General features: G+C 35.7%; 1 protein-coding gene across 3 annotated transcripts; it reads left to right on the top strand.

Moving 5' to 3' along the window:
• Window positions 1-22,652: 22,652 nt before the first annotated feature.
• LOC145673561 (uncharacterized) lies at window positions 22,653-107,635 on the top strand. Of its 3 annotated transcripts, none has more exons than XM_081743385.1 (3): window positions 22,653-23,000; window positions 40,326-40,410; window positions 106,605-107,616. In XM_081743385.1, exons 1-3 carry the CDS (start codon window positions 22,841-22,843, stop codon window positions 106,609-106,611), a joined length of 252 nt encoding a protein of 83 aa, XP_081599511.1. In that variant the 5' UTR covers window positions 22,653-22,840; the 3' UTR covers window positions 106,612-107,616. The 3 variants fall into 3 exon arrangements, 2 of the variants coding, with proteins under 2 accessions (XP_081599511.1, XP_081599510.1); XR_014128786.1 differs by lacking the exon at window positions 22,653-23,000 and adding an exon at window positions 37,922-38,169 and having other exon boundaries at window positions 106,605-107,627; XM_081743384.1 differs by lacking the exons at window positions 22,653-23,000; window positions 40,326-40,410 and adding an exon at window positions 53,448-53,737 and having other exon boundaries at window positions 106,605-107,635.
• The last annotated feature ends 4,372 nt before the right edge of the window (window positions 107,636-112,007 follow it).

The raw sequence follows: 112,007 nt of genomic DNA, 5'->3' as shown, positions 1-112,007 counted from the left end.
TAAGCAGTTTGTCCTGGGCGTTGATCGATCAATCAGTGAGTCAATCAAGATTTCTTTTTGCATCAAAAGATCCAATATATTTGTATTTCAATCAAAAATCTTCTTGTAGGCCGAGAACTACATATAACTATTACTCAACTCAGTATGATGTGCTTATTTCGTATATATATATATATATATATATATATATATATATATATATATATATATATATATATATATATATATATATATATATATATATATATATATATATATATATATATATATATATATATATATATACACGAAAACTCGATTTAGGGGCCGTTCAAAACTTATGTGACCTCTGATCCAAAATCTAATTAATGACCAAGATCACAATCTTTTGATTTTTTTTTAAGGGTCGTTCCTAAAATTCTTGTTACATAGAGAGATTGGTGTGTGTTTCTGTGGATAATTTCTTGATGTCACGAATTAACATTACACTATGTCCTCAATGAGCATTGCCTGACTTTGTTCTTCCTGACGACAATTTATTTCACTCGCTTTAAAATGTCTGATTTTTGTACTATTATTTTTTTTTAATGAATTGAATGCTATTAATGTATATTGAAATAAAAGAAATGTAACAAAAGCAGAAATGTTAAGAATGACCAGGATATAAGCTAGCCTTGCGACCAGGATCTTGCTTGTCACACCGTTTTATTTACTTATTCCTTTCCACCCACCTTCAGAGGTTTTTATTTTATTTCTGCTGGTTTCTTATATTTCCTTTTATTCCTTCACTCTTAGATATTTCTTCCTCCCACCACGTTTGCACTGAAGAAAAAAACTCTTCATTAGGCAGAACGAATTGAAGCCTTCGTTTACCCGGATTTCCTAAGGACTTTCACACTTCGCCATCATCTGACTACTACCTACAAAAACCATCAACACAAACTGACAAGTATTTTTATTTAGTTCTGATGTAACACTGTCTCAAATGTTAGGAGTAAAGATTCTCTTTATGCAATGGATTAGTCAATTTTGTTTTCGTATAATTACAAAGCCAAAAGTCCTATCCCGTTTATTTCTTTTACTTTCAACGTTTCCAAATTATATTTTATTGTTTAATTTGCTCACGCCAGAGGTTTCAATATCGATTACCTTTCCTATTTTACTTTGTCTCAGGCTTCTATTATTTATTTATCTGTCATCAACACTAGGGGTAAAAGTGGATCTGAAAAGGTAGGGGGACGCATGACGTGACGCCGTCCCCTGTGCTTATCTTTGCCCATTGTATTTTCTTTTAGGAAGTGGGAAACGTCATAGATATTTTTCGGAAGCACGTTCCCCCTTACTTTTACTCCTGTTCAATACAACAGGCGTAAGTCGAATTATACTGTTGGTGTCTTACAAAATAAATTTACAATAGTTTTCTTAAATATATGGTTCATATTACATACGTCAATTTCTTTGTGTTCGATACATATTTTGTTATAAGAAGAGCACATTCTCCAGATTGGTGACTTCAATGATACGTTTTTTTTTTTTTTTTTTTTTTTTTTTTTTTTTTGCAATAGGACAGGCCAGAGCTATCAGCATGAGTTTTAAGAGGCGCTATCACCATGGGCGCCTGAAGAAAATTTTCTAGGGCCCTCAAATCCCTGGTTGCTATATTACGTTTGGTATTTTTTTATTTATATTAACAAAATATTAAGCAATTTAATACATTTCGTGAGCGAGGGGGGGAGGCTCGGGCCCTCCCCTGCCCTCCCCTTCGGGCACCCATGCCCATCACGGCGAAATTAAAATACCGCTAATTTTACAGTAGGCCTAATTATGTGATATCTTCAAACAAATAAAAGATAATCTAAATGTAGAGCAAGAGCTCGCTAGACAATATTATTTTACGTGAGACGCCGTTATCACGACTTACTTATCTGCTTTCGATTTCCAACCATTTAGAAAATCGGTATTTATTTTCGCGTTTATAAATGGCTGCAAAAGGAAAACCTACTAGGTGACTCGTGATAACGGTACCTCATGCAAAATAATATTGTCTAGCGCCCTCTTGTTCCACATTTAGATTATCTTTTATCTATTTGAAGATATCACATAATTACTGTAAAATTAGCGGTATTTTAATTTTACAGTGATTAGGAACATGAAAATTTAGTATCAATATCAGATCCGTACAATTAAATTCATTTTACGTGGAGAAAAATCAGATGTATCACATTTCGCCTTTGTTCAAGTGTAGGGAAAGAGAAGTTGTCTATTAATGGTAGGGAAACAGAAGTTGTCTATTAATGGTAGGGAAAGGAAACAAGTTGTCTATTAATGGTAGGGAAACAGAAGTTGTCTATTAATGGTAGGGAAACAGAAGTTGTGTATTAATGGTAGGGAAACAGAAGTTGTCTATTAATGGTAGGGAAACAGAAGTTGTGTATTAATGGTAGGGAAACAGAAGTTGTCTATTAATGGTAGTGAAATAGAAGTTGTCTATTAATGGTAGGGAAACAGAAGTTGTCTATTAATGGTAGGGAAGGGAAACAGAAGTTGTCTATTAATGGTAGTGAAACAGAAGTTGTCTATTAATGGTAGGGAAACAGAAGTTGTCTATTAATTGTAGGGAAACAGAACTTGTCTATTAATGTCAGGGTTTGAAAAAACCCGGGCTTTTTTGAAAAAGCCCAACCCACCTGGGCCCATATGGGATTTTTCGGGTATTTTCGGGTTTAATTGGGTTTTTTTCGGGTTTAATCGATTTTTTTCGAAATATTTCAATGTCTTAGGGGTAAAAGTGTTAAAATGTGATTTGTATTTCAATATTGTCATTGTCACAACTTGCAACAATTTTCTACTCACTGCCGTTTTGAAAAAAATGGCCGCCATTTTGAAATTTTACATTCGACCGCCGAGAAAGTCTACACAGCAAATTTAGCATATCTTGTGCTTCCACCGTCAAAATTTCAACTTAAAAGACTGAAAATTGCGCTTCGAAGCGTAGATACTCGCTGTTTTGACAAAATGGCCGCTATTTCGATATTTTACATTAGTATGCCGCCAAGATCTATACAGGAAATTTAGAGTGTCTCGTGCTTGTACTCTGAAAATTTTAACTTAAAAGGCCGAAAGTTGTACCCTGTAATGTGTGTGTTAGAGGCAGACAAACTAGTTGAGTTGATTTTGTGTTTAACGTCCCCTTCAGCAGCGAGGCTATATGAGACGGGACCTACTGATTAAAGTGGAATCCGAACCACGTGAGCTCCCTCCGGGAAGCAAATCCGGGTCACCCACATCGAAGACGCGTACACTAACCGCTTATCCATAAAGGAGCTCGGCAGACAAACGAACAAATGTAAATCAAGTCATCCAGAAGCCTGACTGACGTTCGCCTGACTGACGTTAATGTCTTACATGAAATTAACATCTTCCAGCGTAAACAAACCTGCCATATTTTCTCCATGAGAATACGGGACACCTCAGATCCCCCCCACCCCTCAACTTTCCAACACAATGAATTGAACTATAGTCTGGTTATGAACAGAAGTATAGTAGGCCGCGGTGGTTCAGTGGTAGAGCGTTCACCTCTGGTGCATGGGGTCCCTAGTTCGATCCCAGCTCGCGCCAAGTGAGCTTTGTGGTGGACAAACACCTTGTGCGTGGATTTCCTCGGGATTCTCACGTTTCCTCCCACTTTCTTCATTCCGTCATTTCATTCATTTATCATCATCACCGTCACCTTGAGCATAGCAGGCATAACCGTGAGACTAAAAGTAAAAGATTTCATTTTATTTTATTTTATTTTATTTTTTATTTTATTTTATTTTATTTTATTTTTTTATTTTATTTTATTTTTTTTTAAATTTTAATGTGAGTTTCCATCAAGTTCAATGGAAAAAGTAGCATTGCAAATTCCGCTCGATATCAAGTCGAACAGGGTGGTGTAATAACTTCCTCGAAACTGTTACACACAACAGCGTTCTGTTCATTCAGTAATTACAGGATTCCCAGCCAATGTCAGAATTTTTTGTTTTTCACTTTTCGAATAAGCTGATATTGATAGCAGAAATTGAACGGAGTTAAAATACGGGAAACTTGAGGCTCAAAAACGGGTCTGTCCCGTTTTTTACGGGAACCCCGAGCATTAAGCTTCTTAAGTTTGACAAGAATTTTTACGCTATTGCTGGTGTTGATTCTACAGAATGCTTATTTGAAGAGTAGCAACAAATGACTGAACTAAACTGTTATTGTTCAACCAAATTTTAGTTGAAAAAACTTGTGTTTCACATCAAAGATAAGAAATAATACTAATAGTTTTACTAATTTATTTACATATGTACTATTAGTACCGGCACCTATGACCTTAAACCCGTCAAACGTATGAATGATAACGTCCCTCGGTGTCGCCGAGTCGACGAGCACACTGTTCACAGAAAATATTTTCTAAAAGCATATAATCCATACATTAATTTGTTCTTTAACTATCTCAAGCTAAGTTTTTTTTTTAAATTCATTTAGTGCATTCAGAGCTTTATGAAGGTCTGATGTTGAATGTTGTTGTATATCTTAACGTGAAAGCCTCTAATTCGCCCAAGGAAAGTCTAAGATCTGATAAAAATCACTTACAATGTGATCACCTTAGTTATACTAGACTAGGGCCATCGTAACCTGAGCTCTGACAGATCTAACATCGTGTAAGTTGACGACAGTGTTGCGAACCGTCATAGCAAGAAGAATCAAAGCGACCACATGAGAGAACGATAAAGGAAAAACGAAATGAAATCTTTGAGTTTTACGTCCCACGGTTATGCCGGTTAGGCTAAAGGAGACGGTGATTATGAGAAATGAATGAAATGGTGGAATGAAGAAAGTGGGAGGAAACGGGAGAACCCCGAGAAAACCCACGCATACGGTAATTGTCCACCACAAAGTTTACTTGGCGAGAGCAGGGTTTGAAAGAACGATAAAGGAATCGAATTACTTTATCACTGATTGAATCAGATTGTAAGTTAAAATATTTACAAACTAGATATTTAAAAAAATAATCGTACTTTACTTTACTCCTCAACATTCCAGCACAACGTAGTTCCACTAGGCCTAAAGTTATTGCCACAATAATGAATACTTTTTTCTTTTTCCACTTATTGACACAACTCTGTCCCTTTGACAAATTTGCTACGTAAATAGAAGTTGGGTTACATGGAACAACAACCGGTGCACCTCCCTATCGCCGCAGGGAGTAGGTTTTCGTGGAATTGAAAGCGAAGAGGGTAGTGAGTCTCTAGGGCTCTTCTAAAGTTCAAGGGCAATGAACCATTATTTGGAATGTCAGGCTGAAATGAGTATAATTTCTAATGATCTTTGTAGGAAATTTGTTGACATAAGGAAAAAATGTACCTACATACTCTATATATTACAGAGATTGTTATAATGAGCTTTTCATAACGACTGATTTAGAAATTGAGTGGTTGGAAAGTAACGAACGTGATCCAGCTATGTTTGTCTTTTCGTAGAAGACATTTTTTCACCAATATGTGAAGGGGAGGATAGGTTTAGACCCACAAAAATACATTTGGAAACACTAGGTTGTTTCCATGGTAACCGAACAGTGTTGTCGCATTTATACCTACTCATCACTGTGAAAGTTTTTGTGTTGTCAGGTTGTTTTGATTTTTTGTGCTATCATCTCAGTGCATTTGTGTGAATATTGTGTTGTTATTTTCATTCATCAGTGGAACATAGTTTGCATTCGTATTATTCACATAGACCTAAAATATAAATTTAGTATGTGTATGTGTGTGTGTTTGTGTTTATGAACACAATGCCTGAAGTGCGTAAGAAGTGCGGAAAGGGGGTGCCCTTGACAAGTCAGGCACGGGAATTTGTGTTTAATCTTAGGGAATATTTGGAGAAAGAACGTAACGACGGTCCTTTATTGCCATTGAATAAAGTGATTGAAAGAGTAGATTCAGCTTTATACATTAGCCCTACAACTGAACCGACGGAAATTTTGTCCACCCTAGGAAAAAAAGTAAGATTTCTACAGTAAATGGAATTAAATTATCTACAATTGAAAGCCATTCTCTAACGTAAGTAGTTTTCATTAAAAAAAAAAAAAAAGATATAACATTATGGGTCTTAGCAGAGTCGTTCTGACGCGTGTTTAGTGTCATACTAAAGAGTTGAACTCATTTTGAGTTTAACGTCTCTTTCAATAGCGAGGCTATATGAGACGTGGACCTACTGATTAACGTGGAATCCGAACCACATGAGCTCCCGCCGGGAATAGAACCGGGGTCTCCCATGCCAAAGGCGTATGCTAACCGTTTAGCTACGAAGAAGCCCGATCTCATACTAAAGAGTTCGACTAACATATGTTTCCATGCAGTAGTCAGGCATTTAGTATGACGCTAATCATATGTCAAAACGACTCTGCATAAGGCCCTATGTGTTTAGAAGTAACGGTTGTTTCCTTTACGATTTTGTAAACTATCTTAACGCAATACTAATTTGTTTGTTTCTTTTGTCTAATACTTTCGTGAGGCATAATGTTAAATAATATTTTTGTTGTAATACATATATGATTCATTTCCACAAAATGTGCCCCTTGTTATATTTATATTGTTACAGAAGATAAATGTGGCAACCGCGCTTGATCACACGTGAGAGTTGTCAGAGCTCTTCTTAGCGCGGCCTTACTCTAATAATATACTAACATATAGGTAAAAAAAAACCCAGGCGGGTTTTAAAGTGGGGTTTTTCAGGTGGGTCCAACCCGAAAAAACCCACCGGGTTTTTTCGGGCTGGGCCCACTTGGGCAAACCCTGATTAATGTTAGAGAGTTTTCGTAACATGTATAGATTCCAGGTCTTTTGTGTGCTAAGTATTTGCTAAATTTAGATTGGACCTTTTCTAGTTGGTAAAGTTCATACTATTACTAGGACAGTAACAAAAATTGTATTAGACTCGTGCACCTTCAAATGCGATTCGGAATGGATTACCCAATGGTTTGTAATGCACCATCGAATGCTGGTGCAATCCGTCAGCAGTATTGATAGTGCAAAACATCCTCTTATTTCCTGAGAAATCAATTTGCAAATGCCCTTGGCAAGACTAATATTTCAACATGAATGAAAGTCTAAAATAACTGGAAGCAGTCTTGTAAAAAAAAAAAAAAAAAAAAGAAAGAAAAAAGTCATTGCCTATTATTATTATCATTATTATATTCACCTTCTCCATTGATTTCAAATTATAACAACATTAATATTTGTTGTTAAAAATTTGAAGAATGTGGAATGCAAAGTGCGTAAATTACACAAGGTCGTAGAAAAAAAAAGAAGCAACTTTTCGCAATTAAAAATAACCTTTATCTTTTCCACTGAGTATTGCAATTAAAAGGAAATACTGTATCTACTGAATTATATATAATACTTGCGAAACATTGCTACTAAATGCAATTGCATTTTACAGGTGACCGGTGCGAATTAGCACCTTTAATAGACATGACCATCATAGGTATTTCTTGATGCAATGTTATTTGCCACAAATTGAGAAATTTCCATTCAGTGTGGTCCTCATATAATTCTTGTTGTTGTAGCTTTTGTGCTTGTTAGTACCGTTTCATCAACTATTGTACGTATTTCTCCTCTCCCTCTTCCTCCTTCCACCATATGTTTTCTCAGTTCATGAGTACACACTTTCTTCTCAAACAATGTCCAATTTAACTTTCTTCTTATTTTAATTACTCCAATCTCTTATCTTCTATAATACTAATGGCAATATTTCGTCACTGCTTTTCCTTTTGACCCAATTAAGTTTCCAAAAGAGATGATATCGAGACGAGACCAAATGAGATTTTATACAGTTTTGGTGTAGTCTTGGGCTTGGCTCACAAATAGCAGTCTTGATCCGGTCTCGGAGGCCTAGTCTAAATCTTATCTGGGATAGCTTCGAAATAAATTTTGGAAACACTATAATCTTACATTTGTTCTTCTCAGTTGTTCTTTTTTACTTTTTCACTTCATTAGTGACTGGAGAATTATTTTAGACTATGTACCATTATATATATATAAGTGGGTAACGCTCGTGGCTTTCTGTATGTGAGTTCGCAGGTTCAATCCTAGGTAGGTGACAAATCTTTGATAAAACCCGAAAAACCTGAATAATGATCCACATTCCACTCTAGCAATAGATCTTGTCTCATATAGCCTCATTACTGGCTACACAATTAAACTCTTCAATCAATTCCAATATGATTATTTGGGTTTGGGTACAAAACCTTGCGGCGACAACCTCGCGGACCAAAACCTCGCCTAGCCAAAATCTCGCCGACCAAAACCTCGCGGGCCAAAACCTAGCCTGGCCAAAACCTCGCCTTGCCAAATCCTCGCGTCCCAAAATCTCGTCATACCCAAAATCTCGCCTGGTCTAAACCTACGCGGGACGTGATCTAGCCTGAAAAGAAATGTCATCAGTATAAAACCTCGTCACGACGATTTCTTCGATGTAGAATGCTCTATATATTGCTATATGTATATATGTTGTAATAACATATAATTGCATTAAAACCATGACAAGAAAATATTCTAACGCGTGCTTTGAAAATCTATCCTATATAAAAATGAAAATAGCTATGTTTGTGACACCATACCTCTTGAGCCACCAGACCGATCTCGATAAAATTTTGAACATGGATGAGGTTCGGGCCTGGGATCTATTTTATAATTTCATTTTGACCTACAACGAAGGGTAGGGGGAGATATTTAAAAATCAATAAAACTTAATAACTCTTGAACCACGAAACCAATCTCGATCTAATTTGCCACACAGATCAGGTTAAAAGCTGGGGTGGTTTTTATCATTTCACTTTGACGGGAAGGGGGAGGGGAAGGAGGAGACATATAGAAATACATAAAAATGAAAGTGGCTGCTTTTGTGACTTAATAACTCTTCAACCACCGACCGGTCTCGATCAAATTTTCAACATGTATGGGGTTTGAGCCTGGGATGGTTTTTATTTCACTTTGACGGTAACCTTAGGAAATTCTAACAAAATCGAATAATATTTATGAAAGTATGAAGTAATATTTGAGTTTTTACGTCCCTTGTTTATGTCCTGTAGGTTAAAGGAGACATAGATGATCAGGGTGAAGGAAATGATGGAATAGAGTGGGAGGAAACGGGAATACTCCGAGCAAACTCACGCACATGATATTTTGTATCTTATTATTATTATTATTATTATTATTATTATTATTATTATTATTATTATCATTATTATTATTATTTGTAATATGGAATTGCATATTAAGAAACTAATTGGGTAAATTGTAAGGAAAGGTTTCCTTTTGCAAGGCTTTGGCCAAGGGAGATTTTGGTCCGCGAGGTTTTGCCCAGGCGAGATTTTGGGCCACGAAAGTTTGGGCGGCGAGGGTTTGGCCACGCGAGGTTTTGGACTGCGAGATTTTGAGCAGCGAGGTTTCGGCCGCGAGATTTGGTCCGTATCCTGATTTGTTGTTTCCTTATTGCTGAATTAGTGTTATTCATTCCTATATACCAGATATCGCAGTTCATAGGAGCATAAGAATATTTAATGGAACCACAATTCACATTTTACGATTTTTTTTTATTTATTATCTGATACACTTTTGTTTGAGCTGTGTTCACCCGCAGAAAATCAAGCTCATCATCTTAACAGATATTGGTAAACTATTCCTGCAATATGCTTGGTTTCAAAGGAATGGAATTCTTCAATATCATTTAACAACTCCGAGTCTAATTGACTCTTTATAACACAGAGTTCCTTGCAAATTTTGGTGAACTTATTCTCCATACTATAACAGTACAACATTCATTTTTCCTAAGCGTGGTCTTGGGTTTGATTACGAAACAAGTTAGATTTTAAATCCGCTATACTTCATAGTTCAGATCCCACGTAAGTACATATATTTCGTTTCTTATACTAGTTCATAAGATTGTAAAGCACTATATACACATACAATGACTTTCTTCTTGCGAGTAACAATATGAATATGCAGTGGCGTCTCGTGACACATTTTTTTGAAGTTCCAGCCGTCAGAAAATTCTAATTCTAGAATTCTATTTCTATATAAGTAAAATGATAAACTCAAGGAAAGTGTATAGGTAGTAAATGTTTTACAGAAGTAGTTATTAAAACGGTCGGGTCTTTGATCATCACTAGCTTGAATATTCTTGTCGTGAACTGTTGCTGGTGTGCTGGGAGATTTCGATCGAGATTTAATTACATACCAAAATAGTTTAGGGTTGCTAACAGCAAAATCACCAATTGAGTCCCTCTCTCCACCCCATCTGCAGTAACGCCTGATCAGACCTCTCTACCACCCCAGGTGAGGTTTTGGTTCTCTTGCAGTCGCTTTCTCCACATAGATCCCTTGGGCCCGCCAACATTGTTTCTCTCTATCTTAACAAAACTGCTTCAGCTATTTCAGTTCCTCTATCCATCTTATTCAATTGATGCTTCAGAGAAGAATATTATCCCACCAACTGGAAGCTAGCTCACGTGACCCCAAATATAAATAAGGACTTAAAGATCAAGTATCTTCCTATAGACCAATATCTTCTCTTTGTAATATCTATTTTCTGCGAAAAAATAATCAAAGACAGGCTACTCAAATTCACGTCGCCTTACATTCACACTTCTCAGCATGGTTTTCTACCGAAAAGCTCAAGTCTCTCAAACTTAAGTACTCTTCTTTCCTGTGCAGTTCAATGTATAAATAACAATACTCAATTAGATGTCATTTATTTTGATCTCTCAAAGGCCTTTGATTCTGTCAGTTACATTCATCTTCTTCATAAACTCTCCAATAGATTTAAGGTACATGGTAAATTTCTCTCTTTAATCACCAGCTACCTGAAGGGCCGTAAACAGAAGGTTGTTCTTTTATGGGCGACTTCTAACCCCCAACCTGTGATCTCGAGAGTGCCTTAGGGAAGCATTCTATGGCCCCTGCTATTTGTCCTCTTCCAGTACATGGACGACCTCTACTCTCACTTATCAGCTACGCGTAGTGGCCTTTTACTCTTTGTTGACGATAATAATTATATACAGAAATATCGTGTTTCCATGACACGATTGCTCTACAGGAAACATAAATTGTAGACTGGTGTGAAATGTGGCAATTGAAACTTAACAGTAAGAAATGTGACAGTATTGCGATTACTCTGACAAAGTCTCCTGTTCCCTCCAAATACCACATTATCAATTCCCTATAACACATTCTGCTAGTCATAATGATATGTCATCTTTGATTCGAAACTCTCGTTCTCTGACTGACACAAAATAAAGGAGTGCTTCTGGTTGACACGGAAAGTTGAAATTGTCTTTTTCTAACGGAGACATGTTAGTCTAGTATAGATAGCCCATTTTTCTGCCAAGAAAGGAACAAATTAGTAACAAGCTGAAAATTGGTATGGAAGTAGGGGGATGTGTCAGGAATAACATACTAGAATCCCACTGTAGCTTTCCCCGCAGTTTTGAAAAATGTCCGCCATCTTTACACAACCACAAGGAATTTATGGAAATTGTCACCCTTTATGTTTATACCTCTAGCCACCGTTCTAATTATCACAAAGCCATGAATCATATGTGGTTGGGAAGCTTGAAAGACAGAAAATCTAAGTAAACAACAAGTATGCCCATCGTGTTAAATTTCTAGAAGAAGAGGAAGAAGAAAACAGCTTTTTTATTTTAAAAAAAAGATATATTTTTAGAAATAATGAGAAGTTTGCAAGACTGACAGTTATCGCACACCAACGAAACACCACCAACAGATGTCCTTGATATTTACCTCAATCATAGCCAACAATGACACAAATCGGTGCAATGCAAGCCGAGAAAAAAATATAACTAATGTTACTTTCTGACCTCTTTCTACAAAAGTGCATAAGGTGACATACACTTTCACGGTTCTAGTCACCTTCTTTTATCACATAGAACCAAGAGTTATATATCATTGGAAATCTTAAGAAACGTAAATTCGAACGAGGTAACATTTATACTAATCAAGTCCAATTTGTAGAAGAAGCGCAGAACCCAAAATTTCGGGAGAAAACGTGATTTTCGCATAAATTCTTTAAAACTTACAACACTGATACGTATGTTAACAAAACTCAGCCACCGTTTTTACTATCATCATTATTAATTTACTTTTAAAATGGTCAAAGTTTTTCCCAATGGAGTAAGCTTTTATGATACATAGTTTTACATCACTTAAATATAGCACAACAATTATTTATTGACAGCATTAGAAAGTAGCAAAAATTGGTAGTCTCCTTTTTTTATAGGAAAATCGTAATTCACACACTTAAAATCAGTCTCAACTACAATAGTCATTTGAGTGTATTGTTTTTAAAAAAAATGTCTTGTTTATAACTAGAATGCAATTTTCCTCCTAGTATTCTTCAAATCAACTTAATATTTACATTAGACGTTAATATGCACTTTAAGAACTTTTTTGTAACTAGTCCATTCGGACTTATTTTATTAGAAATCAATGAGATTATCATTATCTCGTTCATTTTTATGCTTTTCATCATTTGGTTTTGCATTCATACATCCAATTCCTCGACACTGACATAAATTAGAGCACATAATTCCTGCTTTCTAACAACCGTACATACTTTCACAGCCCCTTTTACAGTTACAGGACATTACACGAAGTGCGTTCCTTGGTCATTCTTGCTGGTACGAGAATACCTCCTAATGTTGTCCATCTATATTCAGCCGCTCGCATATCATTTCCATGGTACAATTAAACCTGATGATATGGTGTTTCGCAGCATCACTGATTGGTGGCAATTTTGGCAATTGTATTTCGTTTTGAATGGGGAGTGACTTCCTGAAGGATGTATGAATGATACTGGAATTCATCCAGTAAGGTTACTATTGCTGGAGAATCTAGTGTGTTAGTAGAAATGATGTGCCAGCTTCATAGATTGTACACTAGCATTATCATGGTTCAAAACTTCAAGTGATCGACATAAATCTTCCCGTTCTTGAAGTAATCTCAATGGCTTTTTCTTTCCCTGTCGATACAAACTACATGATGTTTTGCATCCAGTTAAAGCGTGGCAGCTGAGCAAAACAGTTAGTATATTTGTCTGTGTATCTTACAACTTCTTAGTACTAAATTCTTTACTCACGTCTTGTTCACGTCCAAGCTTTCGAAATGTTGTCGCACTGATTATTACCTTGTTCAAGCAAAATGATTAAAATGTCAACATCCTCGGCAATTACTACGGCGTGCCTAGAAGGATTTAAAGACTTGGCTACAGCAGTTTTAGCTATAAGTGCGTCAGCATCACTTCTTGTTTACTGGGCTTAAATTCCAACTTGTGTCAAATGAACCATCAACTCACGGGCGAAACAATCCTTATTTTTGAAATTACCTAACAATTTATCTTTTTTTGTTAATAATGCGGTTTCATTTGTGAATAACACCAAAGGTGATTGAACCTTTGACTCACGTTGCTCCCGCTCAGCGGCTTTTGTACAGTTTTCAGTGCAATACCCATAAAAAAAATCGTTCATCTCCATGGTTTTCATAATTTGATCTTACATTCACACATGCAATTCCTCGACAATGACATAAATTAGAGCACACAATTCCTGCTTTCCGACAATCGTACATACGTTCAAAGCCCTTTTTTCAGTTACAGGATATTACACGGAGCGGGTTCCCTGGTCATTCTTGCTGGTACAAGAATATATCCTAGTGTTGTCCATTCATATTCAGTCATTGAAGATATGATACCTTCATGTTCTGAATATCCAAACTGAAATCCGCCTTCTGTATGATGTAACGTGGATGATTCTCAAGTGGTTGAAGACACCAACTTGCCCGAATTGGAATGGATTTATGCAGCTGGTGACAAGCAACAACCATAAGTACCAAACATATCAAGTAGTAATTCAAGCTTTCATCAATCTTCAGCTAATAAGCAGGGATGCTGTGTACTCGGCGCTTATGTTTGCCAGCAAAGAATGTGCAGGAAATAAGCAAAAAAGCGTGGTTTGTCAGGTTGGATCAACCTTTGTACTCTAAAGCATGTGACATTGTAGCAGCATGGAAATTCTGGTGAATTACTGTCAGTTGTTGTTAGACTTGGTGGTTTTCCATACTATAATGTCATTTATGGAAACAGTTGCATATATAATGAAAGGTAGTGGCATTGAAGAACTTTGGTCTTGTGTGTGTGCTAGTAACTGCATGCCACAGATGAAGTCAGGCCATTGTTATTGCTCTTTTTTAACCCAGTTAGCAATTGCAATATATACTGTATATTTAATTAATCAGACGCCACTGAGGAGTTTGTGCGTCAATTGCGAGATGTTTGTATTCCTCTGATGACTGAAGAAGATATCGATACTGGTGTAGTTGTTCAACATTCAAACATAGCCAATCAAGATTGCAAATGACCTGAAGTTAGTTATTGACGCTGCTGCAGAAACAAGCCGTATCTCTGAGTCATTTGCTCTGTACTTTCAACTTGTAGTAATTATGCGTCTTTTAATTCGAAAGAACTGGAGACTTGAATCTTCATCTTCACTGCATGTGAGAAATGTTACCATACTTCTATGCAACTGGGCATATTTTGTATACCAAATACGCACATCTGTACTTACAAGAAATGTTGCGGTTAGAGGATAAAATGGATCTTCATGAGTTTCAGCTATTTACAGGAGACGGTTAATTCACTATTCGTAGAAAAGATATATTTTGGAGTGGTACATGGTCTGATATGACGATTGAACAGGTTTTAGCGAGAGCAATGAAGAGCAGCGGTGGACTGACCCATGGGAGAGGCATGACTGAAAGGATAGTATCTAGGTGTGTGTCAAATATGCCAGCAGCGTGCCACTTACGAAAATGTCTTGAAAAATTATTAAACAAAGATAGGCATGAACTTCACACTGGTCGGCGTGTGGACCTGTACCAAAGCAGTCAATCGCGTGATATATTACATCTAAGGAAATTCTTGCGTTGGTTTTGCCAGCATTCTCAATTCCCTTCATATCCGGAGCTCGCATCCCTAAGCACTGGTTTGGTAGGTAATGAAATGGTCAACTGATAAATCTCAGGAAATCGGATTGGCTGCTATGGAAGGAATGTTTGGACAGACTTTTGGAAATGTGAAACTTAAAAAGATAAAGTCATCCCACTATCCGTAGTGTACAATGTAGTGCGTATCCGTGATGAGCTACTGGCTGTAAATACCATACTTCAACTGAATCATATGAGTAGAAGTCCGAAAAAGAACTCCAGCAGTGTTTTGCTTACGAGCGTGCACCCTATTCACTTTCTCGCTTCACTGAAATGTATATGAAAAAAAATGAAAAAGTAGGCTTTGTACGACATGTTTGAATATCGGACACATTTTAAAACTCAAACTGAAAACACTGTGTACGTTATAGATGGAAGTTGGCGTCTACATCATGTTGTTTGGCCACAACATGGAACATACCTTGACGTGCACAACTCCTATGTGTGCTATGCACTCACAAACCCAGGAACGAAAGCAACAATTATTTTTTATGGGTATTGCACTGAAAACTGTACAAAAGCCGCTGAGCGGGAGCAACGTGAGTCAAAGGTTCAATCACCTTTGGTGTTATTCACAAATGAAACCGCATTATTAACAAAAAAAGATAAATTGTTAGGTAATTTCAAAAATAAGGATTGTTTCGCCCGTGAGTTGATGGTTCATTTGACACAAGTTGGAATTTAAGCCCAGTAAACAAGAAGTGATGCTGACGCACTTATAGCTAAAACTGCTGTAGCCAAGTCTTTAAATCCTTCTAGGCACGCCGTAGTAATTGCCGAGGATGTTGACATTTTAATCATTTTGCTTGAACAAGGTAATAATCAGTGCGACAACATTTCGAAAGCTTGGACGTGAACAAGACGTGAGTAAAGAATTTAGTACTAAGAAGTTGTAAGATACACAGACAAATATACTAACTGTTTTGCTCAGCTGCCACGCTTTAACTGGATGCAAAACATCATGTAGTTTGTATCGACAGGGAAAGAAAAAGCCATTGAGATTACTTCAAGAACGGGAAGATTTATGTCGATCACTTGAAGTTTTGAACCATGATAATGCTAGTGTACAATCTATGAAGCTGGCACATCATTTCTACTAACACACTAGATTCTCCAGCAATAGTAACCTTACTGGATGAATTCCAGTATCATTCATACATCCTTCAGGAAGTCACTCCCCATTCAAAACGAAATACAATTGCCAAAATTGCCACCAATCAGTGATGCTGCGAAACACCATATCATCAGGTTTAATTGTACCATGGAAATGATATGCGAGCGGCTGAATATAGATGGACAACATTAGGAGGTATTCTCGTACCAGCAAGAATGACCAAGGAACGCACTTCGTGTAATGTCCTGTAACTGTAAAAGGGGCTGTGAAAGTATGTACGGTTGTTAGAAAGCAGGAATTATGTGCTCTAATTTATGTCAGTGTCGAGGAATTGGATGTATGAATGCAAAACCAAATGATGAAAAGCATAAAAATGAACGAGATAATGATAATCTCATTGATTTCTAATAAAATAAGTCCGAATGGACTAGTTACAAAAAAGTTCTTAAAGTGCATATTAACGTCTAATGTAAATATTAAGTTGATTTGAAGAATACTAGGAGGAAAATTGCATTCTAGTTATAAACAAGACATTTTTTAAAAAACAATACACTCAAATGACTATTGTAGTTGAGACTGATTTTAAGTGTGTGAATTACGATTTTCCTATAAAAAAAGACTACCAATTTTTGCTACTTTCTAATGCTGTCAATAAATAATTGTTGTGCTATATTTAAGTGATGTAAAACTATGTATCATAAAAGCTTACTCCATTGGGAAAAACTTTGACCATTTTAAAAGTAAATTAATAATGATGATAGTAAAAAACGGTGGCTGAGTTTTGTTAACATACGTATCAGTGTTGTAAGTTTTAAAGAATTTATGCGAAAATCACGTTTTCTCCCGAAATTTTGGGTTCTGCGCTTCTTCTACAAATTGGACTTGATTAGTATAAATGTTACCTCGTTCGAATTTACGTTTCTTAAGATTTCCAATGATATATAACTCTTGGTTCTATGTGATAAAAGAAGGTGACTAGAACCGTGAAAGTGTATGTCACCTTATGCACTTTTGTAGAAAGAGGTCAGAAAGTAACATTAGTTATATTTTTTTCTCGGCTTGCATTGCACCGATTTGTGTCATTGTTGGCTATGATTGAGGTAAATATCAAGGACATCTGTTGGTGGTGTTTCGTTGGTGTGCGATAACTGTCAGTCTTGCAAACTTCTCATTATTTCTGAAAATATCTTTTTTTTAAATAAAAAAGCTGTTTTCTTCTTCCTCTTCTTCTAGAAATTTAACACGATGGGCATATTTGTTGTTTACTTAAATTTTCTGTCTTTCAAGCTTCCCAACCACATATGATTCATGGCTTTGTGATAATTAGAACGGTGGCTAGAGGTATAAACATAAAGGGTGACAATTTCCATAAATTCCTTGTGGTTGTGTAAAGATGGCGGACATTTTTCAAAACTGCGGGGAAAGCTACAGTGGGATTTTAGTATGTTATTCCTGACACATCCCTCTATTTTCATACCAATTTTCAGCTTGTTACTAATTTGTTCCTTTCTCAATCCTATCTTTACTGGACTATGTCCTCCTGACGCATGTCCTAACTCAGTGTCGGACTGGACAGAGTGGCGATGCGGAGATTTCCGTCTGCGCCCACCCTCTTATGTCGCCTCTTTGTCACAATAAAACAGGCTTTAGTTGTGTTGAAGTCATGGCAATTTTAGTTCAAATTTCCATTATTATCTTTATAATAAATATCATATAACAGAGTTATTGCAAGTTTGTGTAGATTATTTAAAGTCTATAAGCTGTCAGGTAGCTGTGCCAGCACTGCCAGGTATCCTAGGTGATATCGTCCCATGAGAACTCCATTTTCGGAGGTTTACAGGCGACAGGGGAAAAATGTTGTTTTCTTAGAAAGATGCGTTTTTAATAAGATAGTAATTGAGCTATATTACAACAAATAATCGACGAGGAGAACAGATGGCGCTACGTTCCATTTACACCAAGTGGGGCTTTCAAACTTATGCCCAAACATGAAGAAAACGAAAACCGCATTTTTGGAGTTACGTTCTTCTGGTTCTCATGCGACGATATCCAACAACTCGGTCTGATCTAGTATTATCACAAGCCGCATTGTGACTGCTATATGGCTCATTCTCTCGTTTCGTTATTTGACTGTTGTAACGATATAGTGTTAGCGTCGAGACAACGTAAGTGGCGCCTGCGTGTTCTCAAGTAGGAAAGTAGATGTTAATTAAGGCAAGAATATTGTGTGTTATTGTTTATATTATTAATGTAATTGACTTTAGTAGTCATAGATGTGTAGGTAAAAACGGAAACATATTCTGATATTTTTTTTTTCAGAATTTTAATACCCAAATTACGCCTAAATTACGTTTAACATATCTAGAAACATCTTCATATTATGTCTGGCTGAATTTTCAATAGTTAGGAAAGTATAAGTTTATTTTGGTTAAAACTTAATAATCGCTCCTTTGACTACATCAGTGTATCGTCTGCATTGTAAGAACGAAAAGTGTGTAAATTTAACGTTTAAAATTTTGCTAGAGCGACAGGATATTTGGATTTTATATTGAAAGTAAGGCTCAATAGCCCAATATTTATTTATATTCTAATTTAAAACATTATATGCAATCCACATGTGGTGCAAAGAGAACAGATTAGCCAGAGCAAAACGTTTACGAGACAAATGGTTGAAATTCGAAACTAATGACAGAAGCTCTTTACACAGAACTATTTGAACTTACAACACTAACTTCGAATTACCCATTGTCCCCAAAGATGGGCTACTTAATGAAATAGACAATGGACTAAACACTAGCAACAACTTTAAAGTCACTCATAGAGACATTTTCTCACCTCTATGGAAACGTTACAATGTTTTTGAAAAATCTTAACAGAGAATGGGATGGAAACGAACTTCATCTCAGGGTGGATGATGATTTTGCAACGAAAAATATTCGATGTAAAAAACACTTTTTGATGAATCGATGTTAAAAAAAAAACACTCTTTTTGATTAAAACTGCTCTGAAGAAGATTCTTCTTTCCAAGAAGAAGTCAAGTAGAAGAAGTTCCAAGTGGAAACCTTCTACAAAATTTGTGTTACAGCTTTTACAAGTGTTGAGGAGAGGTTTATTCCAAGTGAAGATTTAATGAAGATTGTGCCTGTTTAGATCCAAAGAGATTTCAAGAAACCAAGAAAAATGGATTACCAGATGGAGCCCTGAAGGCATTAGCAGAAAATACAGGCGTGTAAAGAAACCTCGTCACGCGAACTCAAATAATTTGTTGCTCATTAGAAAGATTACTTCAATTATCTGAAAAAATAAAATGAAATATTTAAGCTTTACGTTCCACGCTTATGCCGGCTAGGCTAAAGGAGACGGTGATGATGAGAAATGAATGAAATGGTGAAATGAAGAAAGTGGGAGGAAACGGGAGAACCGCGAGAAAACCCATGCGCACGGTGTTCAAAAATCTGAAGATAACTTCTACTAGTGACTTAGAAGTGGTTCAGTGCCCAGCTGATTCTGGAAATAAAGACGAATGGAGAGAAAACAAAACAGATTAGGATCAGCTGAATCGAGAGTTGTGTACACCGTGTGTTTACATTTTTGCATGAGCTGACTTTAAATGAAAGCACTTACAGCAATTTAGGCCTATATTGTGTGTACAAATATGAAATGGCTCTTCCAACTAACCCAGTAACTTTTTTTAAGTGCTTATTTTCTAAGTTGAAGATCATTAAATCAAAACTAAAATTACTGTTGGGGCAAAGTCTACTGCAAAATTTAATACTCTTTAATACTGAATATGTCAGAATTTTCATGTAGATTACGATGTTATTGGAAGCAAAATAGCAACAAGCTCAAGAGATCTCAAACGATTACTCATGCTGTGAAAATTTACTATAGTCATACAGTTGTACCTAATGATATTTTTTCCTTCTCTTTGGATTGGAATAGGTAGACTATGCTAATTTATTCATCCTACACTTACATCTTTGTTGGCTGTAATTATATTATTCTGTGCCATGCAACATTTACGGTATTTCGTCCTAGTCGTTTTGTATGTAACTGAGTATGCTTAATGCTGTGAATAAATTAAAAAGTAATTTTAAAAACCAAAATGTTTACATAAATTTGTTCATGAGGCACCCCTCTAACTTTCCATCTCCACCTGGCTCTGATAGCTCCAGTCCGACACTGTCCTAACTATATATAAAACTACATGAACTGACCGACATAAAATAAAAGAATGTTTCCGGTTCACATGGAAAGTTGAAATTTGGGTTCGTTGTTGCTTTCCAGGTCTAACCCACAGAAAACTTGCCAAAAGAGAATATTTTTAAGTTTCACGGGTCTAAAGGGGGGATGAAAATCTCCATGTTATTTAAATGGTCTTTTATAATCTCATATTTTAGGTACTTGGAATTGCAATAAAAACTTGAAATTCGATATGCTTGTACATATTCGTTAGTATTACCGAAGTAAATCACCAAAAATAAAAATTTCCGACTTTAGAGTGGTCTTAGGGGAAACTGACAAAACCCTCCCATGTTATTTGTACGAGACATCTACACCACAAAATGTTTAGGCACTTTCGGCAGGATTAGAATGATAAAATTTGTCATGTTTGTAGCTTTCCGGGACTAACCTATACTGAAATTGCCGAAAGTAAATATTTTTAATTTTTAAGGGGCCTAAAGGAAGGATGAAAATATTCCCATGTTATTTAAGAGAGCATTTTCTGGGGTTACAAAATCTTACCTTTTTAGATAGTTGTAATAGGCTGACTAAACGCATGGATTTGGGTGGGGAGCCCCCAGCTAGTCGAAGGCTATTTATGCCTATAAAAGTACATATTATCGAATATTCTTTCAAATTATGCTTATTCAAGATTTTTAAGTGTTTCATAACTCACTCGACATCTGGAATTTCAGAAATAAAGTACATTGTTATTGTGTAATATGAAAACAAGAATGCGAATATTTTAAATGAATTTTAAATTGCAACACCGGAAAGTTTTCTAATGATTATTGATTAACTCGGTCTTCTGTTGCTAATTATCATATAACCTTCATGTTTCGTAATAGTGAACACACGTTAGCAGTGTGCCAGTAACAAACAATTCTTCTTCCATTCAAATCGAATTGAAGCCGGTGAAAAGAGAATCATTGACCCAGGCCTCACAACGCAAACACTATTGAAACTCAACAGATAGCATAAACACTTTTGTTTTCTTCTTGTAATGAAACCAGAACTAGTGCCTAAGTTCTCAGTGGTGACACTATGCACAAGTGCCCTCTCTCTATCTCTCGCTCATTAATCTGTAATGGGTGACAAAGAACAATTCCCTTACTCGATAAAATACGTCCCTTTCTGTAGGGTTGCCAACTGGCCGGAAATATTGCTATTATTTTGATTAAAGCCGCTGACTGGTACAAACTTCTTACCAGCACTTTTATGACCTGTTTTTTTTTTTTTTTTTATTTTATTTATTGTATCTAGTTCCAAGCAATTTCATCTAGTTCGAATTTAAAAAAGTAACTTTCATTCTGTAAATCCAAAACTGTCACCTTTCACAATCTATCAACGATTAACATATTTTGTTCATCAGTTTAATTTTAAAGAGATGACAGAGGTTGTATCAGGAAAGATTAAAAATTGACTTGTAAGGAATTTTATACATTTATTGAGAGTGAAAAAGGACTTCTTAAAGCAATGTCCTGTAGCTGAAGTATAAAGTTTAAAGAATAAATTTCATTTTCCAAATCCCAAACTGTCACGTAAAGATTAATGTTTTGTTCACGTGTTTCGACTATTTTAAAGAAGTGGCAGTTACTGGTAATTGCAATAAAATGATCAATACCGATTTCAGTTTCTTATTTATAGCACAATGTATCTATTAAGCTTATTGGTGAATGTACTAAGCATATGCAGAATACAGGTACTAATGCAGTTTTGTTCACGATGGTAAGGCCTACATTTCCTTCCCATGGATGGGTCAAAACAGAGATACTTCACACTTAGACCTCTAGTAGGTGACTTTTCAGCGAATTTTACGGGGGTGCCGTTTTTTTTCAGAGTTGGCAACCCTACCCCTTCTGGGAAAGCAAGAATCAAATATTTGAATACAACAATTTCTGTTTCAAATTATGCTTCTTTTGACATATTTCTCGTCTATTTTAAACCTATGCAAATCAAAGCGTATTGAAAAACTACTGAAAAACGAAATTGCATCTATATATGCATATAATGTCTCTACTATTCATTAAATGATGGGTATTGCATTCAGTGTTGGATTTCCCTCCGTTAGTTAAAAAGAAAATCCCGAAGGAAGCATCTTCTTCCAGTGTCCTAATAATACATACGCATCGCAGTAAACATGGCACGCGTGGGCAGCGCGAAAGGCAATTACTGGCGTCCTTCAACGGCCTTGAGGTGACCATAGGAGAATAGCGCATGCGCCGACCTTGACAGCGAGGCATGTGAGGAATGCGATGAAGAACGCGAGGCATTCCGAAGCGAGAAGTAATCTCATGAAAAAAAGAAGACAGGGACCAATATGATTGCATACAAATTTGGTCATGTTAGTGGCTGCCGTGATAGGGAAAAAGCAGGACGGTTTTCGAAAGGCGTGGATAGATCAATGCGGACGGAAGTGTGGGATTACGCCTAATTGAAACGAGAGATGGGAAGGGGGGTGATGGCGACGACCTCCAGACCTGCTGGCGTCGAAAATAACCATAGGCAGAGTATTTCATTTGTTTTTGTAGATCTTGTATTAAAGCAAAGGCCCTTCACTAAATCTCCATATTCGTTTCTTCTCTTCTATACAAATGTCAGTGTTGGTAGGTAGAAACGAATTATTGTTTACTTGAGAAATGGTAATCTTTAGTATCAAACGATTTATTATTATTATTATTATTATTATTATTATTATTATTATTATTATTAGTAGTAGTAGTAGTAGTAGTAGTAGTAGTAGTAGTAGTAGTAATAGTAGTAGTAGTAGTAGTTGTAGTAGTAGTAGTAGTAGTAGTAGTAGTTGTTGTTGTTGTTGTTGAGGTCTGCGCGGGCTTAAGCCCGGCACGGCCCACGATAGATCACTTCGGGCTTGGACACTGGTAGAGCGTTAACCTCCGGTGCTTGGGGTCCCTGGTTCGATCCCAGCTCGCGCCGTGTGGACTTTGTGGTGGACAAACACCGTTCTCGTGGGTTTTCTCGGAGTTATCCCGTTTCCTCCAAGTTTCTTCATTCCACCATTTCATTCATTTCTCATTATCACCATCTCCTTTAGCCTAACCGGCATAACCGTGGGACGTAAAACTTAGATTTCATTTCATTTTTTTTCACTTCGGGCTTGGACCGTAAATGTTTAAATATACAACCATATTTCTCGCACCTTTTCGGGCCTAATTTATTAGATCATTCTTTCAGGAAAACTTCTAAAGCACATCCAAATTTGTAACTTGAGACCCCGACACTAAAAATCGATTATTGTGCAATAGAGAGAAAACCTCTCTGTAGTGGACAGAAGAACTAAAAGTAACAGAAATAACCACGCTCAACTTCTCTGTGAATAAAAGTACTGTTTCTTACACTGAATTAAAGGAACAAAACCTAATCAGATCAAGTTGTCCCCCTTTTTTTCTTCAAAATGATGTCAGTTTATATTGTTTTGCTGATATTGGAAGCATTTCTTTCATAAATATAACATTCCCATTTTCACTTGTGAAAAGAGGAATCAAACGTTGTCGAAATAGCGACAATTGCACCTATTCCCTCCTTCAGCAGGTGAACAAGAAGGAAAATGTATGATTGGCTGAGCATGGGATAAAGGTCTGCACGGGCCGGAATTTTTATTCGAGTTCCGGCCCGACCTATGAATATATAATGTGAGGTCCAGCCCGAGTCCGATATATGTTTTAGCGTTGAGACCCGAGCTCGGCCCGAGGCTATGTGATAATCAAATGAGCACGAAATAAGCCCAATTTGCACAAACTTATTAAACAATAGAGGTTTAATTTTGCAGTTGTGTTTTAAAAGCTCTCCAGAAAGAAAAGTCCGATGAACATTGTTGTTGAATATATTTACAAAGTTAGGTCCGAGACCCGAACCCGAAGTGAGACCCAAGCCCGTGCAGACCTCTAGCATTGGGAAAGAGGAAAATTGCTCTGACTGTCTGAGTTCAGTACACATCCATTTGCATAAAAATTTGCACACATTGACATTTTGTTTTAAATATTTAGAGTATTCATCTTTTCATTTCGTGAGAATTTATGTAAATTAAATGAAATGAAATATTTAGTTTAGCGTCCCACGATTATGAACCGAGCCTGAGGGAGACGGAATTTATATAAATGATCATTTTCTTTAAATAATTCATATAGTTAATAATTGTAAAAGATAAATTTGATTTCGTTGTTCTCTCTGAATCATGTAAGATTTTAAACTGGAAAATTAAGTCTCTAGTTGTTGTTTTTTAAAAAATGCAATTTTCTGTTAATTAGTACGTTTCTGTAATTCGGGTTCATTTGAGTATCACATCGGCCGGAACTGAACCTAAAGGCTGAAATATATTTCGGGCTCGGATCGGGTCTAACATTATAAATTCACGGGCCGGACTGGCTTCGACCTAAAAATTCCGACCCGTGCAGACCTCTAGTACTACTACTACTACTAGTAGTAGTATTAGTAGTAGTAGTGGTAGTAGTACTAATAGTAATAGTAGTAGTAGTAGTACTAGTAGTAGTATAGTAGTAGTAGTAGTAGTAGTGGCAGTTGTACTAGTAGTAGTAGTAATAGTACTAGTACTAGTAGTAATAGTAGTAGCAGTAGTAGGAGGAGGAGCCGCAGTGGCTAAGTGGTAGAGCTTTCACCTCTGGTGCATGGAGTCATTGGTGCGATCCCAGCTCGTGCCAAATGAACTTTGTAGTAGACAAAGAGCGCGTGTGTGGGTTTTCTCGGGGTTCTTCCGTTTCCTTCCACTTTCATTCCACCATTTCATTCATTTATCATCATCACCGCCTCCTTTATTCTAGCCGGCATAACCGTGGGAGCAAAATTCAAAGATTTCATTTCATTTTTACTACTAGTATAGTACCATGACTATATAATTAACGTGCGTGCTTACGCCCCGGTAAGGGCTTCCGTTGAGCTCGAAACTACACCTTATAATTTCGGTGGTTAAAGGGTCGTTAACCAATTAAGTTATGGCGTTTAGAATGAGGAGAGATCATCTGTCACAGATGTGAACTTTTAGAAACAAGAAAGTTAAGAAGACCGACCCATTGATGGAGAGAAGAAATATATATATATATATATAATTTCCTAATAAATTTTGTAGAATTCGTTTGGTCTCGATTTTCGAGAAATTGTTTCTCATCTCGTCTTCTTTTATAAAGGACCCGGCACAAACTTTTTGGAAATTTAATTTCGGTGGAATTGCTTGAAACTATTATGTTCCTGACAAAATGTCTTAATGGGCACAACCAGCAGCTCTGACCGTTTGGTCATTAAAAAAAAAAAAGAACCGGAAATAGCGATATTCTGGATTTCATTGAAAATGAATCAATCTGTGATACGTTGTAGATCTGATGGTCAGAAGAATCTCAATACGCACAAGCATCAATTTGTTCACATTCGGGATGTTCGACCCGGGACAGTCATACTGTTTAGGGTTTTCCAGGGATTTTCTTTGTCCAACAAGATGAACATCGGGATGTTAGGTAGCTTAAATGGTGATGACCGCTACTCTCTCTATTCTTTTCCGGGTTGTGTAACAGGATGAGATGTAAACCTTTTCAGAATTTCATACAATTCCACCAAAATTCCAGAATATAGTAACCATCTGCTGTTTTCCAAAAAGTGGCCCTGTAGTGGTCAGTGATTGGTGGTTGTGCCCCTTGAGACTTTTTCACAGCATTACAATATCTACAGCATACGGTTTCAAGCAACTCTATCGAAATAAAATTTCCATAAGAATTGTGCGGGGTCTTTTATGTTCTTAACTTCTGGAATTAGAGTTGGTACATAATTGCACTTAGTAATAACAAATTCAAATCCTATACATGTAGGGATAAGTGTTGAATGATCAGTATTACTTCAAAAACATACATATCACCCAGATTCCTTAATCTACCTTCATACCCAAACGAACACAAAAGGAGTTAACAGTTCAGAACTGCAAATAACTGATTTTAACATGAAATGTATACATTTTGAGTATATGAAATGTAAAGATAAAACTTGTGACCTGTTACACGTAAAAGTATAAGAAGCATGCCGGTAGTCAGGGGCTGCCCCAGATCTGGCTAAGTCCCATCACATAGAGTCAGCGCCCCACCTCTTCATTTCAATTTATGGGATTACTCATTTTGAATATGTTTAATGTAGACATATTTTCTGAAAATGTGTCCATGTAGTCTTTAAGTAAGGAATTAGAGAGTTTTCTAAGTACAGTGAAACCTGTCTAAAGCGGACAGCAGTGGGGAATCAAAAATTGTCCGCTATAGAGAGGTATCCTCCTTAAAGAGGTTTCAATATTCCCTTACTTATATTAGTAAAGAAGATAATATATAATTAGAAAAAAATGTATGAATCATGTATTTACGAATGTTACAAAAATGCTACTGTACCTGCAGTATCCTTCACCATCCAGTACTCTGTGTTCGAGGCACAAAATGGAAATAAGATGTTATAGTTGACTGCACTTTACACTTATCACACGTTCACAGTATGTCGCTTTAATTTGTGTTTTAATTGTAGTCCTTTTTTTAAAGACAATATGCGTATCCGCGGGCAAAAAGTACCAAACTTGTCTTCTGCTTGGTTGGAGATTCCAGTGGGACAGTAGAATAACATGTTGTCCCAGACGGCAGGCAACTGTCAATCACGTTTGTGTCTAAAACAGCTTGGGTGGAACTGGACTGCAGGCAAAGGACATGAGAATGTTGTTAAACAGAGACAGTTCGTCTGGGTTGCTGATCAGACAGTTGAGGAGGCACAATGCTTCCTTGGTGACACATGTATGAATTACTAAAAATGTAATTTTACTGTACTTTTCAGTTTGTTTCTAGAGAAAGTGTCCGTAATACGGAGGTAAATAATACCTATAAAAGACAGAAAAGACTGTCCATGTCCGTACTAGAGAGTGTCCGCTTTCGAGAGGTTTGCCAATATGGTCTTCCCTGTTGCAGTGTTTTGGGGGATTACAAAATATGTCCGTTACTGGAGGTGTCCATTAGTGTAAAATCATAAATTTCAATCTTTGTACATGTTTTGATAAATGCTAGGGTCAGGGAAGATGTTGGGAAGAGGCTCTCTTTGAGCGCTTGTAGTTTCTTATAAGTTAAATGTTCATCTTTCGTTAAAAATGAAATTGTTCAGTTTTGCGTCCCGCCGTTATGCCTAATGGAGACGTCGATAATAAGAATGAATGAAATAATGGAATGAAAAAAATGAGAAAACGCATGCGTACGGTATTTGTCCACCATAAAGCCCACTTCAAGCGAGCTGGAATTAAACCAGGAACCCCATATACCAAAGGCGAGCGGTCTACTACTCAGCCACTATGGCCACTTCGTCTTCCTTGACGCGTAGTAAAAAGAAAGACGGATAAAATCTTATTTTTCCAGTTAGTAGTAGAGGGAGGAGAATCTATACCATTAGACTAGTAATTAGACCTTGCCACTGCGGTAATTAGAGTGGATTACTAGTCACTAGATTTTAAGCGTCAGATTTCGGATAATTTTGGACGATTTTTTTTTTTTTTTTTTTTTTTTACATATTCTAGCGAGAAAGTAACTAGATCAGATTATTTTTCCTGTAGTGCACTGTGGAGAACTCATGTCATATATAACCTAATTAAACTATTTATTATTTAGAAAATGTGTCTCATAGATCATTTAGCCACTCCACATGACCTTCCACGTATGGTCTTGCATACGTAACGTCAATGTACTTATCTTGTAGTTCGGTTACTACATGAACCGAATAATATCAGTTAGGGCTATTGCTGTGTTAAATTTGATTTAAGAAAAGAATGGAATACACAAAATAATACATAGATATACACAATACGTACAATACACAAAATTGAGACGAATAAATTTGTAAATGAGAGCCAGATGCCAGACATAGTAAAAGACGTTTTCTAAATTGAATAATACGAGACAAGACGGTTTGATGGTATTATAATGCATGGTGATCAGACTAAAAAGATAAAGCAGTTGGTCATTGATGGAGAATGCAGGTCGGAATCCAACTTGATACGAGTAAATGGGAAGTACACAAGATATGTATGAAGGTATTTGGCCAAGATCCGTTCTAGGATTTTACTGAATATGGAAGTGAGTTGTATGGGACAATATGAAGAAACGTCGTCCAATGATTTGTTCGGCTTAGGAAACATAAGAGATTTCGAAGTTTTCCAGGAGGTTGGATAATATCCAGTGTGAAGAAGAAAAGTGTTAATAGTTACAAGTGGGGTTGATAAGGATAAAGGGCTTCCCTTGACACAGTAAGTCATGTTATCAAAACCTGGTGCAGAATTACGTTTCCAAGTGACTATGGTTCTGAGATAATCAACAAAGTGAAGCTAATAATATGTCAGGTGGAAGAGAATGAAGTATACTAGGTTGTAACTGGTAAGCTGCGATATTGATTTTTTCGGCGGTGGTGATAGGATTTTTTTTATACTAGCCCAAGGCTAGCACCATATTAGAGTCTTACGTCCTCTTTTAGGAAAGGAATTTTTTAAAGAATACAGGAAGGACGGTCTGTGGGAACGTACGCATAAATTGTATCTTTATTTATTAAAATCTATAAACAGAACATAAAACTTAAGGCTTTTTCACCCTTAACATATATGTTGGGAAATACACAAAAAATACTTAGATATAATATATAACTACACAACACATAAGAAATGTTAAGAGTACAAATGAGAGGTCTAAGCCATGATGTGGATACTACTCACAAAGCAGAATCACTCTGTTTATAAGATAGAGTAATGAGTGGGTGATGAAAGTGAGAATGGAAATTTTCAAAAAGATTTAAATCAGAGTGTTTTAGAGGAAGTGTGTAACAGTACAGTGTGAATAATAATAACAAGGGCATGCGCGTATAGCTGCTAAATAGTTGATGGTATCGTGAAGAAAAGAATAACGATTTCAATAATGCTTGGTCAATAAGTATTCGATCGAATTTAAATAATTTTGACAGGTTTTTGATATAAGATATTACTGTTAATATTAATTTTGGACGTATGACTATAATTTGTGATAATTTTATAAGGAATAAAAATATTGTTATTTTATTGTTTTATTAAATTAAAATTTTTCTTCATAATAAAATAGGTTATTGAATATATCAGCTTATTGTCATTATCTGGCGATGTTTTGTACCGACACTTCTCCCTTGCTTTAATTGCATTAATTGCAGATTTATTATTACTGGTAGGATGACTGACGCTTCGCACAACTGAAAAACGTCATGCCAGCGTGAAATGCATATTTTCTATTAGGTCCTGCCAACACGCAAGTACTTAGCAGTAGCAATAATTCTACAAGAAAAAATCCGCATAATATTTTGTATTCTGGAAAGGGACAACCACGATTAATCGGGATCTGTGGTTACCCTATCTGGATATTGAATTCGGATGAAGAGAACCCAGATCGCATTCCGTTCTGATTCAGATAACTGAGATCCAATCCGTTTATTATCATAACATTTAATGAAGTATCGGCCCAGTAATAGTTGTATTCGTATTTCACCTAAACTGTTAGATGTGTATGACAGCTGATAAAGTGTTAACTGACATGATAATTAGACAATGAAAGGGTATTTTGCAGTTCCAAGGTTTAACAAAATGAAATTATTCTCATTTTAATAGTATGTGAAAGATTCAATGGGGGTGATGCAACTTTAATCGACTCTCCCTCGATACATCAGTGGTATTAACGAGTAGTGAAATAAGTTTGAAATTGTAACACATTTGATATAATTAATTCTGAGTCACAAGAAAGAAGTAATTTTAAAACAATTTATTTTAATAAAATTAAATTATTCTCGTCATAGTTCAAACTAACAAAAGTGGCTGAACATGACTAGATTAACTTCATTATCGATATATATCACTAGTTAACAAATTTAAACTTTTTGTTTGTTACATGAGAAAAATCACCTGATCTTAAAGGAACTTTTTGCGCTGAATTCGAATATGCACTCGGTTTCTCTCCATCACGTAAGTTTTCCCGTAACAGAGGGATTTTCGGGAAATTCCCTCAAAAATTTCCCTTTTTCAGATATTTTATTCCCCTAGCTCCTGTCCCCTTACATATAGTAACATAGAAATTATACCTAAGTATACCTTGATTTATATTTAATAAACCCTAAAAGTTTCGTAAAAATCGCTTTGTTCTTTCTAGAGAAATAAATATATTTGTATGTATACTGTGTGCACTGTTTATTGCACCTGATAGTAATGCTTTCAGATCTCCTGAGTTGGGATAAAAACGATTTGCTTTATTATTACAAACACAGACATAAAAATGAATATTTACAATAGTCAACAACACACTTGTATTGCTCTCTGTAAATTAGAAACGTGTATAAAAATAGAATGTACTTCCAACGTATATTTTTTTTAAACGTACAGTATATGTATATCTTAATACAGGGTGCGGCACGTAAAACCGGCCCGTCGTAATATTCTGGTATATTGTGTTTTTGGCAACACTTAAATAATCTACCTTCCTACCAAGAGATGGCGTGTCGAGGTCGGGTCGACTTACGTGACCTGCAGCAGTCACGCGCAGCCGCAGCCAGTGAAACTTGTCGAAACCAGTTGAGAAAAAGGCCTCGTTGTGTTAAGCCGGGTGAGTGTCAGTGCGTGATAATGCCGTATTCGATACCCGAGCGTGTTGCCATTGTTGAAGGGTTCATTCTCACTGGATCTTTTGTGAAAACAAAGAATTTGTTTCGGGAGAAATTTCCAGGACGTTCTGTGCCAACAAAAAGCACCATTCAGGAATTGATTGAAAAATGGCGGCGTACAGGATCGGTTCAAAATGCTCCCAGGAACAGACGACCATCTGTCTGCACACCTGAATTAAAGATGCAGGTGGAGGAGATAATGACAAGAAGTCCTCGAAAGTCAACCAGGAGATTGAGTCAACAGGTTCATGCGAGTGAGAGAAGTTGCAGACGTGTTTTAAGGGGACTGAAGTTAAAACCGTGCCCGTTTATGTGTTCACTTTACGGGCCGGTTTTACGTGCCGCACCCTGTACATATATATATATACAATTCTCAAAAAAAGCAAATACACAATAAGTTATCCCAACGTTAAATCCGCAATTAGACCTATTCCGCACGGGGATGAACTTCCACTTCCCGAGCCCCCTACCAACTGGGAAGAGATATGGCCAAAAGACTCTGATGATGATCATGATCTTGATGAACCATCGACATCAACATGTACATCCGAGGATCCAACGTTCATCCCTTACTGTGTTCGCGAGCCACATTTCATCCGGCAATGTGAACTTAATGACCTAGTCCGTGATTTGCACCTGACAAAACAAGAGGCGGAACTTCTGGGATCAAGGCTCCAGCAGTGGAACTTATTGGATGCAGAAACGAACATATCAGTGTACAGGAAAAGGCATGTTCAATTTTCAAGCTATTTCTCAATGCAAGATAATGTGTGCGTATGTACGGATATAAATGGGTTGATGGCGGAGCAAGGAATTCCTTACGTTCCAGAAGAATGGAGGTTATTTATCGACGCGTCAAAGGTCAGCCTTAAAGCTGTCCTTTTACATAATGGAAATAAAAAACCTTCTATACCACTTGCGCACTCAGTGAAGATTAAGGAATCCTATGACACCATGTCAACTTTGCTAGATCTTATAAATTACAAGGACCATTGTTGGCAAATATGTTGTGATCTCAAGGTAGTTGGTATTTTATTAGGACTGCAGTGCGGTTACACGAAGTACCAATGTTTTTTTTTATGTTTATGGGATAGCCGAGCTGATGACAAACATTATGAAGTGAAGGAATGGGAACCTAGAGTGAATTACGTACCTGGAGAATGCAACATCAAATACGCTCCTTTGGTAGATCCTAATAAGATATTACTACCGCCACTTCATATCAAGTTAGGACTTATGAAAAACTTTGTCAAAGCCATGGACACACCTGGTAAAGGTTTCAAGTATTTGCGAGATAAGTTCCATAACCTGAATGATGCTAAGATTTCAGCGGGAGTGTTTATTGGTCCCCAAATTAGAAAATTAATGCTTGATGATAGCTTTGACAGCAAGTTAAACAGTGCTGAGCTAGCTGCCTGGACAACATTTAAGTGTGTTGTGCGCAACTTTCTGGGCAATAACAAAGCTGAGAGTTACACAGAAATCGTACAGGACATGATACAGAAATACAAAGAGTTGGGTTGTAGGATGTCTTTAAAAATCCACTTTTTGCACTCCCACCTCAGCTTCTTTCCTGCTAACCTAGGTGCTCTCAGCGACGAACAGGGGGAAAGATTCCACCAAGATATAATGGCAATGGAGAAAATGTGCCAGGGACGAGGGGATCCTTCAATGATGGGGGACTATTGTTGGGGTCTTGTTAGAGAATGCAACATTTCTTACAAAAGAAGGAAGTAGTGTACGTTTTTGTAACCCAATGGAAGTTTCATATATTGTGATAGTTTTGATTGTCTTTCGTTGACCTTTTGGTACATTTGTATTATTGTTTATTGTAAATTGTCACACTTGTAAATTATATTGTATTATATTTTATATATGTGTTTGTGGTAATAAAGCAAAACGTTTTACCTCAACTTAAGAGATCTGAAAGCATTACTATAAGGTGCAATAAACAGTACACACAGTATACATACAAACATATTTATTTCTCTAGAAAGAATAAAGCGATTATTACGAAACTTGGAGGGTTTGTTAAATATGAATCAAAGTATACTTAGGTATAATTTCTATGTTAGTATATGCAAGGGGACAAGATCTTGGGGTGTAAAATAAACGAAAAGGGAAAATTTTGAGGGATTTTCCCGAAAATCCCTCTGTTACGGGAAAATCGTACTTGATGGAGAAAAACCGAGTGCATATTCGAATTCAGCGCAAAAAGTTCCTTTAAGAACAGGTATCTCCTTTTATGTAACAAAACCTTTGTTAACTAGTGTATTTTATAAATAATAGATCGTAATATTTAAGCAATTTTATTTCTACATTCTTTTTATTTAATTAGTTATTTAGTTTTGGATTCTCCTCAAGAGATTTATCGGGTGCGCTCTTGCAAAGACCTAAAAAGCTGAAAAACAAATTCGCCTCAAGATCAAAAGGAAAGGTGTCACATTTACATATTTTAAAGGATATACATTGTTACATATTAAAAATGAACGCCCTTTGCCCATTAGGATAAAGGATGTGGTTGATTAAAGAAAGGAAGTAATTGTCAAATAATGGGTGAAATGATAATGAGGGAGCAAACGAGAATACCAAGAAAACCCACCAACACATTTCCGCCACGGTTCACATGACCTGATGTCGAACGAGTTACCTTAACACTGAAGGTGAGCTCTCTGACTGTAAAAAATATACTGTCACATTTACTGACTGATTACCGTCAATTCTGGCTACCAACCGATTACTCTAAAATTTACGGTATTACTGTAAAATTATTGGGTATAGGCCATAAAAAGGTCGTATTTATGCTCTATTATCGTAACTTTAACACCAATACCGTAAATTTTAGAGTAATCGGTTGGCAGCTAGAATTGACGGTAACCGGTCAGTAAATTTGGCTGTAATTGTTTACAGTGTAGCACTGGGTCACTGTGGGTGACAATTTGATACAACATGTTGCAATTCAATGTCATACTAAATCGTGAGATAATGTGGTGTCGCTTCTAAAAAGTTTCGATTCAACATCGTTAGTAGTTAAACTTCCAGGAATAAAATTGATTATTTATTACTTTGCAAGGAAGCTGCTTGAGGTATGGTCACAAATATGGTTTACTCACAGTTCACTACCAGTTCGAGAAAGAAGCGGAAAGCAATAGGCGATGGTGAAGAAAAGGGTTCATGAAAAGAGCATGGAATTTACTGTGGATGACATCAAAGTGTCAAAGGCTAAAAGCACTCTTTCTGCTTCTTTCCTCCTGAAAGAATTTCTGAAGATGATACTGTCGAAAGAAAAGACACTGATTGACATCAAAGTCTTACCACTGAAACCTCTCAGAGTTTGAACACTAATCAACAAGCATATTTCCTGATTACAATATACTTCCATATCAGTGTATTCTGAAACAACTGCTGACACAAATGGCGAGACAAATCAACAAAAGATAGTGCCTTTGCAATTTTTAAAGAGTTTAGTTTACCATAACTCCTTTGTCTATTATTCTCTCTGTCTGTCCGTCAAGAACCAACAGATGAATCACCACCAAGTTTGGTCGGAATGTAGTATTTTGATGGAGACGATACGAAACCGGACTTCGTATAAATCAACCATTTCCGGTTTTCATATTGAATACTATAAAACAAAAATAGTACTAGATAGTGAGAAGCAGTGTTCTGCAATTAAGTGTGCCAAAATTTCATTTCGTCTCCACATTTCCGGAAGTGGCAGAAAATAAAGCAGTTCCGGTTTTAACGGTGATTGTTACGCAATACAGTAATATAACAGATAGAAACTGCCGTAGTAGCAGAGACGATCTGCAAACCGCTTGCTGTAAGCTTACATTGGAAGTCAGTAAGCTTGTATCCAATGGATTGGAAAGCGTACAAGGATTCCGCAAGCTAAATTCTAGTAACGAAGTTACATGGGAGCAACCTTGCAATCACTATTCCATTCAAGCTTGATGCAAGCGTTTTAAGCTGGCGGCGAGTCAATAACCAATGAACGGCCAGTGATGCTATGACGCTCTGCAAAGGATCTAATATATCGCTTGCAAATACAATAAAAGGCAGATTGTATGAAAGTACGCATTGAAAGGGCAAGCAGGGGAAGATCATGATTCCTGCGAACTACGCGTTCGCAAGAGGCGCAATGTGAAGAGGGCCCCAAACTGGGAAATGAATTTTGTGTTTTAAACGTAAATATTTACAAGTATTAGAGAAAGTGTTATGATGAAAAATTTTCCAAATAGCTTCAAATAAATATTGTACGGACTGAGATACAAATAAAATACATCAAAAGGATAATAAAGTTGAATTTCTGCGTGGTTGAAATTAAAACACAAATTTACAATTGAAACAGACTTATACATCAATTGGCACCAATGTCACACTCACAAGTGATGCTACTTTGAGGAAAATTCCCGCAGCGCAGGGAGATTTAGTAAAGATTTTCTAAAAAGGGAAAATTGAGATTTTACGAATATGAGATAAAATGCAGTAAACTTTAGCTTTTCAATAGATGTGATAGTAAGAACTATAGCAGTACGACGAAACAGCGGCATTCTTTCAACAATCCCAATATATCCACAAAATACAAATGTAACAGATTTTTCACTACTCTCCCAACAACCCATCCGCGATCTTGCTAGAAAATATCATCAACAAACATAAGGAAGTCAACTGCATATGTTGCTTATGGATTGGGTGGCATCAACAGCAGAAAGAAATGTCTTCAAGGGTACTCCGCCTTGTCATAAACTCTCATAAGTGCTTCGGTTCAATGACCACAGTTAAGGGTTGAGAAAAGTCAGCGTAAATGAAATCGAACTTCAAATGAGTTCAAGTTAGTGCATATTATCGAACTTCAAGTGATTAGGCTTTTGTTGTCCATTGCTCCAAGAAAAGGGCCGAGTTCTAAGAAAAGGTGGGCGGTAGAAATGAAATTTTTGGTCACTTCTGAGGGAAATTTAGATTGTTCCTAATTACACTGGCTAACTATCGCTGCCCACTGGTTAATGCTAACTTTATTAATGCCTATTAGTGCATTTGTCATTCTTCAACATTTTCTTTTTATTCTGAGTCCTTTTGTTTTGTTTTTATTGGAATGATGTGTGCTTTCACTTTTCAATAGTGCTTTGTTTTTCATGTTATAATAATGCCGACGGTAAAAAAAAAAACAATTGAAGCATTTTCTCAGAAAAGAAAGTTACGAAATTTGAAAGATGAGAGGCAAGCAAAAATTCTAAAAAAAAGTTTCTTCCGATTTCTGGACAAAATTTCGAAAGCGATAATCATACATGTTGAGGTGGGAGAGTTGTCAATACAAGTTACTGTTATGAAGCATTTGCAAGTCGACAGATTTTTGAAACTGTAAGTTTATTTTAGTTGTAACAGTAATTTAATTCTTAAATTAAAGTTGCATGAATACGGCGTCTTCGGTTACGGGTCTCAATTAAACTTAATGCTTTTCAAAATTTTGTCTCGAAAGGATAACTGTAATAGAAATCGAAACTGTAAATGAAAGGTCATTAGTATTACATGTAGCACATTAAAAAAAAAAAAACTCTCACTGTCAATTGCAGCAGCATATACGTATGCTCATTGTATTTTATAACAGTTTAACAATCATTGTCAATTCTCTCCTATTAAATTCAGATGGAGCGATATTTTTAAACATTTGGTAATTGTCCTAATGCAAAGTAGAGTTTTGATTATTAGTAACTTGTGTTCTGAGGTGCACCGATGTAAGTGGTCTAAGAATCTGGATCTCACAGAACGTTCAATTTTTAAGAAAATTAACCCAATTTCAGGGGGCAAATACACAAAATTATTTGCATTTTGAAGGCTATTCCGAAAAATCTTCAGGCCCAAAAGAGAAACCTTGGGTTCGCCACTCCTAGTGTTTACATTGTTCCTCATTCCTGATTTTCGAATGCCTATGTTGGAAAGAGACATGAAAGGACTAAATTGTTTTATAGGACTAAAGAGCACTGAAAATATTTTTTGCGGGGGCAGGTAAAGAATTTTCTCGGGAGAGACCTGATTTTGAAGCCCCGCCACTGGATCTAAGACAAATATCGATTAAGACACATACTTATGTCATTTGATGTGTATTAAGCAAGTTCAGCTGAAATTATTAAAGAATTATTTGTGATCAACTATATCTTAAGAATGATTAAATGGACTAGCTTTGATGGCCATTGGAAATGACATACTCAAAGAGATGAATACGGATGCAATATTAATAGATTTTGAAAAATTGAAAACCAGAAAACTGTTTTTATAACATGAAATTTCAATAAGAAAGAAAACGAGAAATTAAGCTAATTACCATAATCGTATCAATAGAAAATACTGTGTAAATATGCTTGTATTACTGCGTAAGAGCATACCTCCTCGTCAAAATCAAATCTGTGTTAATGTTAGACTTGAAGCTCATGAGTTTTATTCTGTTTAGACTTTTATGTTTCAATTGTACTTGTCAAAATACATCTTAGATATATATACCTTTCCTATAGTGTATCATCTATCCGTCTTCTTTATCAAAGTGTATCTTTTACAGTGTACTTAGAGAAGCATTGTTTTGTAATTGAAGCAAAAATTACAAGATTGGACATTGATAGGATGTTTTTGACAGATACTCTGAAAGTTTTATGTCTTTTTACACAGAGCAAAATATTGGATCTGCAACCCCTTTGTCTCTTTTTTAAATTGTGGTTTTAGGTTTGTTATTGTTAAAAATATAGGTAGATTTACCTGCCCTTTTTCGTGGACAGACAAGGTTGTTTACGAAACTGCTTTTGAATTCTTTGCTATCTGATTTCAGGATTGACCATGAGAAGAGAAGTGAGGAATGAAGAAAGTAACAATACTTGACCATGAAAAGATAAGGGAAACCCAAATTCTTTTTAACTAGGAGACTTACCTTTATAAAAGACTGAAGACACATAGGCATCGTAATATTGGCTCTGTGTTCATGTTTGTTGAGTTCTCTGTGGCTTTTAAGTATCTGATCTCCCTCTCTTGTGTGTTTTGTTGTGATCATCTGAAGTGATAAAGGGACTGTTTCATCGTTTAAAACAAATTAAAGTAAGAACTTTTAATTAACTTTTTGGATATTAAGTGAATACTAAAAGTATATGATGAGATTAGATTTTGGTTAACTCGTGAAAGTGCTATATTGTCTCAAAAGTATGTTCTTTTTATTAAAAAAAGAATTGCCTCGTCTTGTCTCGTGGGCAACTCTAGCACCAAAGTTAGATGAGACGCGTAGAGTTCGAACCACACGAGATCCCGCCGGACCCGAGTTTTTCCACATCGAACATACATACACTATCCACTTAGGAAGAAACTTTCTTCTTCTTCTTCTTCTTCTTCTTCTTCTTCTTCTTAATCATTAAAATTATGGGTGAACACGCACTTTCTATGTGTAAAATTGAGGTATTTTACGTCAACGGCGCTTACGTTAACAACTTAGCTACGAAGGAGTTATTATTATTATTTTGTAATCAGAGGAGTTATTGCAAGGAATTGATTTTTATTTCTTAAAGTAAAGTACAATGCTAACATTCGAGATGGAATTAGCATTTTTTAATGTACTGAAGATATAAGAACCATGACTATATGATATTTAGTGGGGAATCCGAACGAGATAAGAACAATAAAATACGCGGCGATTATTGATCCGATGCACATATCAGTGTTAAAATCGTTATCAATACCGTGGGATTCAAACCGCATGATACTTTTTGTGGAACAACCCGCACCCGACTTCCAAGCATTGTTGTCTTTTAATTGGTTATTTAATTATTCAGAGTTAAAGTATTTTACATGAAAATATCCGATTAGTCACGAGGATGTCCTTAGGAAGGATTAGAAAGACAGTCTTTGAGAAATGAATGAAGACTTCCCTTGGAGTCGCCACTGTATGGAAGACTGATTAGTCGGAGTTCATAGATTGTTTACAGGATTTAAGTTGACTAAATTCATGAGTGCTTATTCCGGAAACCAAGTGTAGACCAGAGTAATTTCTAATATTTCATTTTACTAACAATACATGATTTAAAAATTAACGATAGGAAACAAAACTTAAAACTTCATATTTTCTTATACTTGTAAATGGATTTTGTAGAATCCGGGGAGATCTATAATAATTGTGCACTTTTCTCTTTAGTTAAATTGTTGAAGACGAGAAATAAGTTTACATATACTGCAAAATACAGAAACCGCTTTAGACACAGTATAGCCCTGTACATATTAACGACATTCTTTGATTGCCTGCATATGACATATTCATTTTTGTAAGTCATCACTTTGTTTTCCGGACTGTTTGCCGTGTTTTTAAATATCATGTTAGATACTGTTTCCGGAAAATGAACACTTTTGAGCACACAAAGAACACTTTTAAAGCAGATGCAGACATTTGGTATATTTTCCCACATCATCTGTAGTAAATGCTGTTTTTTTATTTTTACTGTGTTATAAAATAAGTTAAATAGAGAGAATGGCCTGTGTCTTCCTTTGCATAATACGAATGATTGGAAAGAAAGAGTATAATAGCGTTTTATTGAGTAATATTTGAATGTCAAAGAAAAATGTATGCTTGAAAGTATTTCTACAGTGAAAGATGGAGAGACATAGACAAAAAGAGAAAAACAGAGAGAGAAAGAGAATTTTATTTTCAATATTTAGTATTGTTTTATGGATTTTAATTGTATTTCCGCGAAAGTTTTTGATAGTTATTACAGCATTTTTAGTATTAACTCAGTAGGTTCCAAATTAATAGGACAGATGGAATTTATTTGGAAATTGTTTCCTTATTGGTTTGTTTGTGAATCGTGAATGGATTGTAAGCACGTAAGACCGTCTACTGAAGTATTTGCTTCACACAATAGGACTTCTATATAAAGTTTCCGCAACTTACAATATTGGGAACGTGTTAATTATCCGCTTCCTATGGAAGCTCATAAGAACACTATGAGTGTGAAACATTAAAAGTCATTTATGAAAACTCCGAGGAATAAAATTCTGAAATAGTAAAAAATTACAGTGTGAACACATTAAGAGCTCGTTGTTAACTTTAACTGGTTCATTTATATAACAAATTCATTAAAACACTTATGCTGAAACTTTCAAAAATTCGAATGAGTAAAAATTACATTAGGCATTGTTCATTGTTTAAACATATACGGTACTGAAAATAACATCTTTGAATGAGTGATAAGAATATGTTCATTTTGTTTTAGGATACAACGAGGATCCTGCATTTGAAATAACTTTGGACTTCGGAATCAAATTGAACTTGAAAGTGGAAATTGAGCTTCAGTTTCGGTAAGATAATTTCTAAACAATTAATAATTTTTCTCAATTAATAATATTTGCATTACATTGCTTTCATTCTACAGCAAAATCAAATTACAATTAACATTTCTAATAAGCATTAACTTTGAGAAAAGTAAATTGTATACTGATTCATTTCAATTAATGAACGTTTTAAATTTAAACATATTAGAACCTAATTTAAAATTGAAAAACTAATTTATTATAAAAGAAATCGTAATAGATAATAATCATATATACATTACATTAAACATAAATGCAGTTACGAAATAATTGTGCACGGAAATAGTTTTCCTTACATTTTAAATTGAAAATACACTTATACATGTAATGCATCTGTTTATTCTTACAGCATCCAAGTGTCTCATCATCAACGGTGCTATTACATAGTCAACTGACAAAGCAACAGTTAAATGTTTTAAATCTGACCAGCGGCGGTGTTAATTTTTCCTTAATACACAATTTTATTTGATGAAGTTTTAAAACCTGTTAGTAAAACCAATATAAAATATTTTATTACCCACATACATTTATTAGTAAAGAAAACAGAACATTTTGACTTAGTGAAAAAATACGAAGGATTACATTTTATTTACTAATACTCAAGAAGAAGTTTGTTTCAAAGTACTAAAAATTGATTATGATCCAATAAATTTAATTCAAGTTACACGCTCTCACAAAAATTTTGTCATAGTTAAGGGAAAGTGTTGAGAATTGCATTTTACAATTAACATAATTAAACGGAAGTATTAAGAATTACATTTTACAATTAAAGACTTTAATGTAAATTAAACGAACATTTTAAGAACTGCCTTTTTATTATTAAACTTACATTTTAATTTTCCAACTTGCATTTTGTTTTTTGCAAATTGCATTTTTAATTTTCAAAATTATATTTTCACTTTTGCAACTTGAATTTTTAATTTTGCAAATTGCATTTTTAATTTTGCAACTTACATTTTTGTTTCAAAGTTACATTTTTAAAGTTCCAAATTACGTTTTATAATTTTAAACTTACATTTTTAATTTTTCGTTTTGCATTTTGTTTTTCTACAAATTTCAATTTTAATTTTGAAAATTACATTTCAGTTTGGTAAACATACATTTTGTTTCTAACTTATGTTTTTTTTTATTTTTCAGTTACATTATTAATATTGCAACTTGCATTTTTAATTTTGAAAATTACACTTTCATTTTTGTATAATGCAATGAATATACTGTATATGCAATTTCAAAGTACTGTCACAAGTAAATTACAAATATGAAAAATTTTACTAATTAAAATAAAATCACATTATGAAAAGGTTTTTAGTAGGACAATGATCTTAGTAGTCTTGCAGTAATGAATTTTAACAGTTAAAATATAAATGGCTAAGAAAGTATTTAAGAAGAAAATATTGTGTTGTCAGATTTATTAGTATTAAAATATCGTTAAGAATTATTTAATGAAGTAAAATTAGCAGTAGTAGTGAACAACATTTTAGTAATAAATAAATCACTATTACCAATAATTTCCAGTTATGTTAGGTGTTACAATATATTATACTTACACTACATTAAAATGATATTTAAATTATGTACATTATTTTATTTACTTTTACGATTTGTATTTTACTTTGTTTCATGATACATTTCATCGTTATTTTAAATTATGCTATCCTCTGATTTATTCTTGTTTAATATTTGTCTTAACTAAGTATGCTTTCTACTAACCTATGCCATTTTCTTGTTTGCTATTTTTCTTAAAATTGTTATCTTTAATCCAAGCTAGCCTTTTCTATCTATGTCGGGTTCACACCCTGCTCCCGCCAAGTGAACTTTGTGGTGGACAAACACCGTGTGCGTGGGTTTTCTCGGGGTTCTCCCGTTTCCTCTCACTTTCTTCATTCATTATTCATCATCACCGTCTCCTTTAGCCTAACCGGCATAACCATGGGACGTAAAATTAAAGATTTCATTTCATTTCATTTTCTATCTATGTGTTATCTCCCTAAATGTTTACCTATTTCTACTTGTTAGTTTTTCCTTAAATGTTTGCCTCTTGTTAGATTTCTATACTTTTTCTTTCCCCCAAGTGAACTTTATGGTGGACGAACACCGTGTGCGTGGCTTTTCTCAGGGTTCTCCCGTTTCCTCCCACTTTGTTCATTCCACCATTTCATTCATTACCCATCATCACCGTCTCCTTTAGCCTAACCGGCATAACGTGCGACGTAAAACTGAAATATCTCATTTCATTTTTTCGTTCTTTGTTTCGTTTGCTGCGCTAACTTCTAAGTGTGGCTACGCTGTGAACTGATAAATAAGTTTTTATTGTTTTTTAAAGTAACATGCTATGCCAACTTACATTTTTCTTCTTTTCTTTCTTAAATGTTCCGTTTACTGTGCAAACTCATAAGACAATCTATGCTATGTGATCAATCAAATAATTTGTTTTAAAACTGTTCTAAAGCTTTTTCACCTTTCTTATGATTTTCTTGCTAAAGTTATTTCATCTTTGTTATTTCTTGGTTGTTTGTCTTAACGAAATATGCTTTCTACTAATCCGTGCTATTCTCTTCCTTAGTTTTTATTTTAAGTAATTATGCTTTCTCTGACCATTTTGTCTTATTTTCTTCTAACTTGATTTCTGTCTTCTTTAAAACTAACGTACCCAACTAACGTAACTTACCTTTTGCTTCTTTTCTTTCTTAAATGTTTCTTAAAGTTTGCTTGTATGCTGTGTGTTTTTGTTTAGACTGTTTTAAATCTTTTCTCTAACCTTTTCATCTTTCTTAATTGCCTCTTGCTAAAGTTATTTCTTGTTTACTATTCTAATTCTGTTAAATTGTTTTTTTCTGTTTACTACTTTATTAATCGTAGTGCTTTTATCGTTAAAGTTATTACTTAAATGATTGTGATTTTTTATTCTTTCGGAATGTTATCTCTCTAAGTTTGATATTTGATGGTTCACATCAGGGATGTTCACTTTTTAATATATAAATAATAATATGAAAATAACAATGTATGAACAGGCAGTGAAAATTAAAAGCTATGCTATGTTCGGAAACATTTGGCTAAGTTCGAGAAATTTGCATGAAATCACTCCAATTTAATAGACTATAAAATAATGCGCGATTTGTAAAACAGTACTCGTTTATACATGACTGTAACTCGTCTAGGTATGAGATTTCATAGACTAAGTGCGTGTGGTTACGAGATTACATTCTCAAAACTATAAATTTCGTGTGACTAGTTGGCGCGCGCAGTATACAAAAATCAGCGTGAACGTAAAGACGTTCTTGATTGTATTTACGGGACTTTATCATTTACACTTATTACCAAATACTGAAGGATTTACCGATAACCTTTTCAACTGTATCATCGGTAAACTGGAAAAGTTACAAAACTGTATTAACTTCAGTTATCAGAAAGTACAGGCTGTCGCAGCTCCAGTACGCGAGCGGAACGTACTTTATAATTTAAATTTCAGGATTAACAGTATGCGAGCGGTCACACGTGAATAAACAACAAACGTATTAACTCTCTTAATCTTTAGCTGCAGACAGATCCGGGGTGCAAGTACACTTTGAAAAATAGAGACGAATTATCTTGCCAAGTTTATTGTTAAAAAGAAAAAGTAAAGTTACAGTTGAAGTCCGTCGGTTAATTTAGACTTACAATTGCCGAAAAAGAGATTGACCGACGGACTCCCGAGCTATACAGTACAACGTGTGTCTACGAAGTTACAACAGTTTTTGGAGACACATCACATTTATGATAAATGCTAAAAACGTGACAAGTTTCTGCAACTTACGTCAGATCTTATGACTCTTTTGTACTTTGGTCACCAATGTTAACTTTCCATATACACCCTTTTGTGCACCCAACACTATAGCTGCGTGCGCACGTAGACTCTAAGTGTTTTCCCTTTTCGTATACATTTTTTGTTATATTAAAAAAAATGACTCATTGATATTCAGTGCTTACGTCCTCATCACGTGTAAGGCCTGGTGACCATTTCTTAACAAACATCTCCAAAAATCTTTCATATCCTGTTCTGAATTACCCCTTTGACTTTGTCTCACCCTTGAAGTCTCTTCTACGTTATACAATGTTAATCGGAATTTTCCATTGAGAATATTCTATCATTGGTACTGAATTTGTCAGAACACACACATTGAACAGATGAAATAAACGAAACATACATATATACAATATAAACAATTGGTAACTTCTCAATTAAGAAGGGGAGATCGGCCGTCCTTTTATCATCCCATGGCATAATTAAATATAATTAACCAACAACAAGAATCACATAATATTCAATTAAAGAAAAAAACAAAAATACTATAATAAGATGTACGGCTGTGACATCTCCCTCCCCCCTTAATTGAGGAAATTTGTTATCTGTACAAATTTCGATAGACAAATCGTTTTATTCAGGTTTACTCTTTCTTCATATTTGATAATTTACCTTTTCAGTTTGAAATGGTGCAACCTTAATATTAAAGCATCTCACTCAGTTATATGCTGTACTTAACTTTTCGCATATGCCTTAACTCATGAGAACTAAACTCATTTATTATGAATGATTGTATATATATCTATGGCAATAGTCGACAATTTTTCAAACGAGACGTCATTGAGGCAAGAATAATACAATAAAATCAATCAAAATATTCCTAGCCACCAGTAGGTCACCAAAAGTGGAATAATTACCCGCGTATAGTATCTTACACTGTTGATCAGTTTCTTAATTTTTCTGTTTGTTATATTTTGGTAACTAGTAAGCTTTACGTCTAAAGCCGGATTACTATATTATGAATATATTTGTCTTTCAGTTATATTAGTATGGAATATTTGGAAACCTTTGGCACAGTAATCATTTCGTAAACTATACGATCCACATCTAATTTGAATACTCCGGTACTAACTACAATCACATAGTACTGTTCACGTTGTGTGAACTAAGATTCCTTTTACAACTTTAGAAGTAACATATGACAGTTCATTATGTTTCAGAGTAACAAAATAACTCAGTTAATCGCATTGTGTTACAACTTCGTGAATTTTCAAATTCTTTTGCAATTTAGTTTCGCAATCTGATGTAAACCTTTGACTATAAAAGAAAGATTCAATTTACAATCAAACCGATAATAAGTTGTAGAAACACATTATTCATGTTACTTTTAACCAGCTCAGCAGAAGGTTGCCTCAACTGATTTCAAAACCTCGTATTACTTTGAAGGTAGAATAAACAAAGCAGTTAAAGATAGTATAATTACATACAAGAAGCTACTACCTCAAAATGCAATGTCTTTAACATTAAAAAATCCATAATCATATCTGAAGGCAACTGGCAACAATAATTCTACTCTAAATATACTGAAATAGAATTATTCATGGATTGTTTCAATACATCTTTAATGCTAGTTATCTGTTGTTAAATTACCTTTCTTTTACCTTCAGAACCGCTTTTAACAAACTATGTACTTTAGAAACAATTCTCTCAAATACATTTTAATGGAAGAATAATATCTTTAAGTTAGTTTCCAAATTCGATTAATCTGTAATATTCTGTTTCGATTTAAGTTAAAGAAATCAGCAACCTTCTCAAGACTATTTTTGTTTCAAAAATTTTTCATTCTGAGCAACATTTGCAAATAATATTTAAGATAATCAAGATAAATTTACTAGAACCATTTGTTCTTTACTCAGTGTTTAACAATCAAACTTTTCTGGTCCTACTATTTATTTTACTATTGTATTATTAAACATCTCCTTTATCTAGGGTACCAAACAATACCTTATTCACATCTCCATTCAAACTGAACAGTTTTTCTCTTACTGCAAGTCTGTCGATGCTACTAGGATTACCTCATCTTGGCAAATTTCACTTATCCATTTTGCCAACGTAATTATTTACTTGCCAAATATGTTATCATTTGTTCGATTAACAAAGCTTTTTCACAAGGACGACAATTTCAATTTAAGCACCATATATTGCACCAATTCAAACACTTGATCGAGGGCAGTAAGATTTACATAGAAACATTTTGAATATTTTTCTTACAATCTTAATAAATCTCTGCAAGATTGTCCTAGTTCTGTAGTTGAATTCCCCTCTCAAAATTCCTTTTTGTAGAACACACAAAAATGGCGACTATACGAAAAAGAAAGACAGTTTTCATCTACTTAAAGTACTCAAAAGTCTCATTAAATCATCATTATTATTATATAATTTAAGCCTCTTAGGCTTTTCGCTTCTTGCCTTCTCATTGAATTACGCAGTTCAAATCCTAAGACTGCATACGGACCACGCCAAAACAACCTGACATTTTTTTAAGTACTCCATGTACTATGCCATTAAAAACAATTAAGTTGAAACAGATAAGAATTACATGATTCTTCCACTGGACTGAACCAATTGTTTTCAAGCATTACCGTATTCTTTATATTTTGCTTCCTAAAATCTCGATAAAATTTCTATACGCGCAATGCTCTCCAATAACAATTATTTGCAGTAATCCTGGAATACTTGCAACTCTCGCAAACAACATTTCGAGTGAATATAGGAAATGGGAGTGTGCATAATCACTTCATGCACAAATACGGGATACTTTATTCATTGGTACGCCAATACTCAATGTCAAAGAAACTGAACTAAAAAGGCATAACTACATTCAAGAGCACCTTTACTCCCAGACAGGTTATTTCTCCATGTCTAGTAATTTATTACGTTCTAATTTTATTAAGGTAATTTGTATTACAATTATTGAATCATTTGTCAAAGATTAGTTTACTAATGATTTTCAGACCTCAAACGACAGTCTCACCGTCTCTTTAGACAAAGGAGTGACTACTACAAGAGACTACGACAAATGATTTTGCCTGTGAATAAACATGTTTCCATTGACGTTGTCGGGAAAAATTCTCATTATATTTAAGATACACATTTTTTTAAAAAAAAATACCGCGGTGAATTATCGAATATAACTATTCGCATTTTTACGTATCATCAGTGTTTTTTTTATTTCACTGACGAGACTAAGAGGATCTCTTACTGTTGCAATTTTTCTTTAGTTTGTACCAAGAATTCGAGCTATCAAGAATCGTAAATAAACTTATCCAATCTTATTATGATTTGTCTCAAACTAGCGATCATGTAAAGGGTTGAGGTGAAATTCATATAAAATAGCTTGTCGTTAATCTACTTCTAATCGGCCACTTTAATACCTATGCTCTGGTGTGCATATTATATCTTCCTTATTATGCCGTTGTTTATAGGGAACATTTTATTCAAGACACGTTCATGTGTTTATTTATGTAATTATTTAATCTCCTTTAAATACTATAATTAATCAAGTCTCTTTTAAGAAAGGAAATTTCAATTTTACTAATTTAGAGATAGAATTTTAATTTGATATAGTTACGTAAGATATCTACTTAAAACAATATCATAATAGGGCACAGCCTAAATCTATTTATTGCAAATAGAACGACAATTTCCTTTTTAATGTTATCAGTAATTTTAATTCACTAGTTAAATACTAAGCAATAAGCAGGGAGGTATTTATTATTCTTTTCTTGTGGTAATTTGCCGGTTAAGTAGTATCGGTAATGCCGAACGCTGTCGCGAAACTACATTGCAAACTACAATTGCAATACATATCTTAACAGTGTAAGCTTTAATAGAAGTCAGTTTTCACTTTAAGGTAGCAAAACTAATTGATGTTTATAGTTAATGTAAATTTTTAAAGGGACTATAATGGTACTGTACCTTTTTTTATGAGACGACCATAGCTATGATGCAACTCCAAATATCGTTACGCTTGTCTCTTGTTAGGGATTATTTCAATTAATCGGACATTAGTTTCCCTAAGTTTGCTTATTCAATGTCTAAGTAAAACGCATCGTGCTATAGGTGTATAATTTATATTATTACTATTACTTTATTTATTTTTGAGAGCCTTCAAAATTCATTAATTGAAATGAATCAATCATTTGCATTAATTACAAGAAATAATTTTGCTTCTAACGGCTTCTTTGTTTTCACTAGAAGACCAGAACTGAAATTTTCGCTAACGTCTGCCTTGGAAATTAATACATTTCTATTGTAAAACCTTGTAAGGCATGTACTTAAAAACTGAATCAAACCGGATTCTTTGTCGGTACAACCCAAGAGTTACTCTTGCAACATATTATTTTATAATATTACTTTCTCTGTGCATTAAGTAATTAGTTGTCATTGAACTTCAAGGATACAAATTCCATTTTATTTTGAAGATGCTTAACAATCAAAAATGAATTTAAGAATGTAAGAACCCGCTTTGAAAACTAACCTTCACTGCAAACAAATAAATATACATATTGGCATTTATTATACCTTAAATTGAAATCTTTTATTGGCCGGCCTGAATGCACCCGGAAGTCGAACCGCTGGCGTTAAGATAATGAACTATTGTAGTCTCCCAACTGTATACTTGCTTTTTACATGGTTACAAATGGAAACCGTATAGGAACTGTATAGACTGAAGGTTCAATTACGGTCTAAATTACGAGACTATACTTATCGACACTTGACGCTCCAGATTCTCATTTACAAAGAAGGAAGAGTATTCGATACACTGGCGTGTAATTCAATTATATATACTGCTTTAATAATTATCGAACTTGTCTTTAAATATTGTCACGGTGAGTATGACAACCTACATAAACGGTCTACCATTTCGCGTTCATGTTTGGATGGAATCTCTAACAGCTCGTCTTCTGCGCTATCTATTAATACAATTTAACTTATCGCCTAGCAGATAGTGAAGCTTCAAGTCGTTAAGTTATTACTGACAATATTTAATTATTTTTCGCTGAGATGTGACTGTTCTAACCTAAGTATTAATTCTAATAAGAAAGATTATTTACTTGCTACTGTCAGATTACCTTTGCAAAACTCCAAAATCAATTTGGAGGGACATTATGTCAGTCTTCTACTACAGGTACTAAGGCCAAGGGTTGAAGAATTACATATTTTTAAGTGTATCTGTAAATTAGGACAAGGACACTGATAACTATTTGCTCCAGTGACCCAATTTCCTAAAATACTCCCTTTTCTTAGAAAAAGTTTGTTTGTTGTTTCTTTTTCTTTTTAAAGCAAATACATAAGTTAATAAATTTCCTGTGACCTAACGGGCACTGCCTGCCTTCTGGAAACTTGACGATAGTTTCTTTCTCTCCTTCTCTCTCTTTTTTTCTTTTTAAGACATATAACTCAATGTTGGTCTACAACGCGACCATGTACGGACAAAAGGATGGGGGAGTCAGAGGATATCTGTGACCTCCCCTGAACTCGCTTCAGATTTTTTTTAACACTGAGAAGTAGGGTTACAAACTACGAAGGAAGAAGAAGGATAGAGAAATTTAAAAACACATTGGTATGTAAACAGGAAGTGCCTCCCTAACAACTTCGAGTTTTCAAATTTACTTTCTCCTATCAATACTTTCGAACGTACCTTTATTTATTGATTTTTAAAATAAGCTCAATCACGTTTTGAATGGTCACTACCGCATTGGCCATTCTACTGAATTTAAAAGTTGTTTTTGCTAATTTTATTTTTTCTTACGTGACAACAACCCAGACCACCAATGGAGATATTTAAACATACATTTTCTTCATAAGTAATGAAGTATCTATGCGTTCACGTATAACGAACTTCTCTCTATAACAAAATGCACAAACGTTTTAACTTCTCCTTTGACGAAAGAAATTGTTTGTATGTGTTTTCAACCTTTTTCTTAGCGAGGCCGTCCAGTAATTGAGGTACTCATCTACTGTACCTACACTTTGAAACAATTTTCCGAATTGTTTACCCGTTTTTCTTTTATTCAAAAATAATTAGGACACTGTCTTTCCCTCCTACATGGGATCACCATGCCCCGAGGTGGCAGTAGCCTTTCCACTTTCTTTACTCTATTTTGCAATGGCTTCCCATTTTCAACGGAATCTGGTGACATTTTTACCTCGAATCTTCTTGCAGACTCCATAATACCGGGCGACACTATACCTTCGTCCCCACAGATTCCGTTTTCCCAGTGAGTCCTCCTCCCGACTCACTACTCTCGGAGACACAATCTTTGTCCCCACTTTCTTCTCTAGGTATACCTATCTCTTAACTTACTGAGGGTTCCCTGTTCCCTCCACCTTAGTTGTCTCTCGCCAAACAACTACCGTAATCACTTCCTACCTGGCTACATTTCATGACGCGATCGTTAAGGGGCTTTTCCCTTCGATTTACGGACCTATCTCTCCGTCTAGTCACAGAAGTGATTACCAAGGGTTTCTACCCTTCGACTCGTGAACCTATTCGCGAGTCAACCTGGGATTCATCTACAGAACACAACGTGCAACAACGAGCACTTACATTACTGCAACAGCATCTAGCACTACTTACATACATCTAATGGTTAACAATGTTTGTAGGAAATAAGCATCACAAATTAATTTCTAATTTTACGAGGGTCTTGCCTCTTGTCCATTTAAATAATGCAAACAGTTTTACCATTGAATTTTACTTTTCCTTGTTTCTCGTCAAATTTAGAAAGGTTATTTCCTACATGCTCAGTTGGCAACACTTTTGCCCTTCTTCCTACTGGCAAACATAATAGCCGACAGATAGACTGTAGTGATAAATATTTTAAACTATCTAACTTCTTCCCATATCTGTTGCCACACAACTAATATCTTTAACTTAGCTCGGTTCGTTATTCTTATTTTACACATTTAAAGAATTTCAATCTTACTGCTCCTCAATCGTGACTCTACCTTATGAACTATTACAAATTGCCCTTTCAATATTGTTCTTTAATCAGAAATAAAACGTTATTTCCCCTATAAAAGGCATAAATTGTATGGATTAAAAAACACTCCCAATTTGTACACAATCTGTGATACAAATTTTTCCTGGCCAATTTATACACAATCCGTGATACAAAATGGCTTCTATTGTTTCACCTGTAAGTTAATACCCGGGAAGGTGAAATACAGTTCAATCTTACGGGGACACACACAGAGATTTTTCCCTAATAATAAATTGAAAAAGATTGTACTCACATAACTGTCCGCTGTAGAAAGATGTACTATGGTTCTCTCCGTGGCAGGGCGCTGAGATGTTAGTCCTATAGGAATTTCCTTCCACACAAGAGAACTTTGTTGGGAAAATCAGAACACTAACCACTATCCAGTCTATTGCTTCGATGCACTGTGAAATAACTCACAAGGTGGAAGTTACTGCGCTGTGCTGCATGTGTCTCCTTCGTCCCATACTCTCCTCCAATTGTAACAGTTCAGCATCCGATGTTCAACGAATTCATAGGCCTTCTCGTCTCCGTACTTGCTCGGTCCTCCGCTCGGATCTGAACCACTGGACTCCTGCATTTACGCCTCCACAGGACTTCCATCTTTCAGGACTGTCGGAATACTTTACAAATAACTCACAAGTTGTTCTCTGGACTACCACAACAACAGGCCAGTCCATAAGTGACACCACAGGCCACCCCACAAGTAGACCCCACAAAGCACCCCACAAGTGCACCCCACACCTGACACCATTATTGATCTGTCGCAGCTCCAGTACGCGAGCGGAACGTACTTTATAATTTAAATTTCAGGATTAACAGTATGCGAGCGGTCACACGTGAATAAACAACAAACATATTAACTCTCTTAATCTTTAGCTGCAGACAGATCCGGGGTGCAAGTACACTTTGAATAATAGAGACGAATTATCTTCCTAAGTTTATTCTTAAAAAGAAAAAGTAAAGTTAGAGTTGAAGTCCGTCGGTTAATTTAGACTTACAATTGCCGAAAAAGAGATTGACCGACGGACTCCCGAGCTATACAGTACAACGTGTGTCTACGAAGTTACAACAGTTTTTGGAGACACATCACATTTATGATAAATGCTAAAAACGTGACAAGTTTCTGCAACTTACGTCAGATCTTATGACTCTTTTGTACTTTGGTCACCAATGTTAACTTTTCATATACACCCTTTTGTGCACCCAACACTATAGCTGCGTGCGCACGTAGACTCTAAGTATTTTCCCTTTTCGTACACATTTTTTGTTATATTAAAAAAATGACACATTGATATTCAGTGCTTACGTCCTCATCACGTGTAAGGCCTGGTGACCATTTCTTAACAAACATCTCCAAAAATCTTTCATATCCTGTTCTGAATTACCCCTTTGACTTTGTCTCACCCTTGAAGTCTCTTCTACGTTATACAATGTTAATCGGAATTTTCCATTGAGAATATTCTATCATTGGTACTGAATTTGTCAGAACACACACATTGAACAGATGAAATAAACGAAACATACATATATACAATATAAACAATTGGTAACTTCTCAATTAAGAAGGGGAGATCGGCCGTCCTTTTATCATCCCATGGCATAATTAAATATAATTAACCAACAACAACAATCACATAATATTCAATTAAAGAAAAAAGAAAAATACTATAATAAGATGTACGGCTGTGTCAAGGCCAACCTCTAGTTAAAGTTACAACTATATCTTTGGTAAACACTGAGGTTACAGGACAGATATTTTAGAAAGTACAAGAGGATCGTGAAACTTCGGGTAAAATACTTGGAATTGGGTAGAATTCTTAGAACTCGTAGTTCTTTGCGTCCATGTAAGAGAAAAATTGGAGGCGACTCAGTATAAAAGAAGAAATCGTGCAATAAAAACATTCCTAATTGTACTCTGTGTGTTGTAATCAGTTTTATTACAGGACTTTGTAAATTACTGTTATCGGAAAGTATTGGTGTATCTTTAGATAAACTTTTAAGTGCATCTTCAGTAAACTGGAAAACGTTACAGGACTTTGTGATTTTCAAAAGCACATAAGGATCTGTGAATAAACTTTTAACTGTTGTGAATTTAATTGGAACATATATTGATAGTATTATTTATCAAATAGTGTGATAAAATAGCAAGTATTATAGAATATCATATTCTGATTACAGATGGCTTCTATAGGCGTAAATGAATTGAGCCAATTATTAAACATGGAACATCGCTTCGGATACGACGACGTCGAAGTTGTGTTTTATACATGGAAACTTGCGCTGGACAAGTTCCCCAGTAAAGGGGGCGTACGTAATCATGAATATAATCGTCTTTTGCAGACACATTATGGGGTTGCGCAGGAGATTATTTTGGCAACTTGTAAAACCGCTGCTGATATTTCTGACTTATATCAGTGTGGTTTCTTCCGTGGGGGTCAAATAAAAGATCAGGCCTGTGAGAAGTTGAAGCAGCTGATAGTAGCAGGTGAGACCGATGGATTATTTGCCGAGGCCGCTGCTGAAGTACTAGGAGATCCTGTTAACTTTTCTGAGTCAAGTACTAGTAGGACTGTCGATCCAAGCTCCTGTCAGAATCAGGGAACACCAAATGCAATGTACGGTATGTGTGCGCCAGAATTTGAAATAGTAAATAGTACATCCCGAACATATGGTTACTTCGTGTTAAAGAGGACAGATATAAGCATTAAGAGTATCGCCAAGGAAATCGAAAACCCGGAAAAGTATATCCGTTCATTGTTTGAATTTGTAATAGACAACACGCTGAAAGACGTTGATAAGAACGCGTATGTTGGAGTAACTACTGAGCGCACTGCCTCGAAGTTGAATAAACCAATTTATCTGTGAGGGCGCAGAAAATCCGAATTGAATCCAGAGGCTCTCTTCTCCATAGTGGAAAATACCTTCAATAGCAATGAAGAGTTCCTGATCGGAGGTGACGTCACGTTTAAGGTGCATACAGTGCATTTCCGAAAGGGAATAGGTAAAAGGAATCGTTCTAAAAATGTACGAAAAATATGAATCTTTCTAATTCCATTGAAGATAAGTCATTTCTATGAAGAAGGACGTGTACTGTCTCCCAAAGAGTGTGATTGTGAGTATGGCAAGAGCCGATCAAAGGTATAATCAAATGTATGAATTGAAAAAAAAACGAGACGCTTGTTTAAACAAGCAAAAAATTATCCGGTAAATTGGAATTAGACGCAGTAGGTCAAAACGGTGTACTCTAAATCAGTGCTATTCAACCTTTTTTCTCACTTACCCCTAGACACAGTTCGTCATCCAATTGTGTACCCCTGAAGCTGTTTAAAAGAAATTAAATCGAATTTAATTTATTATACTTAATTGACATGTTCTATTGATTAAAAAGGGGACAAATTGAGACCCAATAAAAGTACAATCAGTGTGCCACTCAAAAGACTATTTGCAAGGGCAGAAACTGCATATCAAAAAAATTAACATGGGAAATTCCAAAATTTTCTTCGACTATAATCCTTCAATAAATATTGGGAAAATGCTTATTTTAGGATTACGTACCCAAGAGGTACGCGTACCCGCGGTTGAATAGCACTGCTCTAAATGATGTGAAAAAAATACAAAATCATCTCGCTCCCAAGTACCAGATCATTGTGTATGAAAGAAATCTGATGACACGAGAATTTAATGTGATATATTAGGGGATTTTGGGTGGTAAACAAATTTACTTTTTATAGAAAGACAACCATTACAAATTTGTAACCAGTTTGCGTAATTTGTTAGGTACAGAAGGATTTAGTAAACATTAATTGCAGTGGTGCAATAAGTCTGGTATTTACCATAAATGTGGGTTCAAGTACACGTATTGTGAAAAGTACCATGAGTTATTGACCTCTAATATGAAACAAAAATGCGATGGTTGCCACAGATTGTTTCCGACGAATGGATGCTCTGATAATCACAAAGAAGTGAGCGGACGAAGCAAGACTGTGATTCAGTTAGGATGTGTGATGAATGTGGCGTCATGTTTGATTTAAGACGACGTAAATCTGTACATAAATGCGAGTAGCGATTCTGCAAGACGTAATATACAAGTTCAGCGTGATCACTTGTTATATGCGGGTAGAAAAGTACTTATGCATAGTCTTTGATGTAGAGACTATGCTTCTAGATACGAATGATGAGGGTGAACAGAAACATGATGTAAATCTTGTCTGTATGCAAATGATTTGCTACAAATGTAAGAGTAACAGTTTGGATGCACTATGCTATGAATGTGGAAATGGAAAACGCGAGTTTTCTTTAAGAACATCAATGAGTTTATTAACTTCGTGTTAATACCTTGTTCGAAGTTCGAGCCTACATTTGTGCTGAGCTATAACGGATCACGATATGACATCGGCTTCTTCCTCAAAAATCTCATTGAGTCCTAACATCTCACTTCATAAATAACAATGACGGGGCACAAAATTACCGAGTTGCGGGTCGGTAATCATTAAGTTTCCGCAATACATTCCTTTACATGGAAGTTACGCTGTCGAAACTCCCGAAACCTTTAGGTCTTTCTGGAAATTTGAAAAAGGAGATTTCCCATATTTGTTTAACATTCCGGCCAATCAAAATTATGTAGGCGAAATTCCGGACCTTAAGTATTTTGATCCTGAAAATCGTGCTCCAAATGATCGGCATCAATTAATCGCCTGGCACCAAGAACGTGCTCAGCGTGGCGAGGAGTATTATCTCCAAAAGTAGATGCTGGAGTATTCCGCAATAATTGGAGAATTTTAGCAGAAGCGGTTATCAAGTTTTCCGATATAGTAGAGGAGAAAACTGGCGATATCCAGTGTTTAATCTCAGCCGGAACCATAGCTAATCTTGCTATGCTTGTATACTGTACGTTGTATTTACCCAAAGAGCCAATTGCGGTTATTCCACCTCTTGGATTCGATTACTCTGAGTGGCAAAGTGTAACAGCCTTGCAATGGTTGCGGTACATGAGCGAAACAAAAGGAACTGACATTTAGTGTTCGGAAAATGGACCCAAAAGAAGGTTCGAAAAATACAAGATTGATGGGTATGAGCCAACAAGAAATAGTATGTATGAATTTCATTTGTGGTACTGGTATGGGTGCTCTAAATTTTACCCTGATATGCGTCACGAGCAGCTCGACGCGACCTCATCCCATCATGCAGCCATACAGCAAAGGTACGAAGCAACTGCCATTAAATTCACATATTTAAAAGAACGTAATCTCTACGTTGTTGAGAAGTGGGAGTGTGAGTGGAATGAGCAGGTAAAATGAGACAAAAAGTTACAAGAGTTTATTTAAACTCAATGTAAGATCTTGTTGATCACTTGGTCCCCAAGCACGGATTTAATGGCGGGCGAACTGAATGCTTTACTGTATTGTATGAATGTTGTGATGAAGAGTATATTCAGTATCTACATGTAACTAGCCTCTATTCCTGGGTAATGGCTTGGAAACGGTTGCCAGTGGGTGCGCCAAAAAATCATAGGGGGCCGGACTTTCCAGAAGTGGAAAGTATTCATGGGTTGGTTAAATGTACCATCTTGCCTCCGAGTGAATTATTCTTTCCGATCCTACCATAGGTTGCACAAGGTCGAATACTTTTCGGCTTATGTCGTACATATATGGAGGAAGGGAGTGTCAGCGAATGTTTGCATGGTGAGAATGATCGCGCCATTACTGGGACGTTCTGTAGCCCAGAACTACATTAAGTGTTAAAGGTAGAAGATATAAGATACTCACAATAATAGAAATTTGGAAATTCGAACTAACCGGCTCGGAGGGTCGTAGCGACTATGTGAAGTCTTTCCTTCAAATGAAGCAGGTGGCTTCAGGTTTTCCTGCATCATGTCAAAGTGAAGGAGACAAAGTGGTATACATCGAAGAGTATCATGCCCACGAAGGCATAGAATTGAATTACGATATTGGGAAGAACCCGGGATTGAGGTATATAGCAAAAATATTCCTCAACGCTCTATATGAAAAATGGAGTCAAAGAACCGATCTTCCGGAATCAAAAGTCGTTGACATTCCAGAAAGATGTTTGACGTACTTGCTGTCACAGCAATATGAGGTGCAAACAGTGACGCCCATTGGTCAACGCCATCTTCTCGTCACATACAAAGACATCGAGAACGAAAACAAACCGTGGAAGTTCTCGAATGTTGTGCTTGCCTCGTTCATAACATCGATCTACCACTTGGCTACGTGCCTGGATAAGTTATATATTTTCAACTAAACAACTGTTTATGTAGTAACCGAACAACGAATAAATAAACACTTCTACACGGCAACGGAAAAATAAACATTACAAAATTTTCAGGACATTAGTTATTACATTTCTTCTTTTTCTTCTAACGTGTACCTTGTGAGTGTTAATATAGCACTTTTGACCTAAATAATACATAAAATAGACAAAACAAATACACGATGCCCACCTGCTCAACTAGCCCGATCAATTCAGTGTTGAGCACCCCTGCTATAGAGCAAAAAAGTTTGACAGATGGCAAGAAGCGGTACGGCGCAATCGACTAAGTGTTCCAATAACATATTCCGTCTCATCTTCATTCAAATCTCTCTACTAAACTTGAAGTGGTTGAAATGCCGCTCTCAACATTAATTGAAAGAATATCCAACCAAACTTCTTTACTTGAGTCCATGTGACTCTGCTAGTTGTTCAAATCGGGAAAAAGACAATTTTCTCCTCTTCATTGTTGAGTGCAGGGATCGGGATAGTGAGAAAATCTTGACAAGCATATCCTTACTAATACCATAACATTTTATTAAAATAGAATATTTTTTAATGTAAGTTAACGTGGACGGCGCAATCGATTAAGTGTTCCAATAATATATTCCGTCTCATCTTCATTCAAATCTCTCTACTAAACTTGAAGTGGTTGAAATGCCGCTCTCAATATTAATTGAAAGAAAATCCAACCAAACTTCTTTACTTGAGTCCATGTGACACTGCTAGTTGTTCAAATCGGGAAAGAGACAATTTTCTCCTCTTCATTGTTGAGTGCAGGGATCGGGATAGTGAGAAAATCTCAACAAGCATATCCATACTAACACCATAACATTTTATTAAAATAGAATATTTTTTAATGCAAGTTAACGTGGAATGCGAGTAAGCGTTAAAGAATCTGGGCGAAAAGGGAGTAAATACATCTTGTCATTTTTGACTGATTTTTACTTCATGTCGTGGATATAATTTGGAAAGCTCAAAGAAAGTATGTACTGTACAATTCCAACAGAATTCAATATAGCTACTGTTTTCTTTTCTTTCTTTTTTTCACGAAGGTGTTCATGAATCCTAGTTTTTCAATCGGGGGAGGGTACAAATTCACCCCTTAACACGTTCGTTGCATTACAAGTCACTGATGCTTCGTGTATTTCATTTCTGTTCTGTGGCGTTTTATGCATTCTATTACCTCTGTTTGTTTGTGGTATTTTCATTTGTAGAGATTTTGAACATTAATAGCATCTACGTACAAACCTTCAACCAAACACACGGTCACTCGTATAGCACTGAGATCCAAACTCAGTTTTACACTGCCACAGCGAACGTGTTAACATCTGACAAATTACCTCAAAAATTAATATGATTGGAAATTCTCAAAGAAAAAAGAATTCTCTGTATATGCTATGTTACGTCAAAAATTGAATTTGGCGAAACATATTGTAGAAAATAACTTTTACATCATTTAAGCTCGGATTTCTGTGATATAATTTTATATTATCTTTTTACGTGTATAATGTGTATTTAAACACATTTTTGTTGTTGTAAACATGAAAATACGTTTCGTGGGTCTGAAACAAATTTTTGGTAATTTTTAGTGGAATTTCAGTTGTTGCTCAGAAAATATTTACTGATTTTTAGCAATAATACAAAATACTGGTATTAGCTGACGAATTATTGAAAGTGATTAATGTGTCAATCGTTTGCCATTATTCCAGATCACTTACCGCAACTAAGAAGGTTCATGCACCACGGGTTTGAACCAGTCTATGCTTTGCAAAATCGGAACAATATTTTGTGTTGTCAAAACTGGATAGTTTCGATTAATCGGGACGTATGATCACCGTATTCAAGTTCAAATCGTTGAAGATGAGCGGGATTCAAATATACTCTTCAAATATTTTCCATAAACCTATTAATCCCATGCGAAGAACGGGCATTTTTAGTAGTCTAATATACGTATTGTTTAACTGCATACTACTCGCTTCTAATATCTATACTCAAAATTAAAATGTACAAATTAATAAGAGAATTTTGTTAAGATTCTACTCGTAAATTTATTTCTAAAAGGACCCCGCACAGTCCTTATGGAAATTGGATTTCGGTGGAATTGTTTGAAACCGTGATACGTTGGATCCTCAGAAAAACTCAGTGACCGTGACCACCACTCAGTGACCGTTCGGCCACTTTTTGAAAACAGCAGAAGGAATCGATATTCTTATATTTTGGCCTATTATATGAAACCGTAACAAGCTATATATCTCATCCTATTATACAACGCGGAAAAGAGATGGAGAAAGTAGTGCCAACAGCTTTCAAGCATAGATAACATCCTGATATTTATCTTGCAAGACAAAGGAAATCCCCGAAAAACCCTGGACAGGATGATCCGCCTGCGACGAACCTCCCAAATGCGAACAAATACTCTACCAACTGACCCACAATTGGTCGGTAGCCACAACACTTTTTCTCAGGATCACGACATTTACAACATATCACAGTTACACTCATTTTCAACGAAATCCAAAATAGCGTTATGCTCGTCTATTTTCAAAAAAAGTTGCCAAACTGTCAATGATTGATGGTTATAGTAGTAGTGGCCCCCTTATGGCGAAGTTTGGACTATAACTCCGACCTTTGTGACGTCATAGGTCAAAGGTCAATGACCTTGGCCCGGGGTCAATGACCAAGGGGTACTTAGGACCACCCCCTCTAAATTTTGACAAGGGTACCTTGGCCCACCCCCTAAATTTTGGCAGGGGTACCAAGGACCACCCCCTGAAATTTTGGAATTTGCCAAATCTAAAAATTTGGTATGCTGACCTAGGGCCATAGTATGTACCTCTATTGGGGGTCTATGTCGTTCCCTTTCATGGGTAAAAAAATGCCAAAAAGTCAAATTTCTGAGATTTTTGACCTAATTTATCGCCTTTGATGAGGTGTTATTACCCTATATAGTTATATCGGCGTATACAGGAGTCCATTATATTTTATAAGACATGGGTATACTAATGCACCCCTTGAAAATTTTGGGAGGTGTACCTTGGCCCACCCCTTAAATTTTGGAAATTGAACAATTTAAACATTTGGTATAATAGTATAGAACCCTAGTATGTATCACTATAAATTTGGGTGGTCCACCTCGTTCCCTTTCATGGTTACAAAATTGACAAATTTTAGTACAACCACGTGTTTGGTTTTTGGCTCACTTTATCCCTTTGGATGAGGTGCTATTACCTCATATAGTTATATGGACGTATACAGGTGTCCATTTCCTTTCATAAGACATGGGTATATTGGTGCACCCCTTTAAAAATGTGTTCTAAACAGTTCCGGTTCTTTACTAATGAGTGCACAAGCTTAAAAATTTGAAACCAAAATTTTCCAAACAAAAATTTGAAACAAAAACTTTACAAACAAAACTTTCAAACAAAAATTTTCATACAAAATTTTGAAAAAAATTTGAAACGAGAAAATTTGGAAACGAGAAATTTCAAACAAAAAATTTTCAAACAAAAATTTTACCAAAAAAATCAAAATTTTGAAACGAAAAAATTTTTCAAAAATTTTGAAACAAAAAATTTTAAACAAAATTTTGAAACAAAAAATTTTCAAAAAAATTTCAACTAAAAATTTTAAAACAAAATTTGGAAACGAAAAAATTTCAAACAAATTTTGAAAAAATTTCATTAAAAAATTCAAACAAAAAATTTTCAAACTAAAACTTTTACGTTTCACGGTAAACATCCGGTTTTTAACTATTCGATTAACAAATAAACGGTTTTGATCATATTTATCAGTGAGTACAAAATGTTGAGTGAAACCAAGATTTTAAAATGTTAAACAAAACTTAAAATTGAATGCAGCAAAGATTTGAAATTCATCAACCAATAAGATTGCACGAAAGATAGTGATCAGCCAATCATATTGCACGAAAGATAGTGATCATCCAATCAAATTGCATCAACAATAACTTTGCAAGTGTCAAATTACATTACCTTGTGACTAAATTTCAGTGTTGTAGCATGTATTGCCTTTAGACTATGAGTCATAAGATGCAATAAGGTTAGACATCAGATTTCTAAAGCTCAAGGTCAAATCAACCAACACCAATGATCTTAGACCATGAGCTATGATTAAAGTTCAAAGTATTGTTTCAAATTTCGCGCCTTATGTTAAAAATTCTGTTTACCACAATTCCCAAATTTAAAGAATATTTCTCTCGATACACCTGTCTTAAAATTAACCATATCATTATATGTTCAATAAGATCAATAATGCCCATCAATTGTTTACCTTAGTAGAACCAACTGTTTTCTAGAAGTGTGTACTCAAACTTAAAAAGTACCACAACAAATGAAATAAATCCCTGTTCACTACCTCATCAAGGTCAATCTCGTGGTACATCGTATTGCTTACGTTTATATTTGGTCCATAGGCGGGAAAATCTAAACTAATGACATAATTTTATTTTGACAATTCTCAAATTATCCTACAAAGTTTCAATGTACCAATGTAATGGACTCCTAATCCTATCATAGGTCAATAACTGACCACGTGATCATACTAATATTTGACAATGATTTACCCAAAGAATGAGATAGCATCCAATTTTAAGAATAATTATCAATTATTGATTTAACAATAAGAAATGTACCCCTCCCAAAATGTAAGATTGGTACACAAACATACCTATGTCTTATGAAAAAGTAATAAATCATGTACTCATTCAATAATAAAGCCGTATCAAGAAAGATAAAATAGATTAATAACCTTTAAAATTTGAATATTTGTCCATAAGAGGGACACCTACTTGTTATTTGATAATTCCCAAATTTAAAAATGATTCTATGTACCCCAACAAAATTTAAAAGGGAATATAAAAATATAAAGGTAATAAACCCCTGTACACATTCATCCTTATCAAATGGCTCATTTACATTTTTGACAATTTTTTACCCATGAAAGGAAACGAAATTTATAATAACCTATATTATTATATCAAATTGGGCAATTTCCTAACTTTAAGGGTGAGCCAATGTACCTCTGCCAATTTTTAAAATGGAAGCATCAATGTTCTCATGCCTTATAAAAGGAAATAGATCCCTGAACACATTCATACATTCATATAAGGTAATAAAAAACCACATCAAAGGGGCCAATAACCTCCGAAATTTGAATTTTTAACATTTTTTATTCATAAAAGGGAACAAAATGGACCACCCAAATTTATACTAATACATATTAGGGTCCTATAGTACTATATTAAATGTTTACATTTGGCAATTTCCAAAATTAATTGTGGGGTGCCAATGTACTCCTTCAAATTTTTCAACGGATGCACCAATGTATCTATATCTTAAGAAATAGAATACACCCCTATACATGCCCATATAATCACATAAGGTAATAAAACCTCATCAAAGGGGTCAATAACCTCCGAAATTTGATTTTTGGTAGTTCTTTACCCATGAAAGGGAACGTGATGGATCACCCATATTTATAGTGATACATATTGATGTCCTATACTACAATACCAAATACTTATATTAAACCATTTCCAAAATTTAAGGGGTGGGCCCCTCCCAAATTTTAAAAAGGATGCACTAATATACCTGTCTTATGTAAGATAATTGATCCCTATACATACCCATATAATCATATAAGATAATAGGATCTCATCAAAGGGGATAACTTAGGTCAAAACCAAACACGTGGTCGTACTAATTTTCGACAATCTTTTACCCATGAGAGGGAACGAGGTGGACCATCCAAATTTATCATACACATTGAGGTCCTGTACTATGATACCAAATGGTTAAATTGGAGAATTTCCAAAATTGAAGGGGTGGGCCTAGGTACCCCTCCCGGGGTGCATCAATATATTCATGTCTTATGGTAGGTAATGGACCCCTATAGATGACCATATAACCATATAAGGTAATAGGACCTCATCAAAGGGGATAAAATCGACCAAAAACCAAATACATGGCACAACGTATTGCTTACGTTTATATTTTGGCAATTTGGTACCCCTAAAAGGAAACAAGGTGGACCATCCAAATTTATCATAATACATATTAGGGTCCTATACTACAATACCAAATGTTTAAATTTGACATTTTCCAAAATTTAACGGATGGGCCAAGGTACACCTCCCAAATTTTTAAAGGGGTGCACCAATATACACATGTCTTATGAAAGGGAATGGACACCTGTATCAGAGTTGGCGTGGGTCAATGAAAACTTGACCCACGACCCACTGACCCACCACCCACCGTGACCCACTCTGACCCACTCTGACCCACCACCCACCTGACCCATTCTCATCCACTGTGACCTATTCTGACTCACCAAAATCCATCGTCATCAACTCTGAACACGATCCATGGCCTCTTCTGTACTGACTAAAGAGTTTACACTTGTAATAAAACATGACTGTGAAACTGTCACTAATCGGAGTTTGAATTTCTAGTCAATTGCTCAAGCACCGCTCCATCAGAATAATGGTGGATCTGATCTTTATGATATAAAATGGTAAAGTGTTTGTCAATGAGAAAATTGAAACAGTTCAAGGTGAGGGGAAATTAGTGTGTGCCTAAAATATACTTGCACTAAGAGAGTATTCTTGCAAGTGTTAATTTCTCAACGCATTCCAAAAGAAACTTCTATTCGCAGGAAAATACCCCTGTACAATATGGAAAAGATTATGGTTTCTCAGTTCACAGTATTTTTCTCACAAAAGTCTTCAAAAATCAGTTTTTCATAGTGTATAAAGGTGCTCGGGTTCCCTATATGAGAGCATCTTCATAAAGTATGCTCATAATTGTAATTTGTGTAATCACTAAACACCACGTTAAATTTAAGTTACAAATATGCATAATTGCAATTATTATGAATATTTATTCAAAGTAGTTTACGCAAAGCAGAGAAGCAGGCTTACTAAAAAATAGGTACAAAGTTGAATAGCACAAATAAGCCATTAGTAATACAAGTATACATTTTCCATAACTCGTAATTTTCCACTTTAAAACAAACCTGAAATCGGGTTTATTTCCTGTTGGTGACTTTTTCGTGGTAAATCATCCGCAGCGGAATGATGTCCATCCTTCAGCCAAGAAATAACTAGCTCGTCTACTTTGAGCTTGTCTAGCGGTGGGCCATTAATATTGATGAACAAGAAATTAGACAATTTTTGAGCACTTAGCCTATTTCTAATATCAGTCATCTGTAAATTCATAAGGGGAAATCCCCGTTCGCAGTCTGTCGTGGAAATTGATAATACTTCTACCCGATTTCTGCAACTCCTCATCGACAATCTGCTTGTTAGACGTAAGTCTGATAACGATTTTTCTTAGTCAGTTTTGAAATACTCAGCAAGAAGTATCATCTCTCTATCACCATACAACATCTTTTCCATATCGACCATGTCAGTTGGCAATATCGACTCATGGAGAACGGAAACTTCATCTACCACGCCTTCGATAGGGAATCTTGTGAATAAATTATCAATTAAAGCCTCATGAACTGATGATTTCTTATTTGTTTATAAATTTAATTTTTGTAAATACACATGAAGGTTTTATGCCAGTATCAAGTTCCCTCCCCCGTCTAGAAAGCGAAAGGGAACGAGGTTCCTGGAGAGTGTTCAGAGGTGAATGGGAATTTCCCTCCTTCTTCGCCTTCAATTACCACACTGCTGTTTGCCATGTGCCAAATTACGATGAATTGCAATTAAATTATCATAGTATAATTATTTCCTTGTTACATTATCAATACTTTTCAGTGGAAAAAAGGATGAAATTTGAAAGTTCCAAATCAAGGTAAGTAGACCAACGTAAAGGGAAAAAAGTGTAAAATTTTCCATATAATTATGCGTACAATCCAAACTTAAAATTTCCGTGTAATTAAGCTTACAGTACAAATTTTATGCCTATTTTAGTCACAAGTTTTTGGGTTGATTGCCCTGTGCTGTAAGCGCTCCATATAATAAACATAAGCTTCAGCAATTATTATAGTAGAAAGCAAAAATGGATATATGAAGCCAAGCACTGTAATTTTTTTGTTTCTGATTTTTTTTCTTAAATAACATCGACCGTTTTCGATCATTTTTATAAACCAACTCATGACCAATTTTCCATATATAGAAATTGCCCCCCTTCCTTAAAGGAGAATTTAAAAATATATGCAAGGACACATTCTGTTTATTTTCAATAGAGTTAATACACTGAATTTCAGCTCAGTAAGTATAACGGCTTTCGAGATACTATTTTTTTTCGCAAAAATTCGGATCCTCACCCTCCTTAGAATATGTAGCTATTATAATGAAAGCAATACAACATCCCAATTTGGATTGAGGCCTAACTACGTACCAAAAGTAATTTCATTTGATTTTGCAATTCGGCCGTGATGATCAGGCACACAGTTACATTCAATTTTTTTATAATTTATATATTACAGTGATTCAAAAATGTATTTTTTCCAGTAGTTAGCTCCTCTAAAAACTCACAGATCTCGAAAGCCAAGTAGTAGTATAAGTCTTATTGTTATTATTACAATTAAAAATATCAATATCCAAAAGCACCTGAAGTTCTTTTTTCACTTGGTTAGATATACTCACCTCAGGTAAGTAGAGAGAAACAGGTGGAAAAGGAAGGGAAATGAAGGTCTTGGAAGTAAAACGAAGACAAATTTACCAGTCTTCAGAAGATACTGTCTACAATGCAGTGAGCAGAGAGGGTCGGTAGATCATACTGAGTCAGTGGGTCGCAGTGGGTCATGGTGGGTGGTGGGTCGCAATGGGTCACGGTGGGTGGTGGGTCACAGTGGGTCATGGTGGGTGGTGGGTCACAGTGGGTCATGGTGGGTGGTGGGTCGCAGTGGGTCACGGTAGGTGGTGGGTCAGAGTGGGTCATGGTGGATGGTGGGTCGCAGTGGGTCACATACCGTTGATCCACGACCCACTGACCCACTCACAAAAGTTGACCCACCGACCCACTCCATCTCTGACCTGTATACGTCCATATAACTATATGAGGTAATAGCACCTTATCCAAGGGGATAAAATGAGCCAAAAGCCAAACACGTGGTTGTACTAAAATTTGTCAATTTTGTAACCATGAAAGGGAACGAGGTGGACCACCCAAATTTATAGTGATACATACTAGGGTTCTATACTATTATACCAAATGTTTAAATTGTTCAATTTCCAAAATTTAAGGGGTGGGCCAAAGTACCCCTCCCAAAATTTTCAAGGGGTGCATTAATATACCCATGTCTTATAAAATGTAATGGACCCCTGTATACGCCGATATAACTATATAGAGTAATAACATCTCATCAAAGGCGATAAATTAGGTCAAAAACCTCCGAAATTTGACTTTTTGGCAAATTTTTACCCATGAAAGGGAACGACATACCCCAATACTGACACAAGTACATTCTATGGCCCTAGGCTACCATAACAAATTTTTAGATTTGGCAATTTCCAAAATTTAAGGGGGTGGTCCTTGGTACCCCTGCCAAAATTTAGAGGGTGGGCCAAGGTACCCCTGTCAAAATTTAGAGGGGGTGGTCCTAAGTACCCCTCGGTCATTGACCCCGGGCCAAGGTCATTGACCTTTGATTTATGACGTCACAAAGATCGGGGTCAAAGTCCAAAATTTGCAATAACGGGGCCACTACTACTGTTATGCTCATTACGATTTTTGTTATCGGGTTCTCAGTTTCTACAACATAACACGGTTTCAGTCATTTTTATCGAAATCCATAATAGAGTTATACTCAGCTGTTTCCAAAAAAGTGGCCCTGTAGTGGCCAAACGGTCAATAATTAGTGGTTATGCCCATTAAGACCTTTTCTCAGGATCACAATATCTACAACATATCACGTTTTCAAGCAATTCCACCGAAATCCAATTTCCATAAGGATTGTGCGGGGTCCTTTCTAACTATAATAAGAGTAGTGATGTGAGGTGGAAAATTTTCCGCTATATTTTTCCGGAAAATTTTCCGTTCTAAAAAAAAATATCAGTAATCAAATAACAAGTCCTCAGTAATCATAAAATTGATAGAATTCATGTATAGAAATGTTAAAAAGTGAAAGATCGTTTAAAGAACCTGTAAATTTTCATGGCTCAGACAATTTTCAGTACTATGTAGGAACAAGCGAAACAATTTTTCATGAATCGAAATGTTTTCTGTTTTCTATGGAAAAATTGAAGAACTATTTATGAGTCGCATAATTTTCATCATTTTGAAGCAAAAAGTGAAAACATTTTGTGAATCGGAAAGTTTTATTGTTCTGTAGAAACAAGTGAGAGGAATATTCATAGATCGGACAATTTTCATTACGATGTAGAAACAAGTGGAAAAAACTTTTTATAAACAGGACAATTTTGGATATTATATATAGTGATGTTGGGTGGAAAATTTTTCACTATATTTAACTGCACATTGAGCTACAAAATTTAATTGTAGTCAGTGTGCAGTTAAAAAGTTAGTCAGCAACAAATTATAATTTTCCAATTAGCTTTCGGGAAACGGAAAATTTTCTAATATTTCAAGTTGGGAAGTATAAATTTAAATAGTTTTTTCTCTCTCTCTCTCTCTCTCTCTCTCTCTCTCTCTCTCTCTCTCTCTCTCTCTCTCTGCGAGTTCCTTCGTTGCTAAGCGGTTAGCATATATGCCTTTGGCATGGGAGACCTGCTTGGATTCCCGGCAGGAGCTCATGTAGTTCGGATTCCACGTTAATCAGTTGGTCCCGTCTCATATAGCCTCGCTACTGAAATGGACGTTAAACTCAAAATCAACTCAATTCAACTCTCTCTCTCTCTCTTTCTCTTTGTGTGTGTGTATGTAAACTGCCGAGAACATACATCGAATTCGTAGAGTACAAATGTCCCACTCTATTATTTAAAATTTAAATTTATTAAAAGTGATGAATATTTTCCGATTGAAACGTACTTCACTTATTCGTACATCGTTTGTTAGCCGTAAAATTTATTGGTAATAAATATTGTCTTAAAAAGTTTCATGAAGTGAAAATCTAAGATTCTTCATTTCTTCAAAAATGTTTCAAAAACTTCAATGCATTCTTCCCTGAGAATCCACCTTTGATCTCACGAAATTATATTTCGTCAGTTTCATACGCGTAAGACGAAGTTTTCTCATAGCTTTACTACTTTTATAGATTTACATACTGCAACATTTATAAATAAGTAGAAATAATATAAAGTGCCTACTGTAAATTTTTGACTATCCGAAATTCGAGTATAAGTAACTCATGAATACAAATACTGACCATTTTCTGGAATCATTATTCATTCAAAAGAGAAAGTGATATATAACTATTAAGGTAGTTTATTTGTGTAGTTGTTCTTCCAATAAAATAATAAAAGAAACGTAAAAAGCAGGACTATTAGCGCTGAGTTCTAAAAGCAACAAGTAATTTCATTTTAATTTACAAAATAAAAAAAAAGCATTTCTTTTTTATATATGTATGTACTTGTTCTATCGAATCGTCATTATTTCTAATACATTTTTATACATAATAATGGTAGTTTTACAATACAAATATCTGCTCTAAGATGTTGATTATACAAAATTCCAATATTGAAATTATGATTTACGAGTGTTAAACACAATAAAACCAAAGCATTTCTTCTTATTTTCTGTTACAAAAATAATCTTCATAACGAACTTTTATGTAGTTATTTCATTATAAGGCAGGCCTATATGTGAAAAATAGTGGAATTTTCTGTTTCTCAAATTGATAAATTCACAAAGGTTTCTTTTCAATCTCTTGTTAAATTTTAAATATTGGAATGGGATATTTGTTCTCTACGAACTCGATGTATGTTCCCTGCACTTCACACACACACACACAGAGAGAGAGAGAGAGAGAGAGAGAGAGAGAGAGAGAGAGAAACACTGTCTAAATTTTTACTTCCCAACTTGAAATATTAGAAAATTTTCTGGTTCCTGAAAGCTAATTGGAAAATTATAATTTGTTGCTGTCTAATTTTCCTCTACAGGAAGTGAATTTTATATCTCAATGTGCAGTTAAATATAGTGGAAAATTTTCCACCCAACGTCACTATACATAATATCCAAAATTGTCCGGCTTATGAAAGATTTTCCACTTGTTTCTACATCACAATGAGAATTTTCCGATCCAGGAAAATTCCTTTCACTTGTTTCTACAGAGCAATAAAACTTTCCGATTCACAGAAAGTTGTTTTACTTTTTGTTCAAAATGATGAAAATTTTCTACTCATAAAAAGTTCTTCAATTTTTCCATAGAGGACAGAAAATATTTCGATTCATGAAAAATTGTTTCCTTGTTCCTACATAGTACTGAAAATTGTCTGAACCATGAAAATTTTCAGATTCTTTAAACGATCTTTCACTTTTTAACAATTTGTTTAGAACAGAAAATTTTCCACCTCACATCACCGCTAAACAACGATTTAGAAATAAGTGGAGTATATGTTTGTGAATCAGAAAATATTCCGGAAAATATTCCGTTTCAAAATTTTCCGGAAAATTTTCATCACTGAATACAAGTAATGTCTGAACTGAACTGGATTAGGGCTCAGTGGTAGAGCGTTCACCTCTGGTGCCCGGGTTCGATCCCAGCCCCCGCCAAGTGAACTTTGTGGTGGACAAACAGCGTGTGCGTGGGTTTTCTTGGGGTTCTCCCGTTTCCTCCCACTTTATTCATTCCACCATTTCATACATTACTCATCATCCCCGTCTCCTTTAGCCTAATCGGCATAACCGTGGGACGTAAAACTTAAAGATTTCATTTCATTTTTATATGAACTGGATTAGTTGTAGCTATTAGGGACGAGTCTAACGATAGTTACGAAATTACTATGGCAGTAGAGCTTATTACATTATATCATTAGCAGCTAACGATATGGCGTGAAGCTAACAATAGCCTTTGATCAGTATATATCCTTCTTTACCTTTGCTAATAGAAGTAAATTAATAGAAATACATTAGTATATCAGAGGTGGCTCGTAAGGGAAGTCACACCGGTTGAAAATAAGTTTTCCTTCGCTTGAAATAAACAACAAAATTTGTTAATGTAGTAGGCCTAATTGTTGAATACAAAATTAATATATTAGATAATCTTTATTCCCTTACTTTTAAGCAAGAGAACTGTAAATTTTATCAATGTGACTTCCCTGACGAGCCGCCCCTTTATATAACTCTGCCAATGAATAAACAATAACAAGTATACCATAGGCTTATAAGCAGTGGCGGATCTAGTATGAAACCGGGGGAGCCTAGGCCCTTCCCATTTTTTTTCAGTGACAAACATAATTGAAGGTATTATGTATATATTTTTTAAGTTTCGGGGCCCGGGGCTAGTGGGGGCCTGGGGCTAGAAAAAAAAATATCTGACCCCAGCTCACTTCGCCTAATACATTTCTGTGAAAGTACAGTAGGAAAGTTATGTGAATATATTTCATATTTTATCTTATGATGATTGTATTTTGTATGATTCTTTATAGACAGCCAGTTGAGATTTGGATCAGAGTGGAGACCCCCGTCTACCTGAAGGCCAGGAGCTAGAGCTCCCCTTCATCCGGCCCTGCTCATGACATACCTATCATAGTCTGGCCTCTGGCTGGTCTCCCCAGTTTTTAGTTCTAGACCTGCCTCTGCTTAGAAGTACAATTGGGAAGATAAAAGAAAACAGAACATCAGAGTAGAACGCTGTTAGGGCATATTAGGCGTTTGACTCATCCACTGTGTTCAATTCTGTCTCTTTCCTGATATGAGCTATGGCAAAAATAAGAAATGTTTCAAAATGCTGCCTATAGTGTAATAGTATGTAGTTGCATATACGAGGAGTCAGTTTTCGCTGCCCAGACGAGCTTCCGCATTCTCTGCCGGAGTTAGGTGTGAAGGAGGCAGACTGGCGCCTTCTATGGAGCCAACACTCAGAGAGAGTAGAAGGGAAAAAAACACGATAGAAAAAAAAGTGTGTGTAGAATGACTGGTTCGAGAAGTTCTGGTGCTATTTGCAATCGCAGCTCATTATATATCTCCTTTTTTTATCTCTCTCATTGGAACTTCATTACCCGCTCTCTTGTTTGATAATTCTCATTCAATCACTGATTGGAGTGGAAACGCGAATGTGGCTCTGTTATTCTGGCAAAATGCTTGGCACATGATGACCATCTCTCCTTTCACCGAAGAAACCAAAAACTAACTTTCTCATCGCAAGCTATTTGCACTGTTTTGGCAAAGTTCCATCGACTGACTGACTGCATTTATACAAAGTGAGGGCAGACATTTTCTCCTGTCTCGCAATTTTCCTATTATTATTCTAAACGTTTTAAAATTTCTAAAACAATCACACACTTTAATTCAGTGACGGTTTCAAAGTACTACGAAGGGGAAAGTACATTGGCAATGGCGACGAATCCAGCCTTACTTCCTTCCCCCTTAACCAAGTCAGCCCACGGTTTTGGAGTCTCCTGTGAATTTTCACATTGCATCCAATCTTTAAATGTTGATATAAGATAAAAATAACAACGAACTTCCCATTGCATAATATCCTACATATTTAACTTAATGCTACATATTTTACTTAGCATAAAGAATTCAAGCTATTCAAGAAGGGTTGCCAACTCTAGAAAATAAAAAACCGGCATCCCTTCAAAATTCCCTATGATATAGGTCTAACAAGGAAAGCTATCCAACTCCTCGGCGAGTATCGTATTGAAACTTGCACAAGTGGAAGGACATATTGAAAGATGGAAATATGCTTACTCTTACGATTCGCAACGTCCTCGAACCGGAAGTAGAATGATTGTTGCCCCATAGCCCCTGAAAGTTATGTACTCTGGCCATACATATCAGAATGTGATACACTAGAACCTGTTTTCTCACGAAGACAATATTGCAAACTCAAGAGAATAACAGTCAGTGGTGATTGGGATCTCCAGTATGTCATTTATGTGAATCGATGTCAAATGGAACACGATACACGATCGTAAGTTTCAAACGAACACGTTTACCCGGTGAAGAAAAGGGACGCGCTGAAACCACAATTCAAAAATGGATTTCTATGATTATTATTATTGTTAGTAGTATGACTATTATTATTATTATTATTATTATTATTATTATTATTATTAGTAGTAGTAGTAGTAGTAGTAGTAGTAGTAGTAATAGTAGTAGTAGTAGTAGTAGCGGTATGATTAGTATTATTAATATGAGCAGTATGATAAGTAAAAATAATAATAATGAAAAGAAGACAACAAATGTATTGTTGGGCCCGTTAAGTAACGAAGTATTTCGGCCCGTCTTGAGTGTCCTCTAGCACCACTATAAAAGTTTTAGAATCCACACACAACCATACCCCAGAAGGGATTCGAACTCCGGACCCTTGAGTCGCTGGCTTGACGCCTCAACCCACATGAACACGAGGTCTATAAGAAAAAGAAATAATATAGGACAGGGTCTCACAACCTGGGGATCGCGAAGATAAGCAAAGGGGATAAGTATAATTAGAATCTAATACCGGAGAATATGATAAATAATAATTATTTTGAATTTTGTTGTGATAGACAATTTTTATTTGTATACATAGTGTAAAGAACAACAAAAAATTGGTCTACTAAACATTTTGAACAGGTGCAGAATTGGTTAAAAATCAATTTAAATGAAATAAGTACGATATGAAACTTATGAGAACTTCATATTGAAATACCAGAAGAATGCGAATGAACTATATTCTTTTATGATATGACCCAAAATTGAGGAAGTTACGAAGTTTTAAAATGTTGAAACGGTCTCTATTTTAAAACAGTATGACGGATCGGATTCGATATTTGTAATACGAATGAACGGGCCGAATTTGGTTTTAATCCATTCGCTTTTACGGAGGTTATTGTATCCACTATATACAAGAAATGGATTCTACTATTATAGAAATAAATGTATATAGTGAGATCTCCGCAATAGGTATATTAAAAATCCGACACAAACTTATTAGAAGCCAAAAGGGGGTCGCTGGCAAGAGAATGTGATAATATGGGGGATCTCACGTGATCGGAATTAGATTAAGAACCACTGGTGTACGATTATTATTATTATTATTTCTTTGTCTTCTTCATTTTATTGCCGACCTCATGTTCGTGTTGATTGAGGCGTCAGGTTAGCGGCTCAAGGGTTCCGACTTCGAATCCCGGCTGGGGTATGGTTGTTTGTGAATTTTAAAATCTTCGTAGTGTTAGAGGACACTCAAGACGGGCCGAAGTCCTTCGTTACTTAACGGGCCCAACAATACATTTGTTGTCTTCTTTTCATTATTATTATTTTTACTTATCATACTGCTCATATTAATAATACTAATCATACCGCTGCTGCTACTATTACTTCTACTACTAATACTAATACTAATACTAATACTGCTACTACAAATAATAATAATAATAATAATAATAATAATAATAATAATAATAATAATAATAATAGTCATACTACTAACAATAATAATAATCATAGAAATCCATTTTTGCGTTGTGGTTTCAGCGCGTCCCTTTTCTCCACTGAGTAAATGTATTTGTTTGGAACTTACGATTGGTGTATCGTATCGTGTTCCATTTGACATCGATTCGCATCAATGACGTACCAGAGATCCCAATCACCACCGACTGTTATTCTCTTGAGTTTGCAATATTTGTCTTCGTGAGAAAACAACTTCCAGTGTATTACATTCTGGCATGTATGTATGACCAGAGTACATAACTTTCAGGGGCTATGGGGGACGATCATTCTACTTCCGGTTCGACAACGTTGCGAATCGTAAGAGTAAGCATATTTCCATCTTTCAGTATCTCCTTCCACTTGTGCAAGTTTCAATGCGACACTCGCCGAGGAGTTGGATAGCTTTCCTTGTAAGTGAAGTATCTCTGTTCGAACCCATCCATGGGAAGGAAATGTACTATCGTGAAGAAAAGTGCATTAGCACCTGTATTCTGCATATCCTTAGTACCCTACATTCACTAATAAGCTTAATAGATACATTGTGCTATAAATAAGAAACTGAAATCGGCACTAATCCAGTGGCGGAGCCAAGGGAGGGCCTGGGGGACCAGCCCCCCTTGATCAAATTCTTGGCCTTCCCTAGTGTGCTCCAACACACACAGAGTGATGCTGCTATAGGTCGACAGACGGTGAGTTGATAGTGGCCACAAGTGAAATTACTTCCAAACCATTTCTTGACAACAGAGTTACCAACTGCAGTATACCGTATGTTGCAATAGTCTGAGTTCCGAGTAAAAAGCTCCAGGCTCGTTCTGGTTCAGCAAATTTTGATTCATCGAAATCTGTAAGGTGCATGCATCGACCTCACCATCTGAACGTTCCTTTTAACTTCTGTCCCTTATCTGGTTATCTCCTTTGTTTTCGGCTAAGAACCAGAAAGAAAAGCAAAACCAATCGCAATCTCATTCGCTTCGATGTTGAAAGTGATACTAAAATAAGAGATGTTTACTTACAAATAGCATGCACTGCAGTAAAACATTACACTTGTGATGGATGAAAGAAATCTTCGTATACTAAGTAATTAATTTCCATTGATTATGGTAACATAAAACAAATGCATAGCATCTATTAAATAATTTTGTATTATTATTATTATCATCATCAAATAATATCGAGCCGTCTTGTTTAATATACAGTAAAAAAAGAGACCAGAAGTTTTTATTATTTCTGTCATTTTCTCTGTTGTTCGTATCCCAATCATTCGAGAAAATTAAAATACTAAATAATACCAACACCTACTATTTACTATGGGGCCGCGGTGGCTGAGTGATAGAGCGTTCACCTCTGTTGCTTGGGGACCCGGGTTCGATCCCAGCCCCCGCCAAGTGAACTTTGTGGTGGACAAACACCGTGTGCGTGGGTTTTCTCGGTGTTCTCCCGTTTCCTCCCACTTTCTTCATTCCACCATTTCATTCATTACTCATCATCACCGTCTCCTTTAGCCTAATCGGCATAACCATGAGACGTAAAACTCAAAGATTTCATTTCATTTTTTTTAATATTTACTACTGATACTGATTTTCCTTCTAGACTACCTTCTGGTTTTGTCTCTAGTACGTCTACTTTCCTAACGCTCTTGGCCGTTGGAAGAGGTAAGAAATCTTCTGCTACAATGTTACCAAGCGATACTAGCGATCTGCAAAGAAAGCGGAGTCAGCGGGTAGACCTTTACTAGTAACTAAAGACTGGGGAAATAAGGCGAACAAAAGTCTCTGATTCTTTATAAATAAATCGTTCAGAAGTATTTTCTTTTAAACAATTTTAACTGTAGCTTAATCCCAAAATTGCTACTACTAGAGAAATTCCGAAATTTGTTACAGAGCCTGTGCTACAATCTCCTGATTACTAACCATCAGGTACGATACCGAGATGATACAACTTGGTCGCGGCAGTAGTGCTATTTTGTGTAAAAGTGATAGTTACTCCCATGACTAGGTTGTACGATCCCGTTATCTGATGCTTTGTAATCAGAGAGATATCGGGTGTTTGTGGAACTGGTCCACAGATATTCCATTCAGTAAGTTCAGTCAGTGAATACCCACTTTTATCACAGATTTATATTTGTTCTCCGTCAAAATATGCATTGCTGAAAAAATTAAACATTAAGCATAGTGCTCTCAACGAGTCGGGTCGGGTCGGGTCGACCGACCCGACCCGACCCGATGACCCGACCCGAACCGTGATCCGACCTGATTGACCTGATCCGACAACCCGACCCGAGCTGACCCGATCCGAGTCGGGTCGGGTCGGGTCAACCCGATCCGTTTGAGAGCACTATGGTCACGACACTGGGTGAACGCCAAAATGCACTCCCATTGGGAATTAAACCCGGACCACGTGTACCGACGTCTCACACGTTAACCACTAGCTAGATCAAGCGGGGGATTTGTATATGCATCTTAATGAATATTTGGCACTTTTGAGGTTTGGTTATTTCTTTTTATAACTGACACCAATGTCCGACGTGGGAGAAATTTAGGTTTTTTTTCTTGCTTTAGTTCTATGTGACGAAATTTTTCTTCAAGCCAGTGTTCTCACCTGCTTGGACGGCAGGGGGTCTTCTCGGAATGCTAGCAAGAGTCTCTTGGCGGAAACAAAAGGAAATCGTTTAATTACAATGATAAGGGTTGAGGAAACAGGAGAACACCTGTGATTTTTTCCTACCCTTCAACTTTCATTCCAATATAGGTTCTTATGATTCCGGGACCCGTGCCACTTTGATTTTTCTTTCTCGGTAATTAAAACGTATTTTACAGTATATATAGTTGCACGTAGGAAGATACATAATATGAATTTTGTAATTTAAAATTTAAAAACACAGTATGATATTTAATTATAAAGTACTAATTTTATTTCATCACTTTCAGCCCAACAAATGAAATTCAAACAATTCGCTCCCTGGGTCTTGGTCATCAATACTGCGTCTTATTCTTTGTCTTGCAGTCAAGTCTTGGTCCTGCATTTCGTAGTCCTGGTGGTCTTTCATGCTATACAAGAGCCAAGAATGCTCGCCTCATCGGTACAAATGAAGACCAAGTGTGATTTTGATTATGGTCTTTCATACTATACGGAAAGCAAGAAAATACGCTCATCGCTACTTGATGATGACCAAAACAAGGCCAAGAGCAAGATTACTATGCAATTCGTTTTGCATATCCAATCTTTATCTTGTTCTTGTATCGGTGTCCTTGGGCTTGGTGAAATAAAATGAAATATTCAGTTTAAGGTCCCTCGATTCTGCACCGAGGTTAAGGGATACGGTGACCATGAGAAATGAATGAAATTGTGGAATGAAGAAAGTGGGAGGAAACAGGAGAACCCTGACAAAACCCACTACAAGGCGTTTCTCCACCACAAAGCCTACTTAGCACAAGCTGGGATCGAACCATGGACACCATGCACCAGAGATGAATTCTCTACCACTGAGCCACCGCAGCCCTGCTTGGGCTTGGTCGTCCATATCCAATCTTTCTTTTGGCCTTACTTAAACAACTTCTAGTTTTGTTCTAAATCCAGACTCTATATTGGCGTAGATATTAATATTACAGTCGATTGGTAAAATCAATCTCCCACATTAAAAATTAAAAGTACACACAATTACAAAAATAAGCATTTACCATAAAAGCACTAGCTGCAAGTGTTCAAAATAGATTTAAGGTTTCTATAAAATGAATTGAAAATTGCTATTTTTAATTAGGCAGCTAGTGAAAAACAGCAGTTTTCGACTCCAGCCGAGTTTAAGCTCAACCTAAACTCAGTTGACCAAAGTGAACTGACCCGACCCGAGCTGACCCGATTGACCCGACCCAACAACCCGACCCGAATAACCCGACCTGACAACCCGACCCGAGTTGACCTGGCCCGACCCGTTTGAGAGCACTAATTAAGCATTCCTGAGAAAATTACATTGTAGGAGCTAATCAGTAAACAGTAAATCAGTTGTGACATGAATTTTCAACAGGATATACTAATTAATGCCCCTCCTTCAAACCTGATCTATCAAAACTAACAATATTAATTTAGCATCGACTACAGGATAATAGCGTTAAGTTACTTCAACTACATTTGAATTTATTTTAAGGCTTTGAAACATCAGAGACTCAAAGGATAGAAATGAGGGAAATGAGTCTATAGGGCCATAAACATTTCGCTAGTGGCACCGAGAAAGAATCTTGGTAAACTCGTCAGTCGAAATATTTATCCATAAGGGATCGATCACATCATCTTCCGAATCTTAAGCTGATGTTCTAAAGCTGAGCTTTGGCCATTCGGTGTGGGTGTGAAGTGTTTGCGTATTTGAATTCACGTCAAATTCTAAAAACTAGTGAAGGTAAACAAACGAAACAAAGAAAAAGACCACGTATGCTTCTTTTGGTGTAAGTCATCCCGATTGAAATGTCTGTTTTAACACTGTTTGATAGTAGGGAAAGGAAATACAATTCCTCTTTTTGCTTCAAAGAGTGTTCACTTAATCATTTTAATGAAGTAAAGGCAAATTCAATACTCAGTTTTAGAGCTCAAAGGTTAAAGTAACTAAAAATAATTGAACTACGGCCAGATCAAAACAAGAGGCTGCAACCGGGGCAGTTAGTTACCCCGGGAGCCAGTGAGTTTATAGGTGTAGATGTAGATGAAGGGGTTGCTAATCGCAAAATTTGCCCTGGGCCCCAAACGTCTAGTTTCGTCACTGATTAGGCTACCACATTTTTAGAGCGTGAAATCAGGACATTTTTCTGAAGTATTAAGAATCCATGATAATTATTGGCAGTTTACTTTAAAGTGAAACTTAAGCTTCAAGAGCAAGGCTTAAAATTTAAAGTGGGCTGGGACGGTAAATCAGTGTTTTGTTTCTGTTTCTGTGCGACGTTTATATCTTAAGAATATTTGTCCTTGTCCATCACTTTTTACTTTATTATTATTATTATTATTATTATTATTATTATTATTATTATTATTATTATTATTATTATTATTATTATTATTATTATTATTATTATTATTATTAAACTAACTAACTAACTCTATGGCCTATGGAACCCGGAGGTTCAATGCTGAGTTCACAAAAGCTCTCCACTGACTTCTATCCTTAGCCAATTGGATCCAGTTTCTACTTTGTATTCCTATCTCTCCGAGATCCATCTTAATATTAATCCATCTTAATATTGTCCTTCCGTCACACACAGATCTTCCTAGTGGTCGTTTTCCGATTGGTCTTCTAGTTAAGACTTTGAAAGCGTTTCTACTTTCTTCCATTCTAGCTACATGACCTGCCCACCTGAGCCTCCTAGACTTGACGACCCTAACAATGTTGGGTAAACCGTATAAATTATGTAGTTCCTCGTTATGAAGTTTCCGCCATTCTCCATTCCCGTTCCTCTTAGGTCCGAATATTCGTCTCAGGATCTTGTTCTCAAATACTTTCAGTCTATGTTCTTCCCTCAGAGTAAGTGACCATGTTTCGCAGCCATACAGGACTACAGGCATGATTATCGTTTTGTATATTTAGTTTCAAATTCCTCGACAGAATTCGCGACGACAAGAGATTTTGAACCGAATAGTAACACGAATTCCCTGCTTTTAGTCGACATTTAATTTCTCCGTGAATATGATTTTCCTCTGTTAATATTGATCCTAGATATTTGAAAGTATCCACTTTATCGAAAGTATTATTTAGTATTTTAACGCATCCATAATTTGCTGTATTCCGGTCCCGACGCACTTCCATGTATTTAGTTTTCTCTGCATTTACTTCTAAACCCATGTCCCTGCAAGCTTTAATAAGATCTCTGCATTTCTTTCTATTGTTCTCCTATCATCACCTATTAAATTTACGTCATCAGCATATGCCATAACCTGGTGAATACCGTTCAATTCTAGGCCCTGGTTGCTATCTTTGATTTTTCTTATAGCGTATTTCAGCACAAAGTTAAATAATAATGGCGACAACGCATCTCCTTGTTTCAGTCCATTTTCGACATGAAAGCTCGTGGACAAAAATTTTCCTACCCGGACTTTACTTTGGGATTCATTTAAACATATCTTAATTAATCTAATTAGCTTTCTCGGTATTCCAAGTTCTGCAAGAACGTTGTATAATGTTTCTCTCCTAACCGAGTCGTACGCCTTTCTAAAATCAATAAATAGTTGATGTACCGGGGCAATAATAATAATAATAATAATAATAATAATAATAATAATAATAATAATAATAATAATAATAATAATAATAATAATAATAATGCAGTTTATCTACTAAACAACTCTGTATATTATTATGCGGTATTAAATCAAATCTGGAACTTGTGATATTTATTTACTTCTATCATTTCATCCGGCAGATTAGTGTGATCTATATGACTGCTGCCATGCTATAACTTTGAGCTTCTCATTATCTCAAGTAGATGGAGACATGTCGGAAGGTTTGATTCTCGTAGATTCACTAGTTCAAACGTTTTAGAAGTTGAGGTATGGAGAATATGACTCTGAACGAACAACATTCGAACAAATTTATCAAAAATATTTGTCGATATGCATAGAAAATGGTCCTGAAATTCCAGAGCCGAAAACAGATAGGCTATAGGGGTTCCTTGTGGAAACGAATTAGACATTCTCTATCGAAATATCACAAATTCATTTTGGATGAATCTCTTCCTTCATTGGAGGCAGAAAACGAATTTTCTAACTTGTAAGAGACATTTTTCTGCCTACTATTGATTAGGCAATCACTGAGACGGAAAAACGCTTTGGATCATGTAGCAAAATCATTAGATCAATCACCACTCTACATCCAAAAAGTGAAAACTTTCTAAATTACATAGGGCCTAAAATTGAGTGGAGTACTCCACACTTTGTGGAACTATAGGAAAGGAGTGTGGAACTATAATTCTTAAAGTGTGGAGTGGTATTAATGTAGGTACTACTATGAGCAAAATAAATGACGCGTCTCTTTATTTTGAAGTTTTCTGAAAATATCTCTGTTTTCTTTAAATATTCGAAATTTTGAAAGGTTTCCCCAGCAGGAAACGTTAATAACAAACTCATTTTTAATATTTGTGTTAGATATTAGCTTAAAAGAAATAAATTAGAAGCAAAAAACATTAAATCGACCGAAATTACGAGAATTACCAACTCTGCTAAAGTGGGAAATTTTCAAGAACGCGAGGGAATTCTGCAGTTCAACACGAAGCAACGATATCTATGTCATTGAGAGAAATGTGGATTAAATCTACAAACGAAACTTTTAACGAAACATTTCTAATATGTCTTATTACGTGCATTATCTGCAAACTCCAAATATATGAATCTATACAAAGTATTAACGTATAGATAGAGCATATAGTGGAAATTGCCTATGGAAAAGGACGAATTGGTAGCACGGTCGAAATGAAAAATCATCTTTACCGTAGAACATGTTTATTTTGCGTAAGAAGACAAATAGCTTAGTTAGTTAAAGCAACGAGTCTGTATGCCAGAGATAGCTGGTTCGAACCCTATAGAAGTGTAATTTCCACTTTTATTACTATGGTTATTCTATTTATTTTTTTTTATGTGGGAAAGAATCAAATTGTAACATATGTGTAAAACTCATGACGATACCAAAAAAAAAATGTTGTCGCACTTGCATTAGTGTCCTTAATTTTGTTTGCAAATAGTTTCGTAATTATTTTCCCTGTGCTCACTGCTCACAATATGCTCGCTGGTGTATAATGAATGTTTCCCAGTAAACGCTAATTCTAATTTGGAGAATTTTATTAAGTTTCACAATGTTTATCATTAAATAGTCTTCTATCTACTTGTTTGGACACTTTGATACCAGATTTCCATATTAAATGGTTAATTTTCCGTAGATGTTTCATTACGGAAAAGTTTTACAGTGTATTTGTCTTGAATTGAAATTGTTTTGAATTTACCCCATGAAGTAAGTAGCCCGAAGGAAGAGAACTGAAGTAAGTGATATTCTACGTAAAAGTAACCAATTTTAGATTAATGAATGACGCTTCTTACCTTCAGCACACAATCTTTACGTTAGAGAGTCAGATGGAGAAAAATCCTTTTTTTTCCTCCCCTTTGACCACTCATCTTAAAGCTCTACATGTAATGATTCGTGTCACATAATTTCGTCTCTCCAAAGACATTCATATAATGATAATGATAATAATAATAATAATAATAATAATAATTATTATTATTATTATTATTATTATTATTATTATTATTATTATTATTATTATTATTATTATTATTATTATTATTATTATTCCTGAATATGCCACCCTTACATAATGTAGTAACTTTAGACATCTTAGTTTAAAGTGCTTTCTTTAGTAATAATTTGAGCAACCAGGTAACAAAATTTAAACTGTAGGAGGGGCACGACGTTTTATTTTGCCCCTCTATTTTCAGCACCCTCCCAAAAGAAAGTATTTAATTTCTGACAAGCAGGGCAGACAAAATGAATAAGAAATATGTTTAGAGCATCCTTTCCTCCGTGAGTGGAATATCACGTAGCATTTTTTATTCTACCAAAGATGACTCTAGGCGGTTATGATAAGGTAACAAAAGAAATACGTAATATATTTATAGCGCCCTTTGGCTGTAATATTACCACTTCTTTATTTTTTCGTAGGCGCCCTACACAACCAAGGGTGACAAAAAGAATAGGGAAAGTGTCTAAAGATTATAAAACACTTTATATTTTGTCAGAAGCATGGCAGTGTATACACAGCATTGCTTTCGTTAACAAGTGTTTCACCCTTGAGTCGCTTATTAAATTAGCCAGAATAAACTTTTGCCGATCTTTGCTCTAGAGGGATTTGTCCAGGATGGTTTGGTGTCGGGCTAATAACGATGAATATGTTTATTTACAACATCGTTAAAGAAATATCAAACTTTCTGAAAGGAACTTACTTAGGAAATATCAGATCCTCCTTATACTTAGCCAGAGCCCATTCTGAAATATTGCATCTGGTGTTCTGGGTGAAAGTTCTATGGGACTATTAGAAAAATATATATTCCCGTTTCCACGCTGATGGTAGAATTTCTGAAACTTATTGAATTACGTTCGAAGCATTGGCGTAAATAGCGCCCCCACAACCCTGTGGCGTGGGGAACGCATCAAGGTGCAAAGCCAAAAAATATATAGAAAGTACGCAGGGACGGACCAAGCCAAATTTTCACCTGGGCAAAGTGACTTTATGGCGCCCTCCCCCCTAGTATTAGCCTATATTTTACATTTTATCCTAGTGTTTTTAATAGTTTAAACCCATTTTTCAAAAAGACATTCATTACCTAGGAAAACTTCACAAAGAATATGGCCTGCTATAAACAACACGAACACCGCCCCCCAGCTTGGTCTAGTGGCTAGCACGCCTGCCTTCTGTGGTCCCGGGTCCAATTCCCGGTGGGTTACTGTTGAATGATAAATGTGGTTCGGATTTCACTATAATCAGTATCCACATCCCCTTTGTCCATTAAGGCATAACCGTGGAACGCTACACTCAAGCCAAGAAACAAACAATACTTACTCCCCCTCCACTCTTTATTCTACATGCCATCTCTCCATTTGTCGATACAGCCCCCTTAGTGCTATGAAACTCTTTCTTCCATGGTGAAATGGAAAAAGATTATGTAATTGCCGCTACTTTACAAGAATATAAACCAAAAAAGTCAGTAGGAAACACATTATAAAATTAACTTTTTGAGGCTCGTTTTGGCGTCCCTCTGACTGTGGCGCCCCGGGCAGTCGCCCGGGTTGCCCGGCCCAAGTTCCGACCTTGAAAGTATGAACGCATAACTAAGGGCTGCGGACGTGAGGTCACTGGTGCTTGAAATGTTCAGCAACTGATCGGCTAGTGAAATAATTTCGACGGTTACTGATATTTAAAGTTTAGCTAAGACAAAGTTACCTAACCAAATACATTTGATATCGCGATGTCACAATTTGATGTTTCCTCACATAAAAAAGAGAAAAACAATAGTAATAAAAACTCTTACTCGTATTAGGCTCGAACTAACAACCTAATTCGTACAGACTAGTTGCTCTGACCAACTGAGTTTCGATTTCTTACGCGAAAGAAGTCTGTTATATTACAATGCATGCTTTTCATTATGATCGTGCTGTTAATTTATTCTTTCGAAAGGTAATTTCCACTCTTTGCTTTACCTATATAAATAAATGTATGGATTCATATATTAAGTGTCTTTGGGTAATGTGTGTAATAATTTCGCGACAAATATACTTGCTTAAATGTATTGTATGCTATGATTTGCCCTGCTTGTCTGTTCATATGGTGGTTGGAAAACACACGTCAAAACTGTTCGAAGTAATACGAACACAGATTAAGAACAGGGACTGAACTGAATCATCACTCGATTGACCTTGAGGGCAAAAAACACCAAAGGGTAGCTATAAACGAAAGTTCAGCATGCATTTCTGTGGAGCTCTGTTCAGTATCACGGTTCTCTGGCGAACACGTTTGTTCTTAGGAGTATATATTACAAACCTTACCTTTCGATAGAGCGCAATGGCAGAGAACTAAAGTAAAGAAATTCTTGCCCTTGTTAAGTTGGGGTACCACCATGTGCAATAAAAAATATCGCGTCTCCTTGAAGTGATACTTTATCGAAAATAACTCGTTTTCCTTTATATATTCGAAGTTTCTGAGGGTTTCAAAATGAGGAAGCATTACTGACAAACAAGGACGCATTTAGGGGTGAGTTCATGGGTCCGGACCCCCTCTGAAATTCAAACTTTTCTGTAAATTTAACCTAATTTTGGGGGTTAGTTTTAAAAAATATTATAATTTATCCTAATATTGAAGTCGGATCCTCCAGATAACTTTGGACCCCTCCCGAAATAAATTCCTGCATACGTGCCTGCTGACAAATATATTTTCAATATATTCGTTAAATAATAAAGTAAAATACCTAAATTAGGAGCAAAAAGCTTCAACACGGTCCAACTTTTGTCCACTGCCAATATTGTTAGAAGGGATATTAATAGTAAAAACTCCTAGTCAATGCTAAACCTTGGAACTCCATCCCGAACACAAGCATATTTTCGAAACACACTAAGGCCTAGACAGAAGGCATTGTAAGCGAGTTACGTTTGGGAACATCGCACGGAAACAAATGAATGCTGAATTGCATTGTAACCCGTTCCTACTACTACTATTTTTACTACTAACTTTGCTATGGATCTGTATAGTACAAGGGCAAACTTATTTTAATGAAAGAAGTTTAATGAAAATTTTTAAAAAATACTTGTTAAATAACTTTGAATATTATTTTAAATCTTTTTTAACGAAAGAAGTGTTATAAACTTTTTTACAAATAATAAAAATAATTTTTCTTAGGAAGAATTTGAACCCACGCCGAAACCAATCTTTCTTACTAGCATGATGCGCTAGCTCACTCAGCTACGTGAGCCGACAGCATTTAGCGTTTATAGCATTTACGTCATGACTCGTGATGTCACCAACAGGATCACGATATAGACGTCATTATTTTTCCTACATTGCAGAGTCCCTCGAGATTTGATCATTGTCTACTCGGACTGGAATTGTCATTTGGAACAAACACTTGAATATGAAGCCAAAAATTCCTTTAAAATAGACGAAAACTTCGAAAGTTTTAAGAATTTTAATATTTTTGCCTTTTCCCATAAGGGGGTCATAGCCTCTACACCGAAAAGCCTCCCGAGATTTGATCATTGACCACTTAGATTGAAATTCTCATTTGGAACCAAAACTTTAATATGAAGTAAAAAATTAAACTTTTACATCAATTTGAACTGACTGGGTTCCGGTTAACCACACTATTATGTTTAGTTTACTTAAGTGGTAATTTGTGACAGCTTCACATCATCAAAGAATCCTTCACTTCACCGCTTCCCCCCTCAGGAATCCGTGCTGGATCAGCCACTAAAATCAATAGACACTTTTCCTATTCTTTTTGTCACCCTTGGTTGTGTAGGAGCTCCCTCGAACAAATAAAAAAGCGGTAATATTACAATCAAGGGGAGCTATGTATTAGGTATCTCTTTAGTTACCTACCCCTAACCGCACAGGGCCATCTTCGGTAGAATAAAAAAGGCTAAGTGATATTCCAATCATGAAGGGGGAGAGGATGATATAAATATATTTCTTATTCATTTTGTCTGCCCTGTTTATCAGAAATTACTAACGTTGTCCCTGTTTGTCAGTAACGTTGTCCTTGTCTGTTGGGAGGGTACTGAAATGAGAGAGTAAAAAAAAGTCGTGCCGCTTCCCACATGCTTGCTCAAATTATTACTAAAGAAAGCATTTTAAACTAAGATGTCTAAGGTTACTACATTAGGTAAGTATGGCATATTCAGGATTATTATTATTATTATTATTATTATTATTATTATTATTATTATTATTATTATTATTATTATTATTATTATTATTATTATTATTATTATATGAATGTCTTTGGAGCACCGAAATTGTGTAAGATGAACCATGATATGTAGAGGTTTAAGATGGGTGGTCATAGGGGAGGAAAAAACAGGATTTTTCTCCATCTGACTCTCTAACGTAAAGATTATGTGCTGAAGGTAAGAAGCATCATCATTCTACAATAGGTTGCTTTTACGTAGAATATCAGCTACTTCAGTTCTCCTCCTTCGGGCTACTTACCTCATGGGGTAAATTCAAAACAATTTCAATTTAAAACAAATACATTGTAAAACTTTTCCGTAATGAAACATCTATGGAAAATTAAACACTTAATAGGGAAATCTGTTATCAAAATGTCCAAACAAGTAGATAGAAGATTATTTAATGATAAACATTGTGAAACTTTATAAAATTCTCCAAATTAGAATTAGCGTTTACTGGGAAACATTCATTATACACCAGCGAGCATATTGTGAGCAGTGAGCACAGGGAAAATAATTACGAAACTATTTGCAAACAAAATTAGGGACACTAATGCAAGTGCGACAATATTTTTTTTTTTTTTTGGTATCGTCATGAGTTTTACACATATGTTACAATTTGATTCTTTCCCACATAAAAAAAAAATAAAATAACCATAGTAATAAAAGTGGAAATTACACTTCTATAGGGTTCGAACCAGCTATCTCCGGCATACAGACTCGTTGCTTTAACTAACTAAGCTATTTGTCTTCTTACGCAAAATAAACATGTTCTACGGTAAAGATGATTTTTCATTTCGACCGTGCTACTAATTCGTCCTTTTCCATAGGCAATTTCCACTATATGCTCTATCTATACGTTAATACTTTGTATAGATTCATATATTTGGAGTTTGCAGATAATGCACGTAATAAGACATATTAGAAATGTTTCGTTAAAAGTTTCGTTTGTAGATTTAATCCACATTTCTCTCAATGACATAGATATCGTTGCTTCGTGTTGAACTGCAGAATTCCCTCGCGTTCTTGAAAATTTCCCACTTTAGCAGAGTTGGTAATTCTCGTAATTTCGGTCGATTTAATGTTTTTTGCTTCTAATTTATTTCTTTTAAGCTAATATCTAACACAAATATTAAAAATGAGTTTGTTATTAACGTTTCCTGCTGGGGAAACCTTTCAAAATTTCGAATATTTAAAGAAAACAGAGATATTTTCAAAAAACTTCAAAATAAGGAGACGCGTCATTTATTTTGCTCATAGTAGTACCTTACTTTTCTCGGATTATGCATTTAAACGTGTTTAGTTTGTCAAACTAAGTCTTACTGATTCAATACATTAATTGTGCAATGAGGGGTTACTCAATTCCATGTAACTGCCAGTATATGACATTAAGCCAGAGTTAATACGTATAGGTGTCTCCTAGAAGGCAGGGAAAACCATTGCCAATTTTGAGGTGAAGGAACATTTTAACTATATTTTGTTTTCAAACGCTTTCGGTTGCATTCATATAGTTCTAAAATATGCAACTAACTGCACGTTTATCTGTTGTTCCAATAGGACATTACACTTTTCCGATATAATGAAATGTGTTGTTTTGTAGATAAAAATTACACGATCCTTTGAATCCGTTATAGAAATATGTACTACCAGAGATAACATACATCAATAACTGGCAAAAATTTAGCCGAAGCACCGTAGACTCTCAACAACCAATCATAACCCAGGAAATATTATCCGTTCGTAAGTTTCATGGGAAAAAATCTCGCTAGCCGGCCCGGGTTAATCCTTTTGTCTATAGATCAGTGTTCGCTGTTTGGTGACGATGCATTGTTGTCTTTGGTAAAGTAATTTCATTGCTTTAGAAACAATAACGAAAATGGAACAGAGGAAGGAAATAAAGAAACAAAAGTTAAGCCAATGTTTCTCGTCTTTATGCCTGCAGACACGACACCTGACACATGGTTCTCATCTAGTTGATTTACCGGTACTTTGTGCCTACAAGCAGCATAGGGTATTCATTTTTCCATGTTGCTGGGCGTTGGACATCAGGTCTATTAATTTTATATGGAACATTGGAATTCAAAGCCTCAGTAAAATTATACAGAGATCCCTCCAGGAATTTCTTAGTGTGGGTACCCACTACTGACTAAATAGGCTATTACCCGGTTTTGAGAAATCGCGCTCACAGTCTGCAGTATGAACAGATACAGTAGGCAATAGCCTATAAAGCAGTAAATTTGAGCCAAGTTGAGCATGTTGGGGAAAAGAGTACATGGTCTTGTCAGTGGAGAAGTACTTCACCAAATCGGAGTAATTTTATTTTTTTCAGGTATTAACGCGGCAATTTTAAGTACGGGTAAAGTGTGGGGCGGCGTCCCGGCGATGTTAAGTGCGGAAAACGACGCCTCACGTGGAGGAATCCCTGAAAATAGGTACGCCTACTAATATAAGAAACGTAACATCTGTTTCTGTTTCTTCGTCATTACTTCCCATCGTTTTGTGTATGCTGCAGTGATAATGGGGAGTAAGTAGAATGCTGTAGACTAGTCCCCCCGTATCGCTTTTATGAACCTATAAGATATATATATATATATATATATATATATATATATATATATATATATATATTTTCAAAATTATAGGCCTATGTTGAGTTTACAAGTGTTGTTAAATAATGTTACGTGTTTTTTTAATGGTTTTACCTCAAGAAATGCCACTTACTGTGTTTTTACAGGCTGAAAACAACATAGGCCTATGTCAATGTGAGTGCAAAAACGCAATAAGTACAAAATTACTAAAATCTATATGATAACAGTTAAAAATCTGAATTTTTGACTGTATAACATACAATCGCAAACAGTATAATAGCTGTCAAATCTGAAAACCTATTCCTAAGTCATCAAACAGAAAATCACATTTTCCATTTAAAGAAAGCAAGAAATAAATACTTTTTGACTATGTGCACGTCACAGGAGCTGTACGAGGGCTTTGCCAGCATTGGCAGGGCTTAGCTTTTGAATCAGTTTACCTCTTTAATACGGTGACCATAATATGGTAATTGGTAAATCACAATAAGTTAATCAGGTTGAACAGTATTTGTCAGTTCCCACTCGCATATCAATGATAGCATTATGCGGAATTTACAATGTTTATAGTGAAATACTTATACCTGGTTGCACCAAACGTCAGCTACGTCGTTTATTTTACCCAGAGTTTAAGATTTAATCAACGATGTTCAGCACACACAAAAATATTTTTAATTTCCATGGTACTTAATCATAAAGTTAAGCATTTGAACTGGAAACACGAAACAAACCGGTAAGAAAAATAGTCACACTGGAAGAAAAAGGTCACTTTTTCTTACGTAAGAATTTCACTGTCATTTTTCCGTGATCATCACGCTGTCTCAGTCTGTTTTCTGCCGAAGCAAATACACCGTTATACCAGGGCTGTTCCTTTGACTTCCTACTAACTTCAAAACGCCTTTCCTTTCTGGCCAGCCATTTCATAACAGGAGGGGTTGGGCTAAAATCTTCCAACGGACCCATATTTATATTAACGTGAAGGTAATTTTTCACAGTAGTGGAAGCCAAAGAGAGTCTGTTATCTGTTTTCAATATGTTGTAGTCACTTATAAGTCTTTCAACATCGGAAGAAGATGGTTTCGAAGCAACAACTCCGGCTAGACTTGTTGACAGAGCATGAAATGACTCATTTCCTCAGATTTTCATGAGAAAGCTTTTAGCGTCCAGACCTTTCAACATACTGCACGATGATGCCTCTCTATATTGCATTACGAACTGCAGAAGATCTGTATCAAGACAAATAACTTTGTGGCATTCTCTTAGGACATCATCAGTTACATCCTCTTGCAAAACACGCAAATGCTCCAAAGCAACAATACTGTCTTCATACAATAAACGCTGACTAACAAAGTTAATTATGGAATCCGGGACTTCGTAGCGTACTACAGTAAAATCTCTTTTTCTCATTGACATATTTGTTATGGGATTTATTGCGACGTATGTTACGATGAAGTTGAATACCATGTAATGAGTATGTATTTCTCCGTTGAAGTTCTCTTGCACGCGTTCATATAAAAGCGTTTCTTCCCACCCGTCTAACAGAGGTTTCTCTTTCATACTCTCCAATTGTGCTACAATTCTATTTTTATTTGTTATTATGTGAGACGACATATGATTGTCGATGATTGCCTGTCTGAATTCTGCTCCAGTTTTTATACAAATAGGTGGTATCTGTTTGCTAGTTCTAAAGCGCTTGACACTCTGCAAATGCTCCATACAGACTATACACCTAATTTGCTTTCTTCCTTTACCGAATTTCTGTAAACATTCTGGTACTTTCACTTTATGTTTTTGAGTTTGGTAGCCAGGAACTATGCACTGATGGAAAGATTGCTGCAGCAGCAGCAGAGCCGTCATTTTTCACTCTTTCATCATCTACAACAGAAAGGTTAGAAACAGTAGCTGGTAGATCTGGTTCAGTGCCTTCAGGTTCAGTTGAAACATCATCAACGGCATTTGAAACAGAGGCGCTTCTGTTTTCTTATTTGGGTCTGTCATCGTTTGTGATCCAGGACAGAAAACTCCTTTGAGTACCAGTATCCTAAATTAGAAAGAGAAATGTGTCCTAAATTACTAATCCCGATTTGCACTGCGTAAAGTCGTGCCAAAAATTATAGAGCCGCAATTTTGCGACATAAATACTCAATAATGCTGGGGCTAGCGAAGAAACTGAATTTACATTCAAATTTTAAGAAAATAAGCGTTTTTCTGTCAGTGCTAACAGATTATATGCAATCATGAATTATTTACGAAAGAACGTGTTTTTGTGATGTTACGAGGCTCTTGCCAAAGTTACGTATTTTTTTCCAAGGAAACAGGGGGACAGAATAAATTCTATCTTCATCCATGTATACCAATCAATTTTACTATATAGGCTGGTATTGTTAGAATTAAATAAAAAAATTACATATTTAATTTTACTTAATTATAACAATGAGAACTAATAGCAAACTTCATTTGTTATGTATCTCTGAAAGTACGTTTTATTCTGCTTATCTGTTTTCTTGCAGTAAAAAGAAAAAATCTTAACCAGAAATCTCGGATCATCACCAAAATCACATTCCCTCCCCCCCCCCACACACACAGACAGACAATATACTCACGATTGCAAATTATCTGTTAGTAGTTACTTTATGTTTATATGTTACATAGAAAGTTATTTTCGTCTGTTTAAAGTGCGTGTAGCCCCAGCTTTATCGAGTATTAATGTCGCAAAATTATCGCTCTTATTTTTGGGACGAACTCAATGAAATAAACAGAATTTAAAGGATTTATTTCCAGAGAAGTTTTGGACCTGGAATGACTTCTATTATGAACCTTTATATTCTTCTTCACATATAGCAAAATGAATAATCTTCGTATCTTTATTCTGAACTAAGATAACTAATAGTTTTAAATTGAGACTGATATGGCGGTCTATTATGCTGCCAATATGTCTTGAGCCGTGTCAAAAATGCGAACTAAAGCTCACACCCTCGACACACCCACGCATTGAGCCAATAAGGGTTGAGCTATTGCTGAGCGAGAGAACCTTGCAGTCGTCTACGCTATTGCCAGATTTAAAAACAACAAACTATCGTATAGAATTCGCACGTTCTGTACTGACCGCAAGATTCGCGTTCCGAAGTGCGGCAACATTGCTCTACGGATGACGAAAGAGAGTGGAATTCCTTCAGCCGATAGCAGCGCTTGGAAAGGAAGATTAAGTATCAAGACAATGTGGCATCTCTATAGTTAAGGTTGAACTGTTGTATATCAGGCGTGAACTAGGCGTACTCCCGACTGCCGTACATGTGCCGTACAGGTTCGTCAGTGTCGAATCTGAACACGAATTTAACACCTGGTAGCACTATCACTATCGGATTTAGCAGCTTTCATTATTTATCTATAAATTATATTAATCACTTAGACATCTTGGTTTCCACTCCCCCTTCTACCAGTATGATAACCTTTCGTGATGGTACTTTCAAATTCTCAGGATCACGGTGACAACGCGAAAATGCATAGCAAAAATGGTATGGTAATTTTCAAAGGCAATTAGTAACAGCTGACTGGTATTTCAAACATAAATTATTTCTAATTGTATTTTTCTAAAGACAAAACTCATGTACTAAACAAGCCAGGCCAAACCCCTGTATTTTATGGTTTAATATAATACAATTAAATATGTATCCTAATGTGCGTTTAATTTTGTTTGCTCTGGATGCCAAAACTTTCCTACATAATAATAATAATAATAATAATAATAATAATAATAATAATAATAATAATAATAATAATAATAATAATAATAATAATAATTTTTGTTCGCAGGTAAACATGATGTACTGGTCAGAACACTGATTATATATCAAAACAAATGCTGACTAAACTAGTTTTTCTATACTATACAAAATTTTTTACCAGTGTGGAGCTGTGATTTCGTTGAATTTTAGGCCCTGAAATTACAACACCCGAGCGAATGGCCCAGCATTATGGAAGTGATCTGGAAATATTCAAATGTGAACTCAAAATCCACCCAAACACAATTAAGTTGTATGAAGACGAGAGAAAACCAAAGTTGATTTCTGGAGGAATTTCATTGATCTTTTTGTATCTACAACAATGCATTCCTAGAAACCTACAAGCTAGATATCATCTCTGTGACTATACCAGTTTCTAGTACTACATGTGAAAGGCCATACTCATGTAAAGACATAGGCCTATACGCAATTCAATGGCTGGTGATAGGTTTGAAAAACTTAGGATTACTATATAATGAAGATTTTAATCATCTTTTCTTCTTTGGAAAGAGAAACTTATACTCTACAATTTTCTATTCTTAATTTTGTATTCTTACACTTTTCGCGAAATCTGCACCGTTTTCTTGGAAAATCGGAAAGAGTAGAATTGAAGATATTATTTTATTCTATTTTCGTAATTTTCCCGAAACTGCCTAATAATTCGACATTTTAATAAGACACAAAAAAGAAGCAGAATTTAATAAGCTTTAAAACGGTATACAACAAATTGGATTTAGTTTAAAACTAGGATATATATTGAAGGAAAACTAATAATATATATGATTTTAATTGTTGTTACATAAATAGCTTTTTCGCCGTTTTTAAGTTCTAGCAATACTGCAGGCTCTAGCTCATCTCACGTGGGAAGTTTTATATCTCCTAAGTTTTGTTGTGGAGCTTGTTAAACATCTATACGAGTATAAAAAATGACTACATGATCCAGATCATGGTCGCTTGGATGGTATTATTTAAAAATGCACTCCAAATTACTAGATTTTTGTTAAAATATATCTCCGTACCCAGTGGTAAGAATTTACAGCCTGGTTGCTCAATTTACTCCTTTGTAAAGTAAATCTCGTAGTTCTAAATTATGGTGTAATTTGAAAAAATAGAACAATAAGGTATTTTCAGATACAAGTTTTAAAAGAAAGTGGATTCAAAGAGCAAAAATATGTTTACAAATAGAAGGAGTATATACTTTTGAACAAATACGTCGTAGTTGGTAATACTGGTACAAATTAATAACATAGTGCCAAAAATTAAAATTAATATTGCAAATCTTTCAGCTTCGAGATAAAGGCTTTAACAAAACTACTTATGAGGATTTCTATATTGGTCCAAACTAGTGCTTTTACATTTACAAAAGTCACACTACATTATTTGTAATTCTCTACATGGCCATACAGTTTCTCTGACGCACATCTGACAAGTACATGGGTTAGGAAAATCTACAGGTTCCGATGGATCACGTGTCACTTGCGGAATTAAAGTACCATCTTCTTCTATGTAACCATAGTCCAACGAATTTAGTTTCTCTGACGGTTCCAAAAGTATGAATCCATTTATAACATTGCAAGTAGCTTCTTTTTTATGTGAAGACTGATAGATCTTGAAATAGGAGTCAAATCTTGAAAGTTTTGTAATTGTTTGTGATGGAATTGATGGAAACGTAATTTATCTATTGTACCTAACCTTGAACCAAGTGCATGAACCAAAAATTCTTGTGCTTTATTATTCATGTCTTCATTCAGTGGCCCTTTGCCAAAATCTAACAAGAGATCTTCCTCACATGATTCTGCTGCTTTTAAAGCTGCTATGTTCGTACTTAACTTTGCTTGTAGTGTCGCAGCCGGTTGAGGAATCAATACGTAGTTGGTAAAGCTGTTAAAACACCAAGTGGTACTCTGCTTTCAAATGAGTGAAGTGGAATGTATCGCAATGATGTTCCTACCCAAAAGAAAATCCCAAGTTCTTGCAGGCCTAAAGTTTTGTACTTCTGTAGGTAGTGATAAAGGGCATCAAGAAAAAAACATCGATATCAGTAGAGCAAATAACCACGTTGCTGAATTTTGAAGTCAGTGTCATGTGAGAAATATGGACTAGGATACTTTCATCTGCTTCTTCGCGATCAGATTCCAAAATAAATTCATTCTCAATCATCCCATTCTTTATAGAAATACATCTTGGCTGACCATCTTTTACCACACCACCAAGGTAAATGGGAACAGAGGAAGTAACGAAATCTTCTTGCAGGGATGTCTAATCAACAAAATATGACTGCAACAATTCTTTGTTTCTAGATGAGGCTCAGTAAGCGTCAGTATCTACTGGAAGCGGTGTGCTATTATTCTACAGGTTATTTTCGTGATCGCTTCGATCTTTTAAACGCTTTTACACTTTTCTCCTTATAAACGTCGAAAACAATGTTGATGCGCTCATTTGTGTGAGAAGCTTGGCAGATAACTTTCCAAATGCTTCTTACAATCTCTTCGTATATCTTCAAGTTTAAAGCTTTTGTTGGAACCTTGCTTGCAAGTGCCATAAAATCTATAACTGTTGCTTTACCAGGTGATTGAGGAATTTCGGAATTTGGTGGTGTTTGTAGCTTTCTTCTAGTTCATGAGAAAATGTATATCATATTCTCGACTCCTTGCAATGTCAATAAAACGCAGAGCGTAGGCAGTTTCTTTCTCCACGTCCACCTTAATTGTTTTAGTTTTTTGTTTAATCTCTTCATAGGATCCATTAGATTGAATGACTTGTCTTCCAACCTTTAACTCCGGAACTGAGTATGTGCTTTTTCTCCTACTTGTATGCAGTTGAAAAGATAAGTGCTTGTTGCACGATCTATTTTTTGTTTAGTTATAATATTTTGTAGCCCCGTTCCACAAGTGGACCTCGTACACATAAACAGATTTCCTTGTTTATTCATAAATGTCAGAATTCTTCTAATATATAGCTCATCAGCAATAGTAGTGTTGGTTGAAAACTCGTGATACAAAGTGTATTCATCTTCATAGAGAAGACTACATAGATCCCCCAAAACTTGTGCTATTTGGACTTTCTCATGTTTGATCAGATCATGAAGAGCCACACCTTCCTTTCTTCTTGTTCCCCCGATGATGCCTCCTTGGCATTTAGCTGGTTTGTTGTAATTTTGTTCCAGTGCTTGATCCATAGCTACAGAACTGAACTTTCGCTGAGTGTTTTTACAACAAAATATCCGCCTTTGAATTCCGCATAAATATTAGGAAAATCTAGCGGAAGATGTAAACAGTACTCTAAGAACATACTTGCCCACCAATAGTTTGTCCTGTCAAACGCAAAGAATAGTGGTATTGACCGCGCTAGGGCACTGATTTTTAGATCTCAATTCCCTTCTTTCTGTGCTCGTATCAGATTTCTCAATATAGGGAATAGAGTGTTCAGTAACTGGTACCAATAGCGAAATGTATCTTCTTCCCTGAGTTATTCTTCAGAAAACTTTTCTATTTCTTCCACAATGCTTTGCATATGTTGTTTAAAAGTCTGTACTTGAGTTCTTGTACCCACCAAATCTTTAGAATGAATGCACTCTGATAATGTTGTAAGTTCTTTGACTGTGGTCTCTGGCACATTGTGACTTTCAATGAATGGTTTAAGTAATAAGCGTTGCAAAACTTCACCTAGCATAGAAAAACCTCTTACACAACAAGAATAATACTTCACAGCAAGTACAGTCTCGACAATGTTTGGACCAAACATTTCAGTTTCAATGAAAATGTTATGTACTCCACTTTCCGCTAGATATTTTCCAAAACAAGCCATAACGTCTTTCGCAAGACGAAAAGCTCCTAAGCCAAGAAAAATATTAGAAAACTCTTCTGGTCACAACAGTTGTATTTCCTTTGCTATTCTATACACTCCTTCATCAGCCCAAGGAGATCCAGACTTTTGATTTACTGTTGCCAGACCATGCACGTATATATTCAAGTGAATTTGGTTGCGGGGTGTGACAATATAGGTGTAAATGCAGTTATTGTCTGTGGAATATCTTCAGTTGATAGCATACTCTTGAATGCACTCCACGTTGATATTTTATATTCATCAGAATCACTTTCTCTACTTGCGAAATATCTACACAAAGTCCAGATCATATCCTGTTCTCTTGCTGATGAAGCTGCTAGGTCAAGATTAGGTTGAGGTGCCACTATAAAAGTTTTCCTAATTTCTCCTCTTTATACTGTTTTTATAAAAATATTTTAGCTCTTGACATGGAAGGAGACTGTGAAAGGAACGCTTCCTTCCTTGACAACACTTTTGTTTAGTTTGGTGTCACTTGAACATTGATACTTTCATTTTGAAATACAAGTAAAACTGTGTCATAGCTACCTCCAATACCAGAAAGGCTCTTGGTAATCAAAATTGTCCATTGCTGCTCGTATTGGTACGTTTGCTTTAATTTCCTTGGGAAGGGGTACGCCTTTGGCCTCTTAGTACCATAAAATTTTTAAAGCAAGTACTACGTTATGTCTCTCCAACGAATCATAACTAACAGTCATTCCAAGACGGTTCATAATCTTAAGTAACAATTTACAGCGAGTCATTTCATGGATAGTTTGTGCCAATCGAACGTGTAGAGGGGTACTCTTTGTGCCATTGTGTATCATAAAAAATATTATCTGGAAATTTTTCGACATTTCAACTGTAGTTGGCGAGAAGTATGATAGCAGGGAAACATAGCTAAGCAAAATGTTGACCAGGAATTTGCTACTTTATTCTCGGCTTATGTAAACGATTTAAATAGGTCTTTTGCGTCACAGTCAGTATTTTGTAAAGCAAAATCATAGTTTTTAATGTCATTGCGCAATGTTTCAGCACTTTCTTTAATATAATCAGAGTTCCGAATTTCTTCTGCAAGTTTAGTTAGTTATTTTTATTTTATTTATTTATTTATTTATTTTGAGAATACAATTTGTGATACAGAGGGATCCTTTGAGTGAGTAAAATAAATACTGTCACCGAAGTGCTCTATAAGTAAACTTTCCATCTTTCTATTTGAAATAGGATGTCATTGGACAAATATTTCTCGTTGAATTCAGTGCGTAAATAAGGAATTGGGTATCCTTTGGTTTGTAATTCAAGTGTAGCCAAAAATGTAAAAGATTCTCTATCACCAGTTTCTTCGGTCACATCATTTTCAAAATCTCTCTGAATTCAAAAGATATCACTTTATACAGTTCTTGTGACAGCGAACGTCTGCAGCAAGTACATTATTTACACCTTCCAATGTAGCTACTCGCTGAAAAACTGAATCAAGGTAAACCCGTGCGGCTTTCAGTAGTTGCTCTGCTCTTTTCACAAATACGATACAATTTTGAATCTCCTTTCGTTTTTAATTTGTTACAAACTATACATGTTTTAAATTATTGTCCACTGGGTCGAGATCTACTTTTCTGTCTCTGTTGCTGCCTGCCGGTGTTACTCTCCTCTTCCGAGATTGATTTTCCCGCGTATTTTTCTTGTTTCTCTTCAGCACGTTTTCCCTTGAGTATGCAGGGTTTATAGCAGATCATATGATATTTTATGCTTTCCTCTTCAATAGTTTGTAACACATTGTCCCCAATGAGTTCAGAAACACTCTTAATGTCTGTTATACCATTTTTGCTTGAACATAATTGAACAGAACGTTTTATCTTCTTACAGAAAATGCACAAGTTAATGTCTTTCCCATCGACCCTACATCTCTCCCTAGGATTAATCAGCTTCACAGAGTCACTCATTTTGTTTCAATTACTCCACTACCTGTAACAAAAAAGAAAAAATACTGCATTTACTTGTAACTACAATAAAAAGGTAACGAATAGTTTCTAAATAAAGATGTTTTGTATCAACAATTAAAATCATACATACTATTAGTTTTCCTTCAATATATAACATAGTTTTAAATTAAATCCAGCTTGTTGTATACCGTTTTAAAGCTTATTCAGTTCTGCTTCTTTTTTGTCTTATTAAAATGTTGAATTATTTGCCATTTTAGAGAAAATTACAAAAATAAAATTTTATCTTAAATTCTACACTTTCCCATTTTCCAAGAAAACGGCGCAGATTTCGCGAAAAGTGTAAGAATACAAAATTAAGAATACAAAATTGTAGAGTATAAGTTTCTCTTTCCAAACAAGAAAAGGTGACCAAAATCGGTCCATAAATGGCCGAGTTATGAGTGTTTAAAGAAAGTCATGATCTGCCATCTTGAATCCAATATGGCAACTAAACGAGCACAAACCAGATCACGTGACCTAAAGAAATTTACTCTCTGTTAAGTGGGTAATAATGCCCAGCAGTCAAAATGAGGGCACATATAATTGCATACGTGACATGGGCTAGCGCCCACACCAACAGGAAATGTGTTCTTAGACATGTTTTAACACTTTGCTGTTCCCCGGTTACAATATTTGCAACCTCAAGTGATATTCCAATTGGATGGTACCCCGAAACATTGGAGTCTATAAGTGAGAAAATACCTTGATACTGAATTTCCTGGCCGTTGGATATGACGTGATGGGGCAATTAGGTGGCCTCCACACTCTCCTGATGTTACCTCCTTGGACTTCTTCCTGTGGGGGTATGTGAAAGACCTTGTATATTATGGTGATGAACTGAGGAACCGTATTAGGAATGCGATTGCTTCAGTAACACCTCAGATGTTACAGAATACGTGGAGAGAGATTGAGTTCAGGCTAGATATCGTAAGAGTTACAAATGGACTTCACGAGGAGTTACACTGAGTTAGAATGACTTGTAAGTAAGACCAAATAAACTTTTTGAGTTCTCCTTTAAAATGCATATTTTATATATATTATGACCATATTAAAACTATACACTTTTAAAAACCGTCAGTCCCATTCCGGACACCCTGTATAATACCCTGTTTCTCTCTCTCTCTCTCTCTCTCTATATATATATATATATATATATATATATATATATATATATATATATATATATATATATATATATATATAAAGAGAGAGAGAGAGAGAGATACGTAGCATATAGTACTAGACGAATGTCTTACTTGTAGCATACGCGAAAGTAATTCAATTTATGTTTAGGCTTCAAAAATTTCATTGAAAAATATTTCATGTGCAGACGTTACTTATTTGTTAGTTACAAATTTTACTTGAAATAAGTTTAATTTATAATCATATTAGGTCTAATATGAAAAGAGCAACGAAATACACAATGTAATGTAAAATAAGTCAAACGTAATAAATATGTCATTTTTGGTATGGCAAACAGCCGCTCCCCCGAAAGTGTATCTGCCCCTCCTTTGCCCCCCTGAGAACTTAAAGTTGGCGTCGTCACTGTGTCCAACAATTGAAAAATCTTGCCAACAGCAACTTATTCCTCCTCTTTCGAGGGAAATACGGGAAAACGCACATCGACAGTAGCGCCAGTAGGGGTATACTTGAAATAGAAAGGCTCTAGAAGTATGTGGCAATGCTACGAGAATAGAGATGGAGTGGTCACTCGGACATGGTCTGGTGAAATTTTGAGTTTGTAAGTGGGTGCAAGCACTACGTAATATACTATGTGGTCACCTCCCTCCGTGACCTACTCCGATAAGTCATTCATCGGGACCTATTGTATTTTGTTTCTTATTATAAATCTAAGACCCTGCAAACAGAAATGGTCGATTATCATGTTGCTATGTGTGTATTTTTTTGAACAAACGATTATTCGATTTGTAAGCACAGTGAACTTTCTTGCATTCGTGCATGGCCATAACTTATGGGGGCCAGGAGGGGCAATTGTTCTCCATTTAAACTTCCTGCCGTTCAAAGGGAGTCTGCTTCAAGATATAACTTGAATATTTATTTATTTATTTCGGAAAAACAACAGGCAAATGCCTAATTACAGTTTTCCCTTATTGTATGGTAATACACTTTAAAATACACATATAGGCCTAATAACATAATAATATGACCTCAATTCTATTATAATACACTCTAAGATACACATATAATAAAATAATAATATGAAAGTAAAATATACGTTAAAATACAAATAGCACGATATACAGGATACAACAAATTTATGTAGAATGAACATTTTGTTTGTAACTAAAAATATCTACATCTGGGTGTTCTTGTGACATTTTATTATACAATATGCACATTTTTCTGACAGGCGATACATCTAATGCATTAGTCCTTTGCGCTGAGAGATGGAATATGTCATTATGGGGTCTCGTTGCTCTATGTGGGACGCGAATTTTGATTTCTGATAACAAATATTCTGAATCTATTGCACCATGAATTATTTTATGTAAGAAAGATAATATGAAATGACTTCTTCTGCTTTCAAGAGATTGTAATGAATATTTGTTTCGAAAACCTTCGTAGTTCTCAAGTTTTGGATATAGGCCATATACCTGTTTCTTTATATGTCAAAAAGCACACAAATTTATTTTGAATGTTTTCGATTTTATTTATAGGCCTATATTTCTTACTATTAGAACCTCATATTATCGCTGCATATTCCACCTTAGACCGTACATAGGCAATGTATAATGTTTTGAGAGCATTAGTATTAGGAAAATCACCTCCTAATCTCATCACAAAGCCAAGATTCTTAAAGGTCTCACCAATTACTCTGTTGACATGAATATCGAACGATAGGTTTGACTGCAGAGTGACTCCAAGATCAGTAATATAATCCACTCTCTCAATTGGCGTTTGATTAATAGTATACACATTGCGTACATAGTTTATTTTCCTGGTGTATGATACTACTTTACATTTTTAATATTTACTAGCAACTTGTTTGATTCACACCATTGAGAAATAGCATTAATGTATTTTGCAAAGAAATTGCGTCTGATTTCGTGGAGATACCGCGATAGATTTTTAGATCGTCAGCAAACAATAGTTTGTGGGAAGATGTTATTACAAGTGGTAAATCATTAACAAATAGTATAAATAACAGAGGTCCTAAGTTCGATCCTTGAGGCACACCAGAGGCTACGACATATTCCTTAGTTAAAATATTCTTGTATCGAACGCGATGTTTCCGTTGGCAAAGATAGGACACTATCAGTTGAAGATTTTGTGAAAAATTGAATGTCACAAATTTGCTGAGAAGTATATCATGATTAATTACGTCGAACGCCTTGGAGAAATCTGTATAAATTACATCTACTTGTTCCTTCTTATCAATTTGATTAGCTGTAAAATGTGAGAATTCTGAGAGATTGGTTATAGTTGGTCTCTTTGGCATGAAACCATGTTGAAAGGGAGATATTATTGACCGTACATGTGAATAAATTTTTTCGTATATAATAATTTCAAATATCTTAGATGGGGCAGATAGTAGGGTTACCGGTCGATAATTTTTTATTTGGTCTGTAGGACAGCCTGTTTTGGGAATGGGACAGACGTCACCAATCTTCCATTTCGTAGGAAATGTAGAAGAAGCTATTGACTTGTTAAAAATAACTTGTAAGGGATGTTTCAGTATTTCTGAGCAGCCTTTAATGATATATGGTGGTATTTTGTCCGGTCCACCGGGTGTTTCAAAATTACACCGACAACGTTTGAGAAATGATTCCTGACACCAATAGAGATGCGCACGAGACGAGTCGAGACAGGATTTTCCTGACAAAATTCGAGTCGAGACACGGTTCTTCCAATAGTGAAATATACATTTTTCGAGTCGAGGCATCACTTTTACAGCACATTTTCGAGACGAGACAGCCACAAATCTTGTCTCGTGCGCATCCCTAGACACCAAGGTAAGAGGAAAGGCATAGACCAACCTGGGTGCACAAATGTTTCCTTTCGTAGTTATAGGTTGCCAAAAGGATGAAAAAAAATTAACTTTATACATCCATAGCTCCAAAACTATGGGACCTAAGGTAGTTTGATCAAGATTTCACTTAGGAACTAATATGTGCGCTATCCAAAATTACATGTTCCAGAATCCTAAGGCCTTCTTGCAACAATCTTTTTATAGAGGGAATTTGGCTAAGGGGATACAATTTGAAGTACTTACCAAGTACCTGTATAAGAATTGTTGCGGAAGTAACGCAGGATTTTGAAACTTGGATATTTCGATAGGGGGGCACATAGTAGTTCCTAAGTGAAGTCTTTACCCGCCTACGGTAGGTCTTATATTATTGGAGCTATGGATGTTTAAAGTTCATTTTTTCATGTTTTGGACAACCTATAACTCCGAAAGGAAGCATTTGTGCACCCAGATTGATCAATACTTTTTGTCTTATCTTGGTATCAGGAATTACCTCCCAAATGTTGCGGGTGATGTTTTGAAACACCGTGTATAAGTGAAGCATGGATTTAAGATTTAAGCACGAATCTTTCAAATGAAGTAAAAATTGAGTTGGGTCCATTTGAGTGAAACGTCTGCTATTACAGCCTCCCGAAATACTTTAAGCTCTGTTAAGCATTGTCCCTCAATTTAATTTGTAAAGTATGGAATGGGCCCTCCGTCCAAAATTACTCAAAATAATTTAAAATTCTGCTGCTCTATCATCTGAACAAACATATTTCTCTAAGATGAAGGATAAATGTTATCTGAGTCCTACTTGAGTAAAGAGCGAATTGAACCCTCTAGAACAGCGTTTCCCAACCGGTGTGCCGCGGCACACTCGTGTGCCGCGAATGGGCCGCTGGTGTGCCGCGAAAAGATCGAAACAAATTATTAATTCTATACGAACCAAATTGCAAGACAGGGGAAAATGTATATTTATATTTCACATTACTATGAACCTCTACTATAAATCTACAATTTTAAATTTCATACTGTGTTACTTTTCTGTACATTTTTAATGTTGAAAAACGTATTTATCATTGTCATGACCATTATTACTTCTTTATTGTTGCAGACTATTTCGTAACTTGAAATTTTAACATATCATTCAATAAATTCAACAAAGCAAGCATGCATACAAATTACCTACATTTGTGTTTTAAAAGTATAGGAGATTTGTTTATTTGTTCGTTATTTAGTGATCTTCCCTTTTAGTTAGAGGTTAGATACAGTTTTCGAAAGAGAAAGTGGATTTTTAAAAACCCGAGTCCTATATTTCATTGCTATTGTTTTCTATTTTAAAATTAGAATGAAAAATAAGTATAATGATTTAGCACGGGGGAAAATCAGTGATCGAGCTTTCTTCTCTGTAAGAAGGAAATTAGTAATCACATTAAAATACCACGGTAATTATATATATATATATATATATATATATATATATATATATATATATATATATATATATATATATATATATATATATATATATATATATATATATATATGGGTGTGCCGCGAGAATTCAAGTTACACCTGTAGTGTGCCGCAAGTTGAAAAAGGTTGGGAAACGCTGCTCTAGAAGTATATATATTTTTTCTTTAAAAAAACATTTATTAAGGTTTTGCATTCGCGGGGGAGGGAGAGACAAGATTTCGTATTTCATACTTTAGTAAGGGACCAAATATCAATATTTGTCCCCCGGAAAAATTTCAACTTACGGGGCTATATTTGCGTATAACGTTTTAGATTCCTTTCTATGCCGATTCGCTAGTAAATGGAGAACAAGACGGAATACGTGACCTTGGCGCCAAGTTGGGCAGAGTGTCCATAGAAGGAGTGATGAATTCAAAGTTCGAACATTAGAAAAGTCATGCAACACAGCTTGTGAAGGATTATGCTGCTTGATGCCATGTTACTTCATATATATATATATATATATATATATATATATATATATATATATATATATATATATATATATATATATATTAATAGACATACGCAGTGATCATTTGTATAAGATGCTATAATTTCGGTACATACTGTACTTCTTGCGTACGTGGCATTTCTGATCCTAATATTCACTCTATCCCTCCCTCCACTTCAGCTCCTTAAGTTTCAGTGTGTGATACAGGTACGTTTGGAACCATAGAGGGAAACTTAACCATATACTGTTGTTTTACAACGTAGCTAGCCCTAGACAAGTAGGCTAGAATGAGCCAGTACGGAGCCATGGTTTTTGTTTGGGGAGCCTTAGTGTTGTTATATATATATATATATATATATATATATATATATATATATATATATATATATATATATATATATATATATATATATATATATATATATATATATGCGTTTTTATGTCTTTTGTCAGGTGAGACAGGTTTAGTTTTAATAATAATAATAATAATAATAATAATAATAATAATAATAATAATAATAATAATAATAATAATAATAATAATAATAATACTTTATATTTCTCTTAGATATTTCTTCGTTGTTTCTCGATTGTTATTTTGTACATTTTCTTCGCCGGACTGAGCGACATTAAACCGAGGTTAATGCTATTGGGAACGGCGGTAAATGATTCAAAATAGACGATGACAGATCACGTATTTTGTTATTTTTATCGAAGTCAGTGATTTCTTGAGCTCAAATACGTCCACTGCCTCTTAACCCTTGAATTAAGGTAAAGATTACTTTTTTTTTTCGGAATCTCCTTTTATGGCTGGAAACGAACTGATTCTTTACAGTAGGGGGCGCAGTGGCTCAGTGGTAGAGCGTTCGCCTCCGGTGCTTGGGATCCTGTTTCGATCCCAGCTAGCGCCGTGTGGACTTTGTGGTGGACAAACACCGTGCTCGCGGGTTTTCTCGGGGTTCTCCCGTTTCCTTCCACTTTCTTCATTCCACCATTTAATTCATTTCTCATAATCACCGTCTCCTTTAGCCTAAACCGGCATAACCATGGGACGTAAAACTAAAAAAAATCATTTATTTATTTATTTATTTTTTCAGTTTGCCTGACCCAGTCTGCAAACTTTGACTTCGGGTCAAAGAAGAGACGTGAATAGTGTGATCATTGCTACGTCAAATGTAAGTTCAACAATAACTTGAAAGCCACCATATACATATAGGCAGCCCTCACTCCTTTTCCTTCCTTCCGTTTGGGAACAGCAGGGATTTTTGAGAAACTCGATTTCCACATCCCTCAAAATGGAATCATTTTTAAAGAATAAAAACGACGTTGGCGAACACAACTTGTCTGAAACTGTTTTGGTGACATATTTTGTTTTGAAATAGAGTACATGAAAGGCAACTAACTGTTTGTTCAGAGAAAAAAATTACAAACATCAAAGTACCAAAATAATTGTCGAAACTCTTTGGGGAGGGGCCTTTCCTACGCCACTGGAATGAGCACTCGAGTGGAATAAGACAAACTAACACGCTAATTTATTTATCGATTCACCTTTTTAAAGTATACTGCTTCACTTTAAGTGCTTTCTTATTAAACGATACGCTTCTCATTGATCTCGAAACAACTGATGTTCTAATGCAAAAAGTATAACATATTTGAGGTACTTTACATACTGGGCAACTTTTGAATAGAAAAAGAAAAAAAGAGAGAGAAATTTAAGTATCATAGAAATGAGGCCTCCTTTCTCCATTACAATTTTCGAAAACGCTGATAAATGCAAAATTATTTTAACGCTGCTTCCTTATTTTAAACTAAGGTTCAACCCAGATGAAGTAATCCAATTAAAAAACATACGGTCACTTGACAATTTTTTAAAAATGTATTATTACCATATACAGGGTGGTTGTTAATTCAATACCTATTTGTAATTTAGATTATCCTAAAAACTAGCATTAACTCTTGCTGACATGTAATATTGTTTACTAATGCGAGGTTTCCCATTTATAATTTCAGAAGTTGATCCAGTAAACACCGCAAAATGGCTGGCGTACAAAGCGTAGAAGACAGAACTAAGATTGCCGCCAAGCATGAAGTTTGGAGGTCGATGGTGCAAGTGCAGAGATGCTGAAGGCAAGAGCGAGGTGGGAATGCAACGCTCAACCGTAAGACAATAAAAAACTGTCATAAGAAATTAATGACAACGAATGCTGTTAGATACAAGTCGATCTGGATGATCTTCAACATTCAAATCGGAAGACAATGTGCATGTTGTTCAGGACATGTTTGAACGTAGCCCTTCAAAGTCCCCAAGACAAGCTGCTAGGGAAACGGGATTTTCAGGTCGCACGGTAATGGCCATTTTAAAAATTGAGTTACATTTTCATCCTAGGAAGCGACGTTACGTTCGTGATCTTTTTGATGAGGAGTGTGACAGGCGAATGGAATTTTGTGAGATTATGCTTGGTTGGGACCGACAGAATGGCTTGCACGGAGCCCCAATCTAAACCCCGTGCGACTACTTCCGTTGGGTTTGGGCTAAGAAACAAGTATACAAGTTAAAACCAAGGGATATTAACCATCTTGAACAAAATATCCGTGAAGTGTTTGCAAATGGTTCCAGTTGAGATGCTAAGAAGATTCTGTTCCTAGAAGATTCCAGAAGTTTGTGTAAAATGCGAGTGCATACGTTGAAACGTAAATTAATAACCAAATGGTACACCCTAATAGTGTATTAAATGCAAATAAAACTGATAGATTGGTTATATTTTAAAATATTCATTGTTACAAACAGATACTAACTTTACAACCACCCTGTGCATTGGTAGCACAGCACTGTTTTTCTTTTTATAAAGAAAATTAATCCCAGCTTGTCTGTGAATAGCGGCAATTTTTGTTGGGCACCATGTGCCAATTGTAACTTTGTAAACGTTACCATAAACTTGAATATTTTAGGACTAAATTTTTCAGAAACATTACAACAAGCACCAGTTTGTCCCTTACGTTAGTATAAAAAGCCTTAATTCAACTCTTAATAGGTGGAAATTACTTCCTAAAACTATCGAAATTTAAGAAATCAGACTTTTTAGAGATTTAGTTTACGATGAAGGGCTGAAATATCAAAGTTGATTTTTTATTACGAGCGCTTATCAACAAAGACAGACTGATTTTTTCAAAACATGAGTTTATTACTCAAACTATGTTCATATGATCTTTTTCAAAGTATTCCCCTCCTGAGAGAATTCACTTTTTATAACGTTCCTGCTATTCCTGAAACACGTGATACATCCCATTTTTTGATATGTCTTTCAGAATCGCCTCACACTTCTTCACCACTGCTTCAGAGTTCTCAAAGTGAGTGCCGCGGACCTTAATTGACAGGAAAACTCATCTTCTTCCCCAGCAAAGGAACGCAGCACCTCACAGGAAGTCTCAACTTGCACAGCCTTTTTCCGGAGTCAACAGTCGTGGTACCCGACGAGCACAAATACGGGACATATGGAGGTGATCGTACATTATTGAAAAAACATTACCATATGAAAGTCGCAACACTTCACTTAGTTTGCGTAATGTTATTCTTCGATCCTCACGGACAATCAGAGCAACAGTATTGATGTTTCTTTCTGGCACAGCAGAGGCCCAAACACCAGGCCCACCTTGCTTAACGCATGAAACTCGTCCTTTGAATTATTTGAACCATCGAAACAGTGGCATAGATTGGTTTGACGGATTGGGTTACCACTAACCTTTATAATACCTGTACATTTGTAAGCGCTTTCCGAATCTGCCCTCCTGCTGTCCCACCAACGAGTACTTTCAGGAGACCTGAACTTACCTGGTTAAGGCATCAAAGAACATTTCCAAAAAGGGATTACAGAACTTTTCCGGGATGACCTCAGGTCTCAACAATGAGATGAGCATCAAGGAAAAAGAGGTTCGGATGTCTCCTCTCGAAATCCTCGCGCAGACATCCGGATGATCGCTCAGAACACGGCACACAAAAATATCATTCACACATGCAACGAAAACACATTAAATAGAATAATAATGTGCTTATTTATCAAATGCACTATATATATGAGTTAACGATTAAAGACTCATTTGTTCTTGATTCGTGGAAAAGAAATTGAATTATTAGTAGTTCGCATCGAAGAAAGAAATTACTTGAGTTGCAAAAATAAAGTATAAATTGAAGGATAATTTCTGTCTTTCCAAAATATACAGTGCGTCCACAAAAATTATATATAACCTGGTGACGGTTATACAATAATACTTATTATTATTATTGGTGTTGGAGTTTAATTTGCAAGTTATTATACGGTCTTCAAACTAACAGAAAACCTTAGAGGATACTTTCCTTTTATCAAGTATATAAACAGTGGCGAAGAGTGATAGTTTCAAGAGGGTAGGCCCAACGTTCTACTACTACTACTACTACTACTACTACTACTACTACTAATAATAATAATAATAATAATAATAATAATAATAATAATAAAATGAAACAGATTAGACGTAAATATTTTACCACAGAAACACAAGACAAATTCACATAAATTTAACGTAATTGTAGTCCATCGACAGCACTTATTCCATCCGGATCTCAATTTTCATAATGGTATTCACGTATGTGACTCATACCTGATCTTAATTCCCCGTAATGCAATTTAATTGTTTTAGTTGGGCGTGATCGGGTGGAGAAGATGGATTATCACATTATCTGCGCTTTACAACATATGCCGTCTTATGCAGAGTCGCTTTGACGCATGATTAGCGTCATACTAAAGGGACCGGCCTCAGCGCATAGTCGTTCTAACGCTTGATTAGAGCTATACTAAAGAGTTCGACTAGCATATGTTTCCTGCAGTAGTCAGGCTTTTAGTATGACGCTAATCATACGGCAAAACGACTCTCCATAAGGCGGACACTCTCTACGCAATTCTAATGAACTCAACGAGTCTTATTTCGTGCGGGTTTGCGCCAACGTAACGAAATAAAGGGGAATTAGTTTGCGATAATAGTCATAGCACCTTTAGAATTGCTTGATCCAGCTTTTGGTCGCGTTAGAGTCTCCAAAATTAACCAAAGTTGGTACGGAATGGGGTCCTACGTTCTCTTGCTCTTCATTTGTTTGACATATTGAATCGAAATCGAAGGTCTCGAGAGAAACGCTTTATGTAGAAACGAAAGTCGATAAGCGCTGAGGCCGGTCTCTTGTATATAAATATGATTTGCTTTTAGAAAGACTTATTTTATCTTATTACTTATTACGAAAAAGGATCGTACATTTATACCTTCATGTGCTGCCTGAAGTGTCCCTATATTTTGCTTTGGATAGCTGGTAACTCTACCCATCAGAGTAAAGGCGGATTTTCATGCCCGCGTTAGAACGGAAGCATCGCATGTAGCGTATTCATCGTAAATTATTTTCGTTTTCATACACCCGTGCGTGTATTGCGCCAAATTACTACTCGCTAGCTAATGCGCATGCGTAAAATAGAAAGTTTGCGACTTCCATTTGTGATAATGGATTCCCAAAGGAGAGCTATCGTTTTAGCTGGAATATATTGTATTTCAAAACGCCGCCATCGGAAGTATGTTAGGAAAATGTGCTGGGTTCACCCCATTTTCCAGCTTCGCCCCAGGTTCCAGGTTCACCCCATACCAATATTCTCAGCAATTTGATGCCATGTTTTTGTCCTTAATACTGAATCCTTGTACTTCGGATGCTTAAGGTTGTACAAAATTTCGTTTCCTCTTACTTGTTCTACGAGCAGTTCTTCAAACGTTGTTCTTACCTCCGCCATTTTAGTCAGTGAATACAACAGTGTACGCGCGCTACTTCCGTCAGGATTGAACAAATTTCTACTCTGACGCGAGTGTAGCGCGTCATCTCCGATGCGTGATTTCATTGGCTGTTTAGCACAATCGCTCGCAACTCGCGGAGGTAAAGGACACATGAAAACTCGCCTTAATGGAAGTTATGCAAAAGAACGTTGAAACAGGTGATTAGTCAACGAAGAAGCCTCAGTTTATAAGAGCCTTCGCAACGTAATGCAAATATGTAATAGGTAATTACAACAGGTATTCCCACAGCCCACTATCACAAAATACTGTAAAACAAAATTTGTTTTGCGTTGACGCAAACCGCTACGGAACGCGGCTCACGATGTCCGTGACAATTCCAAGCGACCCACAAAATGCGCTGTCATTACTCGTATAACTTCCCTTTACCCTTCGAGCACGCCCTAGAAACCGATTATCTGTAGGAAACTGGTGCTACCTGACAGCCCGTTCGTAAGCTGCGGTGGGAAGTAGAGCAAAGAATGTGCTGATAAGTACACGATTCTTGCTGAAAGAGAAGGTAGGTTTCTGCTGTGTTGCCAAGTCGAAGATCTCTTAAGAAGCGAGACACAACTACTGCGAAGAAACTACTAGATGTTTCTAAATTCATATAGTTCTCAGAAACTTGTATTATTAAAAGAAGATACTAAAGTATAAAATTATCAATATAAATTAGTTCTTATTATAATACCTTTATTTCGTAATATTCTAGTGCTACTGCCGGTGGCCCACAAAATACGCCACTGCATCGAAACGCTGTTGTTCGAAGTAATGCATTTTCACTGTAAGCTTGCTTGACCTTTTCGTATGTTTCAAAAACTGTATGGTTCAAGCGAAAACAAAACTTTATTGCTCCATACTGTTCTCGTGTAAGCTCCATTGTATGCATATACACAGCACGTTGTGAGCACTGGCGCAAATCCCAGGGGGGACGAGGGGGACATGTCTCCCCCAATCTTGGACCTGGGGGGACTGTCCCCCCCAATAATCTGACTTGAAAAGTGTTTTTTGGGATAAGTGTGATGATGCCACAAAGAAATGTGAGATAAAATTGATTTCTGTTGGCTTTTCCATTTCTTTTAAAAAGAATCGTATTCTGTAGTATTTCAAACTGAACTTCGCGCTGTAGTGCGTTTAGTAGTCTCATCAATATGTATTAATTCCACTTCCGCTACTTGGGCACAGATTGCAATAAATGCCAGAAGAGGATATGTCCCTCTCCTCATGCTGAAAAGTTGTCTCAACTGTAGGTACGGGCCCAAATTCCGGGGAAATGGCGAGACATGCCCCCCCCCAACATTGGAACTGGAGGCTCTCCCAATAATCCGATTTGAAAAATGCTTTTTGCAGATAAGTATGGTGATTTGTGTCCGACTGCCACAAAGGAAAGTGAGATGAAATTTGTTTCTCTTGGTTTTTCCATTTTTAATGAAAATGAATGTGTGCGACTGTGTGTGACGTAACCTGATGTGAAATCTTATCTCCTCCTCTCCCCTAGGCCCTAGAACACGAAGAGTATATAGACAACCAAATGTCAGTAGAACCCATCTTTTCAGTAAATGCGCATTTCATCTA

Source organism: Thermobia domestica, chromosome 16, assembly GCF_964235325.1.
Source record: "Thermobia domestica chromosome 16, izTheDome1.hap1.1, whole genome shotgun sequence".
In the NCBI taxonomy this organism is placed as follows: domain Eukaryota; kingdom Metazoa; phylum Arthropoda; class Insecta; order Zygentoma; family Lepismatidae; genus Thermobia; species Thermobia domestica.
Note: the sequence above shows the minus strand (reverse complement) of the source record. Positions and strands in the feature narration are given on the sequence as shown.

Excerpts from the sequence above, each read along its gene's own strand:
- LOC145673561 (XM_081743384.1), top strand. The coding sequence starts at position 53,473 with ATGGAACATCGCTTCGGATACGACGACGTCGAAGTTGTGTTTTATACA. Across the intron at positions 53,738-106,604 it reads GAAGCAGCTGATAGTAGCAG|AAGTTGATCCAGTAAACACC; the intron begins GTGAGACCGATG and ends TTATAATTTCAG.